At 45.1% G+C, this 139,847-nt stretch overlaps 6 protein-coding genes, 1 long non-coding RNA gene and 1 other non-coding gene across 24 annotated transcripts in view; 2 read left to right on the top strand and 6 right to left on the bottom strand.

The window, feature by feature from the left end:
• Phkg2 (phosphorylase kinase catalytic subunit gamma 2) overlaps positions 1 to 11,414 on the bottom strand; it is a 12,878-nt gene extending 1,464 nt beyond the window's left edge. Inside the window, exons 1-6 of one of the 7 annotated variants that reach the window (XM_063270492.1) lie at positions 11,174 to 11,414; positions 10,636 to 10,748; positions 4,214 to 4,389; positions 3,903 to 3,957; positions 2,287 to 2,352; positions 2,050 to 2,213 (exon numbers count right to left, since the gene is read on the bottom strand). In XM_063270492.1, the coding sequence (XP_063126562.1) occupies positions 2,050 to 2,213; positions 2,287 to 2,352; positions 3,903 to 3,957; positions 4,214 to 4,389; positions 10,636 to 10,730 (556 nt within the window). In that variant the 5' untranslated portion in view covers positions 10,731 to 10,748; positions 11,174 to 11,414. 7 annotated transcript variants of the gene reach the window in all.
• Positions 11,415 to 19,055: 7,641 nt separating this feature from the next.
• On the bottom strand, positions 19,056 to 22,952 carry Tmem265 (transmembrane protein 265). The gene is made up of 3 exons (NM_001304268.1): positions 22,445 to 22,952; positions 21,134 to 21,304; positions 19,056 to 19,539 (listed from the first exon to the last, which is right to left on the bottom strand). The coding sequence occupies exons 2-3, from the start codon at positions 21,299 to 21,301 to the stop codon at positions 19,378 to 19,380; spliced, it is 330 nt and encodes a 109-aa protein (NP_001291197.1). The 5' UTR covers positions 21,302 to 21,304; positions 22,445 to 22,952; the 3' UTR covers positions 19,056 to 19,377.
• Positions 19,056 to 72,109, bottom strand: Srcap (Snf2-related CREBBP activator protein). 7 transcript variants are annotated; one of them, XM_039101210.2, is made up of 34 exons: positions 71,804 to 71,942; positions 69,975 to 70,050; positions 68,066 to 68,328; positions 64,792 to 65,043; positions 62,763 to 62,948; positions 62,170 to 62,310; positions 58,636 to 58,858; positions 58,246 to 58,520; positions 55,678 to 55,771; positions 55,169 to 55,255; positions 54,126 to 54,308; positions 53,703 to 54,043; positions 53,424 to 53,601; positions 53,024 to 53,160; positions 52,613 to 52,782; positions 52,276 to 52,468; positions 50,427 to 50,563; positions 50,151 to 50,337; positions 46,917 to 47,086; positions 46,306 to 46,571; positions 45,838 to 46,125; positions 45,130 to 45,294; positions 44,660 to 44,842; positions 44,174 to 44,440; positions 42,382 to 43,832; positions 35,577 to 35,842; positions 35,247 to 35,449; positions 32,753 to 32,922; positions 32,406 to 32,602; positions 32,197 to 32,311; positions 31,676 to 31,795; positions 26,607 to 26,807; positions 26,364 to 26,447; positions 19,056 to 26,253 (listed from the first exon to the last, which is right to left on the bottom strand). In XM_039101210.2, exons 3-34 carry the CDS (start codon positions 68,117 to 68,119, stop codon positions 23,440 to 23,442), a joined length of 9,798 nt encoding a protein of 3,265 aa, XP_038957138.1. In that variant the 5' UTR covers positions 68,120 to 68,328; positions 69,975 to 70,050; positions 71,804 to 71,942; the 3' UTR covers positions 19,056 to 23,439. The 7 variants fall into 7 exon arrangements, with proteins under 7 accessions (XP_038957138.1, XP_017445722.1, XP_063123862.1 ...); XM_017590233.3 differs by lacking the exon at positions 71,804 to 71,942 and adding an exon at positions 71,514 to 71,701 and having other exon boundaries at positions 55,169 to 55,258; XM_063267792.1 differs by lacking the exon at positions 71,804 to 71,942 and adding an exon at positions 71,514 to 71,701.
• On the bottom strand, positions 56,155 to 56,288 carry Snora30 (small nucleolar RNA, H/ACA box 30). The gene has a single exon (XR_005500143.1). It is a non-coding gene; the product is annotated as a small nucleolar RNA SNORA30/SNORA37 family (small nucleolar RNA).
• A 630-nt stretch (positions 72,110 to 72,739) lies between the features above and the next one.
• Positions 72,740 to 91,349, top strand: LOC120099937 (uncharacterized). Of its 2 annotated transcripts, none has more exons than XR_005499475.2 (2): positions 72,740 to 72,864; positions 90,084 to 91,349. It is a non-coding gene; the product is annotated as an uncharacterized LOC120099937 (long non-coding RNA). The 2 variants fall into 2 exon arrangements; XR_005499474.2 differs by lacking the exon at positions 90,084 to 91,349 and adding an exon at positions 74,726 to 76,946.
• A 292-nt stretch (positions 91,350 to 91,641) lies between these two features.
• On the bottom strand, positions 91,642 to 106,004 carry Fbrs (fibrosin). Of its 2 annotated transcripts, XM_001080034.7 has the most exons (18): positions 103,471 to 106,004; positions 103,001 to 103,180; positions 102,212 to 102,247; positions 102,092 to 102,121; positions 100,117 to 100,165; positions 99,727 to 100,027; positions 98,115 to 98,416; positions 97,718 to 97,920; positions 97,555 to 97,599; positions 97,263 to 97,358; positions 96,965 to 97,033; positions 96,090 to 96,119; positions 95,682 to 95,753; positions 95,208 to 95,325; positions 95,036 to 95,116; positions 93,886 to 93,969; positions 93,534 to 93,741; positions 91,642 to 93,434 (listed from the first exon to the last, which is right to left on the bottom strand). In XM_001080034.7, exons 1-18 carry the CDS (start codon positions 103,915 to 103,917, stop codon positions 92,840 to 92,842), a joined length of 2,946 nt encoding a protein of 981 aa, XP_001080034.4. In that variant the 5' UTR covers positions 103,918 to 106,004; the 3' UTR covers positions 91,642 to 92,839. The 2 variants fall into 2 exon arrangements, with proteins under 2 accessions (XP_001080034.4, XP_006230436.1); XM_006230374.4 differs by lacking the exon at positions 97,555 to 97,599.
• A 342-nt stretch (positions 106,005 to 106,346) lies between these two features.
• Prr14 (proline rich 14) lies at positions 106,347 to 111,724 on the bottom strand. Of its 2 annotated transcripts, none has more exons than NM_001401701.1 (12): positions 111,696 to 111,724; positions 110,846 to 110,917; positions 110,556 to 110,724; positions 109,336 to 109,457; positions 109,078 to 109,267; positions 108,655 to 108,698; positions 108,414 to 108,523; positions 107,493 to 108,066; positions 107,292 to 107,361; positions 107,122 to 107,213; positions 106,813 to 106,884; positions 106,347 to 106,720 (listed from the first exon to the last, which is right to left on the bottom strand). In NM_001401701.1, exons 2-12 carry the CDS (start codon positions 110,866 to 110,868, stop codon positions 106,444 to 106,446), a joined length of 1,743 nt encoding a protein of 580 aa, NP_001388630.1. In that variant the 5' UTR covers positions 110,869 to 110,917; positions 111,696 to 111,724; the 3' UTR covers positions 106,347 to 106,443. The 2 variants fall into 2 exon arrangements, with proteins under 2 accessions (NP_001388630.1, XP_063130996.1); XM_063274926.1 differs by lacking the exon at positions 111,696 to 111,724 and adding an exon at positions 111,622 to 111,671.
• Positions 111,725 to 118,874: 7,150 nt separating this feature from the next.
• On the top strand, positions 118,875 to 129,782 carry Zfp689 (zinc finger protein 689). 2 transcript variants are annotated; one of them, NM_173330.2, is made up of 3 exons: positions 122,401 to 122,880; positions 123,071 to 123,184; positions 126,657 to 129,782. In NM_173330.2, the coding sequence occupies exons 1-3, from the start codon at positions 122,676 to 122,678 to the stop codon at positions 127,838 to 127,840; spliced, it is 1,503 nt and encodes a 500-aa protein (NP_775452.1). In that variant the 5' UTR covers positions 122,401 to 122,675; the 3' UTR covers positions 127,841 to 129,782. The 2 variants fall into 2 exon arrangements, with proteins under 2 accessions (XP_038958695.1, NP_775452.1); XM_039102767.2 differs by lacking the exon at positions 123,071 to 123,184 and having other exon boundaries at positions 118,875 to 122,880; positions 126,657 to 128,028.
• The last annotated feature ends 10,065 nt before the right edge of the window (positions 129,783 to 139,847 follow it).

Genomic DNA, 139,847 nt, shown 5'->3' with positions numbered 1-139,847 from the left:
GGGCCTTGCGCTTGCTAGGCAAGCACTCTACCACTGAGCTAAATCCCCAACCCTTCACGGTCTGTCTTAACGACATCATTTACCGCCCCACCCCACCCCAAGCTGCTCTTTCACCAAAACTACTTGTTTTGCCAACTGTATCAGATGCATAATCTGTATGAAAAGCAAAATCCATTTTTCCAGACAAGATCTCACTGTATAGCCGTGGATGGCTCGGAACTCATTATGTGGAACAGCGTGGCTTCAGACTCAAAAAGTCTGCGGGCCTCTGCTTCCTAAATGCAGGGATTAAAGGAGTGAGCCACCATGCCCAGCACCAACCCGGAATTGCTTAGGCACTGGGGTAGTCCCTGTTTAAACCCTCCCTTAGGGTTTGGTCTGGGTGATCTATGCTGGTTTACACAGCTCGTTCCATTATAGACATGTAAAGACTGTTCCAAAGCAAAGCAAAGCAAAAAACCCTCCACAAAAACCCTTCCTTGATTCTCTCTCAAGGCATCAGGGTTGAATCTAAGTGCCCATGGCTCAGGTTCCTCCATCACTGACACAAATCTGTTTTTAGTTTCTTTTTGCCATTGCAGGTACCTTTTCTTTTCTTTTTTCTTTTCTTTTCTTTTCTTTTCTTTTTGTGATTTCAGAAATTTCAAAGTATTCCATGTTATACTTCCAGGAGAATTTAATAAGCCTAAACTGAAAAAGACTTCGGAGCACAAGTACTTCACTCTAGCACACATCCAGAGTTATATGAGAGGGCCATGAGGTAGATGTGCCTTTCCCAAGCTCATTATCTTCCAGGGAGCAAGCAAGAGGTGAGCATTAGGTCAAGTGGGATACAAAGACAGAAAGCAGGGGCCCCTCCTGGAGTGGAGCTTAGAGTGAAACCTGAGTCACTCAAGTTAAGAAAGGTGAAGCAGGCAGGGCAAAGGTGTTCTAGAAAGGTCTGTGTGGAAGCCACTAGGGAAATACATGACACACAGTATCCTCAAGGCCCCTGGAGCCCACAGTTCAAGTTCAAACTCTGGGCAAGTCATCAAGTCTTCACACCTAAGTCATGAAACAGACACTGGTACTATTTTCTTGTTCTTTTTTTTTTTTCTTTCTTTTTTTCTTTTTTTCGGAGCTGGGGACCGAACCCAGGGCCTTGCGCTTCCTAGGCAAGCGCTCTACCACTGAGCTAAATCCCCAACCCCCGTACTATTTTCTGTTGAGAAGAAATAATACTGTTAGGGAAATAAGCCACAGCGTAGATATCTGGTATGGCATTCGCCCCATGATAAATGCCCACTATGTGTTCGCTACTGGTATATGCCGTATAAAACCACAAAGGACAAGACAGCTTATGAATAGCTCTTGGGACTCCTACATGTGAATTTGCTCAAGGTTTCCCCTCAGCACTAGAAATGTGTACGTGTGCATTCCACACGTGAAGGCTCAAGGCTGTTGTTGACCCATCTTCCTCAATTACTTTCTCCTTGATGGACTTAGGTAAGACCAATCACTTGAGCCCACAGCTCCACTGATTTGGATAATCAACTAGCTTATTCCAAGGGTACCTCCCTCTACCTCATCCATGCTGCCATTTCCACGGTTGCTGGGATCTGAACTCGGGTCTTTAAGCCTGCATGGCAATGCTTTACCCACTGGGCCATTTTCCCAGTCCCAGGAATTTTTCTTGTTACAATGAGTCATACAGGATCCTCAAAACACTGAAGTACCACAGAGAGGTCTTGCTTTATCCACACTTCCTCTAGCCCTACTCTCTCTCTCCTTCCAGAACAAAGCCCAGCTCTAAAGGGCCCTCCTGTGCATCCCTCAGGTTCAACAGTGCTCCCTTCTTCTGGCTTCCTGGGGCCTGGTCCTCTGCATGCATCTCCCTTCTCTAAGGTGAAGAAGTCCACTGAGGTGCACAAAGCCTTTCCATCAAGAGCACTTGGGCAACGAGTATTCACTTTTCTTTTCCTTGGCATCAGGGACTCATTTCTCAACCTGGCCAGGCAACCTCAAGTTTGGGCCTGCTTCCCTCCCTTTTAAGGAATCTGATCTCCTCACCTCGAAGCTTCTCGCCAGGTTCCAAATGGCAGGAGAACCCAAAATCTGAAAGGCGGATCTGCATATTGTCATCTAGGAGGATATTCTCAGGCTTCAGGTCTCGATGTACAATGTTGTTGACATGAAGAAAGTTCACCGCCTCCAGCAGAGACCTCATAATGGACCTGGGTGAGGCAGGCTTCTGTTTCTCCCTGTACCGTTCCCCTGATATCCCAAGGTATTAGGCTCTTAGAGTACCTGGTTTCCTTTTCTGAGAGGGCCACTTTCTCTGTGAGATAGTCAAACAGCTCTCCTTTCCGCATCCTAAGGGGTCAAGGGAGGAGGAGAAGTGGCAGATGTACCCATCTGGAGGCTAAGAAGGTGGTAAGGCCAGTGAGGAGAGACTCCTCTGTGGCCAGCAGGAGCAGGTTGGGAAAAAGCACCCCAGGAGTGAACTTGATTCCACAGTGTGTTGGTGATTGAAATGTCCTTAATGTGTCCCAAAGGAACACTTTTAGTAAGAATAAGCAACTTCTTGTGGTAAGTCACAGGAGGCCTTTCTTATCTGAGAGCAACTACAGCTGCAAAAGACTTTTTAAAGTCAGTATTTCAAATACAGGCCGAAAGCTCAATGACAGTTACAAAAAGGTAGAATAAAAGTCTTTTGGAATTTGCTTATTTTATCACCCTTTAAAATCGAGGTTAGGGCCTGGTGCTGGTGGTGGTGTAAACCTTTAATCCAGCACCCAGGAAGCAGAGGCAGGTGGACCTCTGAGATTTCAAGGTCAGCTTGGTCTACAGAATGAGTTCCAGGACAGCCAGGGCTACACAGAGAAACCCTCTGAAACAAAGAAATTAAAAATAAATAAATAAGGTTGGGGATTTAGCTCAGTGGTAGAGCGCTTGCCTAGCAAGCACAAGGCCCTGGGTTCGATCCCCAGCTCTGAAGAAAAAAAAATAAATAAAAATTAAAAAAAAAAAAATTGAGGTTCCAGCTGGGTGGGGTGGCACACACCTTTAATCCCAGTACTTGGCAAAACGTAGGCAGTCTGATCTTTAAAGACTAGACCAGCCACGGCGACAATGTGAGATTCTGTTTCAATATAAATATATACATAAATAACAAAACGGAGAGTATAATTAAAACTAATCAATACTCAAAATGGACTGTCACTGTCTTGAACTCTGAAGGGACAGGGAACAGACTTTTCCGATTTCCCCTCAGAGTTTTGTGGAGAGCCATTTGATGGCTTCATGAATTTTTTTCTGAATAATTCAAATTAGTCCCTCATTTCTCAAATATGGAGTCCTGATACAGGCCCAGGCTAGCCCTGAATTTGTAATCCTCCTGGCCTCGGCCTCTCGAGTGCTGGGATTGCTGGCATCATGCGTGGCTGAATCGTACTCTGGAATACATTTGCATCCAGTGTGCACTCTATCATGTATCACGTAACATCAGATTCAGATAAATGAGAGAAGAACCAACAGGGGCAGCAGAGCAGTGTGCCAAGTCAGGGACTCCTGAGCGAGGAGGGACTATAAGGACTCTGCTCCGTGCTCAATGTTTGGCACCCAGTCTTCTCCCTCCTCATCATTTATAACCTAGAGGGACTGGGACAGGGACCCCGCTAGTCACTGCGATTCTCCTGGCATTTTGATTGATCTTATCACTCTCGAGGCTTCTGCCTCAGCAATGGCACTTAAGGAAAAGGTCTGTGCCTTGGACTTCCAGGGGAAAGAACAATAGAGAGCCCTTGCGGGAGCAGAGCATGATGCAAACAGTCATCTCCTGCCCATGTGCTGTAACCCTGTAAGCCTGGGACCATACGCGGAGGCAAGGAATGGAGTTCTCAGATGAGCAGGGTGATACTCACAGGTCAAACACCAGGAACATGAAGCTAGAAGACTCGTAGGAATCGATGAGAGTGACTGGGGAAAGAGGCAGAAAGGCAGAGAGAGATGGGAGGAGCAGGTATACACTGCAGGCACATTTCCACCCAAGGGCAGCACTAGGCTAGTATCCTGGAGGGCAGGAGTACCAAGGGGGCTACAGGGACCCAAAGACTGGCTGGGAGGTAGAGAGAGCGAGGAAGAAGAGCTGGAGGAAATTCTAGGGTGTGGGTCATGAACAGGGCCAACAGGGATAGGGGCTGTCAGCCGGCAGGAGCAGGGAATGCAGCCTCACTGATGTGGGGGTGGCCAGCGACCTGGCGAAGGATGTGCATCTCTCGCCGTGTGGCATCCCGCACCTCCTCCAGCTGCTCAAGACTCAGCCGTTCAGCTGACACCTCCATGATCTTCACTGCAAACTCATCACCAGTAGCTCGATGGACACAGCGGCGGACCACAGAGCTCACTCCTCTAGCAGAGTCAAATAAGAGCCAAGTCAGGCCCCCGACACTCCCAATCTCACCCCCTTATCTTTTCATCCCTCTCTTCTTCTTCTCTTTCAGCTCTCCCCCAACCCCCCCCCCCCCCCCCGTTTGTTTTCTTCTAGACAGAGGCTCAGTATGTAGCTCTAGCTGTTCTGGAACTCACTATGTAGACCAGGCTAACCTGGAACTCATGGAGCTGCATCTGCCTCTGTTCCTGAGTGCATGTACCACCCACATCCTGTAAGACTGGGTGTTGCTGTGTAGCTCAGGCTGGCTGATCCTGAACTCAAGTGTGCAGCACCACATCTGGCTTCTACATTCCTACTTCTATACAGAATAGAGCCTCTGGGCCATTGTGCTTACCAGACTCATACCAGGACAAGTGCCATGACCACAGACCCTACCCTATCACAGCTTTACAGTGTCCTCAGACATTGTGGGTACCAAGCAGCGAGGTACCATACAAAGCCTACAGGAACTCAGATAGGTGATCTGAGTTGGATCCAGGGTCTTCCTTCCCTGTTTAGGCCCCGAACAAGGCTTTTCAAAAGGTCCCAGAGTTTGCCCTTTGCAGGAGTCGGGAGCTGGAGAGATGGCTCAGTGGTTAAGAGCAATGACTGCTCTTCCAGAGGTCCTGAGTTCAAATCCCAGCAACCACATGGTGGCTCACAACCATCTGTAATGAGATCTGGTGCCCTCTTCTCGTGTGTCTGAAGACAGCTACAGTGTACTCAAATAAATAAATAAATAAATCTTAAAAAAAAAAAAAAAGAAAAAAGAAAGAAACCACCTATTTCTTCATCCAAATCCCAAATTTCCCCTATAACTCTGGGTGTAAGAAAAGCCCAATAAATGTGTACAGTGGAAGCCAGGGCCTCATATGTGCTAGGGAAGCACCCTACCACTAAGCTATGCTCCTGATCTCTAGTCATTCCTCGTCATTAATAAACTTCACTGGGAATCTTATAATTTCATGAAGTACAAAGGCTCAAGTCATCTAGAACAGACTAAATGCTGCCTCCGCCAATCCCGTCTGTCCTCTCCCCCCTTAAGCATCCCACACACCTTTTACTTTAAGGGTGCTCTTTAGAAATTATGCCTTTCTAGTAAGATTCTAGATCATTTCAAGAGGGAATGCAAGTCTGAAGACTCAATTTTTTTTTTTTCTTCTGCTGACAGACCCCAGTCTTGTTCTCTTGAGCTCCTAAAAGGTTAGCCTTGGGCTGGGAGAACGGCTTGGGGGTGATGTGCCTGCTGGGCATGGGTTAACAGAGGAAATACAGGACTGGCTGTAAATGGTAGGACGCTTGCTTAGCATGGACGTCTCTGAGCTCAAACCCAGTCCCCAAGTGTCCCCAGCATAAAGCTGCCAAAATAAACCAACGGAGCCAAGTGTGTTGGCCCAGGCCTGTAACTGGACCACTCAGAAGGCCAAGACAGAGGATTTTGAGTTCCAGGCCAACCTCAGCTGCACAGAGATTCCATCTCAACAATACTAAATATTAATAACAATAAATAAGCTGGGCTTCCCAGGGCTCCACCCTTAGCCCTGAACATTTTCCTTCGGTGTCTTCTGCACCTCTGAGATTTCAACCGCTGAGCCCAGCAGATATTTCCCTGTCAGATACTGTCTTCCTGGACATCTTTCCTCATGGATCATAAAGACATTTCATATCTATCATGACAACTGCATTTTCTATCAAAACTAACTTCTCTCTTTATTTCTGACCTGTTAATGCTATTGATGTTCATACTCCCAAGCGAGACAGTCCCTCTCTCATTCCAAGGTAACCCATTCTTTCTAACCCACTTTGCAGAGAGTCTCAAAATGCCCCCCCCACCCCCACATGCATTCACTACCTTGGCTCAGGCCTTAGCTTTCTTATTTGGATGACTGTAAGAACCACCTTGCTCTCTTCCCAGCTGCTAAGGTTCTCATAACCCATCCACCACAAGGCTTCTCAACTAGCTTCCTAAACACAGATCCCTTGTTACTCACTGTTTAAAAACTTCCCACCTTATCAGTTAACAAGGGCAACTGACTTTCCTCAACGCCCTCCCCATCAAGAACTGGGTTAATACCAGGGTTTCACACGTGCTAAGCAAGTGCTCCACCTACTGTCCCATCTGTCTATTCCATTTTTGGTTCTGGTGACCCTCCCTCCCCCTTTCCCTCACTAGTTGGCCTGGAACTTGCTACATAGACCAGGCTGGCCTCAAACTCACCAGAGTTCCACCTCCCTCTGCCTCCAAGGACTAGGATTAAAGATATTCACCATAAATTCAATCTTATAATTAACTGTTGGATACATCCAAAATTACCACCCTATTAACTAAACGATAAAAGTAAAATACCAACAGGCTTTCTTGTGTTCTGGTTCTTATAATCTTTCTGCCCCCTTTCATAATGTGTGTGCACGAACACACACACGGGTATATAACAATAAAGAAAAAGGCTATCAACTTCAAAGTGGGGTTGTACTGGCTGGCTTTGTGTGCCAACTTGACACAAGCTGGAGTTATCACAGAGAAAGGAGCCTCTCTTGAGGAAATGCCTCCATGAGACCCAGCTGTAAGGCATTTTCTAAATTAGTGATCAAGGGGGGAGGACCCAGCCCATTGTGGGTGGTACCATCCCTGGGCTGGTGGTCTTGGGTTCTATAAGAAAACAAACTGAGCAAGCCAGGAGAAGCAAGCCAGTAAGAAACGTTTCCCCATGGCCTCTTCATCAGCTCCTGTTTGCTGACCTGCTTGAGTTCCAGGCCTGACTGTCTTTGGTGATAAACAGCGGTGTGGAAGTGTAAGCTGAATAAACCCTTTCCTCCCGACTTGCTTCTTGGTCATGATGTTTGTGCAGGAATAGAAACCCTGACTAAAAGACTGAACCCCGGGGTTGGGGATTTGGCTCAGTGGTAGAGCGCTTGCCTAGCAACTGCAAGGCCCTGGGTTCGGTCCCCAGCTCCGAAAAAAAAAAAAAAAAAAGACTGAACCCCCAGTGAACTAGATTGTTGGGGGGAGGGCGGCAATGGGGGGAGGATGGGGAGGGGAACACCCATAAAGAAGGAGAAGGGGAGGGATTAGGGGGATGTTTGCCCGGAAACCGGGAAAGGGAATAACACTCGAAATGTATATAAGAAATACTCAAGTTAATAAAAAAAAAGAATAGATGTGAGAAACATCTATTTTCAATAAAGGGCAAAAAAGAAATGTTTCAAAAATAAATCAATTTGAAAAGAAAAGAAAAGAAAAAAAAAAAAACCAAAAAACCAAAAAAAAAAACCCTGACTAAGCTAGGGGGCATGAGGTAGGGAGAGTAGTGGGGAGGGCTGGAGGGCTGGAGGGAGGGAAAGTGATAATAATTCTATTCCAATTAAGAATATATTTTATGGGGGTTGGGGATTTAGCTCAGAGGAAGAGTGCTTGCCTAGCGAGCGCAAGGCCCTGGGTTCGGTCCCAGCTCCGGAAAAAAAAAGAAAGAAGAAAAAAAAAAAAAGAAGAAGAATATATTTTATGGGGGGAGGAGTTGTGTGAGGGTGTCACTAGAGGGAGTGGAGGTGGGGCTGTGATCGGGATGAAAAAAGTGTAAGTAAAAGGGACAAAACATTTTAAAAAAGAAAAAAAATGGAGAAACAGCATCAAATCCTAATTCTTTCACCATTCACCTGAGGACTACGCTCCAAATGACCTCACTGGGTATCTCAAACTTAGTATTTCCAAAATGAAACTCCTGCTAGTTAGTCTGTGCTTCAGTTAATTGGTGGCTATTTCCCAAATCTTTTATTACTTATGATTGTGTGTGTGTAGAGACCAGAGGACAACTCTATGGAGGCAGTCCTCTCCTTCCACCCTTACTACAGTTCTTAAGCTTGCTCTCTCCTACCTAGTCCCAAATCCTGTAACACGTCAGGCTTTGGACGTGGCTTCTTTCCCCGAGTACACTCTGGGGGTTTGAGTGAGGACGGTCTCCAAAGGCTCACGTGTCTGGGTGCTTGCGCCTTAGTTGGCGGAACTGTTTGGGAAGGGTTAGATGGCATGGCCTTACTACAGGAGGTATGTCACTGGGGATGGGCTCTGAGGCTTCAAAAGCCCAGGGCGGGCAAAGTTTTGCTCTCTGCCAGCTGCGTGTAGGTAAGATGAAAGCTCCCAGGTACTGTTTCAGGGTCAGGCCTATCTGCCGCCATGCTCCCCGCCAGGATGGTCCTGGACTCGCCTTCTGACATTGCAAGCAAGCCCCAATTAAATGCTTTCTCTTTTAAGTTTCCTTGGTCATGGTGTTTTCTCACAGCAATAGAACAGACACTGAGACACAGTCTGTCCCCTGGTGACCCGTATTGAATCCTAGAAGCCTTAAATGTCAATGTGCAACTGTCACAGTATACTGTCTTTGAGCCTTAACTTCTCACCAAAATCCTGGTTCTAACTACTTTACTAACATCTTCGTGTGGTATCTGAATGTGCCTGGCCAAATCGAACGCCACATGCCTGCCTTTCTCAGGCCTCAGAAGCATCTCACAAAGCAGCGCCTGGCAACCTTCCAGCGCATTCTTCATGCTTCTTACGAACTCAGACTGCTTCTCTCCACGCTCCCTGGTAGTTCTTCTAAGTGATCAGGAAATGGCGACATGGCCCAGAAGCCTCAGCCCCTTCCCTCCTCACTGCCCCTTTCTACGCTGACACCCCCAAATTTATGGTTGTTATCCAGCTCTCGGGTTGCAGACTCAAATGCACTCGAAAGTTCTATCAACTTGGCATCTCAAACTTAGTATTTCCAAAATGAAACTCCTGACTGGTTCACTCCATTCCCCAATCTAATCCTTCCTCAAGTCTTCATTTCAGTAAATGGTATTCAAGTGCTCAAATAAAAACCTTAAAAGTTACCCTGTTTTCCCCTTCCCTGTGAGCCGTATCCAGTCTCCTTTGAAACCATTACTTGGACTTGTTTCTCCATCTCTGCAGTCACCACTAGTCTAAGTGCCACCATCGCCAGCCCTTTCCTATCTCTACATAAAGGCCACAAAGAGCTTTTTAAGCTTCTAAGAGTTTTAAGTGCCACTTAAAGTGTCCTAATAGACTCAACACACGTCAAACGCACAGGAGAGTAAAAGCTGGGCTCCACTGTTAACCCAAGTGCAGAGAGCAAGCTCCTGGCTCACAAGTGTACTTCACATCCTGTTACTGGATGTGCCACTCTCAGGACTGGCCGCTACATGGGACTAAGTTCCTCATCAGAGCCTAAAGCCCATCTTACTCCCTTCCCTCCTTGTCTTCCTTACTCTTTCTAGGGTCTAGCCACTGCCTTGAGCCCTGCACTAACTGTCCCCTCTAAATGAAAAGACTCTCCCCCTCTCGCCTTGAGTCTATTCTCACACTCAGCTCAGCTAAAGGCTCAGTTTCTTGGGGCTGAGAATGTAGCTCTGTGGTAAAGCACTGTCTCCCAGGAGGGGGCCCTGAGTTTAATCCCGAGCCCCATAAACAACCAAACAACCCTCCCCCAAACTGTCCCCTCCTGTTATTTTCTCAGAAGTCTCCTAAAGCTTCTTGTCTGTGGAGACCTCATCGATTTAATCCAATTGCCTACTTACTTTTCCCCCTAACGCTTGCATTGGCCCGTATCTTGTTTTCATTATCTGTCTCTGTTGTTAGAATGTAAAGCCCAAGACAGAAACTTTACGGGTTCCTGTCACCCCCTCACCTGGTGTCCTTAGTGCCTAACACAAACAACATGGCCAATACACTATGCTTCTGAAACTAAAACCCATAGAGCGTCTGTGGTGGCGACCGCAGGCAGCAATCCCGGCTCCCCTCCCCAACAGGGTTCTCTGGGTAGCTCTGGCTGTCGTTGAATTTCCCCTGTAAACCAGGTTGGTGTCGAACTCAACAGAGTTCCATCTGCCTCTGCTGGGATCAAAGGCATGCACCACCACCGCCCAGCCCCAAGTATCTTTTGTACAGACTCTTATTTCGATAACTAGATACCTTTGAAATGCTCACGTGCTTCTTTCAGGCACTATAGAGTATGGGTACTTTCTACCCTCCCAGTGTCTGGAGCACAATCGCGTTTGTTGACTATACAGATGAATAGAGGAAAATAGCGGGTTAACTCAGAATACTTGCCTAGTCACTAACTCTTTTCCACGGACCACTTCCTAAACTATCAGCCTTCAGAAGGAAGCCTTATTCCTGTCTGGGAGCCGACTACATTGGACCTACGTATTTTCCTCCTAAGGCTCACCTGCCAATGATGTCCTTGGGGTCATACTTCTGGTAAAACTCTTTGGCCGCAGCCCAGTCTGGGAGTTCATCCTCTGGCCCCACGTCCAACGTCATTCTGAAGGATGTGGGGGCCTGCGAGGAGGAAACGGAGGGCAGTGAGGGCAAGGAGGCCCACAGGTTCTGAGAGGACGCACATCGTGGCTCCCGTGGGCGCAGCACCTGCGGCTGGGGCGCCAGGGTCCTGGGGATTGGGGGTGGGGTAGGGGAAGGATCAGGAACGGGAAGACCACAACGAAGAGTCTAGGGGGAAGGGAGGGAAGCAGGGCAGGGAAGGGGATAGGGAAGGGAGGGAGGGGGGAAAGGTGGCTCGGAAGAAGGGGGAAATGGCACAAGTGCGGGCGGCTGTTACCGCGCAAGCGCACTTGGCGTCCACTGGGAGGGGGACGGGGTCTCGAGCAGGGTGACCCGTGCAGGCCGGGAAAGGGGGAGGTGGGGGAAGGGGAGGGGAGAGAACAGTCTAACCTGCGCAAAGACCCTCCCTCGGCTGCTTGGCTCACGTTTACTCCTTTGCTTTAACCTGTAAGGATCTCACAGCGACCTAAGGCTCTGCCTCCATCATTGCAGCCAATGAACCCTGCTGCTTGCCGATTGGAAAATGGCAGTCCAATAGGAAGCCAGCAGACACTGACTTTGGAGCTAGAAGTCCCCAAAAGCTCTTCACATGAGGAGGAGCCTGGAAAATAGCCAATCAACGGGCAGCATTTGCTTTTCTCTTACGGTGCTGCAGGTCTGTAAAGAGACACGGAAGTTAGGTTACCGGAAATATGTCTCTGCACTACCTCGCGGTGCCCTAGGACAAGGTCCTTTTAGTTTCCTTCTGGAATCTTCACCTTATTTCGGCTCTTTATTATATAGTAAGAGCCCGTTCCAAAATTCCTTTATTGTGGAAACCTGAGTGTAAACAAGTGTGGTTGTGCACGTCTAATCCCAGCACTAGGAGGCGAGGCAGGCAGAGGATTCTGTGAGTTGGAGGCAGGCTGGTCTACAAAGTGAGTTCCAGGACCGGCAGGGCTGTTTATACAGAGAAACTGTGTTTTGAGAAACACAACAAAATAACAAAATGCATATGCATTATTGGCATTTGCTGCCGACTAGAACGTTCAGGATAGTGTCCCTCATCCTGGAGTCACAAACTCCTACTGTATGTATATATATATGTGTGTGTGTGTGTGTGTGTGTGTGTATGTATATGTGTATGTATGTATGTATGTACATATATATAACATATATATATAACATATATATATGTATATACACATTGTGACACACACACACACACACACACACACACACACACACACACACACACACGTCTTGCTCCCAGAAGTCTCCTGCCTGAAATATACAAGGTTGTAAGGTTATGCCTGGAGTAATTCCAAAGCCAGCTAAATCCTAAAACCAAGGCTCTGGAGTAACAGCAACGAAAAAAGAAAAATATTCAAGGTTACATTCTAGCAAATGAGAAAAGATAATTTTTGTTTTTGACAGTGTCTCACTATGTAGCCCTTGTTGGCTAGGAATCAGCTGTGTAGTGAAGGCTGGGACGGAACTCCCAAAAACCAGTCAGTCTGATTCCTGAGTGCTGGGATTAAAAGTGCAGGACGCCTAGATTGCAGGATGATTTTCTAACAACTTTTTTCCGTAATGAAAACAAGTAATTTATAGTTTTTTTTTGCTTTCTATCATTGTAAAGCACTGGTCTTTTCTCATCAGGCTTGACTTTAATAACTTGCAAAACAAAGTTCTAAACTTTGCTAAGTAGGTTTGTTGTTGGTATACAGGAGATAACTATTCTGAAATTAGTCAAAATAAAGTAGTCATATAATTAGGAACCAAGAGTCTTCCTACGAGAATATGAAATCGGGAACTAGAGGAAGAACCCTACAGGCAAAATTAGGGCAATGGTGGAAAATAGATTAAAAATATAATTTTATATTTTCCAGGTTTGATCTCTAAAAGGACCCCCAAATAGAACCTAGTATACAGCGTCTAAATGCTGATTTCTGCTGCAAACAAAGGAACCAGGGATCTTTGGGAAAATGACCAAGGACAAGAATAACGAGATAGGGATCACAATATGGGCCTCCTCATGTTCCATTCACTCCACAGACTTTAAATATGTAGGTTTCACTACATGTTCATTATACTCTACCAGAACATATTTTAAAGGTGACAGTAGGACTTGGGACATTAGCTTAGCTGTTGAGTGCTTGCCCAGCATGCATAAGGCCAAACTGAACTACAAGCACTGAACAAAAAAGAGCCAAAACCAGAGATGGGTATAAAGATTCAGCATATAAATTATTCACATTATGAGGACTATTGGACGTGACACAGCTGCTTTTGAGTCACTGTGCTCTTGTGTAAAACCCCATAAACTCAGTGGTTAGTGACTTCCTTTGGTTTGCTAATGCCCTGTCTTGGGTGAACGAGTGCTTACATCTCTCCAGGAAAGTCAATGCAATTGGCATGTAAACAGGGACCCACAAACCCAACCATAAGCTGGGAGGTGTGGTTCCATACTCCTACTATGGGGACCAGACATCCTTCTGAAATGGGTCTCAGTATGGCATCTGCAGGGGTTGGGGGGAGCTAGCTATCCTGATTACTATACCCCAGTGTGGTAGGGAATAACCTGCCCCCTTGCTGTGGTGGCAGATGCATGTTCCCTGCAATAAATAAGAAGTGCAACCAAAGCTCAGAATTCTGAAAGAAGGGCGTCTAGGAGAGGAAACTCCAGGTTGACCAGCTGTCATCTCATTTGTTATAGGGTAGCATGTCTCCTTGCTGAATGGGGTCTGCTACAAGTATGGGGACACTTCAACATGGCTGATGGGCTGGAAAATGTTACACCCCTCAAAGTATTGTGTGCTTGATGGGATGGTAAGCAGGCTGTGGTGCTAGTTATGTGGGTAATAAGACACAACCAAGGCTCAGAAGAACTTGCTTGTGTAAGGAGGTATTATAAGGAGGCAAAGATAAGCCTTCCAAACTAGCTTCTGACTTGACAGGAAATGTGAGAAACTGGAGGGTTAGTATATATTGGCTTGCTATTTCTCAGAGCTAGCAAGATGGAAAGAGAGTACAAACTAGTTCCTTATATTCCTGAGTTCCAAAATCAAAGAGGGAGAGAGGCAGAAGAGATTCCATGACCTTTAATACAGAAAATAGGGAAAATTCATTAATTCAGCATACATGTGGGGGCACTTAGTAACAAGTCCAGTACAGACAACTATAACCAGGGAAAACTACATTTGACCTGCTTGAATGGAAAATGACTTTTAAAATTACGTTACTTGTATGTGTGTACATGTATGCAGGTCACAGAGTATGTGTGGTCAGCAGACATGTTGCAGCTGGCTCCTTCTGCAATGTGGGTCTCAAGGACCAAAGTTAGGCCGTCAGGTTTGGTAATAGAAAGTTTTACTCTGAGCTCTTTTTTTGGCCCTGGAAAAGATTTTTAAGCAAGAAATAGAACTTTCTCCTAATAGCCGGCTGAATAAAGTTGTGAGATGTGGGACTGGATGGAATATGAAGTGTGTAAAAGAAACCAAATAATGTAAATTTGCATAATCTGAGGCAATAAAAAGGGAAAAGAATCTCTGGTGGATTAGTTGATATGAAACACCAGCTTGGTTATCGCTGGCTAAAGCTCTCTAAAGATCAGCTTCTGGAGGACAACAGAAAACTGAGACATTATTAGGACAGTCATGCTTAGTGCCAAGTGTACTGGGCCTGAAAGGACTGTTTCCATAGGATCATGAGAGGGAAAACAAGTCAGGAAGGACCTCAGGGCTGGTCGGTATCTTTCTCGCAGAGCCTCATGGTGAGGCATGTAAATCAAGTTTATAAGGTGTAAAACAATCAAAGGGAAGGACGAAAAGGCAGAGGGGTCTGTCCTATCACTTAAAGATCACCGCACCCAAGCTTGGTGACATATCTGTCAGTACATGTGAAGTGGAGGAAGGAGGTCAAGGCCATCCTTAACTGAGCCAGCCTGGTATACATGAACAAATCTTAAAAGATACAGTTCAGTGGTGTACTGATGATGTGAGTCAATTCCTAGGTCCCATGTGGTATATGAAAATCAATTCCTGAATACTGTCCTCTTATTTCTGTGTGCATGCCGCACTGGAACCCTCCCCATACAACACACAAAATCAATAAAAATGGAGACTGGAGAGATGAGCCAGTGGTTAAGACACTGGCTGCTCGTGTAGATGACTTAGGTTTGGTTCCCAGCACCCACATGGTGGCTTACAATATCCCTTAACTTCAGTTCCAGATGATCTCCCTGGACAGCAAGCAAGCATGTGGCACACATATGAACACACATAGACAAAATTTAATCATTTAAAAATTTAAAGTCCATCTGTAATAAAAAATTACATTTTTATCAAGACAGCATTCCTATGTAAAATAAAAAGCCAAAAGCATGAGCAACAGCTTACCAAGGTCTTTCCTAGTGGTAGGCAATTATCCTCCCCAGAGCACATTACTCCATACGAAAAAGTAAAGAGGACGGAGTTTAATTCAGTTAGGTACAGTCAACAGAGAGATGCTGGACACAACCCAAGTTCAGAGCCTGTCAGACACTGGAAGCTGGCTCCAGTGGCAAGTAAGTGTAGTAGGCTAACACATGCATCTGCTAACCTTCCACTTAGCTTTGGCCCAGACCAAGTAATGCTTAGCCGTACCTGAGTCCATTCAGGATGCACGGGTGATGTCTCAGCGTAAAGGCAAAGCCCTAGGAGGAGAGGAAATGGCTCATGGGAAATGAAGTGGTGGTCTTCTGTCTGTGCTCCATACCCAACACTGCTTTCTTGATGAATTGATTCAAATCCATTGTATTGGACTATTTGACCTATGGTGTTTTCAGAGTTCCCTTTGATGGAAAGGACTTCGGGGAGCCTGCCAATCCTCTGCGATAAAAGTTTCATTCTATGTTAGCTCTTGAATGCCTTATAGACTTCGAAAACAACTGGAGGGACAGTAAAAACTACAGTGAAATAATTTCTACAGGAGCACCCAGCACAGTGGTTGGAAAAACAAAAAACAAACCTCTCTGAAGCTATAAAGTTTATTAGATGAAAATCCTGGTGCTAGGGATGGAGCACATTCCCAGAGATGTTGCCAGAAAAGCCTCTGGGGCCCTGAAAAACATAAATGCCACTGTTACTGCTATTGGTTGCAGCAAGTCAATTGCTGAAACACCACATTGGTTATAAGATATGAGAAATTAACTGGATTGAGCTGTGAGCCCAACTGCTGCTAGCTAGCTTTAAAAATAAAGCACATCAGAAGGTGTAAGGTAGACACCTGGACGGTAATTTTTGCTTATATCCATAGGTTATGGCTACTGTTAGTCTCAGTTACAAAAGGAAACTTTGGATTTTTTTTACTTTAAATTATGTGTATGTACACGTCTGTGTACTTAAGTGCAGCTGCCTGTGGAGGTCAGAGAGCATCAGATGCCTAGAGCTGTTTCTAAGCTGGCAAACATGAATGCAGGGAACTGAACTCAGATCCTCTGGTACAAGCTCTTAACTGAGAAGCACCTGTCTATCCGGGAAACTTTTCCCAGCAGGTAGCAGACATTCAGAGCCAGTCAAGCTTCTAAAAAAAAAAGTGACCATTTCTGTGGCACAGTGGCAATTCGAAACCATAAATGGAAGGAATGACAGACATTGCTGTCATTCTACCCTGCTCCCCCAAAACAAAATCTCAGGGAATATCCTCAAAAATTTCATAAAAAGAAGGCATCAGAAGAACTAAAGAGGTAGTGTTGTGCAGCTCTTCTCTTACAGCTCAGAGTCTCCCCTCAAGAGAAAGGAGGCATTTAAGAACGAGGAAGACTCAGGAAGTCCTTTTCTTTGGCTATACCAATTAGTAAGCAATTACTAAGGAGAAAATCTCTTGGTCAAGGAGTTCCAGGGATGCAGCTTTCGTGAGACTCTGCCCATGGTGATGTGGACTTTTTAGTGATGTAGCTACCTATGTTCTGTAAATAATCCCAATATAAACCCACTGGTTCATTATATGAGACTTGGATCGATTCCTTGGTCTATTGTTGGTGAACATATTCACGACTCCTCAGACAGACTTAAACATTTTCGAACACTGAAGAGAGCCATCATGTGCCATCCCTCCTTCCCCATCAGTGTGTTCACCTCTAATTCGCATAGCTCTACTCTTTCCTGAATTATGGTAGTCACAAAAACATTCTATTTGTGAGGTACACAAGCTTCCAAAGACTTGAGCCAGGCAAGTTGTTGCCTGGGAAGCAGACAGGTTGAGGCCAGCCTGGTCTGAAAACTTGAATTCCAGGACAACCAGTGTTACACAGTGAGCTACATTTTGAAACCCTGTCTCAAATAGGGTATGTGTGTATAAGAATATCCATAGTAGCAGTTTTATAACTTTTATGAATTGGAAACACTCCCTATGCTTCCATCAGATAATGAACAAATTATACTATATTCATATTACATAGCAACAAATTACAGCTATACATCATACTTATTATACAATGATAACAGCAAAGACAAAAAGATAACAGGACCCGATCTTTATAAAGACACTTAATTTTTATTTATGTGTACGTTCACAGCAGCCAGAGTGTTGAATTCCCTGGAAGTGGAGTTTTGAACTGCTGGATAGGCATGTTGGGAACCAAACTTGGGTTCCCTGCAAGAGCAGCAAGTGCTTGTAACTCCTGAGTCATTTTTCTAGCCCCTTTGAGGAAGAGGCTCTTGTATTCCATTAAGATTTGCTGGGCTGGAGAGATGGCTGCACTTGCTGATTTTCTAGAGGTCCTGAGTTCAAATTCCCACCACTCACATGGTGTCTCATGACCATCTATATACAAAGAATTTGATGCTGTTTTCTGGCATCCAGGTGTACATGCAGCACAGCACTCACACCCATAAAATAAATAAAAACCATTCCTGTCTGAATTTTTTGCATGTGCATTATCTATAGAGATCGGAAGGCACTGGAAATCGCTGGAACTGCCATTATCAAGGTATGAACCATCATGAAGACAAGGGGGGACTCAAGTCTTCTGCAGGAGTTAGTGCTTTGATATGTGGAATGTCTCTCCAGCCATCGTGTACCCCATTTTTTTTTCTGGAGCTGGGGACCAAACCCAGGGCCTTGTGCTTGCTACAAACGCTCTACCACTGAGCTAAATCCCCAACCCCCATGTATCCCATTTTTAACATTTATTTATCCCTTAGTTGGCTGACTACATTTCTATAAAGCAGATGCAGGCAAAATTAAGATACATTGTGAGAAGTAAGAATAGTAGTTATTTGTGATAAGAAATGATTAAGAGTATATATTAAGTTTTTTACAGTGCTGACAGCAATCAATTTGGATAGCTTTCAGGTATTGGCTAGGTGTTAATTTAAACTTTATGTTTGTTTGGGAACCTGCTTATGGAGTATATTTTAAAACTTAAAAAAACAAAACAAAACAAAAAAACCCTACTGAAGCAGAGTGGGGTAGTGCACCTGAGTGCACTGTAGCGCTCAGGAATGGAAGCAGGAGGATCAGGACTGAGGCTAGTATGGGCTATGTGGTAAGGTCTTGTCATTTCAGAAAACAAAACAGCAGCAACTTAAAAACGAAAAAACTAGTCAAGTATGATGGTATACACCAGTAAGCCCAGTACTTGCACAGCAACTTGGAGTGACAGCCTGACTCAATAAAACAAAACCAGGCTCATATCCCATCCTTAAATATTTAAGATACTATCAGGAGTCTCAATATAAAGAATAGAAAATGTATTTAATCCTGTAACTGTCAATAATAGGTAGGGTGGTAGTTCCTGTAATCCAATCTCTTCACCCCTCTGGAACCAAACTGTCTGAATTCAATCATACTTTTTCTATTTTCTAGCGTTAGGGCCTAGGACACATATACCCATTTCCTCAACTATAAAGAAAAATGGCACTTACTGCTGAGTCATTGTGAGGCCTCAGAAGAAACAAACAGTGCCTGGAGCACAGCCTAGCAGTAATTACTTAGTGAGCAGTGTGCTAGCTACTACTACTAGTCTTTTTGTCTGACTTTAGGTTCATGGCTTATAAGAAGCTTGGATTTTGGGGTTGGGGATTTAGCTCAGTGGTAGAGCGTTTGCCTAGCAAGCGCAAGGCCCTGGGATCGGTCCCCAGCTCCAAAAAAAAAAAAAAAAAAAAAAAGCTTGGATTTTTTCCAAGGAAAATTTCCAAAACAAAAGAACCCTCAAACCCCCAACCTTTTCTTCTCTTGGAGCAATGAGATAGAATTAGAGGCCAGATGCAGGCTTATCATTTAGATGTCTTGCCTTCACCAAAGACCCAGGGGAAAAGCAGGAAAAAGAACAATTAGACAGCATTTCACCACCAAAAAAGATTTTTATTATAAAACAAATTCTAATAAAATCAAGACTGGTTTTCATCCCTTTCTCTGAATGGAGGCTCCTAGGAGGAAAGGCAAGGGAGACGAAGCAGAGGATAATGAAAGAACAGAGCAGGCTGACCTCCCCTTGAGTCTTAGGTGCTTTAAAGAGCCTAGGTGAGCTCTTCCAATGGCTCCCGAGAAGGGCAACATCCTTCCAGACAGGACCACGAACCACTCCTGTCACCAGAACTGAGCACTGCCGAACTGTTGGATTGGATCCAGGTCTTGACTGTCTCTCAGCAAAGGCCACCCAGGCCTACTCAGCCTGAGCAATGGTGTAGGAGAGCAGCCACAGTAGCAGGGGACCCAGAAAAAGGACAGCAAACCAGACAGCAAAACTGGCCACAATGAGTCTCCGGGCCCGGGCCCCCAAGTACATGGCCTCCTCCGAATGGCCTGCCTTATGCCGCTCTTCTGCCTGTTGGGGGCAGGTTCTTGGTTAGATTCTTCCCCTGCTTCTGTCCCAAAGTACCCATTGCCCCATTTCATTTCTTAATCTATCTCATAGCTCAGAACCACACACATAAACATTTTACAACCTTTCCTTTTCTTTCTTGTCTTATCTGCAATACAAACTGGCCACGGTTAGGTCACAAGACTGCATTTTTAATGACTCTGGTCTGTTCTGTGGTTTGAGATGGAACCCAAGGGCCTGTGCATACTAGCCAAGTACTCTGCTGAATTACATTTCTAGACTGGAAAATACTTTGTATTCCTTCTTTTTTTTTTTTTTTCTTTTTTTTTTTTTCTCTATTCTTTTTTTCGGAGCTGGGGACCGAACCCAGGGCCTTGAGCTTGCTAGGCAAGTGCTCTACCACTGAGCTAAATCCCCAACCCGTATTCCTTCTTTTTTTAATAGTATAGAATAGAGTTTATTCAGGGCATGAGGAGGGGAGTTGGGAAGGTAGTAGAGGCAGGGAGAAGGAGGGAGGGAGGGGAGGGAAGGGAGTGGTAGAGGCAGGCCATGAGCACATGGGGTGGGGAGCAGAATGGGGAGAGGGGGAAGGGGAGAGAGGAGAGAGCGAGAGCAAGAAGGCAAGAGTCCCATTCTTTTCTATTTGTCCGACATTCATTTTCTCTCTCATGGTCCAAAAGGCACCATCATTTTCATCATGAAGGATTGCTTTTATGATTTTTGACCCAGTAAAATTCTTATGATGACAGAAAATGTTTCTGTCAAGATACATCCAGGTAGTGAGAAAATTCCAGAATGATGTTTAAATTAGTTTGAATAGCCTAGGTATATGTGTATGTTGATCCACTTTTCATGGGCAGGACTCTGGGCTCAATTCCTAGTAATGCCACCTCCACCCTAACCACAAAAAAAGAAAAAGAAAAAAAGAAGGTGCAGATTGTTCTCTAACAACTAACCACACTGCTCCTTCCACACGATGGATATTTTTGTTACCATGATTTAATAGTCTGCCTGCCTGTAGTCTTGCTCCCTTGTGATTCACTGTCAATGGAGGGTTTGAGAGTAGACCTTTCTGAAACACAAATCTGGCCATGTCACTCCTCTGAAAAAAATTTAAATTGCTATTATTCAGGATAAAGTTAACATGCCCAAGTACAGAATTGGAGGCCTTCAGGAATCTGGTTCCTTTGATGTCAATTCTCAATATTCCTTATTTAACCTCTGTACACATTGCTGCCTTTATTGGGATTGTCCTTCCATCCGCATACACTCACCCTTTCTTAAACTGTCATCTTTTTGATGCGTTGGTAGCCATTTACTAACAGAGATGCCGTACTCCTACCCTCCTCCCCAGGTACATCTTTCCTTGTTCCTATGCCTCTCCTGTACCACAGCATTGATGAGCTGAATTCTAATTATCCATTTTCACAACTACTGCTTTCATAAGACATGGATTCTTTGAAAGTGTCCTTACTCTGGCACTAAGCCCGAACTAAGCATCAACAGATATTTAGTGATCCGTTTAATTAATTGTACACAGGTCAGATACAGTCATTTCATTATACCCACCCATTCCCACAGGAATTTTATTCCTCACCTTGATGGCAAACACAAGAGCCATGATTCCCAGGCAAGAACAGCCACAGATAATGCTAATAGCTGCCAAGTGTGGGAGGCGGAGCCAGCAGCAGTGGATAGGGGATGGAGAATGAGCAGTTTCCATGTTGCTCATCAAGCTCTCCGCTGCCTTCTCCTCGTCCTCCATCACCTGTGGGCGATATAGTCAAGGCACTTTTAAGCCCAACAAATAAGGTTTTGCTTGGGCACGGTGACTCCACCCTTCTCAAAGCATGCTGTCTAGTGTCCTAACCCCATACTCAGGAATGCTGTCTTACTGGGAAGTTCCTCCAGTGACTCAGAACAGAAGATTAAATACATGTTTAGAACCCTTTTCATCAATTTAAGATTCTGAATCTTTTGAAGGGGCAAACATGTGTAAATGTACTTACTCTTCAACAAGTACAGAGAAGGAAACTGACCTAGATACCAAGAAACGGGAGAGAAATTGATCTTAAAACTTTACGACTAGGTAGCTTTTCTTTATTTTGTTTTGACACAGGGTCTCATTATGCAGACCCTCCCTAGCTGGCCTACAACTCAGTATATAGACAAGGCTGTCCTCAAATTCAGAGACTGCCTGCCTCTGGCTTTGTGCTTAGTTTACTTATTTTGACAGTTTCTCTGTTCAGCCCTGGCTGTCCTAGGACTCGATATGTAGATCAGGCTGGCCTAGAATTCAGAGATCCACCTGCCTCTGCCTCCTGAGTGCTGGGATTAAAGGCATATACCACCAACCTGGGCATGAATAGTTCTGAGGATGAAGGAAAGGCAAGATCATATGGTTAAGTTCTTTCTGATGTTTATAAAAACAAAACAAAAACTTAAAAACCCACACCTAACCCAGGAGTGGTGTCAGACATCTATAATACCAACTTGTAGAAAGACCAAGAAGTTCAAGGCCAGCATTGCTAGCTCAGAATCTGAGGATACATGAAATCTAGCCTCAAAGCAAACCCCTGAACATGAGATGCCTCCTTGGCTATCTACACTTTCTTGCCACCTCTCTCCATTTTATCTCAGACCACACGACTCATCAGATTAGCAGAGTCCAAATGACTTCACCCACAGAGACCTACACAATGCCTTCTTTACTCAGGCTCTCTGGCACACCAAACATCTTTCCACCTTCATGTCCTATCATTATCCTACAGCCCACACATATCCCTACCACAAGTAACAAAAATGCAGAGATTTGAGAGCAAAAGGATGTGGCAAAGTTGCAATAGCAAATGAGAAGAGCCCAAGAGAGGGCACAGGTCAGAAACTATAAATATAAGCAGATTCTTACCTGGCCCATAGGCTTTGAGAACTGTGAGTTTCGGCTCCTGCCTCAGGTTTTGATTTGGGTTGGGTGGAGATGAAGCTGACTCATGGCTCCAGGCCAAGCAAGCCAAGGTCGAGTTGTGGGGCCAGCCACCATGTGAAGAGCCCAGGGAGCTAGGAAGGGGCATGGCCAACTCAAACCAGTTTGGCTAGATGGAGAGCAGAGGAGGGCTAAGGCATGAGCAAATGGAGGATGCCTGCTTTCTGAAGATAGGAGTGTAAGGAAGCACCTGAGCAAGGAGACTGAAAGGGAACTCCCAGACGTCGGAGAGCCGAGGGAAAGTGCAAGAGTCAGAGAAAAGAGTTTATCTGGGTGGTCTAAAAGACTACACAGCCTACCAGATCAGACTTGACAATCTTTCCTTTTTGGGGGGAGGGAGGGCTGGGAGAGGGATTAAGTTCTGTTTCAAGGGTATAGAATCTTGGATTGGAGATCAGGCATAAAGTCATTGCAAGAGGGAGGTGAAAAATGACGTCCAAGTTCCCACCCAACCCTCCACCAGACCAGAAAATCAGAAGCCTCCTTACACGGATGCTTGTACAGAAACTAAGTTTATTATTTTTTTTTTTTCTTAAAAAAAAAAGAAAAAAAAAGAAAAAAAAAAAAAAAGAAAAAAACAAACCCACCCCACCTCATTGAAAAGCCCCTCCCCCCTTTCCCTAAGGGTTTGAGGCTGTGAAAGACAGCTGGGGAATCAAGTACAAGGGGGTGGGGACAGAAACTATCTTGCCACCCTTAACACTGCCCAGCCATATGGGATAGGAGAGAAGGGGGGTTATGACAAGCCCCATTTCCATGACAACCAGTAACCTACCCCCTACTTTGGTGGAAAGGAAGACAGCCCCCTATGTCTCCCTGGAGGCTTTTTCCCTCAAAGACTTCAAGTAGTGGTTAACAGAGTCAGGCCTGGGCATGGGGAAGCCGCCATGGTAGGATACCTAAGTGAAGGGGCTGCCCACTCACGTCTTGGCCTTTCGACCTCTGTGACTAATAGTAGGGATAGACAGGTGTGGAGGAGCACTACTACGCAGGATACGCTGGTCCCCTTGGTTGGTGGTCCCAACGAGCCTGCGGGGACCAGTTCGACGGCGTGGGGTTCCATCTCCTTCCTCCTCGTCACCTGAGGCTTCTGCCTCTGACTCCTCTACTGAACCCTCAGGCCCCAAGGGACTTGGGGGCTGCAAACGGCCCCGTTTTGCCATCCCAGAACTCCCAACTGGAGCCCCTGATCTTTTTCGAGGCATTTTCTCAGTTTCTAGTGGGGGGACTAGAGACCCTGGACGCAGGCGGGTTGAACGAAATTTGGGAGTTAACGAGACCACAGGCGGTGTCAGTTCTAACCCACTTGGCCCACTATCTGCTAAATCCAGGTCATCCTGAATTACAGCCATCACCATGGACCCTTCACTCTTTCGTCCCCGCATCCCCTCAGCTTCAAGCCGTAATCGGGCCAGGCGGGTGAGAGGGCGGCTTCCATCCTCATCAGAGGAACTGCCTTCACTCTCCGCCTGGCCTAGGGGTTGGCGCTGCACTCCCAGTCCACAACTCTCAAGAACAGAAGAGCTATCAGGGTCCAAGACAGGGTGTTGGCTGGGTCTCGGTGATGGTGGATTCTTGGGAGGTCGGCCCCGCTTCCGCTTCGGTGGGGATGTTGAAATGGTGACAGTGGTGACAGTGTTGGCGACAGCAGTGGGACAGGCTAGGAGTGGGGTAAGGGTTGCTGGGAAAGGGAGTGGCTGTGTCCGGCTCTCTAAATTGCCATCCCCTGGAGAAGATATGGTCCCAGGAATGGGCAAATCCCTTGCTTTAGGGGGACGCCCACGCCGTCTTTTCTCCACAGGTGATAGGATGATGGGCTCTGGTTTGTGAACTGGCTGGGGTGCAAGAGGCTGGGGCTTGAGGTCAGGCTCCGCAGCAGTTGCAGTTACAGTTTCAGGCCCAGGGATTGGGTCGACCCCATTGGTTTTCCCCTTAGAGATGGATGAAGGTGCCTCATCCACCCCTCTCCCAGCATCTGCCGGAGATCTGTTCTTCTTGGGAGGCCTCCCCCTCCGCCGTTTCACAGCAGGTGGAGTGATGGCAAGCTTTGCTCCTTCTCCATTCTCTGGGCTGCCCCCACCAGTTATCCCCAGTTCATTGTGACGACAAGCTATGAAGGTATGCTGGGTTGGGGTAGATAGTGAAGATGTAGGAGCAGCTTCACAGGGCCCACTGCTAGGAGGTGAGGATTCTGGCCCTGACATACTGTGGATCGATGGGCTTCTTGGACTGGCGCTAACTTCAGATACCCCAGGTACTAGGGTGCTGGCAGTTGCCCGATGTCGCCGTCGCTTTACAAGTTCTTTTTCCTCCACCACAGTTACTAGCCTTCCCGGCAGCTTTCGAAGCACTTTGGGACCTGGGGGTTGTCCTGTCCTACCAGACCCCTGACCCCTGATTTCTACATCAGCACTGGTTCGTCGCCGTGGAGGGCGGGCAGGCAAAGGACCCTCAGGAGAGGAGGTGGCTGAAGATGAGGTTGATGGGGCTGTAACCTCAGCTCTAACAAGTTCTTGTGGCTTTTCTGAGTTGGAGACTGGGGTCTGAACCTCTCTTGTATCTTCCAAGTTCCTGTGAGTCTCCAATAGCTGAAGTGGCTCATCAGATGCTGCTGAGGGTGGGAGTTCCAGCCCATTGCTCTCACTCAGACTCACGGTCAACTCCCCACCACCAGGTAGCAGTGTGCGATTGGTCCCCTCCACAGAACCCGGCACCTCCTGCTCCTGATCATCCGGGATGCTCTCAGCTTCCAGAGTTGAACTGGGTGCAGGAATTAAAGGAAGATTCTTCTCTGATTCAGGCAGGACATCAACAGCTACTGGCAAAAGATCGTTTGGAGGCACAAGACTAACCAGGGAAGCTTCAGAATTGGTCATTCCAGGCAGCTCTAGAGACTCCACAGGTGCCAACTCTTGTGTACACACCTCTACTTCCCCTGAGTCCAAGAGGAGGTTGGTAACCCCAGGAGAGATGGGAACAGGAAGGGAATCAAGTGGGGCTGGTGAAGAAGAGGTTAATAGAGAGGTTTGAGCTGGTAAGGGGGTACAAGTGGGTAGAGGGGTACAGGCAGAAGGAGGGGTAGAAGCAGGAGAAGAACAAGGAGGAAGTTGAAGCAGAGGTGCAGGAGAAGGCAAGATATGAACAGGAAGAATGGTTACTGGATTTGGGGCTGAAATGGGTATTGGAGCTGTGGCTAGGGAAGAAGTTATAGCAGAAGCAGGAGCAGAAGCAACTGAAGCAGCAGGAGCAGGAGGAGGAGGAGCAGGAGAAGGAGCAGGAGGAGAAGGAGCAGGAGGAGGAGGAGGAACAGGAGGAAGAACAGGAGGAAGAACAGGAGGAGGAGGAGCAGGAGGAGCAGGAGCAGGAGCAGGAGCAGGAGAAGCAGCAGGAGGGGGAGCAGGAGGAGCAGGAGGAGGAGCAGGTCTAGGCCTGGGAATTCGTTCTCTCACAGGGCTGCATCGGGGAGGCACGAAGGTGTTGCAGGTTTGATGGGAAGATGTAACAGGAGTGTGGTTTGCTCCTTGAGTTTCGGCCCGAGCTCCACGAAGACGTTCACTGACGCGAGTCCCCAGCCTCTCAGGAGCCTTGACTTTCTTGCTACGCCGGTGGCTGACTCCACTAGTTGCACAAGACATTTCGTCCCCAGCCCCTGGCCCTTCTTCTTCCTCTTGGGGTAGTCGAAACACCTCCTCCTTCGCTTGGTCCAGGTCTTTTCGGGCAGCTTCCACTTGTTCCTATCAACAACATAGCCCAGTGGTGTCAGGAAGAGACAGAGCAGAGCAAGGCATGGTAGGAAAACAGCTTTCCACTATCTTGATCCCCTTACTTCCTACTTAAGACTTACTTCTGCCTGTTTGAGCTCCTCTCGGCTTACTTCCTCCAATGAAGCTTCTAGGAACTTCATGGCATAGCGCTCAATGGGAGTCAGCTGAAGGGAGGATAAAAGTTGATAAACATAAGAACCTGGAATTCAGGGTCTATCACCATTATTTACTACCACCAGGAAAGATGGGGGGGTGGGGGGTGGGGGGTAGTCCTGGCTACGTTATGACCGATGCGGACAAAAGGTAGTGGATCCAACACTGACCTGTTCTACAAGGGCAGCAATTTCCTGTTCAGCTCTGGACATCTCTTCGTCCTCAGCACCAGGCCCCGGTCGACTAGCCTCCTCTCCCTCACCAGCAGGAAACCCCTCGTTCTCATTAAATTCTGCAAGCTCAGCCACTTGTTCAGCTTTGGCCTGAGTGGCTGCACGGATATCTTCTTCATCTTCTGCCCGACACAATGCCTTCGAGGTACACAGAAAACAAAGCACATATAAATAAGAAATTTAAGAACATGGAGGCCAGAAAGATGGCTCAGTGGGTAAAAGGCAATTGCCCAGCAAGCCTGATAACCTGTATCCTCAGAATCCACAGTAGAAGGAGATGGGTTAGAGAAAGTTGTTCTCTTACCTCCATATACATGTTGTAGCACATACTGCTTATAATGAACAATAAAAATTTTTTTTTTCAAAGAGAAAAGAGGAGGGAGAAGAGCCCCTTTGACCTCTCACAGTACCTACACATAGACACGTAACTAAAAATACAAAAAAAAATCTTAGAAAACACCCTCCCCACCCAAATTTTCTAGGCATGTTGCAGGTATATGTCCATATACTCAGCCCTCAGGAGGGAGAAATGGGATCGTTGCAAGTTTGAGGTCAGCCTGCTCTATATAGAATGTTCCAGGTCAACCAGACACATGACAAGACCCTGTCTCAAAACAAAACAAAATAAAGTTACATCTTTTAATTTACATTTTATTTATGACGAGAGTAACAAGCTATGTGGCCCTGGCTGGCTTGGAATACACTGTGTAGATCAAGTTGTCTTTAAATTTAGAGTCCCGGGGTTGGGGATTTAGCTCAGTGGTAGAGCGCTTGCCTAGGAAGCGCAAGGCCCTGGGTTCGGTCCCCAGCTCCGAAAAAAAGAACCAAAAAAAAAAAAAAAAAAAAAAAATTAGAGTCCCATTACTACTACCTCCAGTATGCCTGCCATTTAATTCCTGGAGAAACACTTGAGGCATTTGGGTGTGGCAGTACACACTGTTGATTCCAGCTCTCAGGAGGCAATGGTAGGTAGATCTGCATTCTAAGCCAGCCTGGTCTAAATAAAGAGATCCAAGGCAGCCAGGTCTACATATTTGAGACCTATCTCAAATTAAAAAAAAAAAAATTAATTAAAAAAATTGAATCTGAGGGGTTGGGGATTTAGCTCAGTGGTAGAGTGCTTGCCTAGCAAGCGCAAGGCCCTGGGTTCGGTCCCCAGCTCCGAAAAAAAGAAAAAAAAATTGAATCTGGGTTTATATAAAAACAGATTTACTCTAGCTGTGGTGGTGCTCTAAGCACTAATCCTAGTACTAAGAAGGCAGAGGCAGGTGGCTCTTTGTGAGTTCTAGGCCAGCTCTGCCTACATAGAGTTCCAGGGTGGCCAGGACACAGAGAAACCCTGTCTTGAAAAACAAACAAGCAAACACCAAACAGATTTATAAATCAACTCAGCAATGTTCTGGAACACCAGATTTATCAAAGCAGCTCAATGCTCAACACATGACACAATGGATTTCACTAGCTCTCTCATTAAGGACTCTATTTTAAAGTCCTTTATCTCTGCTTCTTTTCCTTTATAATCAGCCTTAGAGTTACCTTTTAAAAAATGTAGGAATAGGTCAAGGAAGGGTGTAGCTGGTGGAGTACTTGCCTGAATGCAAGCTTCCAGAAACGAAACCATGAAGTAAGGCCTGGAGAGATGGCTTTGAATTCCTACTGCGCTTGTAAAAGATCCTTTCAATTCCCAGTACTTACTCTGAGTGACTCATAACACCCTGTACACTAGTAGCTCCAGGGATTCCAATGCTCCCTTCTGGACTATGTGAGCACTTGCACCCATGTACGTACACACACACACACACACACACACACACACACACACACACACACACACACACCTTACCATTAATTAGATTCACATCAAATGCACCAAGAGAAGCTACCTACCTATGGGCCACTGAATTAGCTTAGTGGGTTAAATGCACTTGTCACTAAACCTGATGACAAGAGTTGTATCTTTGAAATTTATATTTAAAAGGAGATCACTGATTCCCACAAAACCTATTGAGCTGTCCTCTAACCTCCAAATGTAAACTATGGCATGTGTTTACCCACCCCATACACAATAAATAAATATTTAAAAAAAATGGTAAGTCTAGAGCATATGCCCAGCAACAAGAAAGTATCTGATAGGTAACCTTCCATATGCTTCTTTCTGAGTAGCTGCAGACTGAGCAGACTGAGCTGGACTCAAACACACATAGATCACCCATGGCTAAAGTTTCTTCTTGAAGTACTTGAGTCATATTTGTAGCCTGTTCATAGACCTGTCTTAAGTTAGGGTTTTACCCTATCTCCAAACAAAGAAACAAATAAATATCCAAAACCTTAAAATCTAGGTTGGGAAGATAACTCAGCGGGTAAAGATGCTTGCTTTGATTCTGGGGATGAACGCAATGGAAAGACATAAAACTATTACCCAAATTGTCCTCTAGCATCCACACAGGTGTTATGGTATGCACACCTACACATGTACACACCAAGTCAAAAATGCAATATTTAAAAAGTTAAAAAGACTTTCCAAGCTGATCACAATGGTTTATGCCTTTAATCCCAGCACCTGGGAGGCAGAAGCAGACAGATCTCTGAATTTGAGGACAACCTGGTCTACAAGAGTGTGTTCCAGGATAGCTAGAGCTACGGAGAACTTGTCTTAAAACCACAACCAAAAAAAAAAATTAACCAATTAACTTTTTATGGCTTCCACATCTGAAAACCATATACAAGGGATGTTTTACATAGATCTCTGTAGTGGTTTGAATGAGAATGACCCTCATAGGCTCATATATTTGCATGTTTAGTTCCCAGTTTGGTAAACAGTATCAGAAGGATTTAAGGTATGGCCTTGTTGGAAAAAATTTGTTTTCGGGAGTGGACTTTGAGGTTTTAATCTCTCTGCCTGCTGCCCACAATTCAGTATCATAAAGCTCTCAGCGACTGCTCCAACACTTACTGTACAGCCATGGTCTTGTATGATGATAACATACAAACCTGAAGCTGTAGGCTGGTCCTCAATTAAATGCTTATATCTTGTAACACTTGCCTAGGTCATGGTGTCTCTTCACAGCAATAAAACAGTAATTACAATAATCACTTAATCCAAAGAGTTACAATACAGAAAAGTAGAATGTGAGGTTAATAAGCATAGAAGTTTCCAAATTGGCTCAATGAGTAAAATTATCAAAAAGCACTGCTATCCAAAGGCAGAATGGCTTGAGCCCAGCAGCTCAAGAGCAGCCTGGGTTATATAATGTGACTTCCATTTCATAAAATAAGACAAACCTGGCATAGTTAAAATAAAAATTCGCGGGGGTTGGGGATTTAGCTCAGTGGTAGAGCGCTTGCCTAGGAAGCGCAAGGCCCTGGGTTCGGTCCCCAGCTCCGGAAAAAAAGAACCAAAAAAAAAAAAAAAAAAATCGCACTCAAAACTCCAAATCCTGTATTTTTCTCTACTAAACAAGTAATATACTTAAAACACTAACTACGCCAGGTATATAGACACACATACCATGGGGGAGACAGAGGCTGATGGATCTCTTCTGAGTTCAAAGCCAGCCTGGTCTATGTACTGAATTCCAGGAGAGTCAGGGCTACATATAAAGACTCTGTCTTACCCTACCCCTCACCTCTCAAAACGAAAAAGAACAAAACAAAAAACAAAATATACACAACTACCACCCCACTCAACAAGAGAAGATCATTCCCAGTACTGAAAACACAGTTAGTGAAGTCATGAATCTTAGAGGAAAACCTACATTTACTACTTCACAAAACCAGTATAATCCTTAACCATATTCTCAATATTTTTTCTTATGCCTACATATTATAGAAGTTCTCACCTCTCACCGAGAAAAAAATCTCAACCTGGTGGTGGAGGTATATACCTTTAATTCCTCTAATCCTGGCACTCAGAGGGCAGATCTCTGAGTTCCAGGCCAGCCTTGTCTATAGAGCATGTTTCAGGGAAGCAAGGGTTATACAGAAAATCCTGTCTCACCATCCCCACCCCAAAACATCAAAACCAAACAATAAAAGCAGCAACATCGATAAGACCAAATAACACCAACAGAATCCAAAAGTCTATAACAAACTACAACCAATTAAAATGTGGAGTTGTGGAGCATGGTCTCAATGGACTTATCTACAAAATAACTCCCCCACCCAAGGTTCAGTGCACATTTTGGAAGAGGGGGCAGAAAGATTGTAAACGCCAGAGAAAAGATCAGGGAGTTTTTAAAAAAATATTTGTTTATTTAATATATATGAGTGCTCTGTTTTCATGCACACCAGAAGAAGAAATCAGATTCTATTACAGATGGTTGTGAGCCACCATGAGGCTGCTGGGAAACGAACTCAGAACCTCTGGAAGAGTAGCTAGTGCTCTTAACCACTGAGAGAGATATCTTTCCAGCCTGAACATCAATGAATTTGCTGTGAGACTGTCTCTTAGTAATGCCAGAACCATAAAGTCTCGGATATGACTGCCTAACAACAGGCTGGACAAGGACAACAGCCATAGGTGTGCCAAAGCGGACAAGGAAAGACCACAAGGCTTCAAAGAACTGCAAGCAACTAGGGAATGCTCAGAGGAGAAACAGTCTTCCCTGGGGGAGAATGCACTTACTAATCGGTTATCTAGTACCAAATAGTTTCCTCTGAAAACATACGTGAGTAAGATCATATGGACTGGACAGGTTGTACTTATTTGGGAATATACATATATACGTACTTTTACACATGTGTATATGTAACAATCAATGAAAAAAAGAGGCCATGAATTTGAATGACAAGGAGAGGTAAGGCTTGGAGGCAGGAAAAGGAAGGGGGAAATGATGCAATCACATTATAATCTTTAAAAACAAAAGAAAAATCAAAATGAAATATAGCACTGACTATAATCTGGGAATCAGTAGAAACTATAGTTTTCCTGGACAAACTCCAGAGAAAAGGAAAGACAACATGTATTTGAGCAACAGTGCTATCTTACGAATGACCTCTTCTGTTACCTGCTCCAAAATATGTGTCTGTTTACTGGCCACAGTCTCTTCTTCTTCCTCAGGAACAGAAGACACAGACGAGCCAGGTGGCTCCTCCAGAGGCATATCAAACAGTTCCCTGATGGTCTGCTATTGGATATAACAGAGGGGAGAGGTCAACCAACAGAATATATCACTTCAAGGACAAAAACTGAGGTCTGGAAGTATGAGAGGTACTACCAACTCAGAGAGATCTATGGAGGTCAAAGCAGTAGCTGTCTAGCAACTGGGTAACTCTTTTAAGAATAGAAGTTCTCGGGGGCTGGAGAGATGGCTTAGTGGTTAAGAGCACTGACAGCTCTTCCAGAGGTCCTGAGTTCAAATCCCAGCAACCACACGGTGGCTCACAACCATCTGTAATGAGATCTGATGCCCTCTTCTGGGGTGTTTGAAGACAGCTACAGTGTACTCATATATAATAAATAAATAAACCTTTAAAAAAAAAGAATAGAAGTTCTCTTCTGTTTAGATAGAAGGATTTTATTTGGTACCTGTTTAAAATAGGCTGTAGTGAAGTTGCCTCCCTCAATGGCCATATCTCCTAACATTCTCTTCTGATTTGCCTTTTTAAGAATGTTCTCTTCTACTGTCCGTTCACTGATAAGCCTAGAAAATGAGAAGTGAAGTGTAAAAACTACAAATATATCAAGGATGCCCTACACATAAAGAGGAAGGGAGGTGAGGAAACATTAGGTGATACCTATAGATGTGGACATCTCGAGTTTGACCAATTCGGTGACAACGATCCTGGGCCTGAGCATCCATGGTGGGATTCCAGTCGCTGTCATAAAAAACAACAGTGTCTGCTCCTGTCAGGTTCACACCCACACCCCCACTTCGAGTTGAAAGGATGAAGCAGAATATGCGTTTGTCTGCATTGAACCGTTCCATCAAGGCCTAGAAGGGAAAAAAGATGGTATTTGGAGATTTATTCCCAAAACAAACCAAAGACTTTAATTTTTAAGGTCCCTTCTTTAAGCTAAAAGCTTGAGAAAAAGAAACAGAAACTGAGGTAAGTTTCTAGAGGGCTAAGGATGCCTAAGTTACCTGTCTCTGTTCGACTCTAGTAGACCCATCCAGACGCAAATATAGGTGGCCATGGTAGGTGAGAAACTGCTCTAATACATCCAGCATTCGGGTCATCTGGGTGAAAATGAGCACCCGGTGGCCCTCCGCCTTGAGCTGCCGTAAGAGCACTGCCAATGTCTGCAACTTTCCTGAAAAAATAAATAAATAAAAAATAAATAAATAAGGTTGGGGATTTAGCTCAGTGGTAGAGCGCTTGCCTAGCAACCGCAAGGCCCTGGGTTCGGTCCCCAGCTCTGAAAAAAAAAAAAAAAATTTAAAGCAAAAAAAAAAAAAAAAAATAAAGGAATACAAGTAGTTAACTACATGACGGTATAAAGAAAGTAATACCAGAAAACTACAGTTTCAACTAGTCCAATGAATAAAAAACATTTAACTCTCTATTTTACCCTTAAAGGTTCTTCTTTATAGTGTATTTCTATCTGGGACTTAATTCCTCTTTAATCTAGGGCTGAAGCCACACAGCAACAGATCATCAGAGGATAGAGTAGGAGTGTGTGTTCTCAGTGTTTAAAGGAAGAAATCTTAAAGTATTAACCAGTCATGTCAGCTAAAATGAGAATAGATTCACGTAAGAATTATCAACAAATCTATAGTCAAGGTTTACAGAAAGGAACTTAAGATCAGATTACAAGCATAGAAAAAGACAGGCTAGGGTGGTAAGAGGTTATCTAGTTATCTTATGACAAACACAAATGACACTGGACTCCAAGAAAAAAGTGCTCTTGCATAGAGCATGGGCAGCAGACATGCACATAGCACAAATATATACATACAGGCAAAACACTCACATAAAATACGTAAGTGTTAAAAAAAAAAAAACCACTGAAACAGAAACAACATGTATATTATTTCCAGTAACTCAGCTACCAAGACCAGTGAATAAAGGTACTCACTGCCAAGTCTGACAATTCCAGTCAGTTCTAGAACTCACATGGATTCAACACACATAAACTGTCTTGGACCTTATGCTACAGAAAACTAACAGAGTAATAAAGAGTTTTGGTAGTGTTGGATACCTAGGACAACCTCAGTTGAAACTTGGGAGTTACTTTATTTTCAGCTCCAAGTTTTCGTGCGTGCATGCGAGCTCGGGATTGAATTTGGGGCCTCATGTATGCTAGGAAAGCACTTATCACTGAGAGCTTTGATCTCTGGTCTCTACACTCATATGCAGGCAAGAGCTCATGGATATTCATGTATGAACAGGCACATTATATGCACAAGAAAAATTTTTTCTTTTTCCTTTATGACCAGGTCCTACTATATGAAGAGGGTTGGCCTCAAGCTACTCTCCTGCACGTTATTTGCGTCTCAAATGCTGGGATTATAGGCAGGTACTACAGTCCCAGGTACCCAACCCAAAGAATCTATTTTTCTCTCATATATTGCATTCCATCTGCTGAATAAAAATTCCACTTTTCAGCTGGGTAGAGGTATCACACAGCTTTAATCCTGGTAGAGAGGCAAAGGCAAAGGCAAGTGGATTTCTGAGTTCAAGGCCAGCCTGGTCTATAGAGTGAGTTCTAGGACAGCCAGGGCTATATAGAGAAACCCCATTTCAAAAACAACAACAACAAAATATATAATAGTAAGAATGATAAGAAGCAGCAGGAGAATAAAAGGGCTGAGAGTAAGAGGTAAGGGTTGTATACAGGGCAGGCAAATAAGATGGTCCTAGATACACAAAGGTTTTAAATGGCTCATGATCTACCATGCATTATCATTTTCAGAATTTCTCACTATGTAAACAATAAATGTCCTTGCGGTTTAAGTGACTGTAAAACCTTGGCTTTGTTTCTTGCAGCCAAATGCATTATGTTCAATATAAGGATTCTTGTCTTTAGATGTGCACTCTAATATCACCACAAACCATTTCCCATGAACTAAGGCAGTCTTGTTTTATAGCCCTACACTGCCAAACTTACTTTATAGACTAGTCTTAAACTTGCAGCAATCCTCCCACCTCTTTGTCCTAAGTGTTAGGTTTACAGATATGCACCTCAGACACAGCTGCCTTTTCCCATAACTTCGGGGTTTTTAAAGATGTTTCTCTATGCAGCACTGGCTGTCCTGGAACCTCTGTAAACTAGCATGACCTTGAACTCAGAGATCTGCTTGCCTTGCTGAGATTAAAGGTGTGCTTGTATGCTATGATGTCTCATTCACTACCCCATATGATAAGCAAAAGGACAGATGTTCATGACAAACACTGGATAAATAAATCAATTAACATCACACAAACATCATTTCCACAAAAGCTCCCAAATGTTGCCTCTAAGCATCGTTTCTTTGATGTAAACTGTCTTGAGACAAAAACTCAAGAATAATTTGGTGTGGAGGAGTTCAAAGTCATCCTCCGCACTAGCAGCAAGTCAGAGGACATCTTGGGATAAACAAGACTTTGTCTCAAACAAAACAAGTACTGAGGGTATTGAAATGGACAAGAACTCACCACAATCATATTGGATGAGTCTCAAGTCAGGAAACTGAGTTCGCATATTACATACAATACGGTGCAAAGGACGGGCTCGGGGCCAGAGCTCACAGGCTAATTGCTCCTGGAAGGCTGCCTGATGAGGGGCCAGCCAAGGAGGTGGGTGGCAGGCATGCAGGGAAGGGGGAGGTGCCTCCACAGGAGGCATGACAAAGATGAATCTGTGAAAGGAAGAAAGTAAACATTGTAAAAGATATGACCTGGAAATACCATAGAAATTAGCACCTTCATTAGCCCTAAGAACTAAGCCTCAAGACCCATTCCCCATCAGCACTTAGCCCTGCCAACCTCTCAATGATTTCCGACAGCTGGTCTAGTCGCTGCTGGGGAAACAGTACAGCTTGATGGGCAGCCTCAGTGTAAGTCCAAAAGATGGGGTGGCTGGGGCCAGGAGAACGAGGGCCAATGGGGCTGGCAACAGGTTGGGGCAAGGTACAGAAATCCAGGACTTCAGTCCCATACACCGGTGCCAGAGCCCCATGAGCCTCACTAAGTTGGAAAATCCGTTCCAAGCGCTCAGATCGCTGCTGCTTCCGCTTTTCTTCCAGAGAGTCCTAAAGAAGAAAAAAAGAATCTAGTGTAGCCAAGAGTTTGCAACAAAACTCTATAAAAACCTAGGTTCTTCCACATGGAATCTGGAGTAATAATTAGCGTTAAGACAGATACCTTGTGCTTTATCATTTTCAAAACTGTCAATGAATACTGTTTTCACAGTGCAAAATGACATCCTCTACAAGAGAAAACCAATCTTCCCCCATATGCTTATTGAAGCAGAATGCAGAACATTCAAAATAAAACCTACATATTCAACAATTGTGAATTTTCTTATAACATTCAACCTCAGGGGATCTAACTGATACTTGAAGTAGCTCAATGCAATGTGAATGGGCACATCCATGCACACACACAAATAAATGTAACTAAAACAAAACAGCAGACACTGAGCCAGGTGTGCTGGTGCATGCCTTTAATCTAGTATCAGGTGGATTTCTATGAGTTCCAGGACAACCAGGGCTACATAGTGAGAGACCCTGTCTCAAAAAATAAAAATCAGGGAGTATAGGCTTACAAAAAAAGCAAAAATGAGAAAGAGAAAAATAAGGAAAAAGAAAGGGGAGAATGAAAAGGAATGAAATAAGGAGGGACCCCTTTTCATTACTGAGACAGGATTTCCTTCTTGGAATGTGCTGGCTGCCAGTGCTGGTATTAAAGATGTGAGCCATCACCTGGCTTAGGAGGGGCCTTCTAAACAGGAAGTAAACTCTCTCTGTAAGATGGCAGAGGAAAGCTCACAGAGGGAAAGCAAAGAACATCGTAATACATCGTAGTTATTTAGGTGATTACTTTAACTATCATGACTTTACACATACATTTCTATATTTTAGTTTCATTGATTTTTTTATAATTTCTATGAATGTCAATTTTTAATTTTCCTTACATATTTAACTATAATATTTTCAAGTTCTGTCACTGTGAAAAAAAGAACTAACATTCCAGCTAGAAGTGTATTAATAAATCAAATTCAACTCCAAAACTGACTATAAGTATTAGGAAATTTATAAAAATATGAATTACCCTATCCACATAATTTTGTATTCAAGTTAGACAGCTCCCAATTATATATATTCATCAAATTACTGACATTCTGAACACACACACACACACACACACACACACACACAAAAATATAGGACAACACCGGTTTTTGTTTTGTTTTGATTTCTAGCATAACTTATCAGTGGATTCTTTCATGAACCCCAGTAGAATTGAAGAGACCAGGTTGACCTAGAACTCACAGAAATAAGCTTGCCTCTGCTTCCCAAGAGCTGTGATTAAAGGGTGCACCTTTACATCTGGCTATAAATATTTCTTTGTTGTGCATTCTGGACAATTTACTCCAAAAGTCATGGAAATAACAACAAATGCTAGAATATGTAAGAAAAGAAATATCCTCATTCACTTTTGGTGTGGGGTAGTATCCTGTTACAAAGATATATGTACAACCACATTCTCTGCTGCTCTATTCATAAGCTAAGAAATTTCATTAGTCTAAATTCCCATCAGTCTGTGAATGGATGCCAAAAATGTACAGGGATGAAAAGCTCAGAGGATAACAGTCCTTACCATACAATTTGATCTCCAGAACTGATCTTGGGGGGGCGGGGAAGCAAAGCACACCTCCCCACTCCAAAATCCTGTGTAGTGATAAACATCTGACATTTGCTATAGCAATCAGACACAATTTAGAAGTTTTATGGCCAAAGATGTTGCTCAGCGATAGAATCGTTGGCTAATATGCTCAAGGCCTTGGGTTGAATCACCAATATAAAAACCAAAAATAAACAGAATGTTTTACTTTTTTTTTTTTTTTTGGTTCTTTTTTTCGGAGCTGGGGACCGAACCCAGGGCCTTGCGATTCCTAGGTAAGCGCTCTACCACTGAGCTAAATCCCCAGCCCCAAAACAGAATGTTTTAATGTGGTATATATACACATGTATATATACCACATTAAAACATTCTGTTTATTTTTATTCAGGTAAAAAGAAAAATCAAATTGTGAAATTTGCAGGAAAAATATATGGAACTAGAAATATACTTAGTGAAGTAACTCAGTCTTAGAAAAATGTTACATGTTCACTATCATATGTGGATCCCAGTTTTGAATTTTTAGAGTTGAGTTTAACTTGGAGTGCCTGTAGAGATCAAGAATACATTATGAGGGGCTGGGGATTTAGCTCAGTGGTAGAGCGCTTACCTAGGAAGCGCAAGGCCCTGGGTTCAGTCCCCAGCTCCAAAAAAAAAAAGAACCAAAAAAAAAAAAAAAAAAAAAAAAAAAAGAATACATTATGAGAGCAGCGGTTCTCAATGGGGGTCGAATAACCAACCCTTCATAGGGGTTACATATCAGATATCTTGAATATCGGATATTTATATTACAATTTGTAACAGTAGCAAAATTACAGTTATGAACAACCAAAGTATTTTTATGGTTGGGGGTCACCACAACATGAGGAACTGTATTAAAGGGTTGAAGCATTAGGAAGGTTGAGATCTACTGCTCCAGAGAAAGCGACTATCAGGAATTGAAAGGAATGTAGGTGAGGAATGGGGCAGAGCAGAAGGAAGGGGAAGATTAACCAAAACTAAGGATAAAAGCGCCAAAAGGAAACTTACAAGCTAACTTAAAAATACACAGGGTATAGATTCCAGGCTAACTTGGTCTACATAGTGAGTTCCATAACAGTCAGAACTACATAGAAAGATACTGTTTCAAAGTAAATAAACCATTTTTGCATATCTATAATTAAGGGGGTTAGAGATAGGACCTAGTCTTTTAAGAGTGCTTGCTTCACAGTCTTGAGGGCCTGAGTACGGATCTTAGCCAGTATCCAAGTAACACACTAGGCATCCTCACAAATCCTGTGGTCACAGCACTGATCAGAGACTGGAGAATTCTGAGGATTTTCAATTCCAGCCCAGCCAACAAAATGTGAATTCCAGATTTAGTGAGAGCAAGCACCAAGCCTCAAAACAGGGGATAGTGATAAAGGACCATTGATATCCTTTCCTAGCCTCTGTGTGCACCTGTACATGTACATGTGTACACGCATACAAACACAAGCAGGAACACATGCACATAGGCACACAGTGGCCTAAAGATCAGAACTTGAGCTATGGGTGGTTGTAAACCACTATGTGGGTGCTGGGATTTGACTCCAGTCCACTGTTAGAACAAGTGATCTTAACCACTGAGCCATGTCTGTAGCCTTATATACATAAGAGTAATAAAAAAAAAGTGAGTGGGTAACCTGCTTGAGTGGATAGAGCTATTCCTAAAAGCTGTAGGTTATTAAACAAAAGCCAGTTGCCAGGTAGTAGATATCTCCATATGAGCTGTTGTTCAGGGAGGTCCGAGAAGGCTCCCAAACAACAAGCTACTCCTTCTGCTCTTGGTTTCCCATCAGATTAGATGGCAAAAAACCCTATTGCAGAAGATTCTACACACTAGGACAGAGAAATTAAATTGTAAATAGCTGTAAGCTTGCTCCTTGCTAGCTGTCTTGGTACCACCAAATGTTCAGCAAACATCTGGAGGAGAAAAGTCAGCAATGGTCTTTTCTGGCTGTAAACTCTACAGGTTATAAACTAACATGCCAGGCAAGACGTGCCCACTAATTTAAGAGTGGCATGTTAATGGAAGTGTCCAAATGCTTCTGCTTGGGTTTGAGGTCTCCTCCACAGGAAGGTACCTATGTTTGGCTAAAAGTCTAAGGCTAGGCTGGTAAAATGGCACAAGGTAAAACTATCTGCTACACAAGTCTGACTACCTGAGTTCAATTCCTGGAACCCAGAGTGGAAGGAGAAAACCAGCTCCTTCACACCTCATGGGGGACAGACATGGACACGATGATAGCTACTATTGTTTTACTAAGTGGACACCGTGTTAAGCTGCAGCCTAAACATTTATACTTGTACTCAGATGAGCACTGTTGTCATCTCTGGGCAGAGAAGATTCTGTTTGCAGAGGGTAGTACTGGTCACAGTGCTGAGATTAAATGACTGTTACTTGCTTACCCTAAATAGGACATCTATATCATCTTTTCCAGAGCTCAGAAAACATAAAGCAAGATAGAAAGAAAAGACTATGAGGGCTGGATAATGAGGCAGAGTGCTATGTAATGATGTCTCTAGACATGAAATAGCTATTACACTCATGAACTCATAGCAGCTGTATAGTTAGTTACCTTCACTAGATGAAACTAATCAACATTCCATTAGTGGTAGTTCATAGAGAAAGAGGTAGTCATTTTCTTCAGTGGTAAACCCATTGGTCAATAACCTACCCACTAATGCTCATATAAGCAAGCATAATTAAACTCAATGGGCCACCAAAACTAAAACACAAAAGACATTAAGGTAAAGCAGGAGGAGTCTTGAGAACAATGGGTTCAACAGGAGTGGGAAGGAATGCAAGGAAGTTAGAAAAAGTGAAAACAACAACAACAACACACACACACACACACACACACACACACACACACACACATTTGTTAGTTTTAAAAAGTTTAAGAACAGATACAGAAGAGCTAATGCCCTTTTTTTTTTTTTTTTTTTTTGCCAAGAGCCAGAAAATAAAATGTGATGGGTGGGAACTTACTATAAGCAGTCACCTAGGTATCTTAGAATTTTATAAGGGCAACTTGTCAGTCTGAAAAATGGTAAAGCCTTGATTGATTTCATTCCCATATCTGTCTTTCTAGCTTATCTGTAAAACTACCCAACTATTGTCAGCCATGGTGGAGCATACCTTTAATCCCAGCACTTGGGAGGCACAGGCGAGGAGGAGCTCTATGAATTTGAGGCCAGCCTTGTCTACATAGTGAATTAAGGCCAGTCAAGACTATATAGTAAACTGTTTTAAAAATCAAAACCAAAAATTCCACCTTTTGTCAAAGCATTCACCATGCTTATAGTTTTATGTAATTATTTGGTCTTCTGTTCACTGAACTACACATGTCACATGACTAATATTTGACCTTGATCACTCTAATTGTTGATTGTTTGACATAAAGGTAACATTATCAATAAATTTATGTTAGTGCTCCAGATAGTTCAATGGTAGGGCTCTTATTTACCACGCTGAAAGCCCTGTATTTGATCCCTGGCATAGAGAAGAGAAAGCAAACAAACAAAACACAAAACTGGACCTCAGTAACCATTCTGGGGAGGAAGGAGAAGCCCACCCTTAGTCAAAAAGCTATTCTTGACAGGTGTTTAGCAGTTCATACATTTAAAGACTAAACCAAACAACAGAAAAAGAAGCTATTCACAACAGAGTGACATTGAGTATATCAACCACACTCCAGTGTAGGTCCTAAGCTTAAGAGTAGTTTGCCAACGCAAATCAAGGCCCCACGTTTTCCTTTTCTTTCTTCTTTTTTTTTTTTTTCCTTTCTTTCTTCTTTTTTTGTTGTTGTTTGTTCTAACAGAGAGGAAGAATAATGAAGTTCGGGTGGGTATGAAGGAGCATCTGGGAGGAGTTGGGGAGGGCAAAGAACACAATCAAAAAACATTACAGAAAATTCCCAAATATTAAATAAAAACATTAAAAGAGGAAAATATTCTTAAAACTCAGTATTTGGCAAACACAGAGCCTGGGTTTAATCCCTAGCACCTGGAGAAAGTGGTGATAGGCCTCAAGAGTAATTTAAAATGGTAAATAATCTGCACAGACATTCCTTGAGCTAATATACAAATGACCAAAATAAACACGTAAGACATAAAGACAGGCATGTTACCAGAGATCACAGGAGGCAAACTGAGATAGAATGATCATAAACTTACAGCCAATCTAGGTTATATAGTAAATTCTAGGATAGCCTAGGATACATAGTAAGACCCTTAGCATGGGGAGGGTGGGAGAGGAAAGGGAGGAGGAAGAATGGACAGAGAGAGGGAGCGAGGGAGGAAGAAAGAAAATGAGGAGCAATGACTTAAAGATCAGAGATTAAGAGTTCTAGTATTGGTTTGGACATTGTGGCACACATTCCAGGATAGCCAGAGCTATATATAGTAAGATAGTCTTCTCATAAAAAAGTATGCCAGCAATTACACTAAGCACTCATAATAGGTGATGCCCTCCTCTGGCCTTGAAGGACACCTGCACATAAATGTGCAACAAAGATGCATACACATAATATTTTTAAAAAATCTTTTTTAAAAAGAGAGGGCAAGTACAGGTGACATAGCTTATTAGCAAAATTTTGCGTGATAAAGAGTAGGGGTTCAACAAAGAACAATCAACATAGGGAGAAAAAGCATCTGAAGTTGCTGGACATTTCTGTTTCTAGGTTAATTTGTACTAAGTTTACTTTTTGATGCTGTGTACAATCCCTAGCACCAAAACCTGAACCAAGCATCCTATGAGAAAAATAAGACATTAATATTTCTGTTTTACATATTGGAATACACACCTATGAGGGAGGAGTCTACCCAAATGTGACCTGGCCACTAAGCTTTCAAACTGTACTAGCCACTCTATCAACACTACAAGAAACTCAACTGGCAATTCCTTTGTGGAAGTAAAACTTACCAGATAGAAAGGGGAACGAGGTGGCGGCGGGGGCTGGCGTCTAGGCCGGGGCCCACTGAACGAGGTAGCAGTGGGAAGAGGGCTGGGAGGACCAGAGCGCAAAGTCAGTGTCTCAGGCTCATCCTTGGGAACAGGTAGCCGGTTTACCATGGTGACAGGCAAGGAAGCGGCACCAGATGCAGAAACAAGGGAAGATGCCTGGGACGCTGGAGCCTGTGTTAAGGCTGGGGCCAGTGCTAACGTCTGGGTGGCAGATGGATCTAGAGTGGGCACAGGAACTGGAGCAGGGCTCAGGGTCAGTGTTTGCACCGAGGTTGGGACCAGGAGTGAAGCAGATGATGCTGCTGGAGCCAAAGTCAGTGTGTGAGCTGGAGCTGGGCCCACTGGAGAGCTTGGAGCCAGAGACAATGTTTGAGTTGGACCTACTGGTCCTCCTGGTGCTAAAGATAGTGTCTGGGCTGGTGTTGGTACCAGGGATGATGCTGGAGTCAATGACAATGTCTGAATTGGAAAGGGCCCTTGAGGGCTCCCTGTTCCCAAAGAATGTGTCTGAGACGGAGACAATCCACCAAGAGTGGGTGCTAAAGTTGGGGCTAGGGTCAATGTCTGAGTAGAAGCCAGGCTTGAGAGAGGTGATGAAACTGGGGTTGATACCAGAGTTTGAGTTGATGAGGGAGCCAACACAGAAGTTGGAGCGGATACCAATGTTGATGAGGGTAAAGGGGCTCCTGACATTGATGGTGGTGTCATAGCTGGAAGCGGAGTCTGTGATGCAGCCAGAACAGGAAGCGGAGCCAGAGGAGGAGTTGGAGAAGGGCCCAGGATTGTTGTCTGTGAAGCCGCCATAGGAGCCAGAGAGGTGGCTAAAGCCTGAGATGTAGAAGGTGCTGGAGCCAGAAGGGAAGCCTGAGCTGGAGCTGAACTTGGTGATATTGGGAACGGACTGGTCAGAGCCGAAGCTGGCACCAGGACAGGTGAGCATGCTGGGGCCACAGCTGAGTTCAATCCTGGAACATGTGAAGAGGTGGTAGCCAACAACAGAGAGTGACCAGATGTCTGAGGTGGGGACAGAGCTGGAGTAGTAGCCAAACCTAGAGCCAAGGCTGACACCGACGGAGAAACCCCAGCTGATGCCAAAGGTGGTCCAGAGGCTGCTGAGACAACAGCTAGTGCTGGGGTCACACCGGTCAGCAGGGCTGGACCTAAGTCTGAAACAGGCAAGGGGGCTGTGATGGGAATAGTTAGTGGGGCAGAGGCAGGGACAGGAAGTGTAGTAGGGACAGAGATGGGAAGTGAAGACGACACAGGGACTGAGACTGTAGAGGACACCACAGGACTAGAAAGGGGAGAGGAATTGTGAATTGTCATCGAAGAAGAGGCTGGCCCAGGGAGTGAGGACGGCATGTGCAGAGAGGAAGAGATGGTCATGGGAGCAGCTCCGGGTGCTGAAGCTGTGGAGACACAGAGGACAAGTTAGCTTGATGAAGAATTATTTTTCTGCTCCTACTACTCCTATCCTGTCCCATCCTTTCCACTAATCCGTAAGCTTCACTAATTTTCCAGGCAGCCTTCAGTCCCATAACACAAGGTCAAAGTTTAAGAAATAGGGTCACTTGACCTTTCTAGGAAGATTCTAAGTAATATATCTTTGATTAAGTCAAGGCTTGAAATTCATAGCAAATTAAGACAATATGCTAACAAAGGAATCCACTGTGACTAAGAAAACTTAAGGACTACCAATGTCTCATTCATGTTTGATAAAAATTTCTGGCCTTGGCCATTATGAACTCACCACTGACTTCAGGCGAAGGACTGTGGACCAGCTTGAGGAGGGGCCTCACCAGAGTGGGCGTGGGGATGGGAGTACGAGTAGTACCCAGAGTAGGTGATGTCAGACGGCTAGGGGTTAATGTAGGGCGTGGTGTCAACACAGCTGGAAGACCAGAACTTGAAGGTCGGGGTGCTGGTGCCAGTGGTGGAACAGGAGTCAATCCATCCCGAGGGGCCTGTCTCACTACAATCTTCACCACGCCTGTATTGTTCACCATGGATGGTGGCACTGCAAGAGGAAGCTACATTGAGAGGAAGGTAGAAAAGAAACAAGAGACGCAAAGGATGGAAGAAATCCAGGGGAAAGGAAAAGTGGCAGACAGATACTAGAGATACTGACTAGAGAAACAACACTGAGGGAAGGCTAGACACATAGTAGGCCCAGGGCATGCCTGAAAGGACCAAGGCCAAGTAAGGACTGAGTAAATACAAAGGCCAAGAGCCTCACCCTGGTTAGCAGCAAGCGGAAGGCTGAGGCCAGTGGGGGCAGGGGTGGTGCTGGGGGTCGAAGGCAGCACAGAGACAGGGGTGGGGCCAGGGGTCGGGGCCACGGCCTGGATGAGGGCCACATGGGCAGGCTGGCTGATGAGGTGGTGCTGCCCCCCTGCTGACACCAGGTGCACCACATTCCCTGGGTTAAGGGAAAACAGAGAGGGAGAAAGAGAGAGAGAGAAAGAGAGAAAGATAGAGACACACACACCTATCAGCCTGAGGGCAGAGGCAAGAGCAAGAGAGAGAATAGGCAGGAAGTAACAGCTCTAGAATCATCTTTTCCCATTTTTAGCAAAGACCCCTTCCAACCATACCCTCTGGCCCTACCCACCAAAGCTAAGAAACATTAAGGCTGACATCTAAAAAGAATCACACAAAGACAGAGTAAGGAGGAAAAAGGCAGGACAGGGGGTGGGTTTTACCTACTTTGCAGCGGGCGGGGCTGCCCCACAGCAAGCTGGCGCACCTGGGCACCAGTCAAAGTCAGTTTGTTGCCCTGGATTTGGAAGGTGAGAGGTTTGCTTCCCCCAGCACTAGTCACTGGACGTTGTGCCAAGGAAGCCAACTGTCCAATGCTGACCACTTCTCCAGCTACAAACAAAGAAAGACTTATATACACAGGGCACATGTCCAAAACCACATCTCAGATCCCCACCAAGTATGTATCACTTCTGAATCTAAATCTTCCCCAAAATTTGCCATGTTTAACAAAGTAAACCTCCACTGAGAGCTTTGTGGCCAATGAATGCCATTCATTTGTCTGTAATCTCCTTTACATTCTCTAATGGCCTGCTACCAGTCAGATAACCACTACTTCTTGCTCTGTACCACCTTTTGACTTTCTCCAGAAAACTGAACTCTGGCCTTCCACATGCTGGTTAAGGAGTTTACCACTGACTGGGTCAGCACCACCCTCCAAGTATTTACCTTGCTGAGCTTACCACCATTTACTCATCTATAGGCCACCTCTCCCACAGAATAAACTGTGAATTCCTTGATGTCTCTTAATTATGACTGAAAATTATTGCACAAAATATCTAATGTGAATTAGCTGTCCAAATTTTTATATTCTCTTGTCCCTCTTTTTCTACAGCTCTCTAGCATAAAGACCCTCATATGGCCCTGATAACTTACAAGGCAGACGAGCCTGCATCTCAGGAGATAAGATGAGGCGTTGTGGTGTAGAATTCGGAGCTGGCACTGCTGTAGTGGTAACAGTTGCTATGGTGGAAGAGGTGGTGGTAGCAGCAACGGGAGATAAAGTGTAGCCTGGTGGCACTGTGAGGGGCTTCAACAGGCTGGAGGAACCTGGAGGTGGAGCTGGGCTCAGCCGAACTGGGGCAGGTGGGGCTGGCTTCAGTGACAGGGTTGGTGTGGGAGGCCGTGAGGTGCCACTCATGACTCCCATGGGGGATGGCAACACTGCAGATACAAACATCTGTCAGATACATCTTGACAAACACCTTAGCTGGGCTGAAATGCCTCCTTATTACCATTCCTTCTAGCCTATTGAACACTATGCTCCCTAATCTTTGAACTATTTAATTTCACTATTTCATACCCAGAAGTAATCCCATGACACTTGGTTTCCTTTTAACTCACCCTGGGGGAGAGGACCAGTATTTGGCTGCAAGGGAGACAAGAGAACAGGTCCAGGCGGCCGGGATGCAGGAACAACTGGGGTTCCAGCAGGCGAAGCCGACACCATGAGTGGTGTTGGCAACACTGGAGGAACTGGACCAAGAGTGGGCTGGGTTGAGACCTCAGGGCCTGGAGGGGGGCGGACTGGGACAGGGCCAAGGGGAGCCCGTGGGCTGTTCACCACCACCACTGTACGTCCTTCTTGCTTGGGCACTGGCTGCAGCATCCTACGAGTAAAAATCAAAGGGTTAAATAGGTACAAAAGGAAAATAAGTAACAAAAGAAATTAAGAGAAGATAGAAAGCCTATACAAGCAAAAAGAAAAGAGACCATCTTAAGGATAAAGCACGGCAAGGAATCGGAGATAACCAGAAAGTACCAAGAAGAGAGAACAAAAACACCAGCAACAAAGGAATACCTCCCAGAGTTCTCTAGTCCTTCTGTTTCTTCAACCCCTGTACTGAAAAACACTCTGATGAAAGCTGCATAAGCTAACTTAACTTACAAGTTCTCTATTCTAATTCCTCTATTTATTTCAAGAAACCCATCCCCTTATTCCTTAATACATGTACCTGTTGACCTTCATCTTGACTGGCTTGGGACGAGGTGGGGGATCAGGAGCAGTAGCTATCTCTAATAGTATGCGGCGGGAAAGACGGTGGCGGGGCAGAAATGTGTCAGCCTCGTATCTAGAGACTCGACCCTCCAGGCCAATAAGATCAAATCGACCCATGTCAATTTGCTGCCATACAGAAAAAACACAAAGCACACTATCAATAAAACCATTTTGGTAATAATGTCTTGGATATGACACCAAAAGTAAAAGTAACAAAGAAACCAACAAAGTGGACATTAAACAATTTAAATGATGTGTATAGAAGAACACAGAGTAAAGACAACCCATAGAAAAAATAAAGTATTTATACATCACATACCTAACAAGAGGTTAATTTCCAAAATATACAAAACATTCCAGCTTAATGACAAAACTGATTTAAAGATAACCAGTCACCAATGTCTTGGATACAAACATTTCCTATGACATATAAATGATCAATAAGCACATGAAAAATGCTTAATATAATTATTAGAGAAATGCAAATCGAAACTAAAATAAATTAACATTTCACACATTAACATGGCTACTACTTAAAAAGAACCCTTTGGAAAGGATGTGAACAGAACCCCTGTAACATTGCTGATAGAAATGTAAAATAAATGTGAAATATATAGCAGCAACTAGGGATAAATGAGGCAGCTCTTCACAACATTAGAAATAGAATTACCACATGATGCAACTTCATTTCTGGGTACAGACTCAAAATAGAAAGCAGGGACTCAAACAGACTATCTGTACGTTTATGGCAGCATTATTCATAAAAGCTGAAAGGTAGGTTGGGTGTGGCAATGAAGGCCTGTAACCCCAGCATTCAAGAAGCTGAGAGATCCTGGGTTCAAGGATGACCTGTACACAGCCACACCTGGTCTCAAAAATTTAATTCATTTAAAAATTAGAAACAAGTCGTATGTCCATTGAGAGATAAATAAATAAAATGTGGCATTATCCACACAATGAAATTCTATTTAGTCTTAAGAAATCTGTCTGAGAAGAGCATTTGAAGCCCTGTTTGGCTTTGGCTTCTCCAACAAAAACTCTCACCTGGAATTCCTTGATTTCCACCCTGCTGGCCAGCCCTACAAAAACTCCCAGGCAGCTAGCCCCCACAGTGAGCCAATTCTTCAAAGTCAAAGTAAGGCTAGCATATATTCTGGAAGAGAAGTGAGCAAGTGAAGTGGACAAAATTGTGGGCCTGGTTGAGTCCTAGTTTCAGTTGCCCTCCCCTAAACAGGACAACTGATTAGTGTGGAGTGGAATCCTATATACTTAATAGCCATGTAGTGAGAAGGCACTTAATTCCACTGCAATGGACATTAATGACCCATCCTGGGATAGTGCCAATTCTAGCTTCTAAGCTATGAAGGGAAACCCAGGTTTTGTTTTGCTATTTTCCAATGGATAAAAGAGGGAATATGGGAAAGGGTCAGTAAGAATTTCAGATTTCTTAACTAGTCAGTCTCAAGGACACTGCTTAAATGTATAAAGGGAACAAGAGGCTCAGCTATTGTCAAGGTTTACATGGAAAAATGGCTCCATGATTCTGACAGAAATCCCAAAAGTAAGTCTGCTATTTTCCCTCAGTTGTTGACTTTGAACTAGGGATTTCCTAGTCCATTTGTAAATGTGAAACTGAGATTATAGGCCCTTTCTGCACTTCAAGAATAAAGAAGCTATTTCCCTAGCTAGCCTCTATCTAGCTTACACTGGAGAATGCAAATACATACTAACAAAGTATTTTGTGGTGAACATTTCACTATACATTTTTAAACTACAGCATTTTAATGATCAAGGTCTTTTATTTGGGGAAGTTGCTACATGTAAAGTTTATTATAAATAATGCTACTAAATGCTGGGGTTACCAACTATGCCACTATGCTCTGACTGATAAAAATACCTTCACTTTTTTGTTTGTTTGCTTTGTTTTTCAAGACAGGATTTTTCTGAGTAGCTCTTGATGTCCTGAACCCAACTCTTCAGACCAGGCTGGCCTTGAATTCAGAGATCCACCTACCTCTGCTGGCATTAAAGCAGCCACTGGCTGGCTAAAAGTACCTTCATGTTTTTAGTATTAGGAGCAGGCTTATCAAAGTCTCAGATACTGCAGAAGTAGGCTAAAACTATACAGTTGAGGATGAGCTTGAAGTTTTGATTCTTTTACCTTCACACCTCACAAACATGGTCCCACTATGTTCAGCTGATACAGTAATGGGGCTTGAGCTCACTGCTTCATGCAAGCTAGGCAAGAACTCTACCCAAGCTAAACTCCAGGCCTACCATTTTCTTTAAAAAGTTAAATTAGCTTAAAAATTGGATGGGGGAGAATTTTTTACACATGCCACTGTGTTGGTAGACAGGTACATTAGGATTCCATTTTATCACATACTCAGAATAGTAACAAAGTAGAATGGTAGATGTTAGGGGATGGGTAAAACTGAACGATATATATATATATAAAATACAGTGTACCAGCTTAAGAAAATAGAGGCAGTTCTGAGGATGGAGATGACTACACAACATAAATGCCCTTGAGATCACTAAAATGTAAACTTAAAATTGGTTAGAATAGTAATTTCGATGAATGTATTTCACCACAATTATAAAATTAGGGGATTCAGGAGTACCAGGACATGCTGTAATCCTAGCATGTAGAAGGTGGAGGCAGGCAGAACAGGAGTTTCAAGCTATCCTGGAATAGGTAAAATAATTTCTTAAAAAGGTGGGAAAGAGCCAGGCCTAGTGGCATGTGCCTTTTATCTCAGTACTGGAGGCGCAGAGGCAGGGGAATCTCTTTAAGTTTGATGCCGGAGTGGTCTGTATAGTGAGTTCCAAACCAGCCAAGAATACACAGTAAGACCCTGTCTTTAAAAAAAAAAAGAGGGGGATGGGGGGAGAGGAAAAGTAGTATTTGCCAAATAGTAATAGATATTACAGACTTGTTTTCAAAAGTATTAGCTTCATTTTCAAACACGCTGTAACCTAGGCTTTATAATCCTTGCTTTGATGGACAAGGACACTTAGTTCAATAATTTAATTTGCCATAGGTCACATGACTAAAGAACAATGATGCTATGAAAATAGTATTGAGTTGATAAAATAGGGAAATAGTAAATGTGTAAAAGGTCAGACCTTAAAGTGGAGGCAGAAAGTTTGTATAATAAAACCACTAACCTTAGGGGCAACTACATACCTGGAGTGGATGAACTTCAGTGGCCCTCAGCACCAGAGACGCGGTGCTAAAGCAGATGCCTGGGGTGATGAACGGGGAGGTAACAGGTCGAGGGTCAAATAGATTTGGATGATTGCAGACTTTCCGCAACTGCATCAAAATGTTGATGACACTCATAAAATGGCCTGTAGCTAGTGTCTCCTTAGTTCTGGGGATAAAGAAATAATAAATAAGGGACATTTGACAGCTACCTGGGTTCTACCAGAGTACCAGAATCTACCCTCAGTCCCTTCTTACGTAGTCTGTGCCATGAAGTCATCATAGAGGCAGCGCTGGCGCTTGGAGAGTCGGCACCGGATAACATGCTCATACTTTTTGGGCATCTGCTTCTCAACATCCACCTTAACTCGGCGCAGCAAAAAAGGTCGCAGAACCTAAAGGCAAACGAGCAGGGTGCTAACAGAGTGGGCACTATGCTCCCCATAGTCTTCCTACATAGGTCTTGGCTCCAGGATAGGCAAAGTACTGGCTTAATTCACCAGAAAATAGTCATCAGGCATGCCAGATATTAAATACACCCAGACACAAAGTCTCCTCTCATGTAACTTACTGTTTATAGAGAAGACAAACACAAAGATAATTATAAACAACATACAAAGATGAACCTAGGGCAAAGTAGCTTTGAAAGACAGATGATTCAAATTACAATTGGAAGAAAAACTATTTGTTATGTTACATGCTGCAAAAATAAACCAGGCTGGGACTGCTGGGATTAAAGCTGTGTGCTGCTACCATCACCACCTGGTATGAGGTGTGAGACAGTGTTAGCATTCTTAATAGGCCTAAAGGCCCTGGATTCAATTGCCAATACTTAAAAAATAAAAAAAACAAAGAAGTGGCCTTGACATTCTAGATTTCTAGAGGCAAATAAATCTGCAATCACAAGATAAAAAAAAAAAAAAAAAAAACCTCCTAAGAGCAAAGGCAGGTTTGTGAGTTCAAGATTGATCTACATATCAGTTCCAGGACAACCAGAGTTATGTAGAGAGACCCTGCTCAAGAACAGATCTCAGGACACACTCTTCAGTATCAACTAAGATAAGAGACTTAAAAAGAAAAAAGTAATCATTAATACTTCCTGGTTTCATAGGGCATCATGGTGTAAGCCTTTAATCTTGGGAGGCAGAGGCAGGCAGATCTCTGATAGTTCAAGGTCAACTTGATCTAGAGAATAAATTCCAGTACAGCTAGGGCTACACAAAGAAACCCTATCTCTAAAAACCAAAAGAAAGGGAGGGTATGTGTGTGTCTCAGAATGTTGAAGCTAGCTGTTCAAAACCTGGAAGAACCAGAGACAACCACCACACTCCCACAAAAATAGAGAGCCAAGAGATACAATTCAATAATACAGTAATGCTCTAGATTTAATTTCCAGTACCATAAAAGAGTGGCACATGCCTTTAACCTTGGCGCTTAGAAGGCAGAGGCAGGGGGATCTCTGTGAATTCAAGGCCAGCCTGCCTAGTCTACATACGGAGTTCCAAGACAGCCAGGCCTATGTGGAGAGAACCTTGTTTCAAAACAAACAACAATAACCACATCACATTAAATAAATTCAGATTAGGGCTAGAGATGGTTCAGTGGTTGAGAGCAAAGCTTGCTCTTACGGAGAATCTGGGTTCAATTCCTAGCATTACATCGTGGTTCACAACTATCTTCAATCACATTTCCACAGTATCTACACTCTTCTGACTTCCTTGAACACTAGGCATGTACATAATATATGCAGAGGAAAACACTATACACACAAATTTGTCCATATAAAGTGAAATCATAGCACATTTCAAGACCCAACAAAAAATAAGAAGAAAACATCTCCAACTATAGAAAACAAATAATAACTAAGTCAAGGCTGCTCAGCCTGGCAATATTCTCTTCAGCACTACAGCTTGACAACTTAGTTTAGCCTAACACTGACTTCTCCCTTTAAAAGCCTTACTAGAGGGTTGGGGATTTGGCTCAGTGGTAGAGCACTTGCCTAGCAAGCGCAAGGCCCTGGGTTCGGTCCCCAGCTCCGGAGGGAAAAAAAAAAGCCTTACTAGGCACCGCTTTAACTTTTACTATACTTATTGTATACAGGTCCTACCTTGTGGAGGCGTTTGACTAGACCTTCATTATATTCTTGGCTTCCCTCAATCATGCCAGTTAGAGGGTTAGAGAACCATTCCTTAAATTCTCGGTGAGACTGGAAGACATGTGGCATCAAAAAATGCATCAAGGACCACAGCTCCATGAGGCTATTCTGCAAGGGAGTTCCTGTGAGGAGCAGGCGCCTCTGGCTGTAAAGACAAAAGGAATTAGGACAGACATAGTACAGACATAGTAAAATTTCAACTTTCTAAGCATTCTTAATATAGCTGTCCCAGGCAGCCAGCACTTCTTGCCAAGATAAGTCTCCTATGAATCTCTATATTCATCTTTACCTGTTAAAGTTGAGCAGTGACTGCCACCGTTGGGACTTGAAATTTTTGATGTTCTGAGCCTCATCTAAAATGAGATAGCGCCAATTCTTTCGACGAAAAGCCTGGTGATCCTGCAGTACCAGCTTGTAAGATGTGATACACACATGGAAAGCATTGGGCTTGGTCCAGCCCTAAGAGTCAAATAGAAAACAGCTTATGACAAGATAAAAAACAAAACAAAACAAAACAAAACAACAACAACCAACCACAAGGGGAATGGGAAGACATGTTAAAGCACTCGAGTACAGAAATCAAACAGTACCAGCAAGAGAACTGAGCAACAGGAAAGTGAGGCAAAGTAATTCATGTGAGGAAAGAATCTAAAACTGAAGGAAACACCAATAAGGGAAGTGATCACATGGAAGACCAAACCTGCCGCTTGAGCTTCCTCTCTTTCTGAGCTCCATAGTAAGTGAGGATTTTAAAACTGGGGCACCAACGTTTCAATTCCATCTCCCAGTTCAACATCACGCTGGTAGGAACAATGATTAAATGGGGACCCCAGTTACCTGTTGAGCAAAAAAGACATAGTAAGACTATGTAAATCTTGCAGCTCTGGTTATATAACCCTAACTAGTAGTATCTTTCTGATAATGCTTAAGACCTCAGCACCTATGCTGTTCTCTTTATGTAGATACTGACTGGACTCAATGAGGCTACCAAGACAGTAATAAGGGAAACAAGTAATTCACTTTCCTACAGGTAAAATCATCACTGAATAAGCTCCTCCCAGTAATTAGCCACAGAGATTCCAAAGGAGGAAAAAAATTACCTTTCTCACAGGCCAAGTGAGCAAGCAAAGAGATGGTCTGGATTGTCTTTCCCAGTCCCATCTCATCTGCAAGAATACCATTCAGCTTCTTCTCATACATGGTAACCAGCCAGTCAAGGCCAATGTGTTGGTACTCTCGGAGCTGGCCCCGAAGGAGTAGTGGAATAGGTGTCTTCACCTAATAGAAAGGGAGTTATCACACAGGGTGGAGAAGAGGCATTTGTTAGTAGCAAACAGTAAGTCAAGATATGAGAAAGTAGAACTATAGCCTGTAGGTACCTGGGTAGTAGCCAAAGTATAACCCTTGGGCTGGAGACTTTCAGCTGCTGCAGCAATATCAGTAATTTCTTTCTTGGGCCCTAGAGTGGTCGTGGGACCAGGGGTGGGAGGTCCACTGCCCCCATCTACTTCACTCCTTTCATCATCCCGAGCAAGCAAGTATTCTACTCCAAAATCATCATCATCATCATCTCCCTCATCTTCTTGTTCTTCATCTGCTTGGCTCTGTGACTGAGCATCCTCAGACTCATCAGACTCAGATTCTTCTGACTGTGAACTCCCACTCATTTCTTCCTCTGAATGTTCATCTTCCTCATCCTCACTATGCTCCTCAGCAGAGTCTAAATGAGAAGACCAAAGCTTGGTAAAAACTATTCCTCCAACACCAGCCCTTCCCAGTTGCCCTTTAAACCAAGTATTTACCTGACTGACTGCTACTATCTTCTTGAGCTGCCTCTTCAACGTCTCTTGTTTCTTCTAATTCACAGTCAGAACTATTGGCCTCAACCTCCTCTTCATCTTCACTGTTCCCCGAGCCTGGAGCGGAGGCATCATAGGCATAGGCCCCTGCATACTGCTGCAGTAGCTCCTCCATAGAAAGCTCACCTGATAGGGTAGAGGAGTAAACACTTGGTTCCTCTGAGAGGATTGGAAACAGGTATTTTAGTGGTACTGGTTTATTTTACCCAGGTCTATAGGAAGACTAGTTTTTAGCTTTAGCACTAGCTAATAAATCCAATCCTGGTATCAACCATAGTAGGTACAGCATGCTCCTGAGAAGAACAGTATCTACACCTGTGAACTTCCCCTCACTGCTGGTAATTTATTATCTGTCAATAGCACACAGACCAAATATTAATTAATCAGAATTATGTATCTATAGAAGTGGGCAATGACATGGGCCATTAAGTGGGGACTGTGTGCATTTAAACTCCAGGTTTTAGACTTTTCTATTTTTATGTTGCACTGTTCTGCAAATGCTCAATCTCCTTTCCATGGTGTCTGATCTCATCACCATAGTTTTTCTTCGAGGCAGTTGCTTTCTAGTTTTCTCTCAGAGGTGTCAATCCTCTTCAGGTTTCTCACTGTTTCCAAGGGCTCAAGCCTCAGTTTGCAGGACTCTCACTCCCCAGGTGTCAAGCCATGCCTGAGCCACCAATGCTGAGCCTTCTGCTGTCTCTTGAGGCACTAAAACCCCTTTTAAAATTTTGGTCAAATGTTACTAATATCCTGCTACAGTGGTGATTCCTTCAACTGAGATCTCAGTTCAATCTCCTATCATAATCACAACACTTTCTACTTTTAAGTGCCTTTCATTTATATATCTTTTTGTTGTTATACATATGCAATAATCAGCAATTGAAGATAGGGAGATAAAAATATGGCTTATTGTATATTTATCCACCAATATTCTGCACAGTAGAGACAGCAAGCAGATTTTCTGTAAAATATCTGGTAAATGTCACCTTCTCGAGCCAACTCGCTCAGTTCCATGGCATGATCCACCTCCCCTTCCAACTGCTCTTCAGCTGCTATCGTGTCCTCTTCATCCTCTGCTACAAAGAGAATGACATTTCCACTGGTGAGCCCACCAAAGGATGGTTCCAAAAGCATGGTAACACACATAGTCCTGGTCATAATTTCAGTGAAAAAGAAAATAAAGGCATGGATGTAGGAAAGGGATTTGTAGGGAAGATGGAAGGTTGATAGAGGTGGAAGGTAAGAGAAATCAAAGTGTATCTTATACATTTATTGAAATGTCAAAAAAACAAAGATTGATTAAAAGAGAGAGAGCAAGGCATCGCTGACACATGTCTTTAATCCCAGCACTTGGGAAGCAGCCATAAATGAATCTCTGTAAGGTCGAGGCTAGCCTAATCTATATAGAGTTCCAGGACAGCCAAGGATACATAATATAGACCCTGTTTCAAGAAAACAAAGAAAGCAACAAAAAAAATGACAGAAGAGGCCTGACCTTCATCTTCATTAGCAGTGAACTCTTCATCATCTTCATCTGGATGCCAGCACTGTTTGTTACACTGTGTGACAGAGGAAGATGGAGGGTCTACCTGTTTGGGAAAGGGTAAAGAGGGGAAGAATTTAACATCTGAGCACAAAGTTGAAAGGGTGTTGTGGTGAGACTTTAATCCTAGCACCGGGGAGGCAGAGGCAGCTCTTGAGTTGGAGGCCAGCCTAGTCTACATAGTGAATTCCGGGTCAGCAGAGTCAAAAAACAACAAACAAACAAGGCCCTGTGTGATGCACATACATACCTTTAATATCAGAACTCAGGAGGTAGAAATAAGGGGGATCTCTAAAGTCAGTTCCACTGTAGCCAGGGCTATTACACAGAGAAACCTTAACTAAAATATCAAACCAAACAAAACCAAACACAAACAAACAAAAACCAAAACAAAGTAGAAAGACACAGACATATAGCTCAGAAAAGCATCACTGTTCCCTTGAGTAACAGCTGCCACTGGTATAGTGAGTGTCAGGGCAAGGATGTAATCAAGGGTTTTCTCTCAGCACCAGCTACCAAATCCTGACCCCACCGACAAAGGAAGGACCTGTGAAAAGTGCTAGAAAATAAATAAAGGGGGACCATTCCCTTAATCCAAGCTGTCTGTAGTTAGAGTTTTTGAATTTGAGGCCAGACTGGTCCACACAATGAGTTCCAAGCCAGACAGGGATACATAATGAGGCTCTCTTTCACCTCCCCTCCCCCACCAACCTCCCCCCAAAACCAAAACAACAACAAAAAAAACAAAAACAAGGGGTTGGGGATTTTAGCTCAGTGGTAGAGCGCTTGCCTAGGAAGCGCAAGGCCCTGGGTTTGGTCCCCAGCTCCGAAAAAAAGAACCAAAAAAAAAAAAAAAAAAAACAAAAAAAAAAAAAAAAAAAAAAAAACAAAAAAAAAAAAAACCAAAAACAAAAACAAAAAAACCCCCAAAACCAAAACCAAAAAACAAACAAACCAAACCAAATAACTCCTCAACCCCACCCCCGTCAAAATAGCAAGCCTGACAACCAAAGCTCAATCCTTGGATAGGTAGGTTAGAATCAATGCCACAAAACTATTCTCTGACTTCCATATTTATACATACATAGACACAATCCTAATAATTTTTTATGTTAGCCTAATCTACATGAGTGCAAGGCCAGCCAAGACAACACAGTCAGACCCCGTCTCAAAAAATAAATAAAATGAAATTTAAAAAGAATTAAATCACGGGCTAGAATATTTTGTTGGTTAAGAACACTGTTCTGTTGCTAGAAGACCTAAGCTCAATTCCTTCTCAAGTGGCTCAAAACCATCCGTAACTCCAGGTCCAGGGGATCTAAGGATGCTAGCCTCTGCTGGCATCTGCTACGGTGTATGCCTATCCATACCCAGAAATAAAAATCTGTGTTTATAATTACAAATAAAAGACATCATAAAAAAAAAATTATTTTTTTGGTTCTTTTTTTTCGGAGCTGGGGACTGAACCCAGGGCCTTGCGACTGAACCCAGGGCCTTGCGCATAAAAAATTTAAAATGACAATAATAGTAATTTAAAAAACAACCTTGAGATGCAGACATACAGACCAATGGTATAAAGTCCAGAAGATTTTTTTTTTTTTTTGAGACAAAGTCTCACTATGTATCTCATGCTGTCTTGGAATTACTACGTAGACCAAGCTGGTCTAAGATCCACCTGCCTCTGCCTCCTGAGTACTGGGATAAAAGTATATGACATTACATAAGCTCCAAAAACGATTTCTAAATTTTTTTTATTTATTTGTATATATGAATAGCTTGCCTTTATATACATTTGCACACCAGAAGAGGGCATCAGATCTCATTACAGATGGTTGTGAGCCACCATGTGGTTGCTGGGAATTAAACTCAGGACCTTTGGAAGAGAAGCCAGTGCTCTTAACCACTGAGCCATCTCTCCAGCCTCCCAAAAATGATTTTTAAGCTGACCACAACTCCCAAATTCATATCACCTAACACATAGTGCACACACACACACACACACACACACACACACACACACACACAAATAAATAAATCAAATAATTTGCACATTGTATATATATGCTTGTGGAAATCAGAGCTCATTGTTTGGTGTCTTCCTCAATCACTCTCCACTGAACTTGGAGCTCACTGATTTAGCTAGACAAGCAACCCTCCAGGACCCTCCGATCTCTGCTTCTTAAAGTTGAGACTACTATAACATACCACTACACATGCCTTTTTTTCATGTGGCAAACTGGGGTATGAACTCAAGCACTGTACCAACTAAGCTATCTCTCCTCAGTCCTCCCCTAGGAATTTTAAAAGTACAATAAATGCTTCCATTATATTATAAGAACCCTTGCTAGTTGCAGGCTTCAATTTGGTTTGCAAATGATCAACTCCCTAGCAATGAAACCCCAATTGTCCTTAACCCATATTCTTAAAACCATGGCTCAATCTATGCCCAGGATTTTAGAGCTGAAATTTTCCAGCTACTTCCCTTCTGAATCTTCCTTCCTATACCTCTTCTGTTTATACCTCCAAATCCTGAGAAGGCTCCTCTTCAATATTTTCCTCAGGCCCATCAGGGGTATCACTGTCATGAGAAGGTGTTTGAGAGGGGCTAAAAGGTCCACCCAATAGCTGAGGAGGGAGGGAACGGAGCAGCTCTTCCAGCGGCAGTTCTCCTTCGTGTCGAAGAAGTTCAATTTCACGTCTCTGGGTCTCTGCATCATTGCCTTCCTGCTGTTCTTCAACCTCTATGGTCTCCTCATCATCCTCCTCTTCTTCCTCTTGGGGTTGAAAGTCCCCATCTATAGCAGGAGAACAAGGTCACAAAGTCCACGGGCCCTGCAAGCCACAGGGTGGGTTTTTCAGCTCTGGAAAGGGCACTTGGGGAAGAGTAACAGGACCAAAGAGCACACACACCTTCATCATCCAGCCGAGAAACAGGGGGTGGAGGACTGGATGCTGCTGAGGAAGAACCAAGACAAGGGGAGGAGCCAGCTTTGCTGGAGGCTAGTGGCTGGTTAAGGCTCTGAGACAGAAGGTCTGAGTACTTCTCAGTTTGCCCTACAATGAAGTCCAGGTGCAGGTCCAAGGCCTTCTTACGTTTTTCTTCAAGACGAGACTGTTGTTTGAATTGTACCACCTACCATAATCACAAAAGACATCAGTCACCCACATAATCACTTGTTTATATACTCTTAGTCAACTACTTAGGGATAATACAGTTATGCCAGACTTTAGCCTGGCCATTCAGAAAAAGATAAAAACTCTTTAAGGGGCCTCTGATGTATACAGTACTTCTGAAAAACAAAACAAAACAAAACAAAACAACAACAACAACAACAACAAAACAAAAACAAAAAACACCAATCCCAAAACAACAACAAAAACAGCCAGAAACTGAATAAAAGTATCTAGGAGCTGGAGAACACTACCAGCTTAGTTTGGATGTTTAAAAGAGCACTGACTGCTCTTCCAGACGTCTTGAGTTCAATTCCCAGCAACCACATGGTGGCTCACAACCATCTGTAATGGGATCTGATGTACTCTTCTGGTGTGTCTGAAGACAGCTACAGTGTACTCATATAAATAAAAATAAATATTTAAAAAAATTAATAATAAAGTAGTCAGTCAGTGGTGGCACACACATTTAGTATCAGCAGAGGCAGGCAGACCTCTTTAATTCAGGACCAGTTTGGTCTACAGAGTGAGTTCCAAGACAGCCAGGTTTACAGAGAGAAGCCCTGTTTTCAAAAACCAAAATAATCCAAACAATCAAATTATAAACAAGAGTATGTGCGGCTACCAGTGTTGGTCAGTAGGAGAGCACATGCCTAGCATATGCATAGTCCTAGGTTTGGGTGGGGGTTTGGGAAGGGTGGTGTTGTCTTCTTTAACTACTAATAAGGAGAATGGCAGAAGTAGAAAGAAATCATGTGTGATTGGCCAGGTGTGTGAACTAACCTCAAATAAAAATTATTCGAAAAAATTTGGAGGTTAAAAGACAGTGACCAAAGCACAAACTTAGCAACAGGAGGCTCTGGGTTAATAAAACTAAAACCATAGGTGGACATGGTGACACACACCTTGAATCCCAGCATTGGGGAGGCAAAGGCAGGCAGATCCCTGTTGTGTTTGAGGCCAGCCTGGTCTACAGAACAGCCAGAGCTATGTAGAGAGGCCTTATCCCAAAGAAACCAAAACAACAACAAAAACTAAACCTCAAAAACTTGAGGTTGACAAAATGGCTTAGTAGGTAAAGATTGCCAAGGCTAACAACCTGAGTTCAACTAGGACTCACAGGGTGGGAAAGAAAACCAACAACTTCCACAAATTGTCCTCTGATCCTCACACATCAGCTGTGGCTCATGTGCACCTAACATAAATAATTAAATTTTTAAAAAATGGGGATGATGGAGAGATGTCTCAGTGCTTAAGAGCATTTACTATTCTTACAGAGGACAGGAGTTTAATTCTCAGCACTCACATCAGGCAATTAACAACTGCCTGTAACTTCAGCTCCAGGAGACCCAACATCCTCTGGCCACCAAGGTCACCAGCATTCCTGTGCACATCATATACCCATATACAGACACACACATAATTTAAAAATGATGAATGTAAAGGTTTTTTAAACTGGGGACTAGAATGATGGCTCAGAGGTTAAGAGCATGTGTTGCTCTTCCCGAGGTTTGGTTCCCAACATTTGTATCAGTTCATTCACAATAACCTATAATTCCAGTTCCCAGAGGTCCAACTTGCTCTGGTAGGTATGTGGGTATCTATATGTACGTAGGGCACATAAATCTCCTATAAGCACACATACATGCATAAAACAAACAAATCTTCAAGTTTTTTACCTCCAGGCATAGTATTGAACATCCAGTCTAGAAAGGTAGAAGTAGGTAGACCTCAAGCCAGCCTGATTCATACAGGGAGTTCTAGGCTAGCCAAAGCTATATCTCTCACAAACAAATAAATGCCTAGGCATGCTGGCTGAATCAGGATTACACTCAGTTCAAGGGCAGCTTGAGTTACATGAATTCCAGGCCGATCTAGACTATAGTAAGACTTTGTCTCAAATGCACAAAAAAAGAACAGCAAGATGGCTCAACATCAAGACTAAAGGCCTGACTGAACTAAATCCTTGTGACTCACACAGCAGAAACAGAAAACAGACTAGACAGCCACAAACTGTCCTTTGACCTCCTATGTGTGACATGGTATGTCTCCTCAGCCCAAAACCAAATACACACATAATAAACAAATGTTAATCCCCCTTCCCTCCATTCTAGGTATTAAATGGCACAGCCTCAGAACTCAGGAGACTGAAGATGGTTCTGGAGGAAACTAAAGATGGCTCCAGAACATCATATGCTGCACAGAGAGACTGTCTCAACATAATACAAAATAAACACTGCAGCCAAGTATGCTCACTAAAGAAAAGTGAGTTCAAGACCAATTATCATGCTGCTAAACTCTCATAATCCAGCACTTGAGAGCAAAGAGGAAAAAGGACCAAGCCCTGCTACACAGTGATTTTGAAGCTAATTTTGAGATCCCTGTTGCAAAATTGAACAGCAGCAGCAACAACAACAACAAAGGGCCCTTAAAAGGTGGGAGTATCAGGAGTTCAAAGTATCCTTAGCTACATGGCAAATTTGAGGATAACATGAGTTACATTATAGACTGTCTCAAAACTAAAATAATAAGAAAACCTATGAAATACAGAATACCCCTATCTCAAACAATATAGTATGACAATGACTTACATAATAGTTTTTCCACCACAATTTGTATAATAAAACAATTTGAAACTATTTGAAACTCTTTTAATTAGATGTTCATATATTACATACATTTTAAGTCCTGGACTTGAACATCTCCAGATTAGATGCCCACAGGGAGTCCCAGAACCAACCACACAAGCACAATAAGGGAGAGGAAAGGATTCAGAGATAATTACAATTTAACATATGGGCAGGAGGGATAATTAAGTAAACAGGAAACATGCTAATATACACCCTGCAAAAGTATGGTCTAGGAGTCAAGGAGTCCTATTCACCCCTAAATATACAATGGATATGCCACTATAAAACAGACTATTGGGGGGGTTGGGGATTTAGCTCAGTGGTAGAGCGCTTGCCTAGGAAGCGAAAGGCCCTGGGTTCGGTCCCCAGCTCCGAAAAAAAGAACCAAAAAAAAAAAAAAAAAAACCAAACAAACAAACAAAAAAAACCCAGACTATTGGGTCTTTTAACGGAGTAGGTAGGAAAGGGAAGCCAAAGTCCTTCTCCCTTGTGACACTCAGTGGTAGAAAGGTCCAGTACATAGGGAAATGTCATAAAGAGCTAGAACTGCAGTGTTCCTCAGTGAGTTTTGGTAAGGCCTACTAATATACCTCCCTCTAAGCTAGTTCAGGGCCATCTCCTTTCTGTCAGCCTCACTACTTACCTTCTCTACATTGCTCCAGAACTGCCTAACATCCTTGGCCATGGTAGAAGCAATTCGGCGCAGCTTGGCCTGTTCTTCTCTCCGAGCTCGTTCCTCCTTTTGTCGCTGCTCTTCGTGGTGCCGAATCACCATACGTACTACCTATAGAAATAATGACCCAGAATGAAAACGTTCAAAGCTAAATATCCCTATCCACAATAAACACAAACGTAATCAAGGGCAAGAAAAGGCTTACCTCAAATGCAAAAACCACCAAAAGGGGTATATTAATTCATGGGCTTTATTTGGGGGTGTTGTGTGCAAGACAGGGTTTCTCAGTGTGGTCCTGTCTACCCTAAAACTCTGTAGACCATGCTGTCCTCAAACGCAAGAGATTCACTCCTGTCTGCCTTTTTACTGCTAGGATTAAAGGTATGCACCACCGGGGTGGGGATTTAGCTCAGTAAGGCCCTGGGTTCAGTCCCCAGCTCCGAAAAAAAGAAAAAAAAAAAAAAGAAAAAAAGAAAAAAGGTATGCACCACCACCTCACAGCTAATCATTAAGGTTTCAAAAACACCTGAAAACATACATACATTACAGCAAACAGGACATACCTTGCGGGCCACACCTCGTTTCCATCTGCGCTCCTGAGCGAAGTCAGCAGAGAGCCACTGCATCTCTTCACATAGATAGTCCCAGTGCCCTTTAGGGCGGGGAGGCTCTGGCACTTTAGGTAGCCTTTTCAATGACCAGAATCCTTCCTTCCGAAGTTCAGCAATCCGAGTTTCAATTTCAGCTTCCTAATGTGGGGTAATGACATTGATCAAGAGTTCCTACACATACAAGCCATCTCACTGCCATGTCTGGAATCCTGACCATTGAATGGGCTCGGTGTTTTATGCTCATATCACTCCTAAAAGGTAAAAGATTCTATTGGGAGTGGTATGGGGAGATATCTAGGAAATTAAATGATTTTCCTGAAATTATATAGCTAAGAAAGAACTGGGAATCAAAAATGTCTAGAAACCTGAGCATGGTAGCACATGTCTTTAATCCCTAGTCCTGGAGGGCAAAGGCAGGCAGAACTCTGAGTTCCAGACTAATTTGTTCCACACAGCAACTTTCAAACCAATCAGAGCTACATACTAACACCCTGTCTCAAAAAAAAAAAAAAAAAACAACAAAAAACAAAAAAAACCAAATACCCAAAGAAGTAATGAAATGTTGACAACTGCCTTCCATGTGAAAGTGCACACAAGTGAAACAGGTATAAAAACTCAGGCCATGGTTTCATACTCTTTCGGTTCACACAATCTCTAGAAACCCTGAACAAAGATGAGCCTCAGGAAAACTTACTTCAAAAGGAGTGCCTAATTCTTTCCTAACTTCTGAAGGGTTCTTAGCAATGTAGAAATCTATTTCTTAGAAATACGATTTCAATCTAATTTAAAATTTCACAGGCTATAGGCTAGATATAAATGGGAAAACAATACATTTTAATACCATAACGGGGTTGGGGATTTAGCTCAGTGGTAGAGCACTTGCCTAGCAAGCACAAGGCCCTGGGTTCGGTCCTCAGCTCCGGAAAAAAAAAAAAAAAAATACCATAACATCCTATAAAGTACTTCAGTGTCTAATGCCTTCTTTATTTAGATTTGTTTTGTTATTTATTTATTTATTTTTGGCTTTTTTCATTTTTTGAGATAGTGTCTAGCTCACTCTGAGGTCTAGGTTGACTCAGACTCTGTACTCCACACAGGTGTGAACTACCTCGGTTAGCTCCTTTATACATGTTATCTATTTTTCAGTTTCAAGACAGGGTTTTTCCATGTAGCCTTGGCTGTCCTGGAAGTCACTCTGGAGTCCAGGCTGGCCTCGAGGGATTTAAAATGTACACTATCATCAGTTGGCCTAATTTTTTTCAATTATCATTTACCTTAAAAAAAAAAAAAAAAAAAAGACACTGACCATTTCATAGTTAGGTGGCCTTGATCTCATACTTCATTTCCTTCATCTCCCAGTGTTGGAATTAGAGGTAGAGCCACACCACCTACCTAATTCTTTAAATCTGGTGACAGTAGAGAATTTGCCTAGTACATGCAAAAGGCCTGACTTCAATCCCCAGAGTAGTACAAGAGGAAGTTTGAGAGTATACTTACTTTAACAGACACCCCATTCTGACAAAGAAAATGAAAACTGGGGTATAACTCTAATAACAACACTTGCCTAGAGCAGAATGACAGCTCAGCAGTTTAAAGCACATGTCCTAGTTTAATACTTAACACCAACATAGTGGCTCATAAGTCCCAGTTCCAGAGGATATGACACCCTCTCTTAACACTACGAAGACCAGGGTTGGATGTGGTATATACATACATGTAGGCAAGACACTCATACACACAAAAATATAACAAATTAACCTTTTAATAAAAGGGGAACACTTGCCTAGCATGCACAAACTCTCACTTTAGGCTGAAGGAAGGCTGCTCATGCTGTTCTCTCATTTGTGTATGGGTGTGTGCCTCCATGCATGTTTGCATACCACTTGAATGCCTGATATTCATGAAGGCAAGCAGAGGGAACTGGATCTCCTGGAATTTAAGCCAACTCCCACAAATCTTCATGGGCCTTCCCAATACATACATGTTTGGCTTGCTCTGCAATTTCTGCATGGCTCTTCTCCCACTTTGGGCCCCTGTTGATTGGGTCAGCAGCATGGGATAAGCTGAACCCCTCCAGAGGAACTGTGGTACCATCTTGCGGGCCTGGCGGTCCATCCAGTGAGGAATCTTGAGCTATGTGTTGTGGGGAGATGCCACCTGCCCCACTAGAAGCTGGAGAACTAGATGAGGCAGGGGACACAGGATTGCTGCCTGTCATGCCGTCCGACACCATCTAGAAAAAAGGAAAATATGGAGAAAAAGGATGCTAAGCATTGTGCTAAATGTTTTAAATACATTTTTATATTCTATTTTACAACAAAAAACGCAGAATAAGATATCACTCCCATTTTTATCAACCCAAACACTTTGCTGTCTTCTTTCTTCTTTTTGGTGCGTGTCAAAGGGAGGATGCTACAGTTGAAGACAAAACCTCACTGCATCTGGCCTGGGATTTTTTTTTTTTTTTTATTAACTTGAGTATTTCTTATTTACATTTCGAGTGTTATTCCCTTTCCCGGTTTCCAGGCAAACATCCCCCTGATCCCTCCCCCTCCCCTTCTTTATGGGTGTTCCCCTCCCCATCCTTCCCCCATTGCCGCCCTTCCCCCAACAATCACATTCACTGGGGGTTCAGTCTTAGCAGGACTCAGGGCTTCCCCTTCCACTGGTGCTCTTACTAGGATATTCATTGCTACCTATGAGGTCAGAGTCCACGGTCAGTCCATGTATAGTCTTTAGGTAGTGGCTTAGTCCCTGGAAGCTCTGGTTGCTTGGCATTGTTGTACATATGGGGTCTCGAGCCCCTTCAAGCTCTTCTGGCCTGGGATTTTTAACTCATCTTTCAAGTGCTGGATTAACAGGCTAGTGCCACTACACCAGGCTTGGGAAGTTTTTTTTTTTTTTTAACAAATTAAAATGGTAGAGGCAAATTTGTGGTAGACTTTTGACGTGCAAGACTAACATGCTGATACATACAACTACCTAAAAGACTTCTACCACAGTGATGAGGTATAGCTCTCTAAAGGAGACTTGTTTGTTTTAGGATACTACAACACACAATTCTTTTGATCTTTTTGTCCCTGAGATAGTCTATGTACTTACAGAGATGCACATGTCTCTGCCTCAGGAGAGTTATGATCAAAAGCATGCTATGATTTCAAATTTAATAGTCCTTTTAGGACCTTGATTTTACTCACAGAAAGAGGAAAAATGGTAGATTCATCTAATCAATTTGAGTTAACATAAATACCAGGGGAAAAAGCCCCTAAACTTCTTCAGTTGTGATATAGAGATGGAATAAAACATTCTTCTCAGACACCCACACATTATTAAGTATCAACTATAAAAGCAATATTGGAAAACAATGTCCCACTGAAATATGTACTCACTCATGGAATCCAGTACAATACAGAAGCCTCAAATTCCTAACACAACTAAATGCTAAAAACTATGTATCAAAATGTCCAATTAGCTAAAAAACAAAACAAAACCGTGAAGTATCAAATCTATTGGAAAATGCAATGCAGAGTGCTTACTTACCTGGATCATGCAAAGCCCTGCACTCAACTCCCAGCAACATATTTGAAAGCTCAAAAGGATATGGCTCAATGCTAAAAGAGTTTACTTCAGCATGCACGAGGACTTAACCTCAAAGGCCAGTATAACAAACAGCAAATGAACAAACTATCAATTGAACTAGCTATCTATGGTGGTACAGGTATATAATCCCAATATTCAGGAGGCTGGAATACATGAAAAAAAAAAAAATCTCCCAATCCCCACCTCCATTTTGAAACGGGGTCACATGCAGCGCAGGTGAGGCTGGAAATTCTTTATATAGCTAAGAATGGCCTCAACTTCTTTTGCTGTTGGCATTTTTTTTTTCCCCTTTTTTCAAGACAAGGTTTCTCTGTGTAGTCCCGGCTATCCTAAAATTGCTCTGTAGACTAGGCTAGCCTCAAACTTAGAGTCTGACTTCTCTCTGCTTCCAAAGTGCTGGGATTAAAGGTGTGCTTCACCACCCAGCTGACCTCAAAACTTCCTGCCTCACCAAAGTACTGGAATTACCATTCTGTGCCACAATATATACATACAGTACTGGGAATCAGACTAAGGCCCAATCCTGAGCCTTGTGCACAAAAAGCACTGTACCAACTAAGGTATACCCCAGTCCCACAAGAAGCCATGTTTTATTAAATGCAAATGAAGATCTAATTAATTTTAAAAACATCCCCCCTCCCAATGGCCCCCACCACTTCACATTCCCTTGGTATGAGGAAAGAAACAATGCCTCAATAAATGCTTAACCTGTTTCAATTCCAAATGAAGTTAAACTATTCTCAAAGCCTATAGTCTTAGAATTTCCATTTACAGCCTAGCCTAGACCTCTCATTTTTAGTTTTTCATTATTTTGAGACAGTGTTTCTCTGGGTAGCCTTGGCTGTCCTAGAACTTGCTCTGTAGTCCAAGCTGGCCTTGAACTGCCTTTGCCTGAGTTCTGGGATTAAAGGCATGTGCCACCACCTTATGGTAAGAAAGACCTCCTTATGGTAAGAAAGACCTATCTTTTTTTTTTTTTAATAATTTTTTGAAGATTTATCTATTTATTTTATGTATGTGAATACACTGTTGCTCTCTTCAGACACACTAGAAGAGGGCATCAGATCCCATTAGGGATGGTTGTGAGCCACCAAGTGGTTTCTGGGAATTGAACTCAGGACCTCTGAAGTGCAGTCAGTACTCTTAACTGCTGAGCTATCTCGCCAGCCCATGTTTCTTTTTTTTTCTAAGACAGGGTCTCACTATGTAGTCTTTACTGGCCTTGATCTCAGAGATCTGCCTGTCTCTGCCTCTGAGTGCTTTAATTAAAGCATGTACTAGCACACCTCTCAAGATCTGTACTCTTGGAAGTCAACATTATTATTATTATGTAAAGTAGAAATAAGTATCTGAAGCCAGGCACAAAACCAAGCCTTTGATCACAGCACTTGGAAGTCAGAGACAAATGGATCTGAGTTCAAGACCACCTTGTTCTACAGAGCAAGTTCCAAGACAATAGATGGAAAAACTCTTGTCTTAGAAAACCAAATTAAAAAAGAAAAATTTAGGCTTCACATATATTATACCCCTATCTATTTGAGAGAGTTCAAACTCAGCTATTTGTGTGGGTATTCAGGCCTGCAACACCACTTCTATCTCAAAGCCATGAGTGAGTTCACAGAAAATAATCAAAGGATCCTTTCCCACTTTCAAACCTGTGTCTGTAGGATTGGGAGCTGAGGATGAGCAGGGGAGGGGCTGCTCTGCATGGTCCCACTCCCAGGCTCCTTGCTGGATGCCTGAAGAATGACTGGGTTATTACCACCGTTGCTGCAGGCCGAGTGGCTGGTGTCCGGCTGCAGGGCATGCTGGGAGCTGGCCTCATTCTGGGCCACCAGCCACCGGGACCTGCCTTCCAGGGCCCGGGGCCCACCAGGGCGTCCCAGCCTCCGCTCAGGTCCACCAGCCTCTGGAGTACCTACAGTTGGATAAAACAAAACAAGACAAAACAAACAAACAAAAACAAGAAAAGAAAAAACAAGTAGAAATTAAAGGCTATTAAAACAATTGTTTTTGAGACAGATAGGGTCTTAGTCTACTATCCAGAATGACCTGGGACTTACTATCCTCCTGCCTCAGTTTCCAAAGTGCTGGGGTTAACTGTTTTCAGGATAAGAAGGTAGCTCAGCTGGTTCTAACACCCATGAAACATGGGTTCAATTCTCAACCCTACCTAAAGCCAGCAGGGTGGAAAACTCCTTCAATCTGAAAGCTTGGGAAGTAAAGGAAGACCAGAAGGTCAAGGTCATCTTTGGTTATACATTGACCAAGAGACTCTCAAGATGCTACTTATTCCTATGTTTCTTGGATATTTACTATGTATAAATACCTGGAAGTACTTGCTTAACCAAAGGTGGTAGGACAGACATTTTATATATGCCTATATTTCACAGCTGATGGGACGCTGGGGGACAATTGTTTGAACATAGGCATTAGAGACAGCCTCAAACTCATAAGATCTCATTTCAAAAGAAGAAATATGCTAGGCAGTTGTGGTATATGTCTTTAACCCCAGCACTCAGGAGACAAGAGGCAGGTGGACTTCTGTGAGTTCAAATGGCCAGCCTGGTCTATAGAAAAAGTTCCGGGACAGCCAGGGCTACAGAACTAAGCCCTATCTCCAACAAACAAACAAACAAACAAACAAAACCCAAAAAACAAACAAAAAACCCCTCACAGCAACAACAACAACAAACAAAAACGAAGAAATATGTCAGGGGTGGTGGTTCATACCTATAATCCCAAGCTTTTAGGGGGCTAAGGCAGAATCACTGCTATGAATTCAAAGTCAGCTTAGGCTAGAGACTGAGATCCCCTCTCTTAAAAAGGAAAACAGAGAAGGAACAGGGAGAAGCATAGAGCTGAGGACAAAGCTCACTTGGTAGGATACTTGACTAGTACCCTCAGAGCCTGAGATTTCGTGCCTAGAACCACAGAGAATTGTGTCATGATAGTACACTTGAGGCAAGAGGATCAAAACCACTTAAGATTATTCTCAGCTATACAGGCTGAGGCCAGTTAAATTATGTGAGGTTGTCTTAAGAAAAATAGAAAAGAAAACAAAGAAGAAAGATAACAGTAGGAGAACTTAAATCCAGATAGCTTATTTCAAAACACTGAAGAAGCCAGGTTGGTGGCAGAGGCCTTTAATCCTAGCACTGGGAGGCAGAGACAAAAATTTGAGTTGAAGGCCAGCCTGATCTACAAATAAAGTTTTAGAACATGAAGGGTCACACAGAGAAACTCTGACTTGGGAAAACAACAACAAAAAAGGAAAAAAGAAAACAACCAAGCAAAACCAAAAACCAAACCAAACCAAACCAAAAAAAAAAAGAAAGAAAGAAAGAAACAGACCACAGAAAAATATAATACTCAGTGCTCTCCCTGGCAGTGCTAAAGTAACACCTTCCCTTTTTCAGCCCCAGTTCCATTGTACCATTATCACCAAATCCTCCACAGAAAACACATGCAAATAACCACTTGAAACCTATTCTCTCATTATTTCATACAGTTTTACTCCCACTTAACATCAGCATACAAAATTGTATCTGAAGGTGAGCTCACCTGTGTGAGCAGAGACCACACCCCCTGTGAAAGTCTGCACTTCCACGGTGCCGTGCTGTAAAGAAGGCAATCACACCTAAAACAGGAGAGGAAGCAGCAATGAGGATAGAACCCACATTTCTCAATCAATACCCATTTAAGGTTACTTACACCAGCTTTATTGGACTTTAAAATACACCCAAAGTCATTTCATATAATAGTAATAGGAAAAGCTCAGGCTTCAGAAAAATAAGACAGTAAACTGGGCTAGGTTGTAGCACAGTGAGGCCCTGGAGGTGGGTGTGAAGAAATGCTTCAGTGATTTAATAGTATTATTGCTGGGGTTGGGGATTTAGCTCAGTGGTAGACCGCTTGCCTAGCAAGCGCAAGGCCCTGGGTTTGGTCCCCAGCTCCGAAAAAAAGAAAAAAAAAAGAAAAAAAAAAAAAGAGTATTTATTGCTCTTGCAGAGGTCCTGGGTTTCATTGCAAGCACCCACAATTGCAGTTCATAACTGCTAAAACTCCAGTTCCAGTGGACCCAATTTATTCTTCTGGCCTGTTAGGACACCAAGCATGCATGCAGTGTATATACATGTTGTGGCAACAAAAGCAAATTGTGTTTTGTATGGAGAATTTCACAAGGTTATACATTCTGGCTGAATAAGAGCAGAGAAGAAATAAGGCAACAACAAAAAAAAACAAAACTGTAAAAGCTAAAAGCACTTAAAGCTCCGACAGACAACTGAAGGACTTATCTAGAAGTTGCCAAAGCCTCCTGGATGCCTGACAGCTTCTTTGCCTTTTCAGTGAGAACTTAACAGAAATGAGAGTGGAGTTCCCAAAAAAAACAAAAAGCAAATAGTTGGACCCTTTGGATACAGAACGAGCAAGACGAAAGAGCCAAAGAACTTTAAAGAAAGCGCTTTTTAAGCGGGCATAAGTGAAGTAGGCTCCAACGAGACCCAACAGCCGGAAACAAGCAGGGTTAAAGTATTCAAGGCCCAGAAGCTTAAGTCCAGTTAACTCCTTATCTAGGTGCTGTGCTGCCTTGATTCACCCTCCAGAACATTCCGAGGATTGGAGGAAATCCAAATCCATGGGGCCTCAACTATTGACTCCAGCATTCCTAATGATCTCCCAATACCCCTCAGTAGACTGACCCAACATGACCCTTGACCTCTGCCAAGTTTTTACAACTAAGACAGCAGCCCCGCCCCCTCACGGTCGCCCACCCCACCCAACGTGCGCGCCAGGCTGGGGGAGGGGCTGGCGCGTGCGCGGCTGGAGGCGGGGTGAGCCGGCAGCGCGCACGGCCTGAGGGTGGGGGGGTTCCCGCCAGAACCCTATCCCATAGACTGGGTCACAGGACTCAGAAGTCCGCGTCCGTCAGCGCCCACACATCAACAGACCGCAAAAGGCTCAGGAAGGAAGAGTTCGTGCGCAAAGTCTCGGTCTCCTAAATGGATTATGGTGGGCATGCGCCCGGACTATTCGTCTCATGCTCCCTTTCCTCTTCCTCTCCCCTGAGGGGAGGCAGGTTGGTGGGCGGGCAAAGCGCACCTGGGTCCGTCCTCTCGGGGTTTGCTCGCTCACGCACGCGTGCGCAGAAGGGCAGGAGGGCAAGGAGACGCTCCGACACCAGGTGCCACTTCGCTTGACCCCCCCCACCCCCCACGACGTCTCTATGGGCGCGCGCAGGCAACCTTGCTCACCAGGCCCCAGGGCCCCGCTGACGGTGCGCGCGCAGCACCCCGGGAAGGTGGGAAGAGGCGCTCGTAGATGCGCGCGCAGTCACCCGTCAGGGGAGGGGAAACTGTGGAGCCTCCGCCATCTTGTCTCCCTCTCCTTACCTGCGTCCTCGGGGGCGTGCTCACCACCCCCCCTCCCGCCGAGGAGGGGGGAGGGCCCCCTCTTGGTCACCGCCTTCACTGCTTTAAATTCCCCTAAGGGCCGCAACAAGAGCCACTCCAGTGCTCCCACCGCTTCTAGTCACGCCACGAAGGTGAGATCAGTGAGCTGAAGAAAAAGGAGACGCTACTCTCAGCGACCCCGCCGCCGCCGCTGCTCCCGAGGCCTCACCAAAATGGCCGCCGCCGTCTCGGCCGCCACCGCCACTACCACCACCACTACCACCACCACCAAGGCTCGTTATCGCTACCGCCAGAGCGGCCCGTCTTCTCGCGATACACAGTAACTGGAGGCTGGAGGGGCGGGTAGGCTCGCGTGCTAGCGTAGGACAGTGGGGCGCAAAGCAAGTTGGGAGTTGTAGTTCGCTCCATGGCTCCATGCTGGCCCAGCATGCTTCAATGGGTCTGACACTCCTGCTACATTGCAGCTGCCCGCTGGGACCGCCCTTTGGGTTTAGGAAGGTTTTGTTTTTTGGTTTTTTTTCAGGGCTACTTGTTTCACACGGATTTGGAAGTTTTTATTTTTGCAGATCACCGAGTGAAATGAAACAAATGAATAGTAGAGCCTAGATCTCCTGATTCCCAAAGCAGTTACTTTTTTTGTTTGTTTTTGAAAGGCCATGTCTCACAATGTAGCTTTGGCTGACCTGGACTCACTATGTAGATCAAACTAACCTTACTTACATTTACAAAAATGCTCCTGCATCTTCCTGGGATTAACGTGTGCACCACCACTACCAGCTGCAACTTTGTAGCATTGGTTTCCAAAGAGCTCCCAAACATCTTGCCAATGGTTTACAGTCTTTTATATTAATAACTATTTTGAGAGGTTGGGAACATAGCTCAGTGACTAAGAATATTGGGTGCTTCCTCTTCCAGAGAACCCACATTCTATCTCCAGAATAAAGAAGCTCCTGCTCTTTAACTCCAGTTCCAAGGAATCTGACACCCTCTTCTGGCCTCAGGGAGCAATGCACAAACATGGTGCACAGATATACACGAAGGTAAAACGCCCATTCACATTAAATAAAAATCCTTAAGGAAAAAAAAAAAAAGCTGGATGGTCACCATTGGGATTAAAGATCACAATGGCCTTTAATCCAAAGTAGGGCAGATGAATCTCTGATTTCTAGGGCAGCCAAGGCTACAGAGAAAAATTCCTGTGTCTAGGGGAAAAAAAAAATCCCTTCCAGAATCTAATACTCCTTCCCCATTTTAATGCATTTATTATCTGCAACGGTTCCAAAGAAGATCTTAAGCCCTTGGTTACATAGCAAGATCCTACCCCAAACATAACTAATAATTAAGAAAACAGGTGGGATAAAATAAAAATAAATCAGAGATGGACAGGGGAGAAGCCATTGTGGGGAAATGGAAGTTGAATAGAGACTGAAAGAAAGATTCTTTACAGCTAGGTATGATAGCATATACACACAATCCCAATTTACTGGTAGAGGCCAGCCTTCTTCGATGTTGAATAACTCAGTACACACACACACAGATTCTAAAGTTCAAGATTGTCCTGTCTTTTAAAAGGACATGCATATAGTCTTGTAGAAACTATGTGTTGCTTCTTTTCACTTTAGGACTTTAAAGTTGTGTGTTTGTGTTTAAATAATTACAGATGTAGGGCTAGAGAGATAGTTTAAGTGGTTAAGAACACTGGCTACTCTTCCTTAGAATCCAGGGTTTGATTCTCGAACCCACATGGAAGCTTTTAACAGTTTCTAACTTTAGTATTAAGGGAATTGAAACCTTCTAGCACAGAGACAAAAATTCAGGCATAAAATAAAGATAAATTCTAAAATTACAGGGGTAATAAATATTTGCTTTTGTAAAAATAAATCTAATGTGAACTATCAAAGGATCATCTGCAAAACAAACTTCCCCACATGTTCTCAGTACCCTGCCTAGAGTGCCCTACCCAGAAGTAATCAGTGTTGAGTCCCCTATATCTAAATGATACCATACTATAAATTGTTTTATTTTTCTTTACACTTTGGCAATTTATAGTTGTTTTACATCTTGCCTTTTCAGGCTTATAATATCTGGAAAGATATTAATAAAGATAACGATAGGGCCAGGTGTGGTGGCCACTTTCACTACAGTGCTCAGTGGCATTAGCAGGGAAAATCTTGAATTCAAGTCCAAGCTTTTTTACATAGTGAGACCCTATCTTTTTATGTCCAGTCCTTACCACCCCACTTGTTCCTGTATTCCACCCCCCACAAAGAAAGAAAGGAAGGAAGAAAAGATAAATAGTAAGAAAGAAAAGAAAGGAAAAGAAAGAGAGAAAGGAGAAATGTAGGTACTGGAAGAGAGATGACTCAGCAGTTAAGAGCACTGGCTGGCTCAGGCTAGGACCTGACTTTATTGAGTTCCCAGGACCAACAAGACATCTTGCAAACATCTTACCTCTGTGCCACTGCACATAGTGCACAGACATACATACATACAGGCAAAACACACCCATGCATATTTAAAATATATTTTAATATTTTTAAAATGTTGGGTATGGTGATGAACAACTTTAATTTCAAACATTCAGAAGGCAGAAACAGATATCTGTGAGTTCAAGGCCAGTCTGGTCCACATAGTTCTGTTTCAAAACACCAAAGTAATAATAAAAAATAAATGTATGCTAAGCTTTATTTCACTCTAGAATAGCTAAAAGCTGAGTAAGGTGCTGGGTGCCTATAGTCCCAGGAATTAAGGAATCTAAGAAAAGAAAATTGTAAGAGCAAGATCAGCATGGGGAATGGTTCAGTGGATACAAATGCTAGCCACTTGAGCTACATCCAAAGAACTCTTACTTAAAAAAAAACAAACAAACCTAGCTTCAGCGATACACATCTGTAATTCCAGAACTCCTACCAGCAACATTGAAAAATTACTCCCAGGCCAGCTAGAATGGAGCACAAGAACAACAACAGGAATGAGCCTGCCTCAGAACAAGGTTAAAAGAAAATCAGCTCCCAAGACACTGTCCTTTAAGCTTCACATTCGTGCCCTGATGCAAGTACACCCCCTTCTCAAGACCAGACTGGCTTGGACTATATAGCCATACTTTATCTCAAATAAATACTAGATAGATGTGTAATAGTGAATTCTAGGTCAGCCAGAACCACTTAGACTCTATCTTGAAAAACAACAAAAATATCTTTCTGGGTCTTGCTGTGTAGCCCAAACAAGCCTAAAGGCTAGTGGCAAGGTTCAGCAAGGGTGTGATTTGAATTCACATTACTGAGTGGGAGGAAAAAAAAGTAGGGGCCAGGTCCAATCCCCAGAACCCATGTACATGTAAAAAGAGAAACCAACTCCCAAAAGTCCATGTGTATACCTTTGCCTTCCAAGACAGTAACTTCAACAGGTGGCTGAAGAGATCGTTCAGTAGTCAAGAGCACTTGTTGCTCTTGTAGAGGACCTGGGCTTGGTTCCAAGTACCTACATGATGACTGACATCTTTCATAATACCAGTTCCAGGGGATCCAAACCCCCTTTTTGGTTTCCTCTGCCACCAGGCATGCACATGGTACACATACATACAGGTAAAACATTAATATTCATGTAAGAATTTTACAAATTAGGGGCTCAGTGAGTAAACATATTTGCCACTAAACCTGACATGAATTTGATGCCGAAACTCACAAAGTAGAAGGCGAATAAGGGTCTCTATTTCAGTTGGTAGAGTGCTTGCCCAACATTTGTGAAGCCTTGGGTTCAGTTCTTAGTGTCATTTTAAAACAGATGTGATGGCGTACACCATCATTCTGGAGGAGGTGGCAGGAAGATAAAAAGTTCAGGGTTATCTAGCAACTCTTGAGACTTGCATGGGCTATATGAAATTCTGCTAAAAAAAAAAAATAACTAGCCCAGTTGGTAGTGTGTTTGCATTGTGGCACAAAGTCTTTGGTTGGCTGTCAGCATTACATAAAACTTGCTATGAAAGATAATAATCCCAGTACCTGAAGATTGAGGAAAGATGATCTCATGAGGCAACTCTGGTCTATATAGTGAATTCCCAACCAATTAGGTATATACGGTGAGACCCTTCTCAAAACACACACACACACACACACACACACAATACCACAAAAACATGGAGGGGGTTGTGTGTGTTTCAGTTGGTAGTGTGCTTGCTTCAACTGGAAGTGATAATCCTAACACCAGGGAGGTAGACACAGGAGGATCAGTGTTCAGGGTTATTCTTGACCACATCACAAGTTTGAGGACAGCCTGAACTTAAAATAAACCCTGAGAACTGTGATTCTGTAATTCTAGTACTTAGGAGTTCAAGGCTAGCCTGGGCTGTATAGTTTCTGGCCAGAATTGGCTAAGGTAACAAAATACCTGTAATCCCAGCAAATGGGAGGTAGAGCTTTGAGGATCAGGAGTTAAGCGTTATCTGAGCTTCCCAGTGAGTAGAGACCAACCTGGGTTGTATGGGATCTTGTTTCAGCTCTACTCAAAACCAACAACAAAAGATGCCAGGGGGTGACAGTAGTCCACAAGCCAGCTTTCATGGTCTTTTGCAAACAGCACAGATGATTGATCAAGATGGTGGCTGTTTGCCTTGGAGGATAGTCCTGTACAGAGTCAATGTATATGGGGCTGGAGAAGGCAGCTTAATGGTTAAGAGAACCTCCTGTCTCTCCAGAGGACCCCAGTTCTGTTCCCTGCACCCACATGGCAGCTCACACACCTGCCTTTAGCTCCAGTGTCAGAGGATCTGATGCCCTCTTCTGGCTTCCTTTGGGCCTAAGGCATTTCTGTGGTGCACAAACATGTAGGCAGGCAAAACATACATAAAAGAGAAAAATAGAAGAAACATGAGCATATATCTTTAATGTCTAAATATATCTGTAATATATTTTCTTCATATATATAATGCTTATAATGACATTTAATATTGTTAACATTGCTTTATACTTGTGTTTTTTTCAATGTTGGATTAGACCCAGGGCCTATACCAGGCTAGGCCAGTGCTCTGAGTTCTATCCTTAGATAACTATTTTACATCTAACTATTGATATTATGAAATTCTTACTCAGAAGTAAAAAAGATATTTATCTGTTTCATTTTAAAATGCTCTGTGTTTCTGTCTCTCTCTTTCTCTGTGTATTTGGGGGTGCTTGTGTGTGTATGTATGTACATATTCCTGTGTAGCGGGGTAGGTGGATGTTCATGTGTGTGAGTGTACTTACATATGTATTCACATGCATGTAGAGGATCACACTGTCATACACACACTTGGACATGGGTGTGAATATATAAACACTAATTAATCAATATCTCTCCTTTTAGCATTCTAAACATATCCTTGGTTTATTACAATAGGCCCAGTTTTGGGTTTTTTTTTTTGTTAAGGGTATCTACACGCATCTGCATCACTAAAAGCACTCCTGCTCATTCAAAGTCTGGCTCTGATGTGGAGAAAAGAAAAGCTTGGTGTGATGGCGGATGTCTATAATCCCAGTATTCTAGGGATTGGTGTGAGTGATGGCGGGTGTCTGTAATCCCAAAACTCTAGGGATTGAAGGCAATGAAAAATTGAAGCCAATACAATAGAAGGAAAGAAAAGCAAGGTGTGGGAGGTAAGTGTTGGGGCATACCTGTAACCTTGCAACACTCCAGCAGAAGCTGGAGAATCATCTGCAGAGACCAGGCTAGCCAGGACTATATATCAAAACTGTCTCAAAAAATTCTGGACAAAGAACCTGAGTGATAGTGGTGGTCACACCTTTAGTCCCAGCACTGGGAAGGCAGAGGCAGGCAGACCTCTTGAGTTCAAGGATAGCCTGGGTTACAAAGCAAGCTCCAGGATAGCCAGGGCTATACAGAGAAATTGTCTTGGGAGGAAAAAAAAAACCTTGGACAAACTAAACATCCTCAAAACATAGGGCTGGGGAGAACTGTTAGTGGGTATAGTGCTTACTGAGTAAACATAAGGACCTGAGTTTGAACCCTCAGCATCTATATAAAAAGCCTGATGCAGCGATAAATGTCTGTAACCTCATACTGGTGGGTGGACACAAGTGGATCCCAGGGACAGGCAAGCCAGCCTAGCACAAAGGATCAGTTCCCGGTTCAGCCAGAGGCTATCTGAAAAATAAGGCAGAGGGGCTGGGAAGATGGTTCAATGATTAAGAGCACTGATTGCTCTTCTAGAGGACCTGAGTTCAGTTCCCAGCACCTAGCTCACAATGGCCTGTAACTCTAGTCTCAGGGGATCTGACTCCTTTTTGTGGCCTCTGTGGGTACCAAGCATGTATGTGGTATACAGACATATATGCAGGCAAAATACTCATACATATAAAAATAATCTTTTAAAAATATGGTGGACTGGGGTTGGGGATTTAGCTCAGCGGTAGAGCGCTTGCCTAGCGAGCGCAAGGCCCTGGGTTCGGTCCCCAGCTCCGAAAAAAAGAAAAAAAAAATATGGTGGACAGCAACGGAGGAAGACTGGCCTCTACTTCTCATGCATCTATGTGAGGACATTCATGCAAATATCAAGAAGGAGGGTGGGGAGTGGCAGATATAGGAAGATTCAAAAAAAGTGAGATGATGAGATGGGTCAGACCTGGGCACCTAAAAATCTAATAAAACAGCCATATCTAGTTCCATAAAACGAAGTAGTTGTAACTGTTAGTATAAGCATGGAGTTCTACTATTTGGGGGTGGTTAACCATGCTCCAAGTGTTGAAAAGCTCTTAGTTTCATCTAAACCAGCTGCTGGTGCTGCTGCTTTTCTTTTCTCCTCTTCCTCCTCTTTTTCCCTCTTCTCCCCCTCTTGTCTTCAGGTATCCCAGGCTGGCATCAGACTTGCTTCCCTTGTAGCTGAAGATCCCCTTGAACATCTGATCCCCGTGTGTCTACCTCCCCATTGCAGGGATTACAAGTGTATGCCATCATGCCTGTTTTAATGTGATGGTGTTATAACGGAGCTACACCTCCAGCCCCTTTACTCTGTAGCAGTTTTGGTTTTTTGTTTTGTATTTTGAGATAGGGTTTCTCTATGTAGCCCCGGCTGTCCTAGAACTTGCTCCGTAAACCAGGCTAGCCTCAAACTCAGAGATCCATCTGCCTCTGGTTCCCACATGCTGGGATTAAAGGTGTGCCCAGTTTGTAGCATTTTTTAAAAAAAGATTTATTTATTTATTATATATAAGTACACTGTAGCTCTCTTCAGACACACCAGAAGAGTACAGATGGTTATGAGCCACCATGTGGTTGTTGGGATTTGAACTCAGGACCTCTGGAAGAGCAGTCAGTGCTCTTAACCACTGAGCCATCTCTCCAGCCCGCATTTCCTTCTTTCTTTTTTTGGTAAGCATTGTGTGTGTGTGTGTGTGTGTGTGTGTGTGTGTGTGTGTGTGTGTGTGTGTGTTAGTGCTAGGGAATAAACCAAAGTTTGTACTGTACCATTAAGTTATAACGCTGTAGCCAAAATTAAGCATAATAGTCTGTGTAGTTTTTTGAGATAGGTGTTGCTCTGTAGACTAGGCTCGAGCAAATTCACCATCCACCTACCTTTACCTTCTAAGTACAGATAGGTGTACATCGCCATATCTACTGCCAACCCCAGTCTTTTGAAGACATTTCTGTGGGGTAGCTAGAGCTACCTCAAGCTTACAGCAGTCCTCCTCCATTTCACAGCAACAACAGTAACTATTGAGATTACAGGCATACACCACTATGTTCAGCTCCATAGATTTCCCTAAGACTTAGTTTTGAGTGTGTGCTCATGTTCATGTGTGTACTTACATGTGGTTGTCAGAGCCCTTGGGGCTGAAGTTATAGGAAGTTGTCAGCCATCAGATGTGACACTTTCTGGGAACTGAACTCTGGTCCTCTGAATGAGCAAGTACTCTGGGGTTTTTTTGGGGGGGAAGGGAGCTGTGAGTAGGGTGCATTCAAGACAGGATTTCTGCTTTGAAACTCGTTCTGTAGATCAGGCTGGCTTCAAACTCAGAGGTTTGCCTCTGCTTTCCAAATGCTGGGATTAAAGGTATGTGCTACCACTGCCAGGCAGCCCCTCTGTATTTTTAAATAATGTAAAAAATCAGTACCTAGAGACAGACTAATAGTATTAAGAATTCTCTCCCTTCATGGATCAATAACTCATAACTCCATCGAGATAGGTTTTGCAGAGGGACAGATTTTTTTCAGAGATGTGAAGTTACTTATTCAGCTTGTCAATCCAGAGCTCAACTTCCATTAATTTGAAGGATCCTGAACAAAGTGAATGGTCAGAGACAAGAAGACCCCTTGTAAGATGGGGGCAGAACTCCTGCTGACTCTTGAGAGCAGTGGGAGCTGATGAAGGCATTTGTCAGTCCTACTCCACACTGTCCACTGTACTGGGGTTAATGACTGCTAGACTTGCAGAAAATGGTCAGGATGGCCATCAGGGCCAGTGATGACTCATTATCGGCATCAGACATGGTAGCCTCCTAGAGGAGCCATCAAGCTCAGCCACCTCATTGTTACCGTAGAACCTTTTGTGAAGTATATATTCTGTCTCCAAATTCTTATTTCTAAGCATTTCGGGGGAGGTAAAAAACTGTTACCAGTGGAGAAAGGGCTTTAGCTTAGTTGGTATACTGTTTGCCTAACATCCACAAAGCCTGACGTTTGCTCCTCAATACTGCATAAATTGGGTGTTGTGGTCCATACCTGTAATCCTCAGATGCTAGCCTGTAATAAATTAAACCCTATCTCAAAAATGTTATTATTCCAAGTATGGTGTCACACATCTTTAATCTCAGAATTCAGACAGACCCCTGTAAATTCAGAGTCAGCCTGATCTAAATATGAGCCTATCTCAAGAAAACAAGTGTCCATATTTAACACTTTCACATCTATTTCCTTTTCTATTTCTATTATGTTTTGAGACAGGTTTTAACTATTGTTGTCCTTGGCTACCCTGGAATCCACAGGTCCGATCTGTGAATCATGTCCAACCTGCAGTCATGTCCACATACTTACATTCAGACACACACACGTTTACACATATTTGATTTTTAAAAAATCTAAGCATGGTGCTGCACACCTTTAATCTTAACACTCAGGAAGCAGAGGCAGAGGCAAGAAGGTCTCTGAGTTCAAAGTCAGCCTGGTCTACAATTCAATCTCAGGTCCTCTGGAAGGACAGAAACTTAATCACTGAGCCGTCTCTCCCAATTCCTATTTTTCTTTTTTCAATTTACTTTTAAAATTTATTTTATGTGGAAATGTTTTACCTGTATGTATGTGTGTGCACGTCCTATGTGCAGTTCTCTCAGAGACCAGAAGAGGGTGTCAGATTCTCTAGGACTAGAGTTACAAATGGTTGTGAGCTGCCATATAGGTGCTGGGAACTGAATTCAGGTCCTCTAAAAGAGCAGCCAGTGCTGCCGCCCTTTTTTTCTTCCTAGTAGTAGACTAGGGACTGGTGAGACGGCTCAGCAGGTAAGCACACTTGCCCCAAGCCTAATGATCTAAGTTTGATCTCTGGGTTCATATAGTGGAAGGGGAAGAAGAAAAGAGACAAAAGTTAAAAAAAAAACTTTTATGTATTTGGGACTTGATAGTTCAATTAATAAAATGCTTTCCTTGAATCGCAAGGACCTGAATTCAGTCCCAGAACTCACATAAAATAGCTGGGCATAGGGCCAGCAAAATACCTCAGTGGGTAAAAGGTTTTTGCCACCAAACCTACAAATTCTCCTCTGATTTCCACTTGGGGACTATGGCATACTTGAGCCTCTACAAAATAAAATAAATATGATTAAAAAGAAAAAACAACTGGGGTCAGTTATACTGGTGCACACCTTTAATCCTGGCACTCGGGAAGGGAAGCGGCAAGCTTGGAATACAGATTGAGTTCCAGCATAGCCTTGGCTACATAGAAAAAAACACTGAACATTAACCTCTGCCCTCTATATTAATGAACATCTATGAGACCCTCATTGTAACTGGGATCCTGGAACAAGGGACATTGCGTGAAATCCAAGGAAGTCTGATTAAACTTTAGTTCCTAATAGCATTCTTTTGATGAGTCAGTTCTATCCTGTGAGATTTTCATAGTAAATGAGGCTGAGTATGCTTAGTTTCAGAACCTTTCCACATTCTCTATTCAATTGTTCTGTAAACCTATAAGTATTGTAAAATGAGAAGTTGGAAGCTGGAGAGACGGCTCAGTGGTTAGGAGGTTCCAGAGTCATTTTCCAGCAGCCACATAGCAGCTCATAACTATCTGTAACTACAGTTCTAGAAGATATGTAACCCTCTTCCGGTGTCTAGGTAGCAGGCACTATTGTAGTCAATAGACATACATGCAGACAAAAGATTCATAAAATAATACAAATTTAAAATACAAAGCATTGTGTGTAGTGGAGCACACCTTTAATCCCAGCACTTGGAAGGCACAGGCAAGTGGTTCTCTTGTGAGTCTGATGAGTTCTAGGTCATCCATAGCTACAAAGTTAGACATTGTCTAAAAAAGAAAAGAGCCAGGCAGTGGCACACGCCTTTAAATGGGTAAATTATAGACGTGGAGGCACTCAGGAGGCAGAGGCAGGTGGATCTCTGAGTTTGAGGTCAACCTGGTCTACAGAGGGACTTCCAGGACAGCCAGGGCTACACAGAGAAACTCAAAAACAAAAACAAGGGGTTGGGGATTTAGCTCAGTGGTAGAGCGCTTGCCTAGGAAGCGCAAGGCCCTGGGTTCGGTCCCCAGCTCCGAAAAAAAGAACCAAAAAAAAACAAACAAACAAACAAACAAAAAAAAACAAAAAACAAAACAAAAACAAAAAGATTAAAATGATTCACAGGATATTAAAAACATAAATTTTCTTATTATGTGTTGTATGTATATGGATTCAGTGGTGTCCATTCAGAAATCAGAAAAACGTTATCAGAATTGGTTTTTTCTACCATGTAGGATTTGGGGGATCAAAAGCTTAGTGGCAAACCCCTTTAACTCACTGAGCCATTTCACCAACCCTGTCTGTTTTTCTCTTTTTGTTTTTTGAGACTCTAATGAGATCAAACCTTGCTATTAAGTGCTAAGTTGCTTAGAACTTGACTTTTTTCCCTTTTTGTGTGTGGTATAAGGATAGAACTCAGTGAGGGGTTGACACATGTTAGGCCAGCACTAACTGCACTCTCAGTGTAGAAAACCTGGTTTCAATCCCCTTCCCAAACGCATCCTTCCCCCAGTTTCCATTAGCCATGTATAGTTTCTGAACCTCAACTTGCCCATCTTTTTTTTCATCTTTGTAGTACTGGGACTTGAACTCAGAACTTAATGAATGCTAGGCAAACTACCACGTCTATAATTTACCCATTTTGAAGTAGTGAAATTACTGCTCAAGAGTTATCTCAGTGGTTAAGCACACTGGTTCTTGCAAGTGAAACTGATTCTGATTCGATTCCCAGTACACACATGGAGGCTTATCACCACCTCCTTGGGCAGACATGCACGTGTTGCACAGACAAAGGTGCAAATAACACACATGGAATACTGAGAGTAAATAAAGTACAACAGTGAACTATTATTACTATTATTGTTATTAGGGTCATATGTAAGTGCTCTACATCATTACTCTCTTTGTGGCTTGGGTTTGTTTGTTTTGAGACAAAATCCCAGATTGGCCTTCACTGAGCCAAGACTGACCTTGAACTTTTTCTTTTGTTTGTGAACCAGAGTCTCACTATTTAGACCTGACTGGCCCATACCCTGTTGGGTAGACCAGGCTGGCCTCAAATTCAGAAATCTATTCACCTCTGCCTCCCAAGTGCTTGGATTAAAGGCCTTACCACTAAACCAGGCAGGTCTTTGAATCTCTTTATTCTCTTATCTCCACTGCCCAGTGCTGGGATTACCAGGGTATACTATCATGCCAGGTATACAAGTTTCCTACATGCTGCATAAGGATTCTACCAACTTAGTTACATCCTTAGCACTGCCTCATTTCTCATCTTTTGAACTACACCCAGTTTGATTTTGCTGTGTACTAAATTGTGTGCTAAGCCACCTTTATTTACATGCATTATCCCATGTGTCCTTCTAGGATTGTCATTTCCCTTGTTTTCCCACCAGAAAGTCTCTAAGCCATAGGATTGCCAAGTACTGGAGGGCTCTCGTGTCAAAGCTTTCAGCCCATGTTCTTCAACAACTCAGACTCCCCCTTCTTTCTGCCCACGTCAGATAGACTCTGCCCACCTCAGAGCCAAGTTTGAAAGATATGCTTCCCACACAAACTGCATGTACGTTAGCATTCTCTTTGATCACAGCTCTCAGAGACATCTGGAGTTTCTAATCAGAAAGGCATCTCCAGGAAGGATAGCAAGCATTTAAAAATTACATTTTATTTATGTGTGTGCAGGCATGCATGCCACAGGACTTGGAGGCCAGAGGACAACTTTTGGGAACTTGATTCTCTCCTTCCACTGTATGGGTCATGGAATTGAACTTAAGTCTCAGTGGCAAGAGCTTTTATTAACGGAGCCATCTCATCCCCCTTTTCTTTTTTGAGACAGGGTTTCATGTGTAGCTCTGGTTGTCCTAGATCTTACTCTATAACTCAGGTTAGCCTCGAACTCATGGAGATGCACCTGCCTCTGCCTCCCTAGTATTAGAATTCAAGGTGTGCCTGGCTGTAGGGATACATTTATCCCAGCACTCAGGAGGCAGAGATCTCTGCGTTTGAGGCCAACCTGGTCTACATAGAGAGTTCTAGAACAGCCACAACTATATAATGAGACCTGTCTCAAAAAAAAAAAAATACAGCAAGAAGCTAGATGAAACTATTAAAATTCCACATCTTGGTGTTGGAGAGATGGGTCAGCCAGTGATTAAGAGGACTCGTGTACTAATAACCTGCATTCACACAGCACCTCACAACCCTCTGTATAACTCCAACCACAGGTGATAAACACCCTCTTCTGGACCCTGCAGCAGCAGGTACACACATAGTATGCAGACATATATGCAGGCAAAACATCCAATCACATAAAATAAGTGAAAAAGTTTTGTTTAAAAAACTCCATATCGGGGTTGGGGATTTAGCTCAGTGGTAGAGCGCTTGCCTAGGAAGCACAAGGTCCTGGGTTTGGTCCCCAGCTCCGAAAAAAAGAACCAAACAAACAAACAAACAAACAAAAAAAAAACCTCCATACCAATCACAGTTCATGTCTGTAATTACAGCACATGGGAAGCAGATGATATGAGTTAAATAAAAGCCAGACCCAGCTATTACAGTTTCCTGCTTCAAAACAACAATTAACAGGTGTGCACGGTGTTTATCCCAGAAGTCAAGAGGTAGGAGGGCTAGGAGTTCAAGGTCATACGCAACTACACAGCAAGTTCAAGGCTAGTCTGGGCTACAGAGTGCTTGCTGCTCAAACATGAGGACCTGAATTTAGATTCCTACCACACAGCACATCCCAGTGCTGCACTGGCTAGCCAGTCTAACTGAAATGCAAATTCCCTCTCTTAAAAAATAAAGTAGAACGGGGCTGGAGAGATGGTTCAGCGGTTAGCACTGACTGCTCTTCCAGAGGTCCTGAGTTCAATTCCCAACTACCACTAGGTGGCTCACAATCATCTGTAATGGGACCTGATGTCCTCTTCTGGTGTGTCTGAGGAGAGCGACAGTGTACTCATCATATACATAAAATAAACGCATCTTTAAAAAAAAAAAAAAAAAGCAGAAGCCAGGCAAGGCTGGTACAATGTGTATATCATGATACCATAATGCCAAATGAATGAAAGCAGTTGTAAGATTAGGTGGATTGGGCTGGAGAGATGGCTCAGTGCTTATGAGCACTGACTGTTCTTCCAGAGGTCCTGAGTTCAATTCCCAGCAACCACATGGTGACTCACAACCATCTGTAATGGAATCCAATTCCCTCTTAATGGTGTGTCTGAAAACAGCTACAGTGTACTCATATAAATAATAAAATAAAAAGTAAAAAAAAAAAACCCACCACAGTCAGAAAAGTAGACTGTGAGAAACACAATTCGTTGGCAGTGGTGATGTTTAAAAAAAAAAAAAAGGTGGATTATATAAGAATTATATCTGAAGTTGTCATTTGATTTTTAAACTAAAAAGTTATTTGGAGACTGGGTTTCCCTATGTAGCCCTGGTAGCCTGCAATTTGCTATGTTGACCTTACAGATGATTATGAGCTGCTATGTATGTGAGTGCTGAGAACTGAACCTGTGTTCTTCGCAAAAGGAACAAATACTCTTAACTGCTGAATCATCTCCAGCCCCTATATCATCCCCTCTCATGGTCTCATATCCTTTGCTGGATTGGAGCTCTGTATGTAGCTGAGGATGACCTTGAACTCCTGATAACCCTTAGTGCTAAAGTAGAAGCATTCACTGTTACATATGATTTTAATATAAAATTTAGAAAAAATATATTTGTGTATGAATATTTGCCTGCATTCATATATGCACATCATGTGCATGTCTGGCACTTTAGAAGAGAGGACATCAGACCTCCTGGAACTAGTAGAAAGACTTGTGGGTGCTGGGAATAGAACCTGGGTCCTCTGCAGGACACAGTAGTAAGTACTCTTAACCACTACGGCATATTTCTAGCCATTAAAAAATTATTTTGTGGGCTGGAGAGATGGCTCAGCAGTTAAGAGCACCTGACTGCTCTTCCAGAGGTCATGAGTTCAATTCCCAGCAACCACATGGTGGCTCACAGCCATCTGTAAAGAGATCTGGTGCCCTCTTCTGGTGTGTCTGAAGACAGCTACAGTGTACTTATATATAATAAATGAATACATCTTTAAAAAATTATTTTGTGAATGAGCACAAAGTTCAAGTACAGAGACATCATCAGATCTCCAGGAGCCAGAGATACAGGTGGTTGTGAACTGTTTGACATGGGGGTTAGGAACCAAACCAAATGGGCCTTCTGGAAGAGCAGTGTGTGCCCTTAACTGGTGAGCCATCTCTCCATCCTCATATATCTACTTTTATGTGGTACTGGGGATGGAACTCAGCTTCTTTCGTGGAGTCAAACACTCTGCTGATTGAATTACAACCCTTAGCCCTACTCCTTCCTTCAGCTTGCTCTAATTGTTTATTTTTGTAATACTCTGATCCAGGACACCTAGTGTGGGGTACACAATTGTATTTTTAGTTAAGAGTCAAAACAATCTGTATTTGTGCTGAGCTTCAGGTCACTTACTTAAACCCCACCCACACAGTTTTACTGTTGGGTTCTGAAGTAACCTCATTTTTTTTTCTTTTTTTTTTTTTTTTTTGGAGCTGGAGACCGAACCCAGGGCCTTGTGCTTTCTAGGCAAGCGCTCTACCACTGAGCTAAATCCCCAACCCCCCCCCCCCTTTTTTTTGAGACAGGTTTATAGCTCTGGCTGTCCTGGAATTTTCTTTGTAATTAGGCTGTCCTCGAACTCAGAGATCTGCCTGCCTCTGCCTCCAGAGTTCTGGGATTAAAGGCGTGTGCCACCACTGTCATTGGCTTCACAAGGCTCATCTAACATATGTTCTAGAAATCGACCTTTGGTCCTCAAGCTTTCACAGCAAAAACTTTACTGAGCTATCTCTTCAGTTCCTTCACATTTTTTAAAAAAATATACTTGGACTAGATACAGTGGCAGATGTCTATAATCCCAGCACTAGAGTGGTAAGGCAGGAGAATTTGAAATTTAATATCAGCATGGGCTATACATAGCCTCTAAAAGCAAACAAGGAAGGACTGTATCTAGCTCAGTTGGTAGAGTACCTTTTATAGAGTACAAATCCCTGAGTATATACCATAGCCCTGTAAAACTAGGCATGGTGGTACTACAGGTTCAAGGCCTGGTTTACATGGAAAGTTCTAGGCCAGCTAAAACTATCTACATAGTGGGAAAGATTATTACACAGAAAAAAGTTGTTCAAGGTCATCCTTGGCTATATATTGAGTTCAAGGCCATCTAGACCTATATGTAATTCTGCCTTAAAAACAGACAAAACCCCTGTATTTTACAAATAAGAACATAGCACAAGCATAGTACAATGCTCAAGGACTAGAGGGATGATGGCTCAATGGTTGAAAGCACTGGCTGCTCTTCCAGAGGACCCAGATTCCTAACACTCACATGACAGTTCAAAAACATCTGTAATTCTACTCTAAGGGGATCTGATGCCCTCTCTTGTGGTCTCCAATAGCACTGCATGCACCTGGTGCACAAATATCCACGCAGAAAAAACACCCATACACATAAAATAAAAATCATATTAACAAGTAGTACATTGCTCTGGATTCAGGATTTATAGATAAGGCATGGTAGTTCATGCTTTCAATTCCAGCACCGGAGAGGCAGAAATGAGATTTCTGTGAGATTGAGGACATCCTGGTCTATATAAGCCATAAACTATAGTATATAGTACACTATATAATGTATATAGTGAAATCCTGTCATTAAAAACACCACCCTAGGGCTGGAGAGATGGCCCAACAGTTGCACTGACTGTTCTTCCAGAGGTCCTGAGTTCAATTCCCAGCAACCACATGATGGCTCACAATAATCTATGTTGCAGGATATTTGAACTATTGAACACTTCAATATTTGAACACTGTGAACCTAGAGATTGTGTTATTTATTGATTTTAGTTATGGTGTGGCTCAACCTTAGCACATACTTTTAATCCAAGAGCTTTCTACTTGAATATTTGTAGACAGGATTAAATAAAGTCAACCATAGGTCAAAAATTGGAGCAAGCAACCAGTTGACAGGAAAGTGAACATGGGATATTAAGAAAAAAAAAAAACCTAGAGTGGGGAGATAGACACACAGGAGTAGAAGAGAGGGGGATCAGGTTTGAAGAAGCTTGGTTGAGATGGCATGACAGAAGGGCATTCCTGTGGGCTGTACGCTGAGGAGGGAGGTCAGGTGGGTGCTACCTCTCTAAGCTAGCAGGCTTTCACCGTAGGATGTGACTCTTGGATCTTCATTGGTAAAACTGAACAATTGAGATTTTCTTTAAAAACAACACATCTATAATGAGACCAGATGGTCTCATGTCATGTAGGCATATAGGCAAACAGTATATGCCAGACCTGTGCTCTCAAGTGTGGAGCCATCTCACCAGCCCCCAAATATTAATAACCTTTTTGTTTTTTCGTCAGTTTCTGGTAGCTCTGGCTGAACCGGAACTTCCTCTATAGACGCTGGCCTCAAACTCAGAGATCTGCTTGGCTGTCTCCTAAGTGCTGGGATTAACACACACACCACCACTGGTACAGTGGTAACACACAATACACTGCCCTGGCATCTCAATGTTCATAATAGCCACTGTGCTGGGCTTGTTTTAGCAAAGTCCAGTTCCTAATATCAGCCTCTCTTCAGGAATTAATTTGGGCCTAGTTTTCCTTAAATACTGACAATTCTTTCTGGAGGTGCCCTGAGCATGGATCAAAGCTGCATAGAGAATCAATGGGGCTGGTGGCTAGGCGGCTAATTAGAAAAAGGCAGCCTTTAAATTCTTCATATTTTCAGCATCCACATGGAGCTCAGAGTCATCCTAACTTTAGGTTCAAAGAATCCCACATCTTCTGGCCTCTCGGAGCTCTAGGCATACACAAAGTGCTTTCTTCTCACAGTATGTTGCTCTATTCTCATTAATAGAATGCCAAGTGCCAGGTAAGTTAGAATTTGCTTATCTCGTCTGTCCCCTGGCACAATGGCCTGGCACAATGGATGGAATCAATAGTAGTTTAGGAAAAAAGGCAGTTCATTTGAGTTGGGTACTGGTGAGAGGTAGAAACAAAGGGGGAAGTGGGAATCAGACATTTGAGCACTCCATTGGGTTATCAGAAGAGTGTGTGGGGAAGACACGTTGGAAAGGCTGCACATACCCTGGTAGGTATTTCATTAAACCAAGTATGGTAGCCCAAACCTATAATCCTAGCACTTAGAGGGTAAAGGCAGGATGACAAAGGCCAGCCTGGGGTGGGGTACTTAGTGAGACCATGCTTGAAAATTTGAAAAAAAGCGAAGTATAAAATGGAGGTTACAAACTGGTTCACAGGATCAATCCCACTTTTCAAAACATTTCAAGCAGTCAGAAAAATAACTGGAGAAATCAAGGTCCGACAACAGTGGTTTTTCTGGATCAGTGTGTAGTTTGTACTTTTCCTCTATCACCATATGCCCTCAGGTTCCTAATTTTACCTTTGCAACTTACCTTTCCCAACTTGTTTCACAGGTACTGAGGGTCCCTCTAACCCAAGGCTTTGCACATGCTGGGGAAGCATTCTACCAATGGGCTATACCCCACCTCAGCAACTTCCCTTGAACCACAGCCTTGTATGTAACTGTACAGCCATGGGGACTATGAACCAATATTTCTTCCTGCCTGTGCCTCCTTAAGTATTGAGTTTGTCTTGTTTTGAGTCAGGGTCTCAGTGAACTCAAGAGAACCACTTTCTGCCTCCCGGGTTCTAGAATTAAAAGTATGTGCCTCCACTTACTCTTAATTTTTGTTTGAGACAGGGTTTCTCTGGGTAGACCAGGCTGTCCTTGAACTCACAGAGAACCACTTGCTTCTGCTTCCCAAGTATTGGGAGTAATGGCGTGTGCTATCATAACTGGTTAGTTTTTTTTAAGTCATAAAAAAAGATTTTTATGTGTACTAATGTTTGCCTACAGGGCAAAACATTATGTGTACCATGTGCATGCCTGGTGCTTGAGGATATCAGAAGAGGTCAATGGATCCACTGGAACTGAAGTTACAGATTGCTATGAGCCCACATGTAGATTCTGGAAATCAAACCAAAGTCCTCTGCAGGACTAACAAGTGTTCTAAACTACTGAACCACTTCTCTTCAGCCCAAATTTTTACATTTTAAGTCTTAAAAAAATATGTATATGAGTGCTTTACGTGCATGCTATGTCTGTACCACATATACACAGCTGATGCTCTCAGAAGCCAGAAGAGGTCAGTGGATCTCCTGTAACTAGGCTTACGGATGGTTGTGAGCCACTATGGGTGCTGGCAGCTGAGTCTAGCTCCACTGAGAGAACAGCAAATGTTTTGTTTGTTCTGAGACAGTCTCTCTGCAGCCAGTCTCTGGCTGACCCAGAACTATGCATGTAGACTAGACTGGCTTGACTAAAGGCATGCATCGCCATGCCTTTCCTTGTAGCCAAGTGCTCTTAACCAGCTCTTTAGTCCCACACCATGTTTTTTCTGATTTTGTTTTTCTTTTTGGAGGTAGTCTTACACTGCAACTCTGGCTGCCCTGGAATTTGGTTTGTAAACAAGGCTGGTCTCTACTCAGAAATCCACCTGCCTCTGCCTCCAGAGTGCTGAGATTAAAGGTGTGCATCCCCAGCCATGCATCTGTCTTTTTAACTAGTGGTTTTCTGAGTTAAGATTTTGAGGTACTTTTCCTCTGAACTTGTGTTCATGTGTTTGTTTTGTATTGACAATGTTGTTTTGGCAAAAAAAAAAAAAAAAAAAGTATAAAAATTATGGATCTTTTCTAACATATATGCACAGATAAATAGAAAGACAATACACACCAAATAGTGGCCACACCTGGGGATCATTCAATGTCTTTCTGCATTGTTTGAATCTAATGTATTTGAAAAACACCAACACCCAATTAACCAACTCACCTATCCCGAAGTAGTAGAGTTCCCCAGGTAGGAGGGTAGGGGAGGAAACCCTCAATGAGGACATGGTCAGTATTGTCCTCATTCTGGAACCCAGTCCAACCCACAACAGACAACTCACACAGACTGAAAAGAGGAGCCAGGGGTTGGGGGTGTCTCATTGTAACACTCATTTTTATATAAATATTCGCAAGTCATGTTACAGAATAAGCCCCACTGGGGAAAAAGTCAACGTTATGGTTTTGTTAAACTGAGCCCTGCCTTCTAGTTAGGGCCCCAGCCTGGAAGTGCCTGCTGCTTTGGGAAGGCTGGGGCTGCTGCTGGGAGGCTGCTAAAGAAGCTGCCTGTGTTGCCCACCCCCTGAACCAACCCCCTTCTTTGGTGTGTGTTCATGGTGACCTTCTCTGGCCACCTCTCCCTCCCATAGTTTGGGACAGGTTACTGTGGAACAGGGCCCAGGAATCCTGGGGGCACTTGGAAATGGGGTGGTGGTTAGGAACTTAGCCATTAAGAGGTGGAATCTGAAGCTTAAAGGCTGAGCCTTTTTAGAGCTGTGGGCCACACAGGATAGGAACAAGTCTGGAGAGACCTGGGCTGACAGCCAGGTACAATTGCCCTTTCTTCTAGCTTAAATTCTAGGTCCCTTTCCCTGTTGGTCTACTTCCTTCTGGATCCTACATACCCAGGGTCAAGCCCTGGGATTCTGCCTGTCCTCTCCAGGCTCTTGCCCTGGGACACCCTACCCCTACAGAGAGGCCAGAGGCTAGGAACACAGCACCAGTCTGAGGATTTAATTAACCAGGAAGGGGATTATAGAGAGGGGCACCCCTGTAAAAATGTACAAAAGGTCTGGGGAATTTGTGGAAGGGGTGATAAATATGTACATGGAACCCCTATTCCTTTAGTTCCTCTTCCTCAGCCCTAAGAGGGCATGAGAACTTGGGTAGTAGGTAAAAGGGAGGGGGCACTTTGGCCTCTGGCTTAGTGAGCCCTTGGGGAGGCAGGCCAAGGGCCTAGAGGCCCTTAGAGGGGGCATTGGTGCACCTTAGGTCATGAGCCATAACCTCTGAAATGAACCCCTCATGTGTGCGCGCACGCATGCACGCACACACACACACACACACCTCTCTAGAGGCTTGTGACCCCTGTCCTCCCAGTGACCCCACAGTCCACGAGATACTTGCGGGGGGTTGGGGATTCTATACCTAGGTCCATGACTTCAGAGATGACCATGAAATTGTGACCTTTGCCTTCCAACCCTGGCTTAAAAACTTCAGCCCTAGGACTTTTGTCACAAGGTATGGGGAAAGGGGGTGGAGCTTTGCCCCTGCCCCTCACTTCTCCTCACCTGTCAGCCCGGGCTGGGCCAGGGGCCCTAGGTGGGGAACTGGGCCGGGGGGCGGGCACAAGAGGTGGTGGTGCTCCTAAAAGGGCTCCTGGTGGGGTCTTGCTGAGAAGGTGAGGGGTTCCTGGAGTTGCAGTAGGTGGTGGTGGAGGAGCCAAACGGCTGTATAGCAATGGATGAGCAGGGTCTAGACTATAGAGGCGGGCAGCAGCCATGGCCCCTGGTCCAGTCAACTCCTCACCTGCCTCATAGAAGCGTGGTGGCCTGGCCAGGCGTGGGGGCCCTGCCAACCAGGTTGGCTCTGGGAAGCCTGCACAGCGATCAGGCAGACTAGGGCCAAGAAAGGGGGGTGGCCGGGGCCTCTCCAAAAGCAAATGAAGACCTTGAGGCCCAGTGGTTGCAGCGGCGGCGGCGGCAGCAGCGGCAGCGGCAGCAGCGGCGGCGGCAGCGGCAGCAGCTGCAGCAGCAGCCTCTTCTTTCCGCTCTTCTTTTACCCGCACAGACTCTTTGGCTGGCCGCACTCCTTCCTCGCCAGCCCTGGCCTTAGGAGTAGCAGGAGAAACTCGAAGCTGAGGCCGTGAGAAAGGGAGGTCCCTGGTGGAGTGCAGAGAGCACAAGGGGAAAAATTGAAGGAATTCCTGTGGCTGACAGCACTGGAGTAGGTTAGATGGTAGTTATGTAGAGGATATATACCTGTCCTTCTCCTCCTTGGTGACAGAGGGCTCTCTTCGCTCCATAGGTCGCTCCTTATCTGAGCCCGGTGTCCGGGCAGTTTCAGGGGGTCGGACCCAAGCAGGAAAGGCAAGAGGACTGCGGTGCAGGCGGCCCCATGGGTCTGGTGGGGAGGCAAAGGCTGGTGGGGCTCCTGGGCTTTCTTTCTGGGCAAAGACGGCGCTGGAGTCTGAGTAGAAGGTAAAGTAGAAAGTGACAGGGGCTGGGGCGGATGGGGGGGGCACTCTACAGAGAGCATCACAGGCCCAGCTTGAGCCCATAGCCCCACTGTCACAGCTCCCACTCCTCATTTCCCATTCTACCCAGCACTCACTGAATGTGGGGCTGCCCAGGCCTCCAAAGGCCCCGTTGGAGAGAGCCGCCAAGGAAGCGAAGCTTGTGGGGCGCCCAAAGGGATCTGTGAGAGGAAAGGGGGACTGGTCAGGGCACAGGGCAAGCCAACTTTGAGCAGGACCAAAGAAATGGTGGGGACGAGGTAAGTCAGTAAAGAAGCTGGAACACTTAGTGGCTTAGGTTTTTTGTTATCTTTGAAACAGGGTCTCACTATATAGTTCTGACAGGCCTGGAACTCACAGATATCCCCCTGCCTCTACCTCCCCACGTAGCGGGATTAAAGGTGTTATAACCAGCTCTTAGGGACTTAGCTTTAACAACCATGTACGGGGCATTTCTCGGGTCAGGCCAGACACTGCACAATGCTGTTAAACCTCTTTACAATCTCCTGAAGTAAAAAGGACCATTCCCATTGTCAAGTGATAAAACAGGCCCAGAGAGGTGAAATGACTTGCCCAAAGACATCTAGCTATAAAGTGGCACCATCAACTTGGGGCCTCTCTGATTTTAAAAGTCAAATTCTTATCTGTACCCCCATTCAAGACTCCTAAGACCTCTTAGCAGGTCTCAATTCTGTTAGCAAACTACTAGTCTGAAGACTTCTACTGGCTTCACCCTATCTGAAATACCTTTCTCAGGCTGACTCTAACTTCATACTTATCACAAATCTGTCAGAATTAGAATTAACTAGTTTACCTCTATGTGGGAACCTCATAGTCTTTGTAGCCAGAAAGTTGACCTGGGTTCAACTTATTTTTTCTTCCTTTCTTTTTTTTGGCCCCCCTTAAATCTCCCCAAGAGACTTTCAAGTCTCCTTGAGGGCAATGACCACACTCCCTCTTCAGACTGCATAGCCTTCCTTCTCCACTCTCCCAAGTGAAACGCTATCCTCTATCACTGGCTGTTTCAGAGATAGGAGTCCCACCGGCAGAGTGGGAACCATCCTGCCTTTCCATGATCATTCCACAGAAGAGGGAACCACATAGACAGTAGGGAGATTAACTGACTAAGGTCATAAAGTAAATAGAATCCTATCTACCCAACTTGAGTTGTCTCTTAGGTCTGGTTTCTATCTCTACCTCCTGTTAAGAACAGGGCATAGAAAGTCCAAAATTCTCTTGGGCTCTTACCAATGTGGGTACTGGGGCTCAGGAAGGGTCCATGGGCCCCAGGAGCTGTCGTGAAAGGATTGGCTGCAGCATGGACGGCTCCTGGGGCAGAGAAGTGGAAGATTCTGATGAGGACGAGTGACAGCAAGGTGGACATTGGGCTATAGGCTCTGGGAGGGCTAGCTAGACTCACCAGTCGCAGTGAAGAGGGAGGCCGGGTGGGAGAGCTCCTGCCCAGGGGGCAGGGCCCCATAGGGTCCCGGAAGGCAGGGTAGGAGGTCGTTCCGAAAGTCAAGCTTGTGGGAATCACCCTGCATGGGACATAGGGGGAGGGCCAGTGAGGAGCTAAGTCTGGTCTAGAATTTTTACCCTTTTTATACTGTTATTCTTAGATTATCCCTGGCTCTTAACTTTTACCACTAGCTTCCCTCCAAGAGCTGGCTGGCACCAAGGGAGACTTCAGTGCTTTCTACTACATCCTTTATAGCATCTTCTCTAACCATTCCAGTAACTAGACAGAGAACTCAGGTGCTATACAACAGTTCACCAGCAATGAGACAGGAGAAAAGGCTTGTTAAAATTTTCTGAGCTTTGTTGAAGGTTACTACCCAGAATACATACAACCCGACTCTCAGACCCACTCTCCCAAGCCCTCCAGCCCCAGTACCTTCATCTTTTCCTGGTGTCTCAGGATCATGTAAGCCACACGAACATGCATGGCACACCACTTTCCTGGTTTCTGTCGCCCCAGGATGACCAAAGGGAAAGGGAAGGAAAAATATTCACTCATCACCTATCCCAGGCCTGGCCCTGGGCCCAGCCTTGCTACACAGCATCCTCAATCATCATCCCTACAACTTAAGGCCTAAGGAAACTGAGGCTCAGAGAGATGAACTGTTTTGCCCAAGGTCCCATGGCCAGGTATATCTAAGCCCAGGCTATTGTTTTACACCTGGCTGCCTTCACATCTTGAGCTTATTTTTTCCCAAGCAGGATCCCACCAACCATAGCCAAACACCCTGAAACCATAGCCAGCCCCCAGCCTCATGCAGCCTGAGATCCTCACCAAACTCACCCTCAAAGGTGGCCGGAAATGATCAGGGATCTGGGGATGGTAAAGGAGAGATTGGAGGCGATTCAGACCTGTTTACTGACCCGAGTGTCAAATCTCTACAGTACTGTTCCCACAATTTCCCTGAGACTATGGCTCCCTCACACCATTCTTGGCAGTGTCACAATTCCTTTCCTATTCCCCCCCATACTCCCACTATAGGTATGGCTCCTTCTGTATTAGGTTTCTGAGCAAGATCCTAGGGTTGTGCCCTGTTGAGATGGCTAGGTAGGACAGGTTTCTCTACCAGAGAAGCAGTCTGTCCTCTAATGGTTCCATATACAGAAACCCTTTGGGTAGGGGCCTTCTAAGGGAGTCAGAAAACTTTAGTCTGCCCTTCAGGAAACTTGTCCTGTACTTTTTTCACAGTATTCTCAGAGCCCTGGGGTCTGAGACGTGTGAGGAGTAGGGGAAAGACTTTGGTCATGTTATAAAGGTTAAGTTTATCTTTCCATGGACAGGGCTTCCTGGTACGATGTTATTTGGGAAAAAATTTTGTGACTTGCATTTGAAAACCACTACAAGAAAGTCAGTCTTGCTAGAGATATAACTCAGTAGTACATGCATGTTTGAGGCCTTAGGTTTGATATCTAGTATCACACCAAACAAAAAAAACTAAAATACAAAGCTACTGCTCTATTAATTACTTCACTCTTGGGACAATGTCATCAACCTTCTATTCCCTGTTCCTGGTAAGACCTGTTATACAAAAGTTCTCTCTTTAGACACCTGAGGGTGGATTGTAGGGAAGAGCCAAGAACTCACCCTTCTCTAGTCAATTCTGCTCTCCCCTCAACATACCTTCCAACTCCCCCAGGACCTGCCCTACCCCCCCTCACCTGTGTCCCCTTCTGGGGGAGCCCGCTCAGCACTGGCCCCAGTCGTGGTGGCAGCTCAGGGTTCGTGTTCTGGGAAAGGGGAGTGTAGGGATCAGACAGGAGAGCCAGTACCAAGTTAAAAAAGATCTAGAACTAAGCTGGAATATGGGTCAGGAGAGGAATCACGGCTTTGCAAAAAACCTGGGTCCAGAAGGTAGAACAGGAAGCTAGAAACATTTTGGGGAATGGGAAGAAGGTATAGGGGTCCAGGATGTTTATAAGGAATAGGAAGTAATAGTTGTCTGGATTAGGAGCTCACCTTGGGCTGGAAGGCCCCCTGCAGGGAGCCAAAGGAGACAGCTGGTGGGAGACCCGGAGGGAGCCCGGGCACAGCGGGAGGGAAGGCCATGTACGGCTGTGGAGAGAAGGGCACTAGTCCAAGCAGGGAGTGGAGATGCATCCAGGTCTGGTCTACCCATTAGTTCTTTGGCCTCCACCCTAACACCCCCAAGGAGCTTTCCCAAGCTCAGGGCTCTTCCTGCTTTTGGAGCTGACGACTGGACTCCACTGATCCATACATTCCCACACATCACACACCCTCACACACTCACATTATGTCGGAAAAGGCCTTCCATCTTTCCTGGGTATTTCTCAAACTAGGGAAGAGAAGGGAAGAGTAAGCTGCCAGCCAGGGAGCCAGAGTCTTCCTTCCCCTGTAGGAGACACCTTCCCTTAGGCCTCTGAGCCTCAGCAGCAGCCCAAGGAGGAGCTCACCATGTGGCCGTGGGGAGGCAGCAGGCCCGGGGGGTAGGGAGTGAAGTGCTGGTGGGTGTGCTGGTGGGTGTGCTGGTGCTGGTGGTTGTGCTGGTGGAACTGGAAGGCCAGGGGCCGGGCTGAGCCCCCTGCTCCCACCACCTCAGGGCCACCCTGGGCATTCAGGTAGCGTGAGTTCAGGTCCTGGCCGATTAGGTCCTGCTCTGTGGGAGGGGAGGGGAAGAGGCTTTAATATCTGGCGCCACCAAGTCAGCCTCTTTGGGCCAAGGTGACTGGCCTTCCCTTTAGCCTTGAGCCACTCCCTCCACAGGCCCTTGGTTCCTGCTAAAGCCAACTAAGCCCATCCTTAGGGCCATTGGCCCCCCACCACTCCACCCTGCCAGGACCCCAAACTCACCAGAAAGGGCGTTAGCGGCTGAGGCCCCAGGGTGCCCTGGCACCTGCAGCAGAGGTGGGGGTGGGGGCAGGGTGGGGCCAGGGGAGACCAAGGAGGGGTGGTGGGGTGGTGGTGGTGGGCGCAACCCATGGGGAGGAAAGCTGTGGGAGGACAGAGGCAGGGGCAGTGAGGGCGTCGGGGGCCGGTGGGTGAGCTGCGCGGACGAGGAGGAGGCAGATGAGGAGGAGGAGGACGAAGAGGATGATGAGGGGGGAGGCTGAGCCACGGGAGGGGCCGGGGCCTTGGGGGGCGGCCGTGAAGAGCTGGGGAGAGAAGTGGGGAGATGAGTGAGGGGTGGGAGGTGCTAGCTCTAACAGGAGGTGGGTCAGAAGCCTGGGTGGTGATGTGGCCTTGGTTCTCCAACATGGGAGATGGTAGAACTTGGCCCCCAGGGACTCCCTGTAGAGAACCCAGTCTCAGGATGAGATGCCTCCCACACCCAGCAAACCCTTCTCCTCTTTAGATCTAATTTTCACAGAGATGCCTCTGTCATCTCTTGCCATATGACTTTCTATTTTCTGACTCAACCACAGTATAAAACAGAGCATTCATTTTGATGCTTAATTACAATGAGCCACCGGAGTTACCACCCTAAGATAGTAGAAGCAGTACCACATTATCCTGTCCTGCCACTCGGGTAGCCTGAACTCCATGCCCATCCTGCATGAACACCCTAGGTGACCTTGAGCAAGTCACTGCCCCTCTCTGAGCCTTAGTTTTCTCAATAACAACAATGATGATGAAGACAAACAACAACGAAGAGCCCATAACAGTAGTGCCATTAACTCCTAACCCTTAATGAGTACTTACTGTAGACCAACTGCTGGCATTGGCTCTATGAGTCAATGTAAGTCTCCAACATGTCGCATCACCTTCCCCAGCATTACTGTAGCCATGCAACCATCTGTACTACACCAATTCTCTTCTAGAATGTAACTCACTTTTTGTCTATTCTAAGTAGTAACGTGTGAAATCAGAAAGCTAAGATATTAACCATATTTTCCTAAAGCAGCTGACTTTGCCTATTTTACAGTTTACCAAGGCAGGACCTGAAATCATCCCATATTTTGCTAATGATATATATACACACTTTGGGAAACACTGCTTTCTCTCAGAATCAATCCTCAAAATAGCTTTCAGAAAGAGGTACTATTATTATTTCATCTCATAACAAAGAGAAAATTGAGGTTCAAAGAGGTCAAGCGACTTGTCAAAAATCACACATCCATTAAGTGGCCGGTCTGAATCCAGAGCTGGCTGACACTAAAGTCAGCATTATTAATTGTCAAGTTAGCACTTCCCAAAGTATGTTTCCAAGAACATTTCTGTAGCAGATGCACATCTCACAAAGCTCTTAACAGTATATACAGCTACAAAATGGCACAAATGGAACTGCCCTATACATGAATGTATAAAGGGCTTAGGGAAGTCCTGCAGTAATCTCTTTAAATTTATTTTACCCAGTGTCACTCAAACTTTCCAATCTCAGAATCCTCTCCCAAGTCAGACTCTTTCCATGTCCCAGTTATAGAATATAGCCCTTCCAGATGACATCGGACCCCTGTACGCTCACCTGCCAGTGCTGAGGTCCAGGCTGCTGCCATAAGGAGAAGTTCGGAGGCCGAAGGGTGAGACCCGAAGCTGCAGCTGGTGCTGGGGTGGGGGTGGCAGACTGGGGGTAGCTGGTAAGGGTGTAGGGGATGAGACGGGAGGCCGAGGGGCTGGTGGAGGTGGTGGATCCTTTGGGGGGAAAGGCACTAGCAGCGGGTCAGGCCCCGGGGGCTGCTCTTGGCTCCGCTCCAGGCCCGACACTTTAGGGACCACAGACAGTTTTGCTTCACAGTTCCCATTGAAGGTGCCATGAGGACCCGAGGCTGTGAGTGCAGGATGGCAGACATGCTTAGCAGAGGTTCATGCTCACCCATTTCTCCTTCATGCTTCCATCCCAGCCCTTAGGACCAACCTTTGCTGGTTGAGACCGTAAAGGAAGGGTCAAGGTCATCATCGGAGACCTGGGAGAGAAAGGCAGGGAAAGGTTAGGTTAGGGAAAGGCTTGTTTACTTCATCAGCCTAGCTATGATCTATTGGAATGCTGGCCTTAGGTGACTTTAAGAAGGAAGTGGGGGGGGGGGGCTGGGGATTTAGCTCAGTGGTAGGGCGCTTACCTAGGAAGCGCAAGGCCCTGGGTTCGGTCCCCAGCTCCGAAAAAAAGAATCAAAAAAAAAAAAAAAAAAAAAAGAAGGAAGTGGGGCCACTGAGGCCAAAATTCTGCCATTGCCAGAGATGGCATAGATGACAGCAGATCGAAGCAATGTCAATTAAGACTAACTGCTGGAGGCTGCAGAAATGGCTGAGTGGTTAGCACTGCTTGTTTCTGTTCAGAGGACCCAGGTTAGATTCCTAGCACCCATGTCATGTAGTTCACAACTGCCTATAACTCCAGTTTCAGGGGAAATTGATTCCTCTGGTCTCTGCGGTTATCTATACTCACTCATAGAGACACATGCATAATTAAAAAAATATTGTTTTGAGATAGAGTCTCAGTATGTAGCCTTGGCTGGTCAACTCAGAGACCTGCCTGCCTGTGCCCCCTGAGTGCTAGGATTAAGGGTGTAAATCATTATGCCTAGTCCTAATCAAATAAATTTTTAAAAAACCAGATGAACTAATACAAAACACTATTAACAAAAAAACCCAAAACCCCAAAAAACCAAAACAAAACAAAAAACCAAAACCAGAAACAAACCAAAACCAAAATGAAACAACAAACCAAAACCTTTAAATTGGTGATATTCTCAGAGCTGAAAAGTCCATGTAAAACACAGACGAAGATCTTTTGACAATGGTCCTCTAGTCTCCTGTGACAATTAGTTAAAATCAGATAGTGACCCCAGCTCCCTCCATATGTAGACTACGACCCTTTAGCTCACCTCAATCACTTTCTAAAAACTTTGAGAAGAAAAAGACAAACATCATGGTGTATAAATGTAGTTACTTATGGGAGTGAGGGGGTAGAACATTACCTTCCAGGGCACATTATTTCCCAACAATCACTAAAGAAACTGAAAGAGCTTTCCAGGATGAGCATCTGCACTGACCAACCATGGTCTGCTGTCCTCACTGCAAGACTCTAATGATACAAAAAATGCTGCTGGCCACAGGAAAGACCATTCAGTTCCAGACTCACTTTGGACTCCTGTAGAAAACTAGTAGAGGCTTAAATGGTTCAAGGTTACTGGATGAACTGACCTTTCAATTCTCTGATTACCGAGCCATGCTCATCATTAAAAACAATGGGTGTAGGGGTGGCATCATGTTTGGAGAGACAGATCAGCAGTTAAGAACCCTGGCTGCTCTCCCAGAAGACCCAGGTTGGACTCCTACCACCCACATGGAGGCTCACAACTGTCTGTAACTCTAGTTCCCAGGGATCTGATACTCTCTTCTGGCCTTCTCAGGCACTGAACACAGGTGATATGCAGGCATACATGCAGACAAGACACCCACATACAAAATTAAAAACAAAACAAACCCTCAAATCAAACCAAACCAACCAACAACCCAAACCAACCAATCAAACAAACAAAAAAACCCAAACCAACCAAACAGGGAAAAAACAAACAAACAAAACAAACAAAAACCACCAGGTCCAGCAAGATAGCTCAGCAGGTAAAAGCACTTGTGAAGCCTGATGACTTGAGTCCCACCCCATGTTGGAAGGAGAGAACTGACCCCTCAAAACACATGGACACTGTGGTCTCACCCCTCATCCCAACACCACCTCCTTCCTTCCCTTCCTCCTCAAAACTTAATTCTGGTTCAATACCATGAATCCCACTCAGGAAGGATGTCTGGTGATTGTAGGAGTTCTTTAAACTGCAGGCTGCTTGCTTAAACACCAGCAACAGCGCCCACCCGACAGTCCTAGCCCTACTCACCCTCTCATCCAGATCACTTTCTGCGTCACACTGAGAAGAAAAGAGAAAGACATGAGGAGATAGAAGTGGGAAGGGACCCACCAGGGAAGGGTAGGGCCATTACAGGTAGATAACACTTACTATATATCCAGCTTCCAGAGAGTGACGGGAGAAGGCCTGAGAAAGACCAGAGTCCAGAAGTAAGGGAGGCTGACAGACCAGGCAACTGTACAAAGCCACAACTCCCAGCCAGACATTCAAGGGCACTTAAAAACTACTCTCCATCACTTTTTCTAGTTTCTTTGTATTTCCCACCTCCATTGCCAATGATTTTACTATTTTCCTAATACACTAGGTTCTCAAATCTTAAATTTTATTCAAAACAACTTTTCATTTCTTTCCTCAGTAAACTTCTGACTACTTTGGGGCCCAAGACATTCTAGGGGGCTTTCCCTAACCGCAACCCGCTGCCCATCCCCCAGACAGAATGAGTGGCTTCCTCATGTGGGTTTCTGTAGCACTTTGCCTAGATCTCTCCCAGATCATTGCCTTGTACAGCTGCTCAAGCTAGTGTAGGTGTTTGTTTGCTGGCTATCTCTTTCCCCCTGGGCTGCCACCAGCTAGAGGAAAGGGCAGAGACATCTAACTTATTTATAATTCAACTAAGTGTCTTTGATGTGTCCCTTGAATTATCAGCATGTTTGTAGTATATACAGGACAAGCAAAAGCAAGTGAGTTTGACTGTAGTTAAGTCCTTAAGACCTGGACTGGAGAGGGGCTGCTGTTCAGTTTGTTCTGCCTGCCTTCCTCTTTGCTACTAGAAACTGGGATTCCTGTTTAGGATTGGTAGTTGTGATGCTCATACAAAGTCCATCTACATGAATGACATTCTGAGGAATTTTGAAGGACTGGGATCTGGGACAAGCTCACCTCTTTCCTTCTTCGCTTATTGGGCCATTTGCGGGGCCTATCCCCAGGGGGTCGACCAGGCTCACGGTCTGAGCTGTCCCCTGGCTCCCCAGTGGCCCCACTGGAGCCCCCCCTCTTCCGTTTCCCAGAATGCTTCAGCCGATGTTCCAGTCGTTCTGGGGGCTGAAGAGATGCATCCTTCTGTAGAAGAGGTGGTGGAAATATGGTTGGAGAAAGAAAAGCTCTCCAACTCTCTAAGGGTGACCAAGTTACTCAAATGCCTCTCAAGCAGGATAACCTAGGTAGTCCCCAGAGACTAGCTCTACCTCCTCCCACCCCAGGGTGGGGCAGAAGCCTGGCAAGAGGAGCCGGTTGCTCTGGTTTGGGGTGTCACCACTGCCCCCTCAATCCCATCCTCTCTAAGGGCTATCTCCTCCTCTCTGCCCTTCTGACCCTCCTCGCAAAGACCCCCAAATCCCATTAGGGCACACCTGCAAGGCCTCAAGGCTGGCAAAGCTAGCGATGGCAAAACCATCGATCAAGTCTTCCTCCTCTTCCTCCTCTTCAGGCTCCTCCTCGGCTTCTCCGTCGTCTGCGCCCCCCTCTTCCTCCTCCTCCTCTTCCTCTCCGCGGCTGCCCGAACCGGCAGGCCGCTTCCGAGCTCGCGGTCTCGGGGGTCGAGGCCTGGGTCGGGGCCGCCGCCGTCTTAGGCCCCCAGGCCGCTCTCCAGATGAAGCTGAGGACCAGGGACGGGCGGGCGGCGGCGGTGACGACGAGGATGAAGAGCCTCGCGGGGCAGCCAACAAGGCCCGGGGCGCGTCACCGCCTGGACCTCGGCGGCGCCGCTGCTCCCGATCACGGTCTCGCCGCGAGCAGCGTCTTCGTCGCCGCTCCCCTTCAGCTGCCCAGCCCGGGCCTGGGGCCGCGGCCGTCTCCATGGTGACGGCCCTCAGCGCCGCATCCGGAGGTGGCGGGGCCCGAAGCGGCCTGTCCACAGGCCCCGGGTCGTGAGCGCGGCGCTGGCGCTTGCACAGGGACAAGAGAGCTCCGGCTTCCTCTTTAAAACAGGATCCGCTGGCCCCTGGCTTGCCCCAAGGCCAAGGCCCAGAGAGCCGGCGCCGCCCCCGGGGCGACAAGCCTGAAGGCCCCCCCTATAGGGCTGGCGGGGCCGCGACGACTAAAACTGGGCGGCCGTCCCTTTAAGGCGAGGCCTCAAATTGTCCAGCCCCCGGCCCCTTTAAGACGACTCCACTGTGTCCGGCTGGTCTAGTGCGGTGGCGGCCCCGTGCCAGGGGTCGAGGCAAGTCTCCCAGAGGAAGAGGAAGGACCACCCCTTTAAAAGGGGCGGAAAGCTCGACCTCCCCTTTAAAAGTGTCTTAAGTCCTCCGGCTGAAAGAGGCCACCCCTTTAAAGAGTCCAGAGGCCTTCAAACAGCGAGCTGTTCCTTTGAAGAGATCGTAGTTAAGTTTCTAGCTCTTCACAAGCTGTCACTTCCCCTTTAAGATGAATTTAATGAACTTCTTGCGTGGGACAGGAGGTAGGAAAACTCCGCTTGTCCCAATTCTTCCAACAGGAGTTGTTTGTCAGCTTCGGCTGCTTTCCCCTTTAAGGCTGGCGTTGGAGTCGGCCGAGTTCGGTACCCACCCCTTTAAGGAGATTTAAAGAGGTCTACGCCTCTTGTAGCCTTGAAAGGTGCAAGGGGGCGGAGCCTGCCTTCCAAAGTCCCGGATGTGAGGCAACGGTGACGGATAGAGCTTCTCTCTCTGTCCTCCGACATAAAAGACTCTTCCTCCTTTCCTCCGTTCCTAACTGGCTTGTATATAGAAGGATCCGGAAAGGCCGCTGGGCAGCGAGGAACTCCACCGTATCCTCCTGTTGTCTTCTTGGGAGTCTTCGGCCTCTTCCCCACCAGAACTTCCCTGCCCCTCCTCCCTCTTCCTTCTCAGCCAACGCCTCCTTCCTCTCTCCGCCTCCTTCCCCCCCCCTCCGAGACTCAGGCGTTTATAGGTTGGCAAGTATACGTCAATGCAAAGGGCGGAGTCAAAGTCGCGGAAGTGCCGGATGTAACCGCCTTCAAATCTTGGATTGGGTTGTCAGGTTAGCCCCGCCCTCCCCAGGTCTTGTGACTGGACTGGTCCGAACTAGGTGTTTGGAGTGATCCCTTAGGCCACCCGCCTCTTCCTGCTCTTCGTTTATTGGCCATCTACTGACGGCGACAGGCGAGGCACTGGGAGGTGGTGCCTGGAGTAAGAGGAGGCGGACCACTGGTAGGCGTTAGGCTGTCCTAGGTGCGCTTCTGTGATGTGTAGGGTCTGCCTTTTGCCAGTTGGTATTTTGCGCAAGCGCAGGGCGCTAACGCCTTCTGCCCATCTTTGGGCGGATTGGTCAACGGTAGCGTCGGAGCATACCTAGTCAGCGGTAGGGCGGAGACCAAGCTCTTGTTCCTGCGGGGTTGGAGCGGTGGCCTTCACTTCCAGTGCTCAACAATAATAAACACTTTGCACTCGAGTGCGGATTACTCTCTCGCATTAATTCATTTGGTAATGAGTTCCGAGGTAAATATTTGCTATTCGATCCATTTTACTAAGGGTATCTGCTGTCAAACTGCCAGGATTCTAACTCCAGAGTGAAGGGCCTAGCCACTGTGCTACCTTCTGCAGCGCTTACGTTATACCGCTCTGATCTCTGATTTTTTAAAATGTATTATTATTGTGTAGGCATGAAATATGTGGAGGTGCGAGTGCCATTACATGCATGCTGAGACCAGAGGACAACTTTGTGGCGTTTTCAACATTTTCCTGGGTGTTGGGGATCGACTTCTGGTTACTATGCTCATCAGCTGAGCCACCTCACAGTCCCTGGCTGTTAATGTGGATGTTTCCTTGACAAACCTTGTTTTCTGGTTTATATAATAAGGTGATAAAATTCCCTAATAGGGCTTATGCTGGTCAAATATCTATGATAGATTGTCCTAAGTGGGTGATTACGGCATTTGGGAAGAATTAAAGACCATCTTGATCAAGGCCTTAATCTGGTCCAAAGCCTTTTACTTTCTATGATATAAATGAGTTGTGTATCCTTGGCATACCCGTATCACCCCATAAAAGAGTTCCCAAGAGTGTTATCTCTGAATTAGGGATGTAGCTCAGAGATAGTATATACAAGATTCTAGGTTTGATCCCCCAGCACTGCCAGGAGATGAGAGTGGGGTGGGCAATCTCCAGTGACCACTCCATTTCCTTTTTTTGCAACCCTTTTTTCTGATACTGCCCCCCACCTCTACTCCTTGGGTGAACAACATAAAAACATCAGCTAGTATAACTAATTGATCTCAAACTCTGCTGGAGACACAAAGGAGTCAGAAACATATATTGAAAACTTTATAGAAATATAGAGAAAAAAATACAATTGATTCAGAGATTTCTCCCCTCCCTAAAGGACGGATGGACAAACAGTTGGAGCTCCTAGAGGTGACAAGGGTGTTCCCTGTCTATCTCCTCCTCTAGGAGCAAGGCATCTAGCTCCTTCAGTCGTTCTTGCAGTAGAGATCCCACATCCTGGCTGGGTGCCAGATTGGGAGTAAGGGTTCTGCTGGCTGCAGTTCGGACCCCTCGTGATGGTCGCCGGGATCGAGGAAGGCTACTGTCCCGAAACTCTACTGCCCTTCGGAGCTTCCTAGAGCTGGTAAAAATCAGAGTTCCATTGCGCTCCTGTGGTTCCTCAAAGATGGTCTCAAAGGTCCTGGGTCAGGCAGAGAGAATCGATCTTTAGCAGGATTCTCCTCCCTGGTTCAAACAGCCCTCTCCTGCCCTCAGACCTTCCAAGTTCCTCACCTTCTGGCTGTGGGTGATTGGTAATTCTTATTGGTATAAATTTCTTCCAATGTGAACTCCTTCTTATTCAACCTGGAAACAGAGCAAAGGCACTGACTGGAAAGGCATAGGCAATACCTATGGGCTGATGAGAATTTTGGTTTCTGGGCCAGTCAGAAATGATAGTTGAAGTTCTAAGCACAAGCCATGTCCATGCCAAATTTAATCTTCCAGGTTCCTATGCTTCCTGAGAGGAGATAAAGCTATACTTCAGGAATGGGAATATTACCTGGTTGGTCAAGGGAGCTTCCTTCTATCTGAGCCTCTTACCTGATTGGTCGAGGCAGCCCCATTGGTGTAAGGTTTGGTTGTAGACGGACAGGTGTCCTCCGTATTCTGAATCTAGAAACCTTCCCCAGGGTCTGCAAAAATTGGGCAGAGGGTGAAAGAAAGGCATGGGCTGAGGCCTCAGCTGGCTCCTGTATCTATTCATTCATTACCTTCTTCTCTGGATCAGAAACCACCTTGTCTTTCGTCGCTCTTAACTCCTTCCCCTTTGTTGAACCTAATCTGTAGAGATGGTTAATAGTCAGGACAAGGGAATGCACAGCAACACACCTGTCTTCTGTCAGTGACTACTGAGCAAGGAGGCCAGGCTCAGCCTGAGGCCAGACTTCCAGAGGGGCTATTAAGAGCACTACCTGGGTTCGGCTGGCTCGCAGAAGAAGGAAGCAGAGGCATTGGCTGAACAAGATGTAGCAAGAGAAGGTGAGACTCCCACTCCTCCAAGAGGGAAGACCTCTTTCCGGAGACAGGGCCGAGGAGGTGGTGGGGTCCGGGCCATCTCCCCACAACCCACAGTATGTCTCCGAGGCCTGGACTGGCTTGACTGGGCTGGAACAGGAGGCCAGCTACCTGGGTCAGGGGGCCCTAGATCAGGGCAGGAATAGCTTCGTCCCAGAGGTAACTTAGGGACAGGTGCTGGGGAATTGCACTGAGTCCGCCACTGGCGGATAGGGGGCCGGGGGCTGACAGATGTCATTTTCTCAGTAGCCTTGGACTGCTCAGCCTCTGAGATGGCAATCTTCAACTCCAGTTTCATGGGAGGTGGAGGGGGTGGAGGCTGTGGCGCTTTGTTGGGTGTGAGGAAGATGTCAGCAAAGCTTTCAAGCTTCGATCGGACGGAACGGAAGAGGGGGGCCAAGCCCCAGGGACTGAGACGGGGGCGTAAAAGACTGGACGATGTTGGGGTCAGTGGGGTCTCCAGAGCAGGCTCTGCAGTTGAAGAAAGGAAAGAGTAATGGGGACATTCCTCACCCTCAGGTGATTAAAGCATCACCTCATAAGCCCCAGTCTCTTCCCCCAAACACTAATCTGTCTCTAGAGGAGTGAACCTGCCCCTAAAATGCTGTAATAGGATTGCCTAATGCCCTAAGCCCTGGATTTGATCCCTAGTCCTGTAAAGCAAAACCAGAACTCCTCAACCCCTGAGGCCCAGATCTCAGTTTTATATATCCCAGTCTGCCCTGGGAGCTAGCTAAGCCCCACCCATAGTTCTGCTCCTGATGTTTCAAGCTCACAGTGGCAACTCTTAAGTCTCATTCTTCTATTCAAGTCCTTACCCGGTACTGGGCTTTCTGGAGGATCTGCAGGCAGAGTGGACAGTTGAAATGGGGGTTCTAGGTCACTGGGTGTAGGCATTGGCTGACCAGCTTTTGTCACAGGCTCAGCTCTGGGGTGAAGGGAAAAGTAAGAGTTGGAGGTGCTTCCAAGTCCAGAGCCCTTCTACGACAGTGCTTCCCCTGGCTCCTAGGGCTCCTGAAGATGCCCTCAGCTTTGATAATCCCTTCCCCACCTTCTCACCTTTGTGCTGGGACAATGAGGTTGGGCTGATCTTCAGCAAAACCCTGTATATAAACAGGAGAGGTGTTTTGAAAAAGCAGGAAGCCATTTTTGGCTTCCCCAGCTCCTGTGTCCTAATTCATTCCCCAGATATCTGCTTGGTTGTACACAAGAGGCTTTTCTTATTTCCTTTATTTAAATAGTGTCTACCACATAAAATTTTGTTGTCATTGGGGTAGTGGCACATGCCTTTATCCCAGTTCTTGAAAAGCCTAGTCTACATAGCAAGTTCTAGGCCACCCAAGTCTATATATTGAGACCTTGTCTCCACAAAACAAACAAACAAACAAACAAAAACAGTTGTCTTGGCCTTTACAGAAATCCACCCCCAGCCCCAAGCTTGCCCTAGCTGGACCCAGATGTCTTCACTGTACTTTCTTATACCTCAACTGGTTGTCTGGCACTGGCAATGTCTTTCAGTACCACCACCAGGGTGGGCTGGGGGACCTGGTCTGTCTTTTGTGAAGGGCTCTCCTCTGGGCCGGGGGCCATCCTTGATCTCATCCTCGAGGTGGGTGAGGACTGGCGGATACGACTCAAGGGTTCTCTGCACAAATGCAGTGGGTCAGGAGGCCTAGAGAAAGAACGAGGTCAGTGGGCTCAACTATCTTCTTGGTTTATCCCCTTCCCTTTCACACTTGCCTGGCTTCCAAGGACCACTTGACCTGGTGGGATGGTAAAGTGGGTGACTGAGTGCAGACAGAATCCTGCTGATGGTTGTGATTCAGTAGGCTGGGGACGTCTGCTTTGTGTGCCAGGGGAACCTACAGGAGGAAGAGCTGTTAGAAGCAAGCAAAACTGGGTTCACTGCTATAATCCCAGCATTTGTAAGGCCAACACAAGAGGATTGCTGAGTTCTAGGTCAGCTTGGGCTAAAAGGTGAGACCCTGTCTCAGTAAAACAAAACAACAACAAAAACTAGAATGGCTGGACAGGGTCTTCTGTGTCTCACTATGTCCTTAGCCACAAAGGTGAGAGAGATTTTAGCTAGAATACACTCAGATTCATAGAGGAGATGATTTGGTCTTAATTAAGGGTGAGATGTTAGTCAGGATCTACAGGTGTAGAAAGTAATCTACTCTTCTCCCCAGGCTCTGGAGAGACATAAAAGACAGCGTCATTTTCCTCATCTCTGCCTTGTGGCCAAAGGCACCACAGCATGATTCCCAAGAGGACAGAGAAGTGGCAATTTTGGATTTTTGGTTTCTTTAAAAAAAAAAACATACACAAATATTTTGTTTTTGTTTTAATCCCAGGTGTGGAATATGGGGCTGCTTTAGATTGTCCACAGCCGCTCACTATGGTTTGCCTCCAGCAGGGATGTAATTTTGTCAGCTGCAGATAGTTTCTGCAGTTGTGTGACATTTGGAATTCTGGGGACTTTCAGAGGACATATAAATGCTAATGCCCCCAGGAGTGGGTGGGCTGTTTGTTGACTGGATGTTTGTTATTGTTCACAGGAAGAAATTAGGTATCCTGATGGCGAAGATCAAACTTGCCCCGAGGAACTCAACACCTCTAATCAGCAGAAAGTAGTCTACCCCTGCCTTTATTCCGGGATCTCTTTCTTTCCTCTCTATCCTTTTTCTCTTTTATCTAGTGTCAGGGGGTTGGTAGGATGGAAGAAAGAACCCAAAAGAGAACTATAACAGCGTAGTCAGAAGAGTTTTTCATACTCAGTAGGATGCAGTTGGTGGAAGGGGTGATTGGATGGACACACGAATTCCCCCAAACCATGAAGTCTTGCATTACGGAGGCTGCTTTGAAGGCTGGTTTAATGGAGCAGGTCTGACTTGAGTGCTAAGCCAGGGCAGGGATGGAGGATAGGGAAGGGGGAGTGGTCTTTCACTTAAAGGGCTCACCCTGTTTGTAGCCATGACATCTTCTAGCACCACGGCCAGGACCCTCCGAGAGGCCTTTTCCAGGGATGAAGGGCTCCCCAAAGGCTGCAGCCTCGGTCTTTTCGGGCTCCTGGCTTCCCATAATGCTCGAGCTAGAGGCTGACGGCACAGGCTTGGCTGTGTAGAAGGGCTGGAGGGTGAGAGAAGTAGAAGACAGTTGCCGGAACCTGTTGTTGGCTCTTGTGATCGGGTACAGCCGTCAGCATCCCGGTCTCCCGAGCTCAAGTCAGGCGGGCGGGGTACGCTCTCACCTGGAGTCCCCAGGCAAATCCATGGGGGAAGCGGCGGTTCCGGGGAGTCCCTGGGGGATCCCAGGCTGAGGCCTGGGGTAAGTTGGGGAGCGAGGGAGTGGGGAGTGAGAGCCAGCTCCTCCCCCGGGACTCCGCCCTTCATAGTCCGCCTGCGGCTCCCGGCAGGGCACAGGCCCTTCCTCCAAGGGCGCCCCCGACCGGCCGCTCAGAGCCGGGTCCTCCCGTTGCAGCCGCCTTGATCACTCGGGCCCTGCCTGGCACCTGCCGCGAGACTGGATTGCGGAGGTTACAGCTCTCCACAGGTCGAGCCTCCTGGGACCTTTGTCCCTGTAGATGCCTCCCTGAGGTTCTCTGGGATCCGGTGGGATCCCGGTCCTGAGAGGCTTCCGTTTCCGCTAGATTCCTGTGTGGTCCTTGCCCCACCAAGCAAGAGCTCCAAAAGAATCACTCCACATACTAACAGCCCTCCCTCCTACCAGATCGCCTAAATTGGATCTCTGAGGAAAGAATCCTACTGCACGGTTCTTCCAATCAGAAGCCGCGCGACTCCCCTCCTCCCACTGTGAGCTTCGGCTTAACGAAGTTCCCCGGGGGGAGGCCTAAACTCATCACCGAACTCAGTCCGGATCCTGGGGTATAAACTGTCAAACTGGTAGACCATTCACTCCAGTCCCAGAAGGTCCAGCCCACCGGTAACATCCCACCCCAAACCCCCGCCCTACTTGGATCCCCGCCCCGCGTTCTCGGGCGCCCCGGACCAGTTAGTTGGCTCAAACCTTTTCTTCGCCCGCCTCCCTGCCCTCTCTCCAGCCCGGTCCCCCCCACCCCTCCCCTCCCCCGCGTCGCTCACCGCAGCTTTCCAAGGATCCGGGGTTTTCAACAGCTCCCACCTCCGGCTTCTTTAAAGCCAGCCTTACACAGCGCTGTCCAACCGTCAGAGGCCTTTTTCTCTGTGTCTTAGGCACCGCCCAATCACCGGTCCCGGTCTTCCGGGGTTAGGAGAAACTACGTGAAATCTCCTGCCGGCCATACTACCTAGGGGCAAAGAAGCTAAATTGGTACTGCACCGCCATTATAATTGAGGGCAGCCCGGTTTTAGCTCTAATCGACCGAAAAACACTATGCCAGGTTTCTTGATATATCTGGACAAGTGTAGGGAAGCTAAAGTTTCTCTACCTAACGTATTTTTTTCTTGTTCCTACGCCAGTGAATATCGATTAAATGCTCAGGACTTGGTAATTTCCCATTCTCTTAGGTTAGGTTCCTCAGGATTGAGGCTACGGGGGTCGGGATGGCAGGACGGAAAATCTGAAGATCCCAAGCCTGATGTGGCCTCTAGCTTCCTGTTCAGTTTCTGGAGAGACTGGGAATAGCTTAAGTGGTGAGACGGCTGGGTGCGGTGAGCTTTATTCACTAGCGTTTCTCCTTCCTCCTTTCTTCCTAGGTAGTGTCTGCAGGCCACTCAGAAGGCGACCAATAGAACCAACCTGGGGTTGCTCCGTGGCGCGGGTTCAGTGTCTTTCCTGTTCTGGGCTGAAGTATCTCTTGGAAGAGGAGCATCCTCTGCAGGGTGTCAGGTAGTCTTTAGGAACTGAGTAATAAGGAGTAGAATTCTAATGCTTGGAGAGCCGGCACCAATGGACCCTTTGTTAGGAGCTGGACTGTGGTGTGGAGGAAGTCATTTACTGGCATTTTGCACACGGTGCACTGTGAATGTGCACCTAACTGAGGCTCCTAACTTCCCTAGAATTATCTGTCATCCCTCCCCTTCTCTCTTTGTGTTGATGTTGGTATGTAGAGGCCAGAAACCATTGGTGGGTGTCTTCCTCAATCGCTCTTTTTAAAGAAAAAAAAAAATTACTTTTTAAAAAAGTATGTTTTTTCAGATCTTTGTGAGTTTGAGGTCAGCCTGGTGTACAGACTTAGTTCCAGGACAGCCAAGAACCCTGTCTCCAAAAACAAAACAAAAACCAAACCAAACAAACAATAAAACAAGTATGTTTGTTGCCGAGTGGTGGTGGGATAAACCTTTAATCCCAGCACTCAGGAAGCAGAGACAGGTGAATCTCTGAGTTCAAAGCCAGCCTAGTCTACAGAGCTAGTTCTAGGACAGCACAGGCTACACAAAGAAACTCTGTCTGGAAAAACATACAAAGAGGTATGTTTATTTGTGTGTTGTATTATTATTAAGGGCTCTCTAACAGAACATACATATATGGGACTTATTAGAATGGCTTTCAGGTTGTGGTTCTAGCAGTCCAGCAATGACCGTCTCCTGACAGAACGAACGGCCAAGGATCAGGTGGTTGTTCAGTTCAGAAGACTGGATGTCTCCGCAGTCCCATCTGGTGCTGGAGCCCCAGGGAAGTCCTAGAGAGCTGCTGGTCTTCAGTCTGTGTTAGAATCCAGAAGTAGGTTCTAACATCAGTGAAGGGATGGCTCAGGAACAGGACAGATGAAGTCCTTCTCCCGTGTCCTTTTATGTAGGCTGCCACTAGAAGGAGTGGCCCAGATGGAGGGAGTCTTATAACTCAATGTAACCAAGAAAAAATCCCTTAAAAGAGGTTGTTGTTGTTTGGAGACATGCCTGGCTTGGGTTTTAGTTAGTTCTAAATGTAGTCAGGTTGATAACCAAGATTAGCCATCCCGTGTGCCATTATGTATATAGGGGCATGTATGTGTCATTGCGCATGTATGGAGATCAGAAGACAACATGTAAGAGTTGTTTCTCTCCTACCATGTGGGTCCCAGGGAGAAGACTCAGGTTGTCAGGCTTGGTGGCAAGCACATTTACTCACTGAGCTGTCTCCTTCAAGGTGACAAAATGTTAATGAGTGAGGAACTTGATTTTTCAGCAAAGGGTGAAAAAGATGGTCCCACACTGGCAGTGGTGGTGCACTGCTTTAGCTCCAGCACTTGGGAAGCAGAGGCAGGGGAATAGAGTCTGAGGACAGCCTGGGCTACACAGCGAAACCGTGTCTCAGAACAAAAAAGATTTATGACATATTTTTTTCCTTTTTTTTTTTTCCCCGGAGCTGGGGACCGAACCCAGGGCCTTACACTTGCTAGGCAAGCGGTCTACCACTGAGCTAAATCCCCAACCCCGACATATTTTTGTTAAATACACTTTAGAGCTGGGGAGATAGCTATCTCAGTGGTGAGAACACCTGCAGCCCTTGCAGAGGACCTATGTTGGATCCCCAGTGCCTACATGGTTGCTTACAACGCTCTGTAACTTTGAGTTCCAGGGGATCTGGTGCTGTCTTCTACCCTCTGTACTAGACATTCTTGGGCACACACATACACATGGGCAAAACAGACGTGTAAAGAAAAGCACACTTTTAAAAGTATACTTTTGAGGAATTAAGTTTTTTGGCAATTTCACATGTATATAATGCATTCTGGCTACTGTCTCCCTAATCCTCTTACATCTTCTCCCACACTTAACTGGTCCTTTGTACCTGTCACTTTCTCAGTGACTCTCGAAGCCCTTCTATGCCAGGCTATTCCGGGCCCATTTTTTTTTAAAATTTATTTATTTCATGTGAATACCCTGTTGCTATCTTCAGACACACCAGAAGAGGGCATCAGATCCCATTACAGATGGCTGTGAGCCACCATGTGGTTGCTGGGAATTGAACTCAGGACCTCTGGAAGAGCAGTCAGTGCTCTTAACCACTGAGCCATCTCTCCAGCCCTCCAGGCCCATTCTTTTTTTTTTTTTTTGGTTCTTTTTTTTGGAGCTGGGGACCGAACCCAGGGCCTTGTGCTTCCTAGGTAAGCGCTCTACCACTGAGCTAAATCCTCAGCCCCCCTCCAGGCCCATTCTTGTGCAGGACAAATACACCTTCCTAAGGAAGAGTTTCCTTTGTTAGCAGCACAGACCTAAGTACTCACTTTTCATGAATGTTAGCTGAAAAAACACACACAGAGGAGAAAAACCCACACAAAACTCCAGTCGTTGTAGTCATACAAAGACGATGGCATGGAGGCAAGCAACTATTTTGCCAAATTTGTCCTGTTTGCATAATGAAAGCTCCAAGGGAGAAAGGAGATGCAGATGTTTTTGTCTGTTTGTTTTGGACAGAATCTCATGTAGCCCAGGCTGGCCCTAAATTTGGCATGTAGTGAAAGTTGACCTTGACTTGCTGATTTTCTCCATCTCCCGTTCAAATGCTAGGATTACAGGCATGTGCCACCAGAGCCTGGGAGACAGCGCCTAGCTGTGGAGCTATATTAGCCAGGGTTCTCTAGAAGAACAGAACTGATGAGTGAATGTCTATGCAGTGGCTATTCTTGGCTGTCAATTACATCTGTAATTAACTAAACCCCCCAAATGGAGGGGCATACCTACCTGTGAGGGATTTTTGTTGAATCTGAAGTTGAAAGATGTACTTCTAATCCAGATATTTGAAATAGGTCGATGCACTTTTAATCCAGATCTTTTGAGCTTTGAAAATCCACTTCTAATCTGGGCCATGCCGTCTGCTAGAAAACTATATATGGACAAGGAAGAAGGAAGCTTGCTCTCTTTGCCTGTTTGCTCTAGCCTCACTAACAAATCTATTCTTTCATTGGCACTAGAGCCTACTTCTTAGGAATTCTGGTGTCTACTGCAGACCTGCTGAGACATCCAGCCTCCATAATTACTGGATTCTTGGACCTTCTATTCATAGGCAGTCATTGTTGGATTAGCTGGGACCACAGCCTGCAAGTTATTCATACATATTCATTCTATAAAGATGTACAAGATTATATGTTCGTATAGTACATATTCATCCTATAAGCTGTTTCTCTGGAGAACCCGAATACAGTCTTTGTATATAGAAAGAGGATTTATTAAAACAGCAATGACTGTCATAACAGAAGGTTGAAGAATCCAGTAGTTGCTCAGAGCTGGATGTCTCTGCTAATTTCATTTAGTGTCCACAGTATTCACAGTGTTCAGTCGAAATTAGGTTCTATTTTGGATACTGCTAGATAACATCTCGCTGTACATTTTATTTTGATAATACGATCATCTATTGATGGGCCCTAGGTTGACTCCGTCTTCTTCTGTTTCACATAATGCTGCTAAGGACATAGATATAAGGATCCTTCCGAGATTCTGTATCCAGCTCCCCTCCCCCACTCCAAAGGCTCTCCCTGTTTGTCCCAAGATGGCCTTGACTCAAGATTTTCCTGTCTCAGCCTCCAGAATGCTGTGATTACAGGCATGGGATACCATGTCCTGTTCTTGTGATGTATTCTCAGTAGAGGAATTTCAGGGTAGATGCCAGCAAAATGGTAGAGGAACCTCAGAGGGTAGTGGTACTTACTTATGGGACTGATGACCTAAGTTGGATCCCTGAATCCCACAAGGTAATAGAAAAGTTCTTCTATGTCTAACCCCCAAAACAAAACAAAACACACCAAAACACACCAAAACACACATGCATACACACATGTTGTAAAAATATAAAAAATAAAAATGTTTTCTTTTATTCCGCTCTAGGTCTAGCACTGCAGTGCCCCATATTGCCAGAAGCACACACCCCAGTTACGTGGTAGCCCAGTGTCTTGCCGCCACACATCTCTTACACTTAAAGTTAGTACAAGAAAGAACACACAACATGATAACCTCAGATCCAATCGATAAGATATAATTGCCCACCTAAACATACAAAGCCCTGTACACATCCATCCCTTAAGAACATTCATAACAACCTGTAAAGGTGCAGCGTGAAATCTTAACGTCAGCCTCCACGTTCTCTCTGGGCGGCTTCTCAGCCGTCACTCCTCCGTTTCCATCTCCTCCTCTTCCTACAAACTTTTCTCCTGCCCATCCTTCCTTCTTGTCCGATGACAGGCCTCGTTCTATCCTGTACCTGCCTCACCTGTATTTTACAAATTAAATGGGGAGAAGGTTCTGGTGAAGTCACCTGAGTCCTGAGTACATGACTAGGCAGCCTTCCTTGAGGCAGTGGAATTAAAAAACAAAAACAACAAAAAAACCAAAAACAACAAAAACCAAAATCACTTTAGAAAAAGAATCTCAGGGTAAGCCAGTATGAAACAGAGTCAAAGTTTATAAAAGATAGAAAGGTACCCAGGAGAATTATAAGGCACAGCTGAAAGAGGAGGAAAGTCACACAGTGGCCACACACAGCCCAAGGGGTTGCTGAGAAGCCTTTCACCAGTCTTGGCAAATGAAGTCATAGGTCATTGCTGAGGTCTGTTGACATCTGAGAAGTAAAAACTGGATTGAGGCGTGTGGGGACTGGCATGGATCTGGAGGACGGCTCGGCAGTAGGAGCACTGGTTGTTCTTGAGAGGACCTGAGTTCAGTTCCCAGCACTCATGTCAGCTCCAGACTCAGGATATCTGATGCCCTCTTCTGGCCTCCCCAGGCACTGCATGAATGTGAGTGGTGCACAGTGTAGCCTTTATCCTTTATTTTTCCTTTATTCACTACATTGTGAGTTATCCCTGGGTTCTTCTCCTGTCTCCTAACAATATCTTCTCCTGGCTAAACTGCCATCTGGTCTCCTACTCTCTGACCCTACTCAGAAGAAGTGTCCTGGGTCCTTCTCCTGCCTACTTCCCTACTTCCTACTGCCCAACCATCTTTTTATATCCAAACCTGTTCCCAGAATTCTAAGAGGCAACTGACACAGGAGAGCACAGGGTCCTTTAAAGGGCCAGGCACATAAAATAAATCACACTACAGCACAGACAAACATACACAAAAAAAATTAACTAAGTTGGATTTGAATCAGAGATCCTACCTTTGCCTCCTGGGTGTACATGACCTTGGCTGGGATATATCTACATAAAAGAAATAATGTCTCCCTGTTTTGGCAACTGTGTGTTAAAGAACTTTTTTTTTTCTTTTTTTTTCGGCGCTGGGTACCGAACCCAGGGCCTTGCGCTTCCTAGGCAAGCGCTCTACCACTGAGCTAAATCCCCAACCCCTAAAGAACTTTTATTTGCCTGATGTAACTGTCTTCTCCAAAGCTTACAGCTTCTAGCCTCCATACAGTGTTATTCAGGCCTAGAATGTTTTCAGCCTCTGAGACTTACTGCTGAATATGCTCACCCTTTCTTGTTCTTTCTGACCTCTGTTGGCTGGTTCAACTTAGCTGCTCTGGCTCAAATCCCTTTCTAGCTGACTGAATTGCTCTGCTTGGTCACAAACTAACTCTGGCAATCTGGTTCTAGTCGTCTCTCGCTCTCCCTGCAACCTGTCTATAACTGCCCCTGTAGAACTGTCTTCTCTCTCTGCCCTGCTTTCTTAAGTCACCTCTCCTTTCTGCCTTGTTCTGTTGTGAGTTGGGCGTATCCTATCTCTGACTCATTCTGTCAAATCTTTCTCTGACTCATCACTGTCCCTCAATTAAAAGTCACTTTCAAACATGGGTGCTTCTTTCTACTATCTAACTTTACCTTCACTGTTTAGCATTCAAGCTGTGTGCTAAGGGCATGTCTGTATTCCAGCCAGGGTAACCTTGGCTGGATTAAAATCCCTCTACAACTGTGATGGTTTGAATAAGAATGGCTGCTACAAACTGAAGTGTTTGAATGGTTATCCCATAGGGAGTGGCACTATTAGGTGGTGTGGCCTTGTGAGAGGAAGTATGTCACTGTTATGGTGGGCTTTGAGGTCTCATATGCTCAATTTTATACCCAGTGTGCTACAGTCTTTCCCTGCTGCCTTTGGATGAAGAAGTAGAACTCTCAACTACTTCTCCAGCACCATGTCTGCCTGCATGTTGCTATGCTTCCTGCCATGATGTCAATGAACTAACCTTCTGGAACTGTAAGCCAGCCCCAGTTAAATGTTTTCTTTTATAGGAGTTGCCATGGTCATGGTGCCTCTTCACAGCAATAAAACCTAAACTAAGACAGAGACTTTTGGGGTTGGGGATTTAGTTCAGTGGTAGAACGCTTGCCTAGCAAGCGCAAGGCCCCGGGTTCGGTCCCCAGCTCCGAAAAAAAGAAAAAGAAAAAAAAAAAAAAAAAGACAGAGACTTTTATAGCAGATCTTTTTTTTTTTTTTGGTTCTTTTTTTCGGAGCTGGGGACCGAACCCAGGGCCTTGCGCTTCCTAGGCAAGCGCTCTACCACTGAGCTAAATCCCCAACCCCTTATAGCAGATCTTAATTCTTGCATCTCAGTTAACTAGAGGCTTCGGTCAGACTCAGATGTGAGGACTTTTGTATTCCCTGTGCAGCAGGCTGCAGGAGCTGTCAAAATGGCAGAAATTCCTTCCTGCCCCAGCCTGCAGCCTGTCAGGTAGCTCCACAGGAGCTGTCCACGGTGGCCGTGGCGGTGGCGGCAACTCCTTTCCTGCCTCAGCCTGCAGCTGTCTCAGGAGCTGTCCACGGTGATGGTTCCTCCTTTCCAGCCTCCCCAAGCACCTCAGCTGTGATGACCCCTCAGTCATAGCTGCCACAGGAAGGTCTCATCCTAACCTACAGGCCTGATGCAGAGGGTAGGGGGTGAAAAACTTACCAATCTCCGAGCAGGAAATCCCACCAGTCCTCACTCTGGAAATCTCTGCCCTGAAAAGCTCTGCCCCTAAAAAAATAAAAAATCCAGTATCAGCCCTGCCCTTTGTTCAAGTCGCTGCTGTCCTCTCCTGGGAGTAGAGGCAGCCATTCCTGAGTTTGTCCCTCCACACTTTGGACCCTTCCAACAAATCTCTTTTATGATTTGGTGTGACTCTCTTATCAGAGGAAGCAAAGAAGAGAAGGAGGGAAGACTGGAAAAAATAGCATGAGGCTGTGGTTCCTCAGCTCAGGCGGGGAAACCCTGTCCTAGGAGCTGTAACACCTCTGCTGAGGACGCTTCCTCTCAGAGCTGTGTAGTTCCCAGGATACCCTGTTGTCTGAGCAGGAACACTTCACCATTTCCTCCTGTTGTATCCTGACCCAGTTGTCATTGTCATCGCCGTCTTCATCTTCTTCCTTAAATAGAAAACTGCTGCTTCTCCTGTATCAGATGGGGCTTCTGGATAAAGATCCCCACATAAGTCTGTGCTCTTCGGGGTTCCCACAGCTGCCCAACTCGCTACCCAATAAGGACACTTTCTTTCTTTTTTCTATTTCTTTTTTGGCCTTTTCAGTTTCTTTCTACATCATCCTGGCTATTCTCAAAATCACTATGTAGACCAGGTTGGCCTCAAAAAAGAGATCCAAACTCTTGTTTTATAAAAGCAAGAGTAAGATATAAAACCAGAAAGAGACTCAAAACCTTGGTGAAATCAGATGTGGTAGTGCATGCGTGAGTTCCTGTCCTGACCCCCTTCAATGAGGAACGATAGGATGGACTAAACCCTTTCCTCCCCAGCTGGGTTTTGGTCATGGTGTTTGGTCACAGCAATAGAAACCATGACTAAGATACCTAGTTTGCAGAGTGCCCTGGGTTTCATCCCAGCACCAAATAAAACTGGGGATGCTGAATTTGAGCATGCAGGAGTTAAGAGGTAGAAGAACCAGGAGTTCTTGGTCATCCACAGCTACATAGTGAGTGTTGAGGCTAGCCTGGACAACATGAGGCCCTATCTGGAAAAGAAGAAAAGGCGATTATTGTTTTCATTAATAAGTAGTTTTTCTACTACTCCCTAGGACTGATATTGCTTGTCCTTGTCTGGGTTTATTGTGCAGTGACCCCTCAGGCAAAGGTCAGAGTTCAGGCAGTCTGTAAAATCAAAGGATGTTAACATCTAAGCTTGCATTTCTAGGCATTGGCAGTCACTGAGCATGAACGGTGGACTGAATATTTTAAAATATATTTATTTTGTGAATATGGGTGCTTTGCCTGACTGTATATCCGTGTACTACAGTTGTACCTACTACTGCTGGAAGATACAGTGTCAGATTTTTGGCTTAGAACTCCAGATGATTGTTAGCCATCATGTGAGTGCTGGATACAGACCTTGGGTCCTCTGTGAGAACAAGTGCTCCTAAGCACTGAGCAGTTCTCCCGCTGTGGAGAAATCAGACAAGGCTTTCCTCCCAACAGAGTTGCTAGTGCCACAGAGATGATATTCCATGTTTGGATCTCAGTCTAGTCACATATTTTGAGCAAGCTGATCCAGTATGTGGGGGTTTTGTTGTTCATTTGTTTTCTTAAGGCAGGTTGTTTTTGAGATAGTCCTGGGGGACCTGGAACTCACTCTGTAGACCAGGATGTCCTCAAATTCAAGAGATCCACCTGCCTTTGCCTCCCAAGTGCTGGGAACCAGAGGTGTGTGCCACCACGCCCAGCCTTCTTACCATTTTTGTTATAGTTCTCTTTGGGAGGGGTAGTACAGATAATCAGATCCAGGGCTTTGCACTGTGGCACAGTGGTAATTATTCTCATAAGGTCTCTGGACATTAGGTGTCAGACACATCGACTCTAGTATTCCAGGTGTTCAGTTGGCTCTCGAAGGCACAGACTCTTGGCGTGGCCTCTTGTGTGAATCATCTCCACACTCTGAACAGTCTTCCTTGTTGGTCTTCTGGTATTTATTCAGAAAGGAGCAAAGGGCTTGGTTTCATACCCAGTCCTGGTTGTTTGTTTTTAAAAATATCTTTATAGAATGTTGGGTCCCATGCATGCTAGGCAAATGCCCTACCACTGGGCTATATACTTTTCATTTAAAAACAGGGTCTATGGACTGGAGAGGTGGCTCAGCGGTTAAGAGCACTGACTGCTCTTCCAGAGGTTCTGAGTTCAAATCCCAGCAACCACATGGTGGCTCACAACCATCTGTAATGGGATCTGATGCCCTCTTCTGGTGTGTCTGAAGATAGCTACAGTGTACTCACATATAATAAATAAATAAATCTTAAAAAAAATTAAAAACAGGGTCTATGTTGTCCATGCTATCCTGGACCGTGTTGATGACACAGCTGTATTATTTAGGAAAGCAACAGTATTGAGGTGATTTCCCTGCTTCCTTACAAATAAAAGGATCAGCTAGCCATTTGCCTTTTGTTCCCTCTGGTAGCTTAAATGTGCATTTCGCTGTACAAAAAAAGGGTAAGCCCAACGCTATTAGTCTCACCACCATACAACAAGCAAACAGCCTTGGAAGGTAGGTCATTCATTTCTATAGACTACTTAGGAGCTGCCCAAGGTACAAGATCAGTCAACTTACCATTCTAGTCATTCAGTTTTACCAGATGTGCCCTTTATGCATCAAAACATTTTCATTGCTCCCTTCTCAATTCCTGGCTGTGACAACTTTATCATCATGGGATGCTGCTGTTCAAAAATCCATGTTGACATTGTGTGACTTTCCCTAGGAAGACATATAGAAATGTCTTCTCCAACTAGGGCAAACAAACATTGGAGAACACAAGAGTCTTCTACTCATAACACATCTCACAACCTGCTTAAAAACACACCATCCACCTTCTTGCCCTTAAGAATCCGTTGGCTTCATTCAAATGGGCCGCCTTCGCGGATACCCAATCAGAATGCCCGGTCTTCAGCCACCGACCAATAAATGAATGCAATAGATAGGAGGAAAGTAGGCATGAAGCCATCTCACCGCGCCATTACATTTTAGGGCAGGGAGGTTAAGAAGTCGGCATGGCGTTTGGGTCAATAAAATCGATAGCTGGAACCTGCCTGTGTTTTAGGCAGCGGTGGTGCAGGAGCGGCGCCGCCATCTTCCCCGAAGGCATCTTCCGGTGCTTCTCACCCAAGTTCCAGCAGGAGTTCCCTGAATAACGGGGCGGTCTGTGTCTGGCCGCCCGGCCCCTCAGGCAGCCGATTCAGATTTCCTCCCGGCCGAAGGCCGGGCTTCTAAGTCTCGGGGTACGCGGTGCCCGGGGCAAGGCCGGGGAGCAGGTCCAATGGCGCCGCCTTCGGCCCCGCTGCTTGAGCAGGCACCCGGAGAGGTTGGACCTACTCGGAGAAGGGGCAGGAGACCAAGGGCCTTGAAGTTCGCGGATGTGGCCGTGTACTTCTCCTCGGAGGAGTGGGGGCGTCTGCGGCCCGCGCAGAGGACTCTGTACCGGGATGTGATGCGCGAGACCTACGGCCTCCTGGGCGCGCTCGGTGAGGCCCGGCCCAATCTGCTTACGCGGGGCCTAAGGGATGATGGAGCTTGAGGGCGGGGTAGAGTGGGGGCAGGGATCCCGGGGTCCTGACCTGCGATCGGTTTGTTCGGGGTTGGGACACAGCATCGGCATATATTCTTTAGCATCATCTCTCGAGGCCAGCCCGCTGACTGGTTCTCCTTCCCCAGGATGCGCAGGTCCCAAACCAGCTCTCATCACCTGGTTGGAACGAAATACTGATGATTGGGAACCCGCAGCCCTAGATCCGCAGGAGTACCGGAGATGGGTAACATTCCAGAGAAGTGAGTGAAAAATACCCACGGAGACCATGCTGCCCTCCTGTGTAATGCCCTGAACTGTCGACCCAATCTAAAATTTTGATCTGATGAGAGTTAACCAGGTTGCTTGTACTGTGGGCAAGCGAACTACAGGCGTTACTCCATTGACATAAATGAATTACTGGGCTTTGAAAAAGATACTGCTTCCCAGGATCAGAGACTTAGCCTCCATTGAACTCCTCCAATTTCCATTGGTCCTGGGAAGACTAGAGCCCTTAACCACTGAGACATCTCTCTAGCCCCTGGTTCACTCTTGACTTTAAAAAAGAAAATGCCCCGTTAATATGAATGTGCATCTAGGGTTGTGAACTACTGGATGAATTACAGTCCAAGGTTTAACCCCGTTCACAACTCTCTCAAAGTGCCTCATGACCAGCGGCTGCATATTTGGGAGTTGTCTTGGTCAGAGGTTTCTATGTTGTGTTAAACACCGTGACCAAGAGCAGCTTGGGGAGGAGAGGGTTGATTTCATTTACATTTTCATGCAACAGTCGAAGGAAGTCAGGGCAGGACAGGAGTGTGAAGGCAAGAACTGAAGCCGAAAGCCATGAGAAAGGCTGCCTCCTGGCTTGCTCCCCTACCTTCTTACACACCCCGGAGCATCTGCCTAGGAATGGCACCACCCACGGTGGGCTGGGCCCTCCCACATCAATCTTAATCAATCACTAATTTAGAAAATGTACAGCAGGCCAGTCTGGTGAAGGCATTTTTCTCCATTTAGGTTCCCCTTTCCCAAATGAATCTAGCTTGGTTCACGTTGACATAAAACAAGCCAGCACAATTGACCCTTTGTCAGCTTGACACACAAACACATCCCTGTTCACCATAACCTTTGTTTCCTGTTCATTTCAAGATCTCAATCCAAACACTCTAAAAGTTGGGTCTCCTTAAAACAGCTAAAGCCTCTTTCAAAGTTTCTCTAAATTATTCAAAATCTCTCTCTCTCTCTCTCTCTTTTTTTTTTTTTTTTTTTTTCTGGAGCTGGGGACCGAACCCAGGGCCTTGCGCTTGCTAGGCAAGCGCTCTACCACTGAGCTAAATCCCCAACCCCTTCAAAATCTCTTTAAAATTAACTATGGGTTCCTGTAAAACAAACAAACAAAAAAGTCACATACTTTTTTTATTCCAAGAAGTAATAAGCAGGACACAGCTACAGTAAAATCAAACCCGAAGTCTAACTGAAGCTCAGTGTCAGACTTCTCAGACTGGGTGACCTTCTAAGCTCCAGAGGGCTTGCCAATGACACTTGTCTGCCGTCCACTGCACACAGAGCACGTTTCCTAAGCTCAAACTAGCTCCACTCTACTGTGAGTGGTGGTCATCTGTGGTAACGCTAGCTCCAAAACACGGGAGCAACAGGTTCACCAGTAGCCTCTCTCGGGATCTCTTTAGAGACACTGACCCTGCCACACGGTGCCAAGCCTTAATTTTTCTCCAGGACCCCTTCAATCCTGAGGTTTCTTTTTCAACTGAGGCTATACATTCACTAATAGTCCGGGCTTTTCTGTCACAGAACCAAGCCTCAGTTGTTCTCCATGACCCTTTATGCCTTCAAAACTAATACAACCAGGGAAACTTACACATAAGTAAGTTCAGCTGCCAACACGAGCTACAGCCCTGCCCCCATCATGAACCACAGCTTCTGTGTGCTGATCCAGAGAAGGTACTCCCAGATGTATCATCCTTACTGATCCTGGTGGGTTTTGTTTTGTTTTTTAAATTGTGCCAATTTCTTAGATCCAGCTGATGGTATCAATTGTCCCAGTTAAGCAAAGGTTTCCCTTTAGTGGTTTCTAATAAAATATATCACATAAATGGCCTTGAAAGAATCTTAGAGCATCTCAAACTTCACTGGGCAACTTTAGAAGCTATGCATCAGCCATCTGCACTGTTCTCAGCTTTATCTTCTAAGTTCCCACAGAATAGCCCACAGAGCCTTGAGCACTCAAAAGCTTTTCCAGCTCAAAACTTGCCATCACACTCCTCCCCAAAACAAATGGTAAGGTTTATCACAGTAATACCCCACTCCTGGTACCAGTTTCTGTATTTGTTCGGGCTTCTATTGCTGTGGCAAGAACATCACACTCCTCCCCAAAACAGATAGTAAGGTTTGTCACAGCAATACCCCACTCCTGGTACCAGTTTCTGTGTTAGTTAGGGTTTCTATTGCTGTGGCAAACACCATGACCAAAAGCAGCTTGGGGAGGAAAGGGTTTTTCACTTCCACTTCCACATCACAGTATATCATCAAAGGAAGTCCAGGGCAGGCACTGAAGCAGAGACCATGGCTTACTGACTTGCTTCTTTTAGTTTGCTAAGCCTGCTTTCTTAGCTGTCCAGAAATGGCACCAAAAATGGGCTGAGTACTCCCACATCAATCACTGATTTAGAAACTGCTCCACAGGCCAACCTGGTGAAGGCATTTCCTCCACTGAGGTTCCCTCTTCCCAGGTGACCCCAGCTGTGTCCAGTTGACATAAAGGCAGTACAGGAGTGCTTCTAAAAATGCAGCTTCTGGGCTGGAGTAGTAGTTAAGAACACCTGCAGCTTTCCCAGAAGCTCTGAGTTTGGGTCCCAGAGCCCACATTGGGGCAGCTATCTTGTATGTAGGAAAGGTATGGGGAAACCATGTATATTTGTGCTGCATCATAAAATTCTGTAAGGAAGGCTTGGAGTGCTGCTCACTGGGTAGAGTGCTTGCCTCACACTCACACAACTCAGGGTTTGCTCCCCAGTGCTGCATGTAAAGAAGGTGTGGTGCCTTCTTGTATTGTTAGCCCTTGGGGAGTGGAAGCAGCAGGATAAGAAAGAAGCTCAGGGTCACCCTCAGTTACACAGTGGGTTGGAGGCCAGTCTAGGATACATGAGACCCTGACTGAAAAAACAAAAACCCAGAACGTTGGGAGAAACAAAATTTCTACAAAGTAGGGACAAAGGTTTCTGTGTACCCCTGAGGTACCCCCCCCAGTACTAAAAACGTTCAAGGGTTTTCTTTGTCTTTCCATCTTAGTAAAGCCTCAGGTGTGCTGTGTAGCCAAGGATGCACCATGGGCCATTACATGTGGTGCAGGAGGCAGGCAAGCACTCTGTCAACCAAGCCAAACCCTTAGCCCCCAAAACACTGTTTTAAAAGACAGTTTGGGGGCTGGGGATTTAGCTGAGTGGTAGAGCGCTTGCCTAGCAAACACAAGTCCCTGGGTTCGGTCCCCAGCTCCGAAAAAAAGAACCAAAAAAAAAAAAAAAAAAAAAAGACAGTTTGATATCCTTTACAAAAGTTTATGTGAATGCTTGAGGGGCTCTAAATACTCCCACAGCACACTTAGCTGCCTCTCAAACTAATAATTAACAGGCACTCGGTGTATTGGTCTTGGTTAATAACATTGTTAATAGGCAAGCATAGAAGTCCAGTGTTTGCTAATTCTCTGTTTTCTGGTAGAAACCAGGACCAGGCAGAAGAATGAAGAGAAGGAAGTATTCCCACCTAAGGATGTACCCCGAAAGGGGAAGCGAGGGCGGAAGCCCAGCAAACCCCGGCTGATTGCCAGGCAGACATCCGGCGGCCCCATCTGCCCTGACTGTGGCTGTACCTTCCCTGACCTCCCCGCCCTGGAGAGCCACAAGTGCGCCCAGAATCTGAAGAAACCCTACCCCTGCCCGGATTGTGGGCGCCGCTTTTCCTACCCATCCCTGTTGGTCAGTCACAGGCGGGCACACTCTGGTGAGTGCCCTTACGTTTGTGACCAGTGTGGCAAACGTTTTTCCCAGAGGAAAAACCTGTCTCAGCACCAAGTCATACACACAGGAGAGAAGCCCTACCACTGCCCTGACTGTGGCCGCTGCTTTCGACGGAGCCGGTCCTTGGCCAATCACCGGACCACGCACACCGGTGAGAAGCCTCATCAGTGCCCTAGTTGCGGGCGTCGCTTCGCCTATCCATCTCTGCTCGCTATCCACCAACGGACACACACAGGAGAGAAGCCCTACACCTGCCTAGAATGCAGCCGTCGTTTCCGCCAGCGCACTGCCCTGGTCATCCACCAGCGCATCCACACTGGAGAGAAGCCTTACCCGTGTCCTGACTGTGAGCGGCGTTTCTCCTCTTCCTCTCGCCTGGTTAGCCACCGGCGTGTGCACTCTGGGGAGCGGCCCTATGCCTGTGAGCACTGTGAAGCCCGCTTCTCTCAGCGCAGCACCCTGCTCCAGCACCAGCTTTTGCACACAGGGGAGAAACCCTACCCCTGCCCAGACTGTGGCCGTGCCTTCCGAAGGAGCGGCTCCTTGGCCATCCATCGCAGCACCCACACGGAAGAGAAGCTGCACGCCTGCGATGACTGTGGCCGCCGCTTTGCCTATCCCTCGCTGCTGGCCAGTCATCGGCGTGTGCACTCAGGAGAGCGGCCCTATGCCTGTGACCTTTGCTCCAAACGCTTTGCCCAGTGGAGCCACTTGGCTCAGCACCAGCTTCTGCACACTGGGGAAAAGCCTTTCCCTTGCCTTGAGTGTGGCAGGTGCTTCCGCCAGAGGTGGTCCCTGGCTGTCCACAAGTGCTGCCCCAACACCCACAATGGCAGCCCTAGACCACTTATAGGAGGGCCCAATCAGAGGAGCAGTGCTCTTTAGCATGACAAAGATTATGGAAAGTCACTTTATGGGGGCGTGCAAAACTCAGAGGAGAAGACCTAAAGCCCTGGCCCCCTGCTCCACACCCTGAACTCCACCACACTGGCTGCCCTATAGCATGTCTGAAACAGTTATCAGGAGACATGATGCCATTTGATTAAAGTTTTCCGAGCTAACTTGTCTTAAAATAATGTGGGTGTGTTCTTCCCGCAGTCTCTTTTAGGGCCTTCTTTGTGTATACAGATTACCTTCAGTCAGGAGAATCTCATTTATAGAGGCAGAATCTTCCCTGCTCTGCCTCTATCTCCATATCATGTGGAAAACCTGAGTTTGGCTCCATATTTGCAACACTTCTGCCAAGTGATTGGCTATTTCTGAAAACTGACTGGAGTTCACTCCCTCCTTGTGGGTGGCGTTCAGTTTTGGAAGGCTGCTTATTGCGTTCTCCATGGTAAACCCTGTCTACAGTGCATTCAGTATTCTACCCACAGGAGCTCGTAGGAAACCTAATCACTTTATTTTGTGCCCAGGTTGTGTGTGTGTGTGTGTGTGTGTGAGGGGGGGGTGTTCCCCCACTTGTGGGGTTCAGTGATTCCCCCACTGTAGTCTTCTGAGTAATTGGAGCTACCACATCTAGTCAATGGTTCTTTTTTTAAGGAGTATGTATATATTTGAACTATTTTTATGTTTTGCCTACATGTATATCTATATGCCATGGTTGGTCCTGGTACCCAAAGGAGGACAGATGAGAGCATCAGAAACCCTGGAACTGGAGTTACAGATGGTTGTGAACCACCATGTGCTGGGAATTGAATCCCAGGTCTTCTGGAAGAGCAGCCAGAGCTCTTAACCACTGAGCCATTTCTCCAGCTCCTAGTCATTCTTGGAGGAGTGGTTCTTAGTTCCCACAAGTGAAATCTGTCTCTTCTTAGGGATCATACAGAAACAACAGAGTATCACACTCTGCACTGTGTACCCCTCCAGTCTTAACTACTCTAGGTTACACTGATTTGGGGGTGATTCCACTGTGATTGTTGGGTTTCAGACCTCTAAGATTTATTTATTGTGTATATAATGCTTTGCCTGCATGGGCAGAAAAGAGCACCAGATCTCATTTCAGATGGTTATGAGTTACCATGTGCTTGCTGAGAATTGAACTCAGGACCTTGGGAGAAGCAGTTAGTGCTCATAACCTCTGAGCCATCTCTCCAGTCCCAGTTTCAGACCTCTAAACACTCTTACCTTTCTTTTTAAAGATGTAATAAAACCAAATCTTCACCACTTTTGGAAAGTTGATTCAGGCTGGGTATCCAGCACAGTACACTGAGAGGTTTATTTAAGAAAAAATGGGGGGTGGAGAGACGGCTCAGCGGTTGAGAGTACCCACTGCTCTTCCAGAGGTCCTGGGTACAGTTCCCAGCAACCACATGGTGGCTCACAACCATCTGTAGGGAGATCCGATGCCCTCTTCTGGTGTGTCTGAAGAGAGTGACAGGGTACTCATATATAATAAATAAATCTTAAAAAAAGAAAGAAAGAAAGAAAGAAGGGGTTGGTATCAAGCAGCAAGAGGGGGAGATGGAACTGGTAGATGTGAGTTTCCTACAGTTGACTAATGGCCGGAAAAATGACACCCACCTGGCTAGGTGCTCAGTAAAACTTTACTACCTTTCGCCTTGGGCAGCTGTACCAAAGTGGTATTTCCAAACGTGACTTATCTTTCAACAGCTGAACTGGGTCATCCTCCCGCATTTGCTTCTTCCTGTGGTGCATCTGCTCTCAGCTCTAAGTGGGGGCAGATGGGAAACATTAATTTGTAATTACCTCTGTTTAGGTGTTTAGCAAGTTGATGTAACCACTTGTTTGTTTCTTCATGGATAATGAGTACCCCCTGGTCAGGGGCAGTGCCAGATAGGATTTCATTAAAATATTTAATGGAAGATTTCTGCTCCTTCTGGAATTGCTCTTCACAAAACATGAATCTAACTCTTTGAGAAGAAATTTAATCTTGTGATGGAGATTGAACCCCTTAGACCAAGAACCTGCCTTTCCTTAGCCAAGACCTTGGATGTGTGGGAAGCCTCCAGTGTTAGGACAGTTTCTGTAGGGGTTGGTGATTTAGCTCAGTGGTAGAGTGCTTGCCTAGCAAGCGCAATGCCCTGGGTTCGGTCCCCAGCTCCGAGGGAAAAAAAAAAAAAGGACAGTTTCTGTTACCATCTGCTAGCGAAGTAGTTCCTCAGACAGGAATTTTACAGTTGCTTCTGGGTCCAGGTTGTAACATAAAATGAAAGCTATTGTAGCTAACTTCCATCATGTCCATGGAGAGCAGAGATGGGAACTGTGTAAACTTCCTAAGGTTCTTCATTGCCAGGGTCCATTCCAAATGTGATTCTGGTACTTTAGTCAGTGAGGATACCATCATGTTTCTAACAATCTCCTCTCTATAAACAATATGGGAAAAATCACACTGCTGGTGAGGAGGGCTGTGGTCCATGCACGATTCCTTTCTTAGCCCTAACCTCAGTTGCTCCTCCAATATTTCAGATGTCAGATATTCTTGGCAATGAGTACCTATTGTTCACCGAAGGACCACAAAAAGAAACTATCCACACCCCGCTGCCCTCTCCCAGTCCCCCAATGGACCTACTAAGTGTCCTTGTTTCCCACTGCCCTCTCCCAGTCCCCCAGTAGACCTACTAAGTGTCCTTGTTTCCCACTGCCCTCTCCCAGTCCCCCAGTGGACCTACTAAGTGTACTTGTTTCCATCAATTCTTGGGAGAGTCCTTCATGTGTGAGGTTCCTCAGTGAAGCAACATTGGGTTTTGTCCATCTCTACACCCTCTTGTATACTCTTCTGGGGTCTCTATCCTGCCTTGATCATTCAGTCCCTGGACAAAAGAGATACATTTATTATTTACAATAAGCCTTAAACAGCACAAGAGCTGGGCAGATATCTACTCTCTATGCTATTAGAATCTACTTTCCTATTGATAACCCCTAGTTATTACTATGTTTCATCTGGGATGCTCTTTACTCCAATTGGCCAGCCCTCGGGGATATGTTTTCATGACTCCTAACCCATGGTAGCTTCCCCATTCACCTCTTCCTCCCTCATGGTTCTCCTCTGGTCCCCCCTCCCAGCTTGGGAACCCTAAACCCTGTCTATATCTTTTCTGACCAACTATTGGATGTTGGCATCTTTATACACCAATCAGAAATAACTTGATGTCTTTATACACCAATCAGAAATAACTTGGGAGCAAGGTGATATAGCACCACTTGGGTCTGTGGAAGAACTCGAACAGGTCTTGGGGACCAGTATTAACATTAGAATACCAGCAGCATCAGGCCACTCTTCTAGATTTCTGAGGGTCCTCTTGTCTTGCACACATATACTCTAGCCTATAAACATACTAACATCTGTCTTTAAAACAAGAGTTATCCTTCTGGCCTGTCTCCATTTAGTTTCTGATAAATTTCGTATGCGACAGTGCATCCTGTTTTCTACACACTACATTCATGCATGCACTGTGGTCTGCAGCCAAATGTAGTGGTTGTAGGCATACATTTTTGCAACCTACTTTTAATAAATGTTTAACCTCTCCTCTTGCCCACTACCCACCAGAGGTAGTAGAAGAGAAAAGTTATTAGGATATGGTAGAAGCATGATTTTTTTTTTAAATTACATACAACAGACCTGTTCAGCAATAGTTCTCTGGGGGTGGGGCAAGCTCAATCTTCTTTGCCATCAGTTCATTCTCATAGCAAACACCAAATACAAACCAGCAGCTGCAGTCCAGTCCTCTGAGCAGGAAGACACCAGGCACAAACCAGCAGCTGTAGTTCAATCCTGAAGAAACCACAAGGTTCGCCAACTGGCCCAAGGCCACTGAAGTGGCAAAAAGCCACAGGAACCTTACAAGAACTTCACTGGCAAGTTTCTCTCAATGGCTATATTACAAGACTTCAACATTGCTATCTATGTAAGGCAAACCAATACATGTGTACGTGTGTTGTTACTGAAGAATCGTGAAGCAGAGCAAACCAAACAAATGCTTGAGCTCCCACTGTCTGTGGGGCCAAATATTTCTTCATCATGGGCCCTCCCATGTGTCTGCTTTAGCAGAACATCCTTTCCCACGAGTCTGCTTCAGGAAAACATCATTTGACATAACTGACTTTCCAGACACACCAGAAGTTTCCACTTCAAGTAGTAGTACACTGAAGAGGCTTTTCCTGTGTGCCATGCACTGTGTTTAGCACAGTGCATCTAATGTTTAAGAACACTAAGAAAAGACAGGTATGGTGGTGGATGGACTGCTGCAATCCCGACACTCCCAGCTACTTTGAGAGACAGAAGGAGAAGAACCATCAGTTTAAATCCAGCCTGGGCTATATAATAAAACTCTTGTCTCAAAGTGGGGGTGGGGTGGGGAGGGTGGCTAGGGGGAGGGAGTAGTGATATGGGTCCTGGGTTCCATCCCCAGTTCTGGAAAAACTGAAACAAAGTACATTTAGGAGATGTTCTTCTATGCTGTCTCCACACCTCTGAGTTTGGGGGAAAAAAAGCAAGGCCCTGCCCTCAGCAAGTCTCACACTTGAGCCATTCACAGGTCTAGAATGTCGGGTTCCCACCTGTATCTTTAATTTTTTTCAAATCTTATTATTATTTTTTTTTTGGAGCTGAGGACCGAACCCAGGGCCTTGCACTTGCTAGGCAAGTGCTCTACCACTGAGCTAAATCCCCAACACCTCAAATCTTACTATTAATGATAGTTCTTAACTGCATTAACCTTCCTTATAGCCCACCACCCACTGAAAGACCACCGGCATGGGGAAACCCCCAACTCAAATCTTGAGACAACGCAACCCCCAAGAACTCACGAGAAACCAGTCTTGATGTAATAAACAAGAGGTGTATTTGAGGAACCAGAGCTCTGGGGACGACACGTATCTCACACAGGAGACAGAGGAGTCGACCCCGAGCCCAATTAGGGGAAGGGATTTATTGGGAAAATTACATAGGTAGTTGGCAACAGTCACACAAAGCAATTTCATTGGTTTGTAACTTGGGCTCAGTTCAACTCTAGGCCACCCTCCTTCTGGGGCAAGCTGACCCTAATTCTCATTTTTCTCAGGACTGTTGAGACAGGCCTTATCGAGGCCAGATGGTTTGTGGTGGCTATAGCCAGGCTACATCCCCAAAACATGTTATGTTATTCTTTGCTGTGAGGTGCACTTGTCCTCACAGCAGGGTCAGTGGGGGATAGTTTAAAATCTTTATTCTTTCACCACCAGAGGTAGTGGATAAGAAAGGATATGGGGAAGCAGACCTGTTTAGAAAGGGTCTTTGGAGCAACTCCCATCTGTGTTGTCTGGAAATCAGCAGTTCCGTTCACAGGTCAGCAGGCAATGGCAGCTCGATCTACTCACAAACACCTCACAGATACACCAGTAATCCAGGTTAGCAACAGCAGTGACACAACCTAGCAGAGACAGCCAGGCCTCAGCCTCGGTTTGAGTCAGCAGGAGGGACCAGCAGGAACACTGGGACAAGTTCTTGGCTGTGCCTCTCTCAGGGAAACAAGGTCACTCCATCGAGTCCTATGTATGCCCTCCAAACAATACGTGTCCTCTATGTGCTTTGCCTCAGCACGGGTCTTGCCTTAGTTAGCACGTGCATCCAATCAGCCTGAGTCCCTGGAGCCCTGACAAATGCAGCTCAACTATACAATGTAAGGTGGACCAATACATGCGTGTTGATAGCAAAGAATCCTTCATCACATGTCCTTTCGCATGTTCGCTTTCGTAGAACATCCTCTCTCCTGTGTCTGCTTCAGTGAAGCATTCCTTCACGAGTCTGCCTCAGTCTTTCACCTGTGTCCACATCAGGAACACACTCCTTCACATGTTTGCCCCAGCAAAACAGCATCTGACACAACAGACTCTCCAAAGGACCCTTAAGTTTCCACTTCACCCACCTTTCTATTTTCTGTCATGCTTGGAATTAACCCAGCACCTTGTGCAAACTAGGAGGGCATTCTATACCTGAGACTCATCCTTAACTCTGAGTGAAGGGAGGCTATGAAGGCTGTGGATCTCCCCAGCTTGACAAGGGCACTGCAGCCCACCTACTAGGTGACCAGGCATTGGTTGAGATCTCAGGGATTCTTGGGCATCGGGTCCATCGAAAAGCTCCCAAGTGCTGCTACCTTCTACAGGCACAGGGGACTATGGATCAGGTGCCCGCAGCAAAGAGCCAACTTGGCAATGTGGGTTGTTAAAGCCTGAACCTTCCGATGAAAGCTCACCCTTAAGACTAGTACTCAGCCTGCTCCTGGGAGTGACTTTTGAATTTTTAGAATATTTTATGCGGGACTGGAGAGATGGCTCAGTTGTTGAGAACACTGGCTGCTCTTTCAGAGAACTTAAGTTCAATTCCCAGCACCTACATGGTTACTCCTACTGTTAACTCCAGTTCTAGGGGACCTGATCCCCTCTTCCGGCCTCCACGGGTACTGCATGTATATGGTGCACAAACATACATGTAGACCAAACACACACATATAAAAATAATAAAACATTTCCTGGGTAGTGGTGGTACATGCCTTTAACCCCACCACTCTGGAAGCAGAGGCAGGCGGATCTTTGTGAGTTCAAGGCCAGTCTGGTCTACAAAGTGGGTCCAGGACAACCAGGGCTACACAGAGAAACCCTGTCTGAAAAAAAAGGAGAACAGAGAACAACGAGAACAGTTCTGTGTGCTGAGATTCTTGGCTCATGCTGTGCTAACTTGACTGGATATCCTAATGAAACTTATTGCTCACAGGGGTCAGAGTACGGGCACTGTGGTCTAAGAGGCTAAGGGTCAACAACATGGGGACACGGTCATGTAGCTGGTCACTACGTCGTGGGTAGTTTGTACAAGTTGTCACAAATCACTACTGGGAGAGTTAAGCACATCTTTGTATAACTCACTGAAGAGGAAGGGCACCTCAATGTCAATGTTTCTGCTCCCCTCCCCAGACTCCAGTCTTACGTAGATAGCGTTGTTGAGTTCTGCTTGTAATACAGCCATTGAGAGAAACTTGCCAATGAAGTTCTTGTGAGGTTCCCTCCATATGCCTTTCCCTTTGTTGGTTTTAAACTGTATTTTAAACTGGCTGGGGTGACATATGCCTGCAACCCCAGAATTTGAAATGCAAAGACAGAAGACCCTGTTTTCAAAAGTAAAATCGAACAAAACCACAAGAAAATAACTGAGAATAAGAAGAAAGAGGAGGAAATGATAAAGAAGAAAACACACACACTCACACACACACACACACACACACACACACACTCTCTCTCTCACACACACACACACACTCTCTCTCACACACACACACTCACACTCACACACACTCACACACGCACACACACTCACACACGCACGCACACACACAAAGGGGAGAAATAGATGGGAAGGAAGGGAGAGGGGCAAGACAGGAGCGAGGAACAGTTTATCAGGAAATGGCAGGTCCAACAAACCCATTTTCCCATCCTAGTAGTTGGTGTTCTGTGCCCAGCGTCTGTCTGGATTCCTCCATGTCGCAAACAACAAAGGTGGGTTTTGTTGTCTTCAGATCTCTAACCTCCCTGCTAGAAGGGATTTCCACTTAACAGACTCAGAATCTGAAGCTCGGTGATGTTCAACAAGCTGCTCAAGGCCACATGTCTGGTTACTCTGAGGGCCTGGATCTCAAGTCAGATCTGGCATCCTATTACCTGACATTAGCACCGAGAGAGAGGTGAGCATTCCTTCCAGGCACAAACGCCTTCTCCTTCCAGGCACACTCAGGGGTCTGTCCAGATTCCTCTGGCCAAAATTAATCCATTAATGGCCTGTCCTTTTCTTTTTTGAGACACAGTCAAAAAGAGTCCATGCTGGCCTTGAGCTCATGATCCTTCTGCTTCATCTTCAGAAGGGCTGAGATTATAGATGTGAACCACCAAGCCCAGCTTGCCCCAAATTTGTAGCTAGTTTTCCAGCCCTGGGCCTTTCAAGTCCCTTGCCATCCAGCCAAACCCTGGCTATGGGGGTGGTGAGCACATCTGGCTATTTCTCCTAAGCAAAGTGCCCTACGAGGTGCTCCTGAGAGCACAATCATCCTTCAGGAATATTCCAGAGCGTTGCAGTGCTGCAGCTGTCCCCTTTAGATGGTGCCTGCACAACGTTCACATCTGCCTGTCAGCCAAACCTAGCATCCCTTCTGTCACTAGCTCGTAGAATGTCCTCCATAAAGCCTGGGCTGGGAGCAAAGAGGCAAAGTGTAGCATTAGTAGAAAGTATGAATTTGGACCGCATGTATCTTACTTGTAGGCACATGTTCAGAACATGTTTGGGCATATACATACATACATATATATATATATATATATGTGTACTGATGTTACTGGTTGTGTGTGTGTGTGTGTGTGTGTGTAGGTGTGCTGAGTACTGAACTTAGAGCTTCACATACGCTAGGCAAGCACTCTACCACTGAGCTATATTTCCATCCCTTACTACTTCCATTTAATAAATGAAGTCCCTTTTCTGCTCACCAAATGTGGTGGTTTGAATATGTTCGGCCCGCGGGATGTAGCACTATTAAGAGATGTGGTCTTGTCTGTGGGAGGGAGGGGAAGGGAGGATTTGAGGTCTCTATGCTCAAGCTCCATCCAGCCCAGTGTGTTCCAGACCTTCCTCCTGGCTGCCTTCAGATCAAGATGTAGAACTCTCAGCTCCTTCTCCAGCACCACGTCTGCCTGCATGTCCTGCAGTGATGATAATGGAGGGAATCTCTGTGAGCCAGCCCCAGTTAAACGTTGTTCTTTGTAGGAGTTGCCTTGGTCATGGTATCTCTTCACAGCAATGAAACCCTAAGTAAGACAGGAGTAACCCTAACTAAGACACCAACTGGATTGGCCCCAGCCCCATGACAGACAGTTCAGGTTGTATGGAACTCTGTGGCCTGTGGTCAAGCATTCAATTTCCACTAAGCCTTGACATCTGAGAGTGGTATTTCAAAAGGAGAGTAATTTGCAGATGATGGGGTCTTGTTGCCAGATCCTAAGGGCCTCCACTGTAATTCCCTTACAGAGGGCGAATGAAGGTTCCACACAGCATCTTCTTTTGCCCATAACACCTTAGATACCCTTGTATTTGCTGGATCCTGTGGTTCAAGTGGCAGAAGGGGAGGCACAGAAGTGCAGAGTTGTTGCAGAGCCTTCTACTCTGGGTCCTGTTCAAAATCAGCAGTTGGGTTGCAGAGACCTTAGAAGTTAAGAATATTCATTGCTCTTGCAGTTGGATCCCCAGTGCCCATGTCAGGTGACTCCAGTTCCAACACTTCTGGTCTCTTGGGCTCCCAAACACAAATGCACATACCTAGATGCAGAAGCATAAGCTTAATCAGAAACAAGAGAAGCAACTTTCCCTCCTCCTCAGTAGATAGAACAGGGTAGTTGTCTTAAAGTCCTGCTCATAAGCCTGTTGTTGCTTTGCATTTTGGACGGCTCTGTGTTGTAGAAGTCCAAAGTGTTGCTCATAGGCCTCTTGTGGTTAAGTGCTGAATGGTTCTAGTCTAGGTCTTTCTGACTGGCAAGGGAAGGTAATGGCTGGTTCATGCTCTTTTCTTTGCTCTTTTTTGGGTCAGTGGCCAAGGTTTTCAGAAGACTTCCCCTGCTCACCTCTGAGCTTTGTCAGTTTTGATGGGATCCACAGTCTTTTGTTTCCTGTGGAAATTTAAACACATCTGCATCCCCAATGCAAAACACTCCATTCAGATGTCAACACAACCGTATAGTATACAGGCCGATTTAACCTCACAGCTTTTTTCTATATCCCAGTGTCTCTCAGCTGTGTTATTCCTTTCTCATTAACGTTCAGAAAATTTAGAGTTAACAGAACACCATTTAGTCCATCCCTGGGAATCTTGATTCTTTCTTTTTGCTTATAAGCATTTCTTTTAAGGTGCAATCAGACCTTTCTACAACTGCTTGTCCTGTAGCATTGTGTGATATACCTCTAATGGCTTTCTATTGTAATATGTAGAAAATTACTTCATCTTACTGATGATATATGCAGGGGCAATGTCAGTCTTGAACATGTATCCACATACTAGCCATTACTTCCAGTAAATGTGTAATTACACAATCAGCCTTCTCAGAACTCAAAGCGGTTGCCCCTTGAAACCCTGAGTAGGCATTCGTGGTATGGTATGCAAACTGTCGTTTTCCAGATTCTGCAAAACGAGACACATTCCTCTGCCAGCCTTCATTCCTTCTGGTACCTTTAGGGTCACTTCCAGTGGGTAACGGAGGTTGGCTACACAAAAAAAATGAGTAGGACATTTTCTTGGCCTGTTGCTAGGTGACTGAAATCATTTTCTTTAAACTTTTACTCTTACTATGGTGTTTTCATGGAAACTTTGAGGCTTCAAACACATTTTCTGTAAATAATTGGTCAATTTCTTAATTTCCCTGTGCCAATGAAGCTGGCAAGCCTGTCTGAGACCTGATGTGATATAAACGGAAAGTTTCTATTTCCGATTACCTGCTGCAGTTGCATAAATGACGGGGTTAGTTCTGAATTACCAGCAGTTTCTATTTGTTCTTTTTTGTTGTTGTTGTTCTTCCCCCCCCCCCCCCCCCCCGGAGCTGGGGACCGAACCCAGGGCCTTGCGCTTCCTAGGCAAGTGCTCTACCACTGAGCTAAATCCCCAACCCAGCAGTTTCTATTTGTAAAACAACTCTTTCTGCATATGGAGAGTCAGTAATTATATTCAGAGATTCAACCCACTGGAGAGATGGCCCAGTGGTTAAGAGCACTGATTGTTCTTCCAGAGGGCCTGAGTTCAATTCCCAGCAACCACGTGGTGGCTCACAACCATCTGTAATGGGACTTGATAACCGCTTTTGGTGTGTGTTTGAAGTCAGCAACAGTATTTTCATACACATAAAATAAAGTCTAAAAAACAACAAGAGGAAAAAGAGAGTAAGGAAAATCTAACAAGACTATAAGGGTTTCATACAACCCTGACTGTGGAACTGAAGTATATAGGCTTTGGATCACTTTGGTTATTTTGTCTGACTCTAAGCCTGTCATTTCCAACTTACTTGCATCAGTATAGAATGTAGGCATTTCAGGAATTGGCATTCCCTTTACTACCCGTAGAAGAATGTAAGTAGCTCTGTTTTATAAACTGAAGAGTCTTGCTTTTGGGATATTTGCTGTTTATTTCTCCCCAATAGTTGCTACAAGCTCTTCCCCAGTCTTCATTGATTACCCACAATGAAGTAATTTTGGCATTGGTATACAGCGCTATAATTTCTTGTGAGTCAATTCCTGACAATCGACATAGTCCTATTCTTCCCTTTATAACTAAATCAGAAACCTTATCCATATAAGACATTAACTTTTTACTTTGTGTGCTAAGATCTATTCTAAAATATTATCTTCCCTTTGCATAATGGGCCCAATAGAATGAGTTGAAGGCAAAAATAAGCAAAACACAGTCCAGTTTAGGATCTATGGAATCCATCTTGCAGCCTCTTTTCTACTAAAGTTAACTCATTCTCTGCTTCCTTTGTTAGCTATTGTCACGGTTTGTATATGCTCAGCCCAGGGAGTGGCACTATTAGTAGGTGTGGCCTTAATGGAGTAGGTGTGTCACTGTGGATGTGGGCTTTAAGACCCTCATCCTAGCTTCCTGGAAGCCAGTCTTACACTACCAGCCTTCAGATGAAGATGTAGAGCTCTCAGCTCCCCTCTGTAGGCCAGCCCCAATTAAATGTCATTTATAAGACTTGCCTTGGTCATGGTGTCTGTTCACAGCACTAAACCCTAACTAAGACATCTATCTTGGATTGTTTAAGTCTGAATCTCCTTGTAATGTTTGAAACAATGTAATTAACTCTTGAATAGTTAATCCAATATGGGCCATAGCCAATTAATATCTTCCATTAATTTTTTTTTCTTTTCTTT

Source organism: Rattus norvegicus, chromosome 1 (assembly GCF_036323735.1).
Source record: "Rattus norvegicus strain BN/NHsdMcwi chromosome 1, GRCr8, whole genome shotgun sequence".
Taxonomy (NCBI): domain Eukaryota; kingdom Metazoa; phylum Chordata; class Mammalia; order Rodentia; family Muridae; genus Rattus; species Rattus norvegicus.
Note: the sequence above shows the minus strand (reverse complement) of the source record. Positions and strands in the feature narration are given on the sequence as shown.

Bases quoted from the DNA above. Each gene is read 5' to 3' on its own strand.
- Prr14 (NM_001401701.1), bottom strand. From the start codon at position 110,868: ATGGATTTGCCTGGGGACTCCAG. The intron at 108,699-109,077 runs GTATAAGAAAGT...GTTTATATACAG, and splicing joins GTGCCAGACAACCAGTTGAG to GGTTTTGCTGAAGATCAGCC. The intron at 106,721-106,812 runs GTGAGGAACTTG...TGCCTGACCCAG, and splicing joins CAATCACCCACAGCCAGAAG to GACCTTTGAGACCATCTTTG.
- Tmem265 (NM_001304268.1), bottom strand. From the start codon at position 21,301: ATGGAGGACGAGGAGAAGGCAGCGGAGAGCTTGATGAGCAACATGGAA. The intron at 19,540-21,133 runs GTGAGGAATAAA...TGCCCCCAACAG, and splicing joins CTCTTGTGTTTGCCATCAAG to GCAGAAGAGCGGCATAAGGC.
- Srcap (NM_001426934.1), bottom strand. From the start codon at position 68,119: ATGCAGAGCAGCCCCTCCCCTGCTCATCCTCAGCTCCCAATCCTACAG. The intron at 58,521-58,635 runs GTGTGTGTGCTC...CTCCTGCTATAG, and splicing joins TTCTCGGCTGGATGATGAAG to ATGGGGACTTTCAACCCCAA. The intron at 54,309-55,168 runs GTGACATTTACC...CTACCCTATCAG, and splicing joins GAGCGAGTTGGCTCGAGAAG to GTGAGCTTTCTATGGAGGAG.
- Fbrs (XM_001080034.7), bottom strand. From the start codon at position 103,917: ATGGAGACGGCCGCGGCCCCAGGCCCGGGCTGGGCAGCTGAAGGGGAG. The intron at 95,754-96,089 runs GTGAGTTTGGTG...CTGGGGCGACAG, and splicing joins ATTTCCGGCCACCTTTGAGG to AAACCAGGAAAGTGGTGTGC. The intron at 93,970-95,035 runs GTAAGAGCCCAA...TTCCTCTCACAG, and splicing joins GAGCCCCAGTACCCACATTG to ATCCCTTTGGGCGCCCCACA.
- Zfp689 (NM_173330.2), top strand. From the start codon at position 122,676: ATGGCGCCGCCTTCGGCCCCGCTGCTTGAGCAGGCACCCGGAGAGGTT. The intron at 122,881-123,070 runs GTGAGGCCCGGC...CTCCTTCCCCAG, and splicing joins CGGCCTCCTGGGCGCGCTCG to GATGCGCAGGTCCCAAACCA. The intron at 123,185-126,656 runs GTGAGTGAAAAA...GTTTTCTGGTAG, and splicing joins ATGGGTAACATTCCAGAGAA to AAACCAGGACCAGGCAGAAG.